The sequence below is a fragment of the Camelina sativa genome, chromosome 16 (genome assembly GCF_030686135.1).
Source record: "Camelina sativa cultivar CO46 ecotype springtype chromosome 16, ASM3068613v1".
Classification (NCBI taxonomy): domain Eukaryota; kingdom Viridiplantae; phylum Streptophyta; class Magnoliopsida; order Brassicales; family Brassicaceae; genus Camelina; species Camelina sativa.
The window spans coordinates 6,117,602-6,259,663 of NC_141895.1; the positions used below are offsets into that span (position 1 = coordinate 6,117,602).

The window sequence follows — 142,062 nt, forward strand, 5'->3', positions numbered from 1 at the left end:
TATTATTTATTAAAAAAAAACGGGTCAGGTCCTTTCAATCTCAAGTCTATTTTAATGAATTCTCGAGTTTTTATATTATGTGAGACCCCGGTTTCAAAGACTTGCGTAGAGGTTTAAAAGAATTGATTTGACCACTTATGTCACCAAAGTGCATTTATCTTTTTGGCCAAGGGTCCTGAGAGAACTTCAGAGTTAAGCATGCTTGAGCTGGAGTAATTTCAAGATCGGTGACCTTCCGGGAAGTGATTGTCAAAACTGTGCGAGTGAGGACAAAACACATTGAAACTGATGTGGTGATTTGTAGAGGTTGTAAACAAGTCTTTAAAGCCTCCCGGACATAGCAAACCAATCATCGAATATAGATTGGCTCACAAACCTAGTGAAAGAACGTGAGGACCATTAAGTGAGGGGGGCCCATAGACTGGGATTAGACATGGGACCCATTATGAGGTGGCGGTCGGGGCGTTACTAGTAGTATCAGAGCCGAACCCAGATGAGTGTGGAGTCGAGTGGGCTCACACCGTAGGGGGTGACGATCTTGGTGCGCAACGAGGACGTTGCAATCTGTTAGTGGGGGTGAATTGTGATACCCCGGTTTCATAGTCTTGCGAAGAGGTTTAAAAGAACTGATTTAACCACCTATGTCACCAAAAGTGCACATATCTTTTCGGTCAAGAGTCCTAAGAGAACTCCAGTAGTAATCGTGCTTGAGCTGGAGTAGTCTCAGGATGGGTGACCTTTTGGGGAGTGATTGTCGGAACTGTGCGAGTGAGGACAAAACACATGGAAAGATCATGTGGTGATTTGTAGGGACGATAAACAAGTTTTCAAAGTCTCTCAGACGTATCAAACTGACTTTCGGATATGGATAGACTCACGAGCCTATTGAGAGAGCGTGAGGCCCATTAAGGAAGGTGGACCCATGAACTAGGAGTGGACAACAGTAAAAAAAAAAAGGTAACTGAAGCTACATCAACTATCGAAGCTGTTGAGAGGTGGTGGTCGGTACTTTACACATCATATCCCAATAACAATTAATTAAAAAGAGAGATTGGAATCATATAGTGACCATGAAAAAAAAAGAATGTAAAATTTGTATGAGTAGCGAATGACAAGGCAAGAGCAAGAAGTTTAAAACAAATGGAGAGATGGATTACTTGAAAAGGTGAATGATCTAACCATATTGTGTGATATATGGGCTTGTATAATCATTTTTAGTCCTAATGAAGCTGAGACGACTTGTGGCCTCTTAAACGATTGTTAGTTTAGCTTACTGAAACAATCGGACCCGGTTTTGTAATCCGTTAATTAATTATTCCATACTCAATAACTAATTCTCGAATTAAACCACACATCAATTGTCATTAAACCAGCATAACCAATAGAAATAATAACGAACCAAGTGAACAACCAGCAATGTCATAAAACATGAATCAAAGAACCAGCAACTTAATCATTTGTTCTAAACTACAACGATTCCTCCTTTTCATTGCCACGGTCACACTTTGTCTTTACCTATTCTACAATAAAAAATATAAAAAAAAAAGTGTGTAACATCCACGAAGCAAATAGTGAAATTTGGGGATGTGTGTCAGATCGACACCAGCTTTTCTGGTTCGACCAGATTGTTTTATTTCGTGATTTTGGGTTGGGTTGGTTTAAATTGGTTGTCTAAACCGAGTACTTAAGGGGAGAAGCGATCCAAGTCGAGGGTTTAATGTGTTCTTGTCGCGGTTTGCAGAAGAAAAAGAGTGAAAAGAGAGATTTTGTGAGTTGAGAGGTTTTGGCTTGTTCTTGGTGATTTTGGTTAGATCTGTGGCTGAGGGAGGGGAGAGTTGTTTCTGTGAACGAAGGAGAACTTTCTTAAGGTGTTGGTTCCACCGTTTCTCAACAAAATCTTCCTACAAAAGAGGTGAGGCTTGACCATGGCTGATCTAAGCCTGAGATCTCTTTTGTTTTGGTTGTTCTTTGTTGGTTGTGGTATTTTGTTTGCGTGGGTTGGTTGGTTTCATGTTTCCATAGGTTCCTGAAGCGTATGGGAGAGTTTTGAACGGATTGGAGGCGATTTGAAACGGAGGCAATTTGAAACAGAGGTTCGACGTTCGGCTTCGTGCAAATCGTGTTTGTGAAGGCAGTGTCGATTGACACCAGTTAGGTATTGGTCGACACCATGGTCGTGTATGTGTTGGTCGACATCGACTTAGCGTCGGTCGACACTAGACCTAGTGTCGATCGACACCGACCTCGCATCGGTCGACACCATACTTAACCGAAGCTTGTTTTCCTGGTTTGATGTGTTGTTTGTGTTTGTTTGTTTACCTTAATATTGGAATCTCAGTTTCTTTTATGTATAGCCCAGTAGATGGGAGGATTGCCTCACTAAGTGTTTATGTAAATATCCATGCATCTCAATTTCTGTTTGTGGTGCAGGTAAAGACAAAGTGTGATCATGGAATCAGGGCGATGAGAAGGAGGATGTTCTAGAGGCTTGATTGATTTTGGTCTAATTATTGTTAGGTTGGTAGAGTTGAGTTGATAGAACATTATAGGAGGTTGGATTTTGTTATTTACTTGATTGGTTATTGGATTAATTTCATTGTTGGATTTATTTGGTTAATGAATTTGTTTGATTATACGTTGTTGATGTTTGTTGCTAGGATGTTAGTGGGTATGAGATCACTAAATGATTACTATTTCATTAAAAAAAAAACGGGAAGGGGTTGTTTCATTGTGTAAGTATTATCAAACTTAATGAGGTAATCCTCTAGCGAAAACACAATTACAAAAATACTATCAAACCAGTCAACTAGAAAACACATCAGCAGACTGCTGAGAATCAGCGTCAATCAACACCCGCCTGTTGTCGGTCGACACACACACTCGACAATTTTGGTGCCGATCAACACCCTCCTAGTATCGTCTAACACCTGAATCTGACATCGCTCAAAACCCTGACTGGTTCGATTGGCATTTTCTCTTGGTATCGACCGCTACACATTACGATCAATTGCCAATTACAGTCGAATTTTGTGCTATTTTTGAAAAAAAAAATTATTTTAGTGTTTTTTAAAAGTAAAGTTAAAAGTGATATTTAAAATATAAAAAACTTAATTTTGTGTTATTAATGAGAATTTTTTAATTATAAATTATATAGGTTGATCAAATTTGTGTAATAATCTAAACAATTTATTGTAAACTTCAAATTATTTATGAACTTGGTTACTCTACTAGAGAGAGGAAGAAGTGTAACGAACATAATGGAGCTAACAATCGAGTAAAAGAAACCAACAACCAGTTCAGAAAAACAAATTGTTATAAATTTTAAAAATAACAAATTGTACCTTTTAAATAGTGAAATGATTAGGTAAACAATGTCAATCTCATTAATGAAAGATGTTTTCGATGAGCTTTTATTCATATAGGATATGTATACTATTCCCCCGAGCAATTCATCTAACCTTATATTATAAAATAGAGAGTTTTCTAAAGACATTCAACTAGCGATCGACACGTATCACATGAAGTTTGACAAAATTAACAAAATTAATTAAAACCATTTAGTAATAAAGTAATAAATGTGTCATTTCCCTCCAATTTGAATACACTAATATATAATTTAACCAAATATATACATATTAAAAAAAAGGTTCAAGTGATTCAAATAAAGCATGTCACATAAAATTTGAGAACTTGTACTAAAATTATTTTATAGATATTTTATATTTTTAAATTTATAAAAGGTTTAAATGATTCAAATAAAGCATAGCAAATGAAACTTGAGAACTTATATTATAATTTTTTACAAATATTCATTTGTAATAAGCTAACAAAATGCTAACGTGACAAGAAATAAAAGATGATATAACATTTGAGAATATATTTTATCTGGTATATGAGATTGACATATGTCGCATAAGAGTTTGGCACCTTTCCAAAATTAATAAAATTAATTAAAACCATTTAGTAAACTAATATATGTATCTTTTTCCTCAAATTTAAATACACTAATATGTAATTTAATTAAACAAATACATATTAAGAGAAAATGTTCAAATGTTTCAAATAAGGCATAACACACGAAAGTTGAGAACTTGTATTAAAATTAGTTTATAGATTTTTCATATTTTTATATTTATAAGAGGTTCAAATGATTCAAATAAAGCATAGAACATAAAATTTGAGAATTTGTATTAAAATCTTTTACAAATATATATTTTTAATGAACTAACAAAATGCTAACGTGACAATAAAAAATAAATGGCATGACATCTCTGAGTCTATTTTATTTGTTATAAAAACACATATATACAAGTATTTTATTTATGCTTTTTTATATTTCGCATATGTTTTTCTTATTTTCTTGTTACTTTATTTTGTTCTTTTAAAAATATATATGTAAGTTGTTACGTAAATGAAAAATCTTATCAGTGAAATTAGTTGGAAAATACTTAATTATATGTAATATGTTTTCAGTTTTATGATGTTAGAAAATCTTTTGACAAAATTTCTCTATAGAAAAAGAGTGATATTAGATACTAAATATGTAAATCATAATGGATATATTTTAGAAATTTTTAGCAATATGAAATTTGTTGTCTTTATCCACTATTTTGGAAAAGAAAATGTTTCTCATAACAAGATGAACAAGATTTTCTTGTTAATAATAACTATATATATTCAACATTTCAGAAAACAAAAAAAAAATAATAATTTGCGGTCATATATAAACAATCACATCTACAATTTATATTTATATAGAATTTAATGTAAACTATACTCAATATGTATATCAAACAATCAAATCAAATCATATATATATATATATATATACATATGGTTCTATCGAAATCACAAATTAATAAAAAAATATAAACAACTAAAAATACATCATTCATGCATGGCGTGGACAACCATCTAGTATTAAAGGTATTTTTTTTTTAACAAAGTATTAAAGGTATTATATAACTCACCATAAAACTTGAACGACGACAGTGCAAAGAGTTTGAAAATTCTTTCCCAGGCACTTCCCCCAAGAACGGATAAAAGGAGTATGGCATATCCTTTTAACCAGATCTCAACCACTTTCTGAAACCGAAAATAGAAGTACCCATTGGTCCTTACGAAGAAAGGTGAGGTTTCCATGGTGGTCTCGAGCTTTCCGACCTCCCAGCACCACCGCAACAACCACTTTTCAACCATCACAACCCCTCCACCACTCTGAACTAGTAAACATATCGTATGCAACGACGAGACAAGAACCACTGTAAGTTTTTTCTTTGACAATATAACCTGTGTAACCCCTACAAACGAGTGTAAACCTTGTTAACCCTAAGAAAACCAAATACAAACTCTGCTCCCTGAACGGATTCTTTACCAGTAGAAGAAAATCCTCACCCCATTTAAAACTACAAGTTATGGAGAGACGCATACCATACCACCAAAAAGGAAAAGAAGTAGTGAGAGAATTATCCCCTCCCCCCCCCCCCCCCGGAAGAGAATCAGAGCACCAGAAATAGATAAAACGGAGCTAATAGAAGCTAATACACTAACGCTGATTGGAAGACTCACTAGCCCTTCGATCCAGAGACTATGGTCCCTCTTTCCATTTCTGGCTAACAGATGGAACCTTCGAGGAAAAACAACTGGGGCGGATCTAGGAAGAGGATGTTTCCAGTTCAGTTTCGAATATGAGGAAGACATGCAAAAAGTGTTAGACAACCGACCTTACTATTTTTATCAGTGGATGGTCATCCTTCAAAAATGGGAACCAGAAATCTCAGAATCTTTCCCATCTTTGATCCCGTTCTGGGTGGAACTTTAAGGACTTCCAAAACATTATTGGCAACCAGCAGTGCTTTAAGCTATCGCGGAGGAACTTGGTGAGTTCCTAGATCTGGAGATAACTACCTCCACTGCAAAAATAAAGACACTCATAAATGGCCTTCAACCTCTCGCAAGAGACACAGTGGTGGAGTTCCCAAATGGAAAAGAAGCAATTGTTACCTTTGAGTACAAAAACCTTAAAAACCACTGTCAACATTGTATGAGGCTGACTCACGAGAAGAAAAGCTGTCTAGGGTTAGCTGCTGAAAGAGAGAAACCTAGCCAACAGATGGACAAGCAAGATCTAACCCTATCAAGAGAGGTGTCAAGAAACTACTATGTGGCTAGTGATAACTTCACAGCCCCAAAATCCCAAGGATTAGTAGTTCAGTCAGGATTCGAGTCCCAGGAGGACATCACTTCTCGGAAACGTAAACTAGACACTAGAAAGGAGAATCAGTACTCCTCTCAGGAGAGAGATCCAGCAGAGCCCGTACCTATGTACCTACAAGGGACAAAAGGTATGAGATTAGACGTAGCTCTCGTCAGTTTGAAATTGATAACCTCAGAACACAAAGGCAATCCACCCGAGCTCCTACCTATCGGATGATGCAATGGAGAGAAAAACCTCAGCAACAAAGATCAACTAGGAGGGAGGCATCAGAAACTTCTAGACCTCGACGACCCCCTCTGGAAAGAAATGAAGACAATTTGGACCGACAAACTCCTCCTCCGCTGAACAACATTCCGGAAAAAAGTCAGAGCGAGCACGATAGTCTACCACGAGTAACTAAGACTCCGACTGATATCCCATCTAAGGACCAAGTACTCAGTGAGCTAAGAGAGGTCACAGTGCAATACTGTACAGTTTCAGACCCTACTGAGAGTGCTGCAAGGAGGCAGAGAGTTATTCAAGGCGAGGAGAGAAACTGAATGAATCACACTGCGGATATGATTATTGAATCTGCTAGGGCAATGACCCCAGGAAGTTTACCAGTAGAGGAGGGCCTACTATCCGAGACCCCTGTTAACCGTATGATTATTGGAGAAGGAACACCTCCAGCAGGATCAACAATTAAGGCACAATCAACACGAGGGCGTGGACGACCACCGCTAGCAAAATCATCCACAAAAACAGTGCAAAAATTACCAGAATGAAAAGCAAAAAAAGACATCTAATGCAGAGTTCTCCAAAGAAAGCCAATGCTACGAGACAAACTCAAAGATCAAAAGGTGAGTCCTCGAATCAAAACAGAAGTAAAGTTGCAGATAAAGAACAAAGTGAGGAGGATACCTCATCGGTCAGGAGCAGAAAAGCAAAGCAGGGCAAGTCCATGAACCCAAAAATCTCCTTAGTTCCTGCAAGGAAAAAGAATACGGTGGATTTTCAGAATCTACCAGCCCCTCTTCCTTAAGAGTGGTGAGCTGGAACTGTTGTGGGTTGAGGAATCCCATAACAGGCCAGAGACTAAGGGAAATCAAGAAAAAGATTTACCCTGATATACTATTCCTCATGGAAACAAAGAATACCTCTGAGTTCATTCTCCAACATCTGGACTGGATGGGATATTCTTCACACTTCTTAGTTCCTCCTTCGGCTTCAAGTGCGGGAGGACTTGCGCTATTCTGGAAAGAACCAATTGAAATGGAGATTCTTACATCTGGTGCTAACTTCATCGACACCAACATAAAAACAAAGGGTAAGAAGTTTTTCTCTACCTTCCTATATGGAGAACCTGATATGGCGAAAAGGCAAGAGTTCTGGCTGCAGATCCAGAATATTGGAGACCTCAGAGAGAGCCCATGGTTTATCACAGGAGACTTCAATGAAATCATAAATAACTCTGAAAAAGTAGGTGGCCCGCCAATAGCAGAAGGTTCATTTAATAATCTGAGAACATTGATGTCAACTTGCGACCTGTTTGATTTAAAACACACAAGTAACTTTCTGTCTTGGAGAGGGACACGTCACTCTCATCTGGTAAGGTGTCGACTGGATAGGGCCATGGCAAACAGTGAATGGAATATGGAGTTCCCCTCGGGTAGATGTGAGTATTTAAGGTTTGAAGGTTCAGACCACCGACCTTTGGTAACATTTTTTGACCCTGTTAGGAAAAAAAGAAGAGGATTATTCTGGTATGATAGAAACTTAAAAGAGAATGAAGAAGTGAGGAAGTTAGTCCTTGAGGCTTAGAGCTCCACCCCGAATGTATCTGTAGAGATGAGGCTAGATGCTTGCAGACAGACTATCATCACCTGGAGCAAAAACCACTAGGAAAACAGCCAAAAAGAAATTACCTCTCTACGCAATGCATTGGAAGAACAAATGACTAAAGATGAAGACTATCAAGTGGAACTGGAGAGAATTAATAGAGAACTACTAAAGGCTTACCAGAATGAAGAGGTGTTCTGGAAGCAAAGGAGCAGACAACTATGGCTGACCCTGGGAGATAAAAACACTGGCTATTTTCACGCGGCCACAAAGAGCAGGAGGGCCCTAAATAACATTGCTGTGATGGAGTCAGCTGCAGGGAACCCAGTTTATGAGGAAAAGGAGATAGTTAAAGCAATTATTGATTACTTTCAGCAGATATTTACCTCCCAAAATGGCAATGGAAGGAATGTGGTCCAGGAGGCTCTAACTTGCTGCATCACACAGGACATAAATGAAACACTGATCAAATTGCCATCTACAGAGGAAATCAAGGCAGCTTGCTTCTCTATACACCCTGACAAAGCTCCTGGGCCGGATGGGTTCTCAGCAAGCTTTTTCCAATCCAACTGGAGCACAGTGGGAGAGGTACTAGTTGCATGAATCCAAGCTTTCTTTATCTCCGGGAGTCTACCCCTAAAAATAAACCACATCCATGTTAGGCTAATCCCAAAGATTACTATCCCCCAAAAAGTGTCTGATTATAGACCTATTTCCCTGTGCTCAGTGTACTATAAGATTATATCCAAGATACTGACCAAAAGACTCCAACCAATCCTGGATTTGTGTATCTCTGAGAACCAATCTGCATTTGTTCCCCAAAGAGCTATATCAGATAATGTGCTTATTACTCACGAAACCTTGCACTATTTTAAGACATCAAAGGCAAAAGAACGAGTGTTTATGGCGGTTAAAACCGATATGAGTAAAGCCTACGACCGTTTGGAATGGGATTTCATTAAAGCAGTAATGGAAAAGATGGGTTTTCACCAAAAATGGATCCAATGGATGATGTAGTGTATTACAACAGTGTCATATTCATACCTGATAAATGGCCAAGCTTTGGGTAGGGTCACACCACAGAGGGGCATCAAACAAGGGGATCCACTATCCCTGTATACCTTCATTATGTGTAATGAGGTTTTGTCTGGTCTCTGCAACCGAGCACAAGAACAAGGAAGTTTACCTGGTATCAAAGTGGCAAAAAGAAGACCTCAGGTAAACCATTTACTATTTGCAGATGACACAATGTTTTTTTGTAAGTCGGATCAGAAAAGTTGCACGAAGCTGAAGAGTATCCTGCGCAAATATGAAGAAGCATCAGGACAACATATCAACTTTGACAAATCTGCTATTACTTTTTCGGCAAAAATGAAGAGGGAGACAAGAGAAAGAGTAAAGCGAGACTTAGCTATCCATAAAGAGCGTGGTCAAGGCAAATATTTGGGACTGCCGGAACTCTTTGGTAGTAAAAAAAGAGACCTCTTTACCCAAATTGTGGACCGAATAAAGCAAAGAGCCATCAATTGGTCGTCTAGATTCCTCTCCATGGTAGGGAAACTTACTCTGTTAAAATCTGTGCTAGCTGCCATGCCAACCTACACGATGACATGTTTCAAAATCCCAAACTCGTTGTGCAAAAGGATTCAGGCCGCTCTTACTATATTCTGGTGGGACTCCAATACGGGGCAAAAGAAAATGACTTGGATATCCTGGAAAAAGATGACAAAATCCTTTAAAAAGGGAGGTTTGGGATTTAGAGATATCAAGGTATTCAATGATGCTTTACTAGCTAAACTAAGTTGGAGAATTCTTACCAAGTCAGGGTGTTTACTCGCAAAAGTCCTGAAGGGAAAATACTGCTCTTCCTCCTCCTTTCTCGAAAGTGAAGTTTTAGGATCAGCCTCCCACGGGTGGAGAAGTATTTGTATAGGACGGGATCTACTAAAGAAAAGATTAGGCAAGCTGATAGGAAATGGCGAATCCACATCAGTCTGGTATGATCCCTGGATCTCGCTAAGCTCTCCCCGCAAACCCATGGGCCCTCCCTCAGAACATACAAAGAATTTGAAGGTGTCTGACCTCATGTTACCAGGATCCGGGGAATGGAATCTGGAGCTTATTAGGCTCATCCTACCGGAGTATGAAGCAAAGATTCGGAATTTGAGGCCAAGTAGACTAGGAGTTGCTGATGAATGGGCATGGCTACCACAAACTTCTGGAACCTACACAGCAAAATCTGGCTATCATGAAATAATGTCAGATCGAGAAGCAGAGTATCGGAACCTAAACTCGTACGTTGTGGAGGACTTTGACTGGCGTGCGGCCATCTGGAAGAAGGATATCTCGCCAAAAATTGAATTGTATCTGTGGAAGCTAGCCCAAAATGCACTACCGGTGGGAGAGAATCTAATACACCTCCAAGTTTGTCCGACAGCCAGCTGCCCACAATGTGGAAGTGCAGAATCTGAAATTCACCTCTTCTTTCTTTGCCCTTTTGCGGAGCAGATATGGTCACAAACCCCTCTATACCCCCCCCCCCAATCAATCCAACGAGCTTTCAGTCTATACAGGAGGGGATTACCCAAACTGTGAAAGCGACTTGTCTTCCTCCTACCGTTATTACCACCAGTCCTCTTTCCCCTTGGATCCTTTGGGCCATCTGGACAGTAAGGAATCGTCTAGTATTCAATAAAGAAAAATTGACAGGAAAGGAGGTATTAGCTATAGCGATCATGCGGGCTAAAGAATGGCAAGAAGCACAAAGTGGGAAGGACAAACCACTCACCAAGATTGGAACACCAACCCGACCGTTTCCGAGAGGTCTAAATCACATCGCTTGCTCCGACGCGGCTTGGAGAGAAGATGGATCAACGGGACTGGGTTGGGAAATTTGAAACCCTCAAGAGGAGACAATCTGCGAAGGATCATCCCCAATTTCGTATGTCGCTTCACCACTGGTAGCCGAAGCGCTGGCAACTCTAATGGCAGTTAGAGTTGCAATTGAATCGGATCTCACCTCGGTCGTTTTCGCTTCAGACTCGTTAACCCTAGTCAAAGCAATCAACAAAGAGCTCCAAGTCAAAGAACTCTATGGGATTCTCCACGATATCCTGAAGTTATCAACTGCATTTTCTTCTGTTTTTTTCTTTTTCATTCCTAGGAATTTCAATTGTCGAGCAGATGCTCTGGCTAAGGAAAGCCTTGTAACCGGTATGAACGATCTTTAATTGAAATGAAATCGGTTTAGTTCAAAAAAAAAAAAAAAAAAACTCACCATATAGTTTTGGTAATTATTTTTCTATTGAAACTTCAAATAATTTTGGCAATTGAAAAGAGTTTTATGTAGAGACTTGAATTTTTGTAGGATGTATATTCTTTAACATTTTTTTAATATGTTTAGTCGCGTTGACTTGTATCTCAACGATTAGATACAATTTAAATTCATATAATTAAATTCTTATAAATATCGAAAGTGAATGAAGGACGCACCTGCTACCAGAACAGATTAAACAAACGTAAATACTAAATTCACTCCCGGCACGTTAATGTGATGCTAAATTACGTATGTTCGATTTAGTCTATGTGACTATGTCTGTCCGTGCCCTACAGAATTGATAATACTAACTATAACTATATTTTTATTTTTTGTCAATGTACATTCATATATATCAAAAGTATATTGCGGTTTATTGTAATTTTATAGTGTTTTCAGTATTAATAAAAAGTATTTATGTGAATGATGGTGGTACTGCATGTGCTAGGAAGATATTTACTTTATAAGCTATATAAAATTATATATTTACCATCTGCCAGATTTAAATATTTTCTATCAACAATAAACTACATCAGTGACATTCCTACAGTATTCCCTGATGAGCCGAATATAATGTCTTGCTTTTTCTGTGTATACGAATGATTTTCCATTATCATGTCTAATCTATAAAACGTGACCACATGCAGCATGTTCGACCTTTATTAGAATTTTTTTGAAATTGTTATGGTTATGAAAATACAGATGGGAACCCTCGATTAGGGGTGTAGTCATTTATTGATTGTTATGTATAATCATGTACTGAATATTTTATACGAAAGAGAAAAATCAAATTGACTCAGTATGGACTACGAAAGAATTAAATGAACAAAAACAAACAAGTGATCAGTAGACTTAGTATAAGCTAGATCCCCACGTGCATGTAAATGTACAAACAATTGCATGTAATTTATAATTATAGCAAATCAATTCGTCGATGTCATAACCAGAAACCCCCACAAAATAGCCATTTATTTAGTTTATTATTTTGTTATGTGTTTTGTATACGCAAGATGAAAGTTTAGTAGATAGCTTTAAGAACAATGCGATGGTATATATGGACAACTATGGTGTTTATATGGCGACGAAACACCAACGAGCTAATAGTGTACATACTATATTTATTGGGAAACTCGTATATCTATGATCAAAGAATCCAAAATGAGAACAAAATTTAGAAAAAATAGTTGAAAATTACCAAAGAATATATAAATCTTTTGTTAATATATTACATATATAGTTCTAATATGATATAACAAAATAAATTAGAATAATTTTCCCATTCAATGGAAATATTGTCCATGTTTTTTTTTGCACTCAATAATTTATTTAGTTGCGCCCCTATACGCATGTAACGACTAGAATTATTGTTCAATAATAATAAGAATAATCTTCTCATTCATCTATAAAAATAATATAATCATTGAATACATGTAACGACTAGAATTATTGTTCAATAATAATAAGAATAATCTTCCCATTCATCTATAAAAATAATATAATCATTGAATAATTATCCTAATTTTAGGTTGAATTATCTTATATTTTAAAGCAATGTAATTGCAAATCCATAGTATATTAAATGCTAAAATTATTTGAGAAAAAAAAAGTAAAAACATGAGTATTTTTTTTTTACTTGTCATAAAACTGAAGAATTTTTACTTACAATTATACTGGACAAGTGTCATAAACGTTGACCAGGCAGATATTTTTAGAGTACTCCTTAAGAACGTGGAGAATATTATTAGTGGGTTTGGTATCAATCTTTGTCACTATTTATTTTGCATTTTTATCATTGTATAATACACTATATGAATGTGTGTATTTATTGGGACAATAACGGCGATTTCTCAAATAGTTAATGAACAAACTCGGACCAAGTCGTTTCGCTTGACTAATAATAATGTCGTCTCCTCATTTTATAAATCTTAATCACGAGTCCGATATATCACGGAAGTCAAAGTAAACCTCGCTGATCAGTAGAAGACTTCAAACCCTTTAACAAAAAAAAAAAAAAAAAAAAAAAAAAAAAAAAAAAAAACAGTAGAAGAAGACTTCTAATTACAAAAAATTGTACTTATTTTGTGAAAATTATGTGTTTTCAAGCAGCCTAGTTGACTGCATTTATAGATGTTTCGTCGTTAACCATCAAACAACCAACTTTTCAAATGCTTGATCTTAGTATTATTTATCTAAACTAATAAACGATAATGTATGTATAAAAGTCAAATAAGACTGACGAATGTTTTAGTTTAGATAAAAAAAAAGTTTCACATGTTTGTAAAATCGTCTAATAAAAGCATGTACATACCATGTCACATTTGAAAGTGTTTTACTATAATCTATCTAATACCAAATGAAACTAAACCGGACCAAACATTTTGTTGGAACAGCTTCAGGAGAATTCTTAGGGTACTTAGTAACTCGTGATGAATCGAGGCAAATTCAAACAAGAACAATGCCGTGTATGACTTTTTTCCCCCAAAAAAATTATACTACAAACAAAGATAGACATAGTGAATCAGTCACAATGATGAAAAGAACTCGCCATAAGTGTCAAAAACCAATTTAGGTAAAACAAACAAGTTTAATTTTAATTTATTTTTTTCCAAAGCTAAGGAAAATACAGGGAAAAAATGAAAGATCAAACAGATAATCAAGCCAAAAAGATACAAATAATTATATGATTAAATGTTCCAAGCAATTTTAATCTCTTCATAAGAATTTATGCAAAACCAGAAAACAAATATCAAAACTAATCAATCTTTAAATCCTAATCACTTTAAGAAATTATACGTTGTGATTTTAAGGTTTCTGTTTAATCTCTTGCTTTTGCTCTCAATTTCATGTGTTGTTGTGTCGAGTTAACCTTTTGTCATAGAGAATTTTTCTCTATCCTTAATCTCATGGGATTAAATTTTGATTAACGGTTTCTGATCATCCCGGATATTTGTTTTTGATAAGGTCAATGATTAATGATCGAAAAACGATTTTGGGAATTAGTAATAATTAGAACTCTTTTTTAACCTTGGAAACTGTTGGTATATTCTTTATCTTTTCAATTAGTTATAGAGATTCATGAACTTATATTTGACTTTCTCAAATATAATTTTAAGGGTTAAAATTTTACCCAACATAAATAATGGTAAATATCTTATCCAATGAGTTCCTTCTGCTAATATGACCATTTTTGCTTATCATATACTTCATATACTTCCTATATTCCAAATTATAAGACCTTTCAGCTTTTTATGTTTGTTCCATTTTATAAGGTTTTTTTCAAATTTCAATACATTATTTATGTTTATTTAGTATATTATGATCATAATATTAAATAATATTATGTCATGTAAAATATATTTATAGTTCTTTAAGATTTTCTGTTTTTTACTAAAAGATCTTATAAAATAGAAAATAAGGTGTACCACTATACTATTAGTAATGGTAAAACAGTTTGAGCAAACAATGACAACATTACATTAACTCACCCTCCACAACCAGTTTACAACTAGCTTCCAGACAATAGTTTTCATCTCAGAGACCTTATCTCTTCATAGGGTACTTATCGCTATTGGGACAATGACAAAATCATAGGAAACATCATCGACGAAGATCAGGAACAGATCATTCATACTTATCTGCCTCGCACTGAACCCCAACATAAAATTATATGGTATTATACAAACTCAGGTAACTATACGGTTTGTTCATGATATTGGTTATCTATGCACAATCCAAACCAACCAAATGGTCTTCCACCTATCCTCATGGATCAACTGCATTGAAGCAGAAGCAGAAGATTTGAAAACTCAATATCCAACCAAAATTGAAACACTTTTTTTGGTGTATTCTTTCAAAATCACTACGTACAATTACACGTTTAGCCACCCATGGAATGAATCTAGATCTGATATTTCCTAGATGTTTTCAGAGTAACAAAACCATTGAACACATCTTCTTTATGTGCCCATATGTTGAATCAATATGGAAACTATCAAATAGTCATGCTCCTTTCATCTATCCTCATATATGGAGTCTGAATCCTTCATGGAAGCTTTATTTGATTATAATCATGCTAAAAATTTTCAATCTAACATAATATATTTTCCTTTTTGGCTTTTATGGCACTTTGGAAAACCAGAAACAAATTCTTCTTTGATGGTATGCATGAAAATCCGAAAACTATTGTTCTACAGGAACAATCAGATGTTCGAGAATGGTCACATTATTTGGAACAAGGTAATGAAGTAAGAGATCAAGTAACTCAACAAGCAACAAAAAAATGGATAAGACCTTCACATCCCTTTACTAAGTGTAATTATGATGATGCTTTCGATCCTTATACTAACCAAGAAAAATGTTATTGGATACTTCGTGATCAAGATGGAGTTTCTCAAGGCTGGGGAACTTTAGTTCTAGGCTAAACATCATCCCCATTGGAAGCAGAAGCCAGTGCCTTACTATTGGCAATTCAACAAACCTGGATCTGAGGACTAACCACTGTTTTTTTTTATGGAGACAATGGCACACTTACAAAAATGCTTAACAAAGAGCTTTTTAAAACAAGCATTGAAGGTATCATCAAGGAAATTAAGTATTGGTCATCTATATTTCAAAAGATTCAATATGTTTATTCATCCAAGAATTGTAATAATGTTGCTCATCTATTAGCAAAGTTTGGTTGTAATTCAAATATTTTTAACTCATGGTGTTTTTCACCTCAACCATGGCTCTCAAGCCAGTTGTGTATAACGATTATGTTAACTCATCTAAGATCTAAGCAGGTTGCCTCTCTCTAAAATTTTTTATCTCCCTTCTCTCTAAAAACCAAACTTAGATCTGAGCCGGTTGCCTCTCCGGTTTGCTCTTCAGGTGCCGAAAAGGGCTCTCTTTCTTCTTCTTTTCTGGTTCATTTGTTTCTTCCATCGTCAGTTTCGCCTCTGTAAAGCCGTCTGTCGACTTTGGTTGGGTATCTCTAGATGGTGGTGTCCGGTGAGCTTCTCAGCGTGTGAAGTGGAGCCTCGTGTGGTGGTGGTCGCTGGTGAAGACTCGATGAAGAGGCTTGAGGATGGGATCAAATATGGGGATAGATCTGGCGGATCTGGGTTTCGCGACAGCGTGTGTCAATTTGTTTCTCTGGTGGATTCATTGGCTTGGTGGAGAAGTGAGGGGCTGGGAATTTATCCTTACAGATATCTGGTGGTGGTTTCATGTTCTTGCATCAGATTTGTCTTCTCTCACTCCATATGAGGCGGTGCTTTGCGGTTGGTTTGTTGTCGTTTGTCAGGTAAGGTTGGGCTGCGTTTCACTGAAGGACTAGGATTCAAGATACAATAGGAGGGAGGAAGCTTTCTTTTCTTTCACCGGAGTGGTGTGGTCTTTCCGGCATACATTTTGGTTGTGGTCCTATCCCGGCGGTCGAAAGACTTTGGATTTGGTTCCTCTTTGTTTGAAGAAGCCATAGGAGATGAAGAGAAGTCTTTCACGGCTCAACCATCATGATTAGTGGTTGTGGCAGCGACGAAAGGCGCATGCGGATAGGTGGATTTTTCGGTGAGTGTTTTGGTGGTTAACAGTAGATCCTTTTAGGATCTTAGACGGCTTGCATGGGATCTGGTTGTTGAGAGGTTGTATAGAGCCATCTCCTCTCTCTAGCCTCCATTTTTTGTTTCAACTAGATCGTATCTGAAGTTAGTTTTGCCTCGCGAAAGATTTCTGGTTGCATAGATTTGGAGTCCAAGGGCTTGGGTCTGAGTATGTCGATTTCCTAGGTCGGGGAGTCGATGTTCATTGGGTGGCGGAGAGTTGGAGGATTGACCTATTCTGAAAGCCGTTTGGTAAGTTTGAATCGTTGTTGGTGATGGTTGTGCGACAGGATTCAAAAACTCCAGTCAAAGAACCGGATCTGGCGTCGAAGTCACAAAGTTGTGGAGCTTGTTTTCGTCGGGTCCAAGTACGTCTGATCCTCTGCCTCCATTTAACCGTCCAGAACCAACTTTGTTTCTCTGTTTCTGTTTGCCGAAATTTCCGTTTTGTAATTGTTGTCAGATTGTAATTTTAGACTTAAGCCTATTGGATCAGTCTATTAATAAAAATCGTTTAAGAAAAGTTTACGCTATTCATTTATATAAATCATTTTTGCTGGAAAAAAAAAGAAACATAAGGTGTATTATTTGCTCAGCGTATTGCGCCTTTTCGTGGGAAAAGGGTAAATTTCAACCTGTACTATTTCAAAAGTGTAAATTCTTACCCAAACAACAGAACCGTGTGTTTTTTCAACCTAAAATCTCACCTAATTCAAATTTACTACATATACTTCGAATCGTTATCTTACATTGACTCAAAAAGCGTTAGTCAACCGTTAAATGTTTTGATCAATTTGACATGTAAGCGATGATGTGTCAAGGTCGTTGGGTTTGAAACCTTAAAACGACTTCGTTTGGAATGAAAGGTTAAAATGACGTGTTTTGAATTGGGGGAAAGATCTTAAATTAGGGTTCTTCAGTAAGTTCGATTTCAGTCTGCTCTTGTCTCTCTTTCTCTATATCTCAGTGTGTGCTTGGCGAAAATGGTGAATGAGGATTGAAGATAACTGCGAGGGATAAGTGTAGAAAAAACAAGGCGTGAATCGAAAGAGTTGTTATCATCGCTTACGTGTCAAATTGATCAAAACATTTAACGGTTGATTAAGGCTGTTTGAGTCAATATAGGAATATGAGTAACGATTAGAAGTCTAGGTAGTAAATTTGGATTAAGTGAGAGTTTAGATTAAAAAATACACGGTTCTATTGTCTGGATATGAATTTACACTTTTGAAATAGTACGGATTGAAATTTACCCTTTTGCCACTTTTTGGTCGTTTTATTTTTATGAGATTAGATCATAGGGATCTTTTACCGAACCTTTTTAAGATTCACGGGTATAACTAAAGGCACCGCCCTAGAGTTCGGTCATTAGCTTATGACTATTCATCTTTTTTCCATGCATTCTTTTTTTTTTCTTTTTTTCTAATCGGAATTTAATAAGCTCATTTATTCCTTGATCAAACAGGAATTTTCGTTCAAAACTAAGCAGAAGATCAAGATTCTAGTTAATCATAACTCTGACAAAACTTCACTCATGTTGCAGATTCTGCATTTATTTCAACTTCCATCAAAGTTTCCACATCCCGTTCTATATGTACATTCCGTGTAAGAAATAATATAATGCTTCGAATCTAAATCAAAAATTTAGAAAGAAAAAAAAAATGATGAACATATACAGAGATGATGTTTAGTTTGGAAGCAAACTAATTATGTTTTGATCTCTCTGTCATGTGTTTGTGTAAACCTATAAATTATGCAACGACAAAATCCAATTTTTTAAAGCAAGCCATGTGATATACTATTAAGATGTGTCCCATGCCCACATATAATTTATTTACTCTATGTCTTTCACATAATATATAAAATTCGAATGACTAATCATTGGTTATGAATTAATTGTTGTTGAGAAAATGAAGCTTTTAATATTTGGTTTATCGTATCAAATAAAACATGATTGTTTCATCAACTAACCAAACTAAATTATAACACCAAAATGTACCCTTCAATGAAAATTGTTACGAGCATCTCAACATGCAATATATAGATTACCAAACCTAGTGACAATAATTTAAAGTCTCAATTAAACATCATATCAAAGTAGATTGGAGTCCGTATTTAATTGGCGACTGCAATTAACACGGCGGAAAGATATAGACTCAAAATTACTAGTTATAGGAAGAAGTATAATGAAATTTTTAATATGCATAAATAGAAAGTCATGTTTCCGGAGGCATATATATATAAATACACATATCTATACACATGCACACACCTAACTTTGTTGGAGGAGTGAGAGATGAATTTAATAAAATTAAGTTAGATAGAGTGAGAGCTAGGGAGAAAGATAAATTAAGTGTTTAAGGCAAAAGACAGAAGAGAAGGTGGGGAAGTACAAAAAGAAGAGAGATGCACGCAGAAGGTGTGAGCCAAAGTGTTGAGTTGTGTTTTTGTAATAATAGATTGATACGTAATTACTTACTTAAACCCCGTTCGGTTGGTGGGAGTTGAGATGACTTTAGACAACTTTACACTTATCACTTTCCTGTGTGTTCTCTTCTTCAAGCTCACATGACAATGGTAGACTTATTGTAATGAAGTTTTTTTTTTTTTATGCTTTAATAACAAAACATGTGAAGTCTTCGTCCGAATCAACGTGTCCCCACTTCTCTCCTAAGTCAAAATATAATCACCGTAAACTTGTTCTAACTTTCTTACCGTCAACGAAACATTATTAAAATTCTATAATAATACTATTAAATACCCAAAAAAACCCAACGGTGAAGTAGAACCCACTGGAAAATTCAGAGCTGTCGTCTCCTCATCCATTTGCATATTCTCCTTATTTAATCCCCTTTACAGTCTCCACTCCGTTCTCATGTATCTTACTTACTTCATCATCTCTTCTTAATACCAAAACAAAGAAAAATACAAAAAGAAAGAATAAAATTATGGATCTTCTTTATCTCTTGTTCTCTCTTCTCCTCTGTTACCTCTTCTTCAGGATCTGGAAACTCATAGCCTCAAAGCAAGACAAAGATTGCTACATCTTAGACTACCAATGTCATAAACCATCCGACGATCGAATGGTGACCACTCAAGTCAGTGGAGAGATCATTTATCGAAACCAAAACCTTGGGTTAACGGAATACAAGTTCCTTCTCAAAGCCATCGTAAGCTCAGGTATTGGAGAACAAACCTACGCTCCAAGACTCGTCTTTGAAGGTCGAGAAGAGCGTCCTTCGTTACAAGATGGGATCTCCGAGATGGAAGAGTTCTACGTAGACAGCATCGGAAAAGTCCTGGAGAGAAACCAAATCTCGCCTAAAGATATCGACATCCTTGTAGTCAACGTTTCAATGCTCTCTTCAACACCTTCTTTAGCTTCAAGAATTATAAACCATTACAAGATGAGGGACGATGTCAAAGTCTTCAACTTGACGGGGATGGGGTGTAGCGCGAGTCTAATCTCCGTAGACATTGTCAAGAACATTTTCAAGACCTACTCAAACAAGTTAGCTCTTGTTGCCACCTCCGAGTCTTTGAGCCCTAATTGGTATAGCGGAAACAACCGTTCGATGATCTTAGCCAACTGCTTGTTCCGATCCGGTGGTTGTGCTATTCTCTTGACTAACAAACGTAGCTTGAGAAAGAGAGCAATGTTTAAGCTCAAGTGTATGGTACGGACTCACCATGGAGCTAGAGAGGAGTCTTACAACTGCTGTGTCCAATCCGAGGATGAACAAGGCCGTGTAGGGTTTTACTTGGGGAAGAATCTACCAAAAGCCGCAACTCGTGCTTTCGTAGACAATCTCAAGGTTATAACACCCAAGATTCTTCCCGTAACGGAGCTCTTGAGGTTCATGTTGAAGCTTCTCATCAAGAAAATCAAGATTCGTCAAAACCCTAGCAAAGGGTCCACGAATCTCCCGTCAGGGACTCCATTGAAGGCAGGGATCAACTTCAAGACCGGGATCGAACATTTTTGCATCCATACCGGTGGAAAAGCTGTGATTGATGGGATTAAAAATAGCTTGGATTTGACCGAGTATGACATTGAACCGGCGAGGATGACTCTCCATCGGTTTGGGAATACTTCAGCGAGTAGTTTGTGGTATGTGTTGGCTTACATGGAAGCCAAGAAGAGGTTGAAGAGAGGAGATAGAGTATTTATGATAAGCTTTGGAGCTGGTTTCAAGTGTAATAGCTGCGTTTGGGAAGTTGTAAGAGATCTAACGGTTGGGGAATCAAAAGGAAACGTGTGGAATCACTGCATTGATGATTATCCACCAAAATCAATCGTGAATCCTTACATGGAGAAGTTTGGTTGGATTCAAGATGAAGATCCTGACACTTTCAAGGTCCCTGACGCTTTCATGTAACACGTTTACGTATAGAAACGCAAACGCAAACGCAAGGTGACACAATATTCCTCTCTCTCTTAAAAAGTTATTTTTTCCCTTTTGTTAAAACATTTACGTTTTTCATTTTTAAATTCGGATTGGGAAAGGTGATATGAATGTAAAAGAAACTTCGATTTAGTTTTTTTTTTTTTTTCTTTATATGATTTTTTTTTAGGGTGTTATAATTTGTTAATTACATACATCAATAAAGGTTTTAGGGGGCATGCACTTTCCAATACGTAGGGAATTTACTAATTTGCCATCCTATTGGTTAGCTAGCTGCCATCTTTATTTTTTTCCTTCAATGTTAAATGTTGTATCATTTTAATATTTTTGTAATATTCATTAAATTTCCACTTTACTTTGTACTATTGTTACGCATTTACTCAAGCTTGTTACGGTACATCGTCATGCTTAGTCCTTTCGTTTTAAATATTGTATTAAACAGAAACTATAGAAATTTCAAAACTTCGAAGGACTAAAAGTTTCATTGAATTGTCAAAAGTTGGTAAATAAAGAGTCTGCAGTGGACTTTTGAATTACAATGTTCAGATTCTGAACATGTCTCTTAATCGACGTTTCGTAGTTTATTTAATATCACATTCACATTTACGTGCGACATTCACATTCTCAGAACAATTTTTTTGGTGTAAAATATTTTTGTTTCTAAGAAAAATGTTAAAAACGAAGAGAAGTAAAAGTCTGTTTGGTAGGCAAACATTCAATGGGCATTTGATTTCATTACCAGATTCTGGGCCCTATTTGTCTCCATGCAAAATGACAAAAATCGCCCTATTAATATTACTACTAATATACTTTTGACATTATATAATTAGTAGTATTAGTATTAGTATTAGTATTTAGTATTAGTATTTTAATTATGTACTCATTATTTTTGTAACAGTATACTCATGCCTTACGACAAAAAAAATAATGTGGTATAGCTTTACTAATCCCTTAATGTATTTTTCAGGATAGAATGTGTTTTAGCTATTTATATTTAGGTTGAAATGATAAAGCATATCTTATTTCTACAAAAAGAGAAAAAGTATATGATACTGTGACCATATCTATAAAGTATATACCGTTTACTGGCTATCACATATCGATCACAAAGCAAAAAGGAAAATGAAAAATATTGAAATAGGTATTTTTATACATTTGTACAATTCATATCTCTTAAGGTTTCTAACAATTCTATCATTTTAGAAATCAAATGACCACAAATGATATTTTTCTTGTTTAATACTAAATTTGGTTACTGTATGGACCGACAATCTCTATTCTCTATGATTTAAAAAAAAAATCGTTAAAATTCAGAAATTTAATATATCATAGTTTATCCACTTGAGATTGATAATAACCATAATTTGCATTTAACACACATTGGTTTGAATGGTAAACAAACACACGCTGGGTTGTGTCCAACGATATATGGAAACCCTTATTTGTCGGATGAAAACATGGGACTTAAATTAGTAAGATTGGTCGAAGACTCGTGTTATAATAGAAAACTGTTAACAATACTACTAGTATTTGATTATTTTTCACAATATTCGAGTAGATCGTAACTAAGGAAAACTAAAAAACTAAAAAAGGTAATAAATAGGGACAGGTAAGTATGGCAGTAGAAAGGGAGCTGTCCAAAATCGAAATAAAAACAACTTTGTTATTTAATTGGCCACTCAAAAAACAGATGAAACATTTATTTCTCAATCTCATTTCGACTTCACAATGTGGTGGCACTATTAGGTGCCGTTGGATCATCCTCTTAAATAAACTCCATCGTCAATAAATTGGGGATTGCATGTATCATGGAGTGACCAATCACTACATGATTCTCTATTTCTCATTTGGTTGAATAAATTTACTACCTGATTTCGAAAATTTCCAAATCTAAAACAATTATATCCCGTACATTTCTTAAATTCTTTTCGATGATGATATGCAATAACATTAAATAATGTGACTTTAACTATATATTTTGCTCCATATATAGCATTTTATCAATGATTATGAGATAGATTAGGGATTAACTAATCACAACTACGTACATAAAGATCACGTTGATAAAGCCTCCCAAAATGATACTTAATTATGACTCCAATCTATCTGGAAATTTGATGAATCATTTAACTGAGAGATTTGTATTACAACATCAACTAACTGGTCTGATGGAAATATATGCGACGTGAGACTTGTAGAACAATGAATTGAATTTGGTCGTGATATCTGTAGTGATGATTGGTAATTGGATACAATTAGAATTGTCAAACGGACCAGTCCACGTCCATTTGGGTCGGCGGCGGCAAACATGTTTTTTTTTTGGACTGCAAGTGGCCAATTTGCTAGGACAGCTAGCATGCATGCGAAAAAAAAAAAAGATTGATACTGTGCTTTATGCTTAATTCTTGGTTTAACATATAAATACGCCAAAGAATCTACATTTTGAAAGTAATTAATCAGTTTATTTTGAAGAGAATGTCGAATTTTTCAAGAAGCAAACATATCCAACGACGTACTTATTGGATGAGTAAGAAATCACATTTCCACTTAAGTAAATGATATACACCTTTGTGGAAATGAAGTCATCAGTGTCACCAACCCTATCCACACCATAAGATGCGGGGAATATCAATGAGCTTACAATTTCAAAAGAAAATTCTCGGAGAAGAGTATATATCCAACTATTGGATGGTATCGTAGGACCCTTTTAGTAGCTTGCATTGCTTGTTGGTGGCATGATACATCAATTTAAGTAGCTTGCTCAGTGTGTGTCGGCTATATATCCAAATTAAAGAAGCAAATGTAAAATACTAGATACTTCCGATTAGTGTTAATTATGCACTTTGCAATATTGTCCAGAAATGTGCCGGATGTGATGATTAACTTTGATTATCTCTCCATTGGTGTAGAGATAGCATGCTGCATAATTTTTTTTCTTGGTAAGGAGGTGTTGAATGTATTCTTGTTGCAATAGATGTAAGAGATCTTTGATACTGATCTCTTTCTACTGTCACACTTTATATATAATTTTCTAAAAATTTAATTAGTAAATACAAAAAAAAATCATTAGGTTGATGAATAAAAGAGATCTTTGATACTGATCAACTTAATAAAGTTTTTTATTCTATGAAATTTTGATTTGATCATGATAATGCTAAATACATGAATCATATGATGTAAACGGAATAGAGATCGTCGATTAGAAGCACTGACCCAACTTTTTCAAAGCAAAAAATACTCTTTGTTTTACGAGAAACCAGATTAGTACAATATACTGTAATTAATAAGATCTGGTTCGGCAACAAAACATGTGAAGCAAGAGTTTCAGGCCACCGTTTATTAATAACTTTAGGGGCGAAATTCTAATATAAGTTGTAGCTTAGCTTAATTAGTAGCTACCGTAAGATCTCAATTCTACTTATTTTTTTATATTTTTTTTTTGTAAAACTAGAAAATAATTCACTAAATAAGGGCAGTTCAAACTTCTTCAAAGTAACAAATTAAAACCAACTACTTAGTAAAAAAATTAACAGAAAAAAAAAAGCTATTACTACTTGCATATAATTTGATATAGCATGAGGACCGGCCACAAGATTTTGATGGTTTAAGTTTGAAAGAAGATGGAAGGCTAACAGAGGCAACGACAACATCTCTGTAGAATCCACTCCAAGCTGCAAGAAACCCAAGAAATGAGAATCCTAAGAACAAAAAGGAAATGAATAGATAAATAGAGATAAGGGCTTACACATGGTGGAGACAAGAACATGGTCTATCTCTAGGAAAGATGAAGATGTTATTGTTTCTATTGTCCAACGAGAAAACAGAAGAAAGATTGTTTTCAATAACAAAACTCTTGTTACTTGAACCTTCCGGAGAGAACGGTTGAGACAGAGAAGAAACAGAGGAAGAGAATTCGTATTTTTCACAATTAACTCCGTAGCTCACAGGAAGAGAAGACGAAGAAGAGGACGATGAACCAACTCTCTCCTCTTCATTCATGTTTCCATTGATCGATCTCTCTTTCTCTCTTTCTCTCTTTCTCTCTTTGCTTTGTGTTTTGAATCTATTTGTCTCCCGGGAAATTTTTGAAACTTAGGTGTTAAACCTAACGGTCATTCAACTAACTGTTACACCACCAACTAACTTACTACTACATGCTTGATTTGCTAGTGTCGGACGTGTTTTATATATTTTTGAATAGTCACATTTTTATCGACGTGGATGGCATAATTAATAAGAAGAATAGTCAAACGTATAGAGAGGTTTATGTGTTCGGTAAATATACAAATGGGTTACATAAAACTGGGCCTATTATAGGTTTTTCAATTGGGCAATAATGTGAAATTAAACCAAAAAAATATTGATAAGGCCCTTAGCATCGATCGTTAAAAAGTTTATTGTGTTAATCCACCCTATGAATATAAAATACATAATCCAGAGTTGTTTATACACGACCCCTACGTTAACTCTTGATTCTTGAATTCTAATTCTAACTGGCATATGCATCAAAGTGAAAAATTTGTCTTATGTATAATATAACTCATATATTATCCGCTAACACACAAAAAACAACATCAAAATAAACTTTTGACAATAAACCCAAAAGAAAAAACAAAAACAAAAACAAAAAAAAACAGCAAAAGAAAAGAAAGAAAAACAATTTTCTTAGCCAGAGATTTAGTCAATTTAAAAACATCATAAGAACAAAATTATTAGCCAAAATCCAGAAATTTGTCAAAACTAAAAATCATAAGAACAAAATTAGCCAGAAAATTTGACTTAATATGTATTGACTGATTTTTATCGATAATGTATCTGTTAAAAAAAAAATTCAACAAATTACCATTCAAATTTTATGTACATTTAAAATCTGATACCTAAACCAAAAACCTAAAAAAATATAAAACACATCTCCATTGTTAAGTTAAGAAAAACAAACTAACTATATAATCCAAAAACTTCCAAGCCATATTCAAACAGGTACATTGTTAAGTTAAAAATCAAGTCACGTGTCCCCCCTTCACATATACGTACCTCGACGTGAGGCCATGTTTTTTTTTCACTTAACATATACCAATTTCTCGAATTGAGTAACATCATAGTAATATAATTATAGCTACTTCATTTTAAATCTATACACTATTTTTTTTGTTAAATCAAATCATATTTTAACTCCAAAATCCTCAATGTACAAACTACAAAGTCTAGATTTGTGTTCATAGGGTTTCAAAATAGATAAATGGTCATTAAATACTTTATATAAAATAAAACAAATTTTATTATAAGAAATCAACCTTTTAAATGTCACTCTAATATAAGCTTTAAAATCATTTTGGGCAAATCACATATATTAAGAAGAATTAAGGGAGTAAAGAACAAAACAAAAATACTTCAACAATAAAAAATTCGAAAGTTTTCAAATCACACCTTTTCTTTTATTTGCGTGTTTGTCCTTTTCACAACGGTCGGATCACGGATTTTTTACAAGTATAACGGTTCAAAATTTAACGCCGTTAGGCTCCCTCAAGCGTCTAACAAGTCAAACGACAAACGCCTACCGTAACGGCTCATTTATTTTATTTTATTTTATATTTTAATCCTCCCCCAAAAAATTCATATTTTAGCTCTTTCGTTCTAATTTAACCTTTTTTTTTTTTTTTTAGTTCTCTCAGAAGCGTCTTTATATTTTTTTCATTCTTCATTCATCTCTCTTCTTCTTTCATCGGCGAAGATTAAAAAACTAAACCACCATCGCCTGAGAAAAAAAAAAAGAAATTCAAATTCGAATTTGTATTTGAAATCGCCAGATTGCTTCAAGGAAATCGGAATCTGAACTGCTCGATCGGGTACATTTCTTCGCTCCATCCTCCTGATTTAGAGACGCGTTTTTGAGTTTTGGAATCTTCCATTGACGATTCTAATCGTAGTTTTTTTTTTCGAGGTTTATGTATGATTTGTAGGGTTTGAACTTGGATTAATTTGAGATTACGGATTTGTTTTTTTGGTTCAATGTTTTAGGGCGTGAATTTGATAATTTTGTAGATTCGATTTGTGATTTTGAGTTGTATTGATTTGAGATTTTAAGCTTTGTTTTCTGTAGATCGTTTCGTTTTTGACTTACTATGGCGGTTGATAGGGTTTTTGTTTCTCCGTTGATGCAGAGATAGATTAGGTTTTGGTTTGCTTTACGAAACTATTTGAAGAAAGGAGAGACGAAGAGGAGATGGATTCTAACAATTCGAAGAGAGGAAGCTCGGCGAAATCTCCATGTCAAACTCCACGTTCGACTGAGAAGTCAAATCGAGATTTTCGAGTAGTTGACTCTAACTCAACAAACTCAAACTCGAATCCAGTTAGCAAGAATGAGAAAGAGAAGGGTGTGAATATACAAGTCATCGTTCGTTGCAGGTACATTTTGCATTAACTCCCTTTTTTGGCAGGACGGTAGTAAGAAGCTTCTTTTTTTGGTATTTACCGTATTTTAGTGTCTTAATCTTTACTCTTTGGTGGTTTGGTTCTGTGAATTTTCAGACCGTTTAATTCTGAGGAGACTAGGTTACAAACACCTGCGCTACTTACCTGCAATGACCGCAAAAAGGAAGTTGCGGTAGCACAGAATATAGCTGGGAAGCAGATTGATAAAACGTTTCTGTTTGACAAGGTTCTTAGTTCATCTCATTACGTTTTTTGTTTTGTTTTTAAGGCTTTTTAGATCAGTTTCTGAAAGATAGTGTCATGCTTACCAATTTGTGAAATTTCATAGGTTTTTGGGCCAACATCCCAACAAAAGGACCTGTATCATCAAGCAGTTTCTCCCATTGTTTTCGAGGTTCTTGATGGGTATAATTGCACCATCTTTGCATATGGGCAAACAGGAACTGGTAAGACATACACAATGGAAGGAGGAGCAAGGAAAAAGGTAACCCCTACTAGTTCAAGAACATCATTTTTGAAGTATTTTCACTGATATGGAAACGAATCCTCATTTGATGGAACCTATTTCTTTTTCTTGCCAGAACGGTGAAATTCCAAGTGATGCAGGTGTTATCCCTAGAGCAGTTAAACAGATATTTGATATACTGGAAGCACAAAGTGCTGCTGAATACAGTTTGAAAGTTTCGTTTCTTGAGCTCTACAATGAAGAACTAACAGACCTTTTAGCTCCTGAAGAAACAAAATTTACGGATGATAAATCAAAGAAACCTTTGGCCCTTATGGAAGATGGCAAAGGTGGTGTTTTTGTGAGAGGTTTGGAAGAAGAAATAGTGTCTACTGCTGATGAGATTTATAAAGTCTTGGAGAAAGGGTCAGCCAAGAGACGCACAGCAGAGACTCTTCTCAACAAACAAAGTAGTAGATCTCATTCAATATTTTCGGTTACAATCCATATTAAGGAATGTACTCCAGAGGGGGAAGAGATTGTCAAAAGTGGAAAGCTAAATCTAGTTGATCTTGCTGGTTCAGAGAATATTTCACGGTCTGGTGCTCGAGAGGTACACATAACATAAAATAGATCCAACAGTAAAGAACCATAATTTTATCATTGACAGTATAGTAGTGTGTCTTACCTTGATGATTTTACTAACATATATGAGATCACTATATCGCAGGGTAGAGCCAGGGAAGCTGGTGAGATTAACAAAAGTTTGCTCACACTTGGACGTGTCATAAATGCGTTGGTTGAACACTCTGGCCATATTCCATACAGGTAAGAGAAAGATTATGCTTTCACATACCTCTGTCTGGAAGATTTGATACATGATATACAGGTTTCTAATCAGACGATTATATACGCATTTAAATTTCAGAGAAAGCAAGTTGACACGATTATTGAGAGACTCTTTGGGAGGAAAAACAAAAACATGTGTAATTGCTACAGTGTCACCCTCTGTTCATTGCCTGGAAGAAACACTCAGCACACTTGATTATGCACACCGTGCGAAACACATCAAAAATAAACCAGAGGTCTGTCAAACATAAACATATGAAATATATATGTTGCTTTTTTATTTCTGCCACTTTACTTATATAACACTTGTTCTGCTGCAATCAGGTTAACCAGAAGATGATGAAATCAGCTATTATGAAAGATTTATATTCTGAAATTGAACGTCTGAAGCAAGGTATATATATTATGTCACATATTGAGGATCTCCTTTGCTTATCAAATACTTATTGTGAATCTCTTGGGTTAACTGTCTGTTCTTGACTGTATCAGAGGTCTATGCTACAAGGGAGAAAAATGGAATTTATATTCCTAAGGAGAGATATATTCAAGAAGAAGCCGAGAAAAAGGTGCTGTTCTTATCAAGGAATGAGTGCCACAATCATTTCACAGTTTTAGATTATAAATTCAGACTTCATTCTGTATCGGTTTCTGCAGGCTATGGCTGAAAAGATAGAGCAAATGGAAGTTGAGGGAGAAGCTAAAGACAAGGTGAGCTTGAAAGGATTATAGTGAACTTTTGTTTCTCTGTCCTTTTTGCTTGTAGGATAAATTTTCAGTTGGTTCCTTCCACGCTACCAAATATGCTGACAATTCTGATTGTTGAATATAGCAAATTGTTGAACTTCAAGAGCTGTACAACTCGGAACAGCTTGTAACTGCTGGACTGAGAGAGAAGCTTAGTAAGACTGAGGTATTACAAGTTCTTTTGTTCTGCGACTTGTTGCCGAGCACAGTTCCATTTCCACTGACATGCAAGGTTTACCTTCTTATACTCTTTTCTCTCTCTGATTTCAGAAAAAGCTCTGGGAAACGGAACAAGCATTGTTAGATCTCGAAGAGAAACATAGACAGGCAGTTGCAACAATTAAGGATAAAGAGTACTTGATATCCAATCTCCTTAAATCTGGTAAGTTGGAAACAAGCTGAGTTTATTTTTCCTGTTCGTCGATGTTCAAATAGTTGTATCTTTCAGATGATATAACACCTTTTTCACATTTCCTTAGAGAAAACACTTGTCGACCGTGCTATCGAGCTTCAAGCAGAGTTGGCAAATGCAGCATCCGATGTTTCCAACTTGTTTGCTAAAATTGGTGTGTATTGATCTCTCTCTTCTCTTCCATTGTTGCCATCACATTCTGAAAACTAACTCAGCTTTTTTTTCCAGAGAGGAAGGACAAAATTGAAGACAGCAATAGATCGCTCATCCAAGAGTTCCAGTCACAACTGCTACGGCAACTTGAGCTCTTGAACAACAGTGTTGCAGGTTCAGTGAGCCAGCAGGAAAAACAATTGCAAGACATGGAAAAAGTTATGGCATCTTTCGTATCTGCAAAGACAGAGGTAGGTTACACAATTTTCTAGCTTACCTTTTTAAACAGTGATGCCTATCTTCGGTTATGTTTACTCACACAATTAATCGTATTCTCTGCAGGCTACTAAAACACTACAGGGAAGTTTAGCACAGTTGAAGGAAAAGTACAATTCAGGCATCAAGTCTTTAGATGATATAGCAGGGAACTTAGATAAAGACAGCCAATCGACTTTGAATGACTTGAACTCGGAAGTGACAAAACATTCTTGTGCACTGGAAGATGTAAGAAGAGAATCATCCTATGGCCTATTTCTTATGAAGAACTAATATTCTTATGAGTGACTCTTGACCCTATGAACTGGTGTTTTGAATCAGATGTTTAGAGGATTTACATCAGAGGCGTATGCACTACTTGACGGGCTTCAAGGTAGCCTTCACAATCAAGAGGAGAAGCTCTCTGCATTTACACAGCAACAGCGCGATTTGCATTCCCGTTCAATGGAGTCTGCTAAATCTGTCTCCACTGTGATGTTAGACTTCTTCAAGACTCTAGACACACATTCCACTAAGCTGACGAAGCTAGCAGAAGATGCTCAAAACGTCAACGAGCAGAAATTATCTGCATTCACTAAGAAATTTGAGGTAAGTTTTTCGCTACTCCTTGTCTAATTCTATACCACAAATGATATTAAAGCTTATTTATAAGGAAATTGTTCTATATTTCAGGAATCCATTGCAAATGAAGAAAAACAGATGCTTGAAAAAGTGGCGGAGTTACTAGCGAGTTCAAACGCTAGGAAGAAGGAATTGGTTCAGATGGCTGTGCAGGATATTCGCGACGGATCATCATCCCAAACCGGTGCATTGCAGCAAGAAATGACTGCGATGAAAGATTCAGCTTCGTCAGTGAAAGTCCAATGGAACGCTCACATGAGCCAAGCGGAATCTCATCATCTCGATAACATTTCCGCAGTTGAGGTTGCAAAGGAAGATATGCAAAACATGCTTCTAAAATGGTATTTTTCACTTTCTATTCGATTCAACCCAAAACAAACTCAGCAAACTCAATTACTTTGTTATGCCAATTTTAATTTTTTGAGTACATCATTGTTTTTTCATAGCCTGGAGAATTCAAAAACCGGAACTCAACAATGGAAGACCGCTCAAGAATCTTTGGTCGATCTAGAGAAGGGGAATGTTGCATCCGCGGATTCTATCATCCGGTAATGCACCTTACTATGCTTCCTTGCAAATATTTTCTATATACATATCATCCAAATTCAAACTGATCTTCTTTATGTAAAATGATAAACCAGAGGAGCTATCGAAAACAATGAGAAACTACGAGCTCAGTTTTCTTCTGCGGTCACAACCACATTAAGAGATGTTGATTCTGCAAACAGCGATATCATCTCATCCATTGACCGTAAGTAATCTAAATTCAGGTTTCCATTCATATATAAATCAATATCAATCAGTCCATAATCAGGACTCCATATATTTGATTCTAATCATTTTAAATGGGCAGAATCTTTACAACTCGATAAAGACGCATCAGCGGATGTTAATTCCACAATCGCTCCTTGTTCTGAAAACTTGAAAGAACTAAGAAGCCACCATGATGGCAACGTAGTAGACATCAAAGAAAAGACAGGAAAACGTCTTGGTCACGAGTACAAGGTAACACGATCTGTTCATATTTATTTTAATCATGATAACATGATTGAATTGGACAAAATTGTTTATTTATCAAAATTGTAAATAAATAGGTGGATGAAGCAACAAGCTCAACGCCAAGGAAGAGAGTGTACAACATCCCAACGGTTGGATCAATAGAAGAACTGAAAACGCCGTCGTTTGAGGAATTGTTGAAAGCGTTTCACGATTCCTCCAAGTCGCCCAAACAGATGCTGCAGCAATCTAACGGAGATGCTAAACACCTTAGTAGTAACGGTCGACCACCGTTAACGGCCATCAACTGAAAAGATACGTTTTGTGTCACGGTAACAAGAGTGTATAGAACGATCAGATCTCTCCGTTTTATTCTGAACTCAGAGTCCTAGTTATTTTACAATTTTTTCATGACAAAGCTCAAATTCCCAAAATTATATCTTTATTTTTATCCCTTCGAAAGAATCATTTGAGGAGAAAAATATAATATGGAACGTATAGTTAGTAAACATGGGGTGATACATTAAAGATTTAAATGTTACTATGTTGTTATACAGTTGAAAGAGTTTTATTATAAAAAATAATAATAATAATAACTTAAGAAAAAAATTTAATATGTGTATAGAAAAAGTAATAGTTGTTTTAATGGCTAATTGAGAGTTTAATCAAACGATTAATACCAATTAACACTGCCTTTAGGATTTAGTATCGATATAATTATCTATATTTTTGGAATTGGCATCTCAAAATTTACTATCAACATTTACAACAGAAAAATGCATTATATATATATATGAGCCTTAAACTCGAATAATACTCAGCAAAGAACTCACACACACCGAGGATATATGTTGTTCTCACAAACTTTTACGGTTTTACCTATTTCCAAGCTAAATTTTTCTTGTGTTATTTTCCTTCAACTTTCACTAGGGCCACCTAACAACCCCTTCGTAATGCCAATGTGAGGTTATACACCGATCACTGATCGAAACTCAATAGAACTCGTCTGTGTTTGTTTGATACTTGATTGAATCAGAAAGTAAAAGAAAGACAAAAGAACGACTCTCTCACTTAACCGGAAACGCTACGTCTTGCCGGAGATACTCCTCCGGAATCCACTAGAACTTTGTGATCTCTTTTAGTTACAATGCTCTCAAGCTTTCTCTCTCTACTCTCTCACTTCTAAATCTCCTAAACCTCTCTGTAACAAACTCTCAGATACAGAGAAGAAGATAAAGTTAGACTAAACTGCCCCCGTTGACTCCACCGACTTCAACGTCTTCAGTCTTCCGCCCTCACGTGTGACTCACGTGTTTCCACTTGAAAGCTTACTTGAGCTAAACCCTCTCTTCTACCAAGAGACTTCAACAGACTTCGGGGTGTTAATAGTTGGTTTTAACCCAATGGATACCCGGGATCCATAAAAAATAAAAAAACCCAAAAATCTGCTTTGTTAAATTTCTGTGGATTTTAAATGGTTCGGATACCCAAATTGGAAAGTCTCATTCGGGTTTATCTTATTGGGTTATGGGTACCCACGAGACTTTAAAAATAAAAAATCACATGTGATAAACGATGTTGTTTTTATTTTTTGGCCGACACTTAGTTTTAGTTAACCCTAAAACTAAAATCCCAAAGTGGCAAAATATGATTGTATCATACGACTTTGAGATTTAATTTGACTTTAGTCATGTTTGGTGAAAGAACAATACAAACAAATACACAAACAAATATTATCTATGTTAACAAAACTCTTAAATATATTTGGTATACTTTATCTATATGATATAAGATTATAAATTTTTGAAAATTGTCATAAATATAATAAAATAAACAAAATACATAATATAAATCATATTTGGTACCAAAAAGCTAAAAACACAAAAATACATAATGCAAAATACAAATTACATCTCATAACACAAAAAACATTCGGATACCCATGGGTTTACCCACAAAACTAAAAGCCCGTTCGGGTTTACCCAGAAGACTTAAAACCCGAGCTGTGTTTTTTTACCCACCACAACATCCCTAAACACACTTGATACATTCCTGAAGAAACCATTTTTTTTTTTTTGTCAACTCATAGCCAATAATCAAAACTCCAACCTAGCTCCCCAGTCCCCTCAACTACCTCAAGGACCTCACCAAAATGATTATCCTAGGTCGTTCCCACATACTATCCCTTGTTTCAGCAGCCATTCCTTTTTACAGGTTTATTTGTTCTATGTCTTCTTTACAGTTTACAGTGAGGTGCCTCTCCCTTGTTCTGTGAGAGACCTTTGTTGGTTCACCACCAGCTCCACCATATATAGCTTTGTTCTACCAAGAAAGGGGACTAATATGTTGTTCTCCTGAAACCGAACACACAATACTTAATTATAGTTATAACATGTATACTTTGAAATATTTTACACTATGAATAGACTAATAAAATACACATTTTTAGTTCATTTACACATTTTTCCAAACCACGACTCTTGTGACTTCACACTGAATCACTGGTTACGTACTGTAGTAATTTTCCTAATGACATTATATAAGAGATGGCCTACCCCCACCACTAATTCTTAACTACTATTTTTTTTATATTGGTAAAAATAATTCTCTTTTGCAATTCCCTTAAAAATATATAGCAATCTGCCAAATCCTAAAAGAGCAGATAAATCAAGCTAACTAACCCACTTACACATCTACCCGCGCTAGCTAGGACTAATGGTTTGTTATTTATGACACATTTTACAATTTTATTCAACATAATCACAATCACACACTCAACAATCACCAATCACCATCACAACTTTATTAAACATTAGTATTCCCATCCCATATATATTGAATTATATCGATTTGTTTTCGTTAACTATGTTTTCCTCAGATTATATATAATGCATGTGTTCATCATATAATACAAAAAAGAGAAGTTATAAGTCTAATTAAAAAATAAACCCACAGTATTTTCTTAGCCCATACATATTTTCCGTTCTTTAACCGTATAGTCATACTAATACGGTTTTATTTTTTGGCAAACACTAATTTGTAACCACTTTAAGATTATACTTATTATTATCATCATGAGAAAATAAAAGAGAAAAAGGAGAGAATCATGGTACACATCAAAAGGGAAGGTGACCACATCAAAATAAAGAGTGAAGTTACGCATTAGACAAAGGAGATCTTTCTCACTGTCTAGTCCTAAAGACAATAGCCTACACATGCATGCAATTACAGAAACCAAGACACCCATTTGAACAACTCATAATAACTCCCAACCCCATCAAAGATCTTACAAAAAAAACTTTTAACAAAATTAATTAAAGAAACTACCCACTAGTTCTACTGCGGAGATAGAGACATATGAAAGGTGTAGTTATTCAAATTCAACGAATTGTATCCAACGGCTATTGCTTTACCCTCAAGTACACGTGTTTTCCTCTTACCCTTTGACACATCATACAGTGATACATGAATGAAACACCTGCAGAATCTCTTTTGTATTTGTTGTCTTTTCTTTAAAGTTTGGTACTGTCTTGCTTTGAGTTGATGGATGAGATTGGGAAAAGTTCAAGGGTTTTCAATGGTATCTTTGCACTGCTCATCATCATGTTACAACATGGAATGGGTGATGTTGATGATGATGATGAGGGATATGATGGTCGTGGGCCCATATCCATCATCATCATCCAATCTCGACCGTACGATGAGTTTGGACCCGTGATTGGTTTATGCATCAACATCTCTTCCGCTCCACTTTTTGTGCAATAATATTCATTCATCACTTTGTTTTGAGCTTCTCCTCCATTTTCCTATATTTTCCATGAAAATGCATCTAACAATGATCATCATAAAATATATAAAAAGAGACAAAAAAAAAATATTTACAAGTTCATATTCTCCTAAAAAAAAGAGTATATTCTCACTTAAGGCTTTCAAATTTTTCATGTAAAACTATTAAATAACACAAGATATGTATGGTATTGTAATCAAGCATAGAGTAGGTTCAAACCCTCGAATGGTTTTTTGGTTATACATCCATGAAATTAAAGGCCGATTTTAATCATAACATTTGCATCAAAATTTAACTAAATAAGAATAAAGCTTAACAAAAAAAAAAAGGCATACAATTAGATATACATACCGGATGAGGAAGAAACATGGGAGAAGCGTGAGAGCAGCAAGTGAAGGACATATGATCATATGGGCGATGATGATGGTAAGGAATATGATGATCAATGATATTACTATTATTATCTGGTTGAGACATGATCATCGGTGATATTGGTTTTGGTTTGATTTGTTGAAGTTGGAGTTGAAGTTGATGTTGTTGTTGATGAAGTTGCTTGGCTAGCTTCTTTCTCAGCTTCTGTCTATCTCTAGCCTTATGGTTCTGAAACCAATAAAAGACGTTTTTACCCTCGATCCGACCATAGAACGCCAAGTGAGCTGTGATCTGTTGAATCTGAACCGCATTCGGAGTCCGTATACCGCTCCGGTACATCTCTTCCAAGATCATCAGTTGCTCCGGCGTCGGACACCACCTCGTTGAAGCCACAGGACTCATATATTAATACTTTTGTTTAAACAAATATTGATATGTTATCTCCACACTCACACTTAGGGTTACATATATATAGAGAGAATGAGATGTGCGTGTGTGGATGTTTATATGGTTAGAGAAAAAATGGTAAAAGTTATATAAATATTAAAGTGCATTGGGAAAGGGACGCAAGAGAGGGAAGGGTTAGACAGAAAATAAACATAAAGAAAGAAGATTGTACTATATTGTTTTTTATGTTTTACACTGAAACCGGCCCATCCCATATGCTCCAAATTAATACGTACTCTCTGTAAATCTTGAATATAATGTATAAAGGAATATATTTTTTTGGAATAACTATAGTTTTCACCTATCAAAGTTTATTTTGTCGGGGGTTTTCACTAGTTCTGGGCAGATAACCGGAACCGAATGGACCGAACCGAACCGAACCGAATATTTCGGTTTCGGTTCGGGTTCGGATAAGGGGTAATAACCGATTGGATAGTATATTAGATATCCATGGATATCGGTTCGGTTCGGATATTACCCGATATCCATTCGGTTATCCGAAAATAACAGATCACATTAATAGCCCACTAATATTTATATATGTATAAGTCCAATACACCAAAGCCCATTAGGAATTTTGATAATATATCTCGTTAAGCCCACCATAAACATATCTATTATGTAATCTAAATAATCCTAAACGCCTAAACCTAATATCTTGCTTCCCTCTTCGCCGCGCCGACAACAACAAGAAGTGAAGAACGAAGGCAGAGAGTTGGTTTTGTTTTCACTTATCTGATCTTCTCTTTCGTCGATTCTTTGGTTGTATTCAAGGTAATTATCACTCAATGTCGTGAACTCGTGATTGTTTATAAAGTTTCTCATTTTCATAGATTCAATTCATTAAGGTTATTGTTTATATATTTATAATTTTGTAGATTTTCGTAGGCTCGATTATAAATCTATACTTATGATTAGTTATGATGCATATAGTGACTTTTTTGTTGTTGTTTGCATATCTCGATTGTGTAGATGCCTATTTCGTCCTGCCAAGAAAACTTTGTGGATGGAGAAGAAGATGAAGTTATGGGTGAGGGTGAGGAGGATTATATAAATGTTGAAGATGATGAAACCGGTTGCAAGAGGAAAGCCAAAACAAGAGCTACTGGGTCTACTTCCCAAGTAGAAATGAAAACAAGGTCTCCGGTGTGGGCTCATTTTACAAGGCTGCCAGATAATAGAAACAGATGCAAGTGCAACTATTGTTGTCAAGGGTTGAAGTGTGCGACCACTTCAGGAACTTCAAATTTGGCCAAACATCTTACAACATGCAAGTCATACATTGCTTGGAAGCAAAGATCGACTCAGCAAAATTTGAATAGCGGTAGTGGAGTTTCTACTGGGAACATGCAAGTGGGCAGAGTAACAGAAGCAGTTTTTAGAGAGGCATGTAATGAGATGTTGGTGTTAGGTGAGCTTCCTCTTGCCTTCATTGAAAGTATAGCATGGAGACACTTCTGCAGGCGGGTTCAACTTTACCAGCCACATTCCAGAAGGACAGCCACTCGAGATATTGTTCTAATGTATGTGAGCCAAAAAGATGCCTTGAAGAAAATGCTTGTAGCTCAGAAGCAAAGAGTTTCTCTCACTACTGATATTTGGGTCGCACAAAGCACAGGAGCAAGCTACATGGTAATTACTTGTCATTTTGTTGATTCTTGTTGGAGGTTGAGAAAGTTGATCATCGGGTTTAAGCATGTTTTGGACCATAAAGGAGCAACCATAGCTGATGTTCTTCTAGATTGTTTGGCAGAATGGGGGATAGAGAGGGTCTTCACAATTACAGTTGATAATGCTACAGCCAATACAAATGCTCTTAAGATATTTGTGGAGAAGTTTCAAGAAATAAGTCCTCATGCATTGATATTATCTGGTTGTATGATGCATGTCCGTTGTTGTGCCCATATATTGAACCTCATTGTCAAAGATGGTTTCAGTGAAATGAGTAAGAGTGTAGCTGCAGTTCGTAATGCTGTGGTGTATGTGAGAGCTTCAGGTAATAGGCTTGAATCATTTGAGCATAAGCTAGATTCAGGGAGAATTACTAGAGGTAGTTTGACTTTGGATGTCAGAACTAGATGGAACTCTACATTTCTCATGTTGACTAGAGCTCTTAAGTTTAGACACGGGTTTGACAAGATGGAAGCAGAAGACAAGCTTTACAGTGATCATTTTCTAGAAATGGATAATGGTCAAATGAGAGTTGGGCCTCCGTTGAAAGCTGATTGGGATAAGGTTGATGGATTGATTGATATTCTCACAGTCTTCTACCAATCTACATTAGTTGTTTCAGCATCTACGACGGTTTGCTCTCATAAAGTCTATAGTGAGATTTGTGATATTGATAATCATCTAACTACAGTGAGTAAGAGTGCTGATCTGGATTTAAGTGTTAAAGCTGAAGCAATGAGAGGGAAATTTGACAAGTACTGGGATGGTTTAGATAATATCAATAGGCTTTTGATTATTGCTAGTGTCTTTGATCCTAGGAATAAGATGAAGTTTGCTAATCTGTGTTTTGAAACCCTATATGGTAAAGGGTCGTTGCAATCTAAGTGGCTTGGTGAGTCAGTATCTGATGTTATGGTTAAGTTGTTTGAGGAGTATAATACAAATCGATCTAACCCACCAGGTTTTGCATCATCAGCCTCTCAAGGTGGGACAACTGCTGGAGGACATCGCCCTGCTTATCATGTTGCGGATGTTGAAGTCAAAGTGGGGACTGAGGGGATGGCTTCTGTTTACAACAAGTTGGTTAATGAAGAGGGATATGATGAAACAAAGACAGAGCTTGATATATACTTAAAGGAAAGCGTTGAGAATCCAAAGAGCAGTTTATTAGGAACCGAATATGATGTGTTGTCATGGTGGAGGTTCAATTCAACAAGGTTTCCAGTTTTATCTGAACTAGCTAGAGATATTCTAGCTATGCAAGTTTCTTCAGTTGCTTCGGAGTCTGCTTTTAGCACTAGTGGTCAGATTCTTGTTCCACAAAGGAGTTGCTTAACTCATTACATGATTGAGGTCTTGATGTGCACTGAACAATGGATGAAGGCTGACCATCACATAGGTGAAAAGGGAGTGGAAAACTTTGCACAAATGGTTGCTGATATTGAAGAGCAAGATCAACTTGAAAAAGGTAACACATCCAGATTTTAAGTTTACCAATTGTCTGCCTTTTGTCTTGTTGTCAATGTTTAAAAGCTTAATGATTATATGTTTTTCATTGTGTAGAGTTTCAGTTCGCAAGTGAAGAACAAGGCAATTAAACAAACACACGACAATGACTCATGTACCTTTCTTAGTATTCCTTCTTTTTAAGAACCGAGTATATTATTATGTATTCTGACTTTGTGATCTAATATATTTCAGGCAGTAGGAGAAAAAAAGAAGTTGCAGATGGAAGAACTACCAGTTTGATTCTACTACTTTTCAAATCTCAAACTCTAAACCTTATTCTCCTTTAATCTCTTTAACTCTTTCTACCTTTTGAAACTTGATATCTGATAACATGTTCTTATTGTTGGGATTGTTTTGAATGATTGTAACTTTTGAACTATTGTACTTGTAGTTTCGGATAATTTTGGGTGTTATTTAGTAGGTTTGTATATTTAAGAACCAAACCCATTAATAACCGAAATTTTCGGTTCTGGTTCGGTTCTTATATCAACTATCCAAACCAACCCGAACCGAATGAGTACCGAACCGGAACCGATCCGATTAGATTCGGTTCTCTTATGGATAGTAAATTCAATATCCAAAATACCCGATACCCGAATGGATATACCCGAACCCGAACCGAATACCCGAACGCCCAGGACTAGTTTTCACTTTTCTTATACAGTATTGTATATTAATACATGTAGGAGAGATTTATATACCATATCACATAATGTGAACTATCTTATTTCGAAATCTTTAGCAAATATTTCAAACATCACTGGTTTCAAATTGAAACGTTAGATATATAATCACTTTTGTAAAAACATGTAATTACACTTCTTCTGTAGAATAGTTTAGGACATTCTTTAATTAATGATATGCCAAACTTAAGAGGATAGAGAAAAGAGAGAAGATGTACAAAAATCAAAGAGAAACAATGAAGGTGCATGGGTTCTCGAGGTGGATCATTCAATAGGTTTTTTTTTTAATAAAAAATATGTACAATTCTCTCATACAATTAATTAAGACATTGACTCATCCGTCTGTGTAAACATAAAAACCACAGTCTTATTAGTATTTTTATATTTTGTTTTGTGCAGAAAGTTAAAACATCATACAAGACAAAGAAAAACGCCAGTACTCATTAACAAATGATAAAACTACATTTTTATGGTTTATAGATATTATCACTAAAATATGATCAATCATATCAAGACCTAGAATAGATAAATATGTATATATCTCTGTATGAATTTGCATGTATGATGCAGAGAGAGAGAGAGAGAGGATGAAAGGAGAATGAGGAGAAACTTAAATGATTATGTCATTATTACTTTATTATGATTTATTTCTCTCAACAGGATGACGTTGACACATCATATTAAAAGAAAAATAAAATGGGTAAATTTTCTCCAATCTTTACATGGACAGACAAGTTAGTAAATTGGGTAACAACAATGTGAAATGAAAACATACACGTTCTATGTATTAATTATGTCTTCGTGATTTACATACACATTATAATTTAATCATAAATACATTTAATTTAATTTTACATACCATATTATGTAAGAGTTGACATGTATTAATGTTAACAGATTTTGTAAACCAATACATAAAATTTGTGCTTCAAATATCACATCACAGCATAGAATTGTCTGTTTAGAATCTCCAGAAACTGAGCATTTTGACTTTAACGTCTGCATGCAAAAACATTGCATGCATTAGCATTCGCACCTATTATTAGTTGTCTATAGGCTCTAAAGCCCTGTCTCTGCCCCTCTGTCAACATTCTTGATTCTGGATATTCATTTTTTTTTTGGGGCCTTAGAGGATATTTATGTTCTCGTCTTGAAATTCCAAATTTTAAATTCTACGCAAATAACATTTCAATAAAAAAAAACTAATTAGTTTATACTTTGATTTGGTTGGCTTGGTGAATAAAGTTTCAGGTCGATCGGTAAATGCACACATTATAACTTGAATGTTATGTTTTTATGATTCCATTTATGTAACTAAAATCCAATTTAATTTCTTGGACGGATATATATGGTAACGAAAACACCATAGTTAGTTAGTTAAGTTTAGGTTTCCTCGTTCCGGACTTCATAACGAATTATCTAAAAGAAACATACAATACTGTTAATCAAAATCTAAAATATGTTATATTCTTAATGAATTCATATACCATGAAGGTGTATACACATACACTAAAAGACATTCAAAAACTCACAAGGTTTTGAGCTGATCTTGCATAGCCAGCCCTTGCAGATGTTTTTTGTTCGTAACACGTGATACCAATATAATCTTACTAATGATTCCTTCCCTCTGTCTTTATTAATCAATTTTCTAGGAAAAACTTTTGTTTGAAAAACATATATTGTTTTTGAGGTTTTTAATATTGCAATATCTATTAGTTGTTATTGATAAACTGTAAACTTCAAAAAAAAAAAAATCTACATATATACTATTGCTTTAGATTTTACAGATAAACTTAAATCACAAAATAATGCATTTCTGATTAAAATTGGTAATATTAATTTTAAAATGTTTACACTAATATTATGTTACATTACCATGTATACATTCCTTATTCGATATTTTTTTTTTGTTCCTTTTTTTCTTTTTGTAAAAAATACTAAGAGACAAGACTATAAATGCATGCATGCAGACAAATTGCAATTTGCCTCTGCATTTCCTTTTAACAGTACTGTCTCTTTTTCAATTCTATTTTCTCTATAGATAAAAAAAAATGTTGTATTCATTCACATAAATGCGTAGTGTTCTGTCAACATTCTTATTAAATCCTAAACTGTTGGTAAAATACCAAACAGCTCTTTTGCTGTTTCGCATTTCCTCTCTTTTGTCCCCATTTGTCTCTTTTTCAAACTAAAAATTCTATGAGAACACTTTATTGCACGATGATGCGCGTACGTATGCTTCCGTCTTTTTTTAATTTCATTCACGTACACACGTACGTTCATATACATTGAATCATATACTATAACTAATCTGTAAACTAGTTACGATTTGTAAACCTACAACAACGACGTACCAATAGATGAAGTAACTGCGCGAAGTTGGACCATATAAATTATCTCAAAAAGAATGTCAAACTCATTTTTTCAAGTTACTATACTACACGCGCGAGCATATAACCATTTCGGATCCATTTTTAAGATACAATCACCTATATTTAATTTAAAATTTGCTAAAATTTCATGTTTCTTGAATCACAAATTTTTTAAACTAATAGTTGTCATCAAGCAGTTTTATATAATTTTACTGCGTTTATCTGTTCAGATTAAAGGTTTTCTTATTTTATTTAAATTAATTAATATATAATTTCATTCATATGTCACAAATAAAATCTGATCACTTGGATAGTGCAATTTCTAAAGTCTTGATTCGACAGTTCTTTCTTGAATTTAATTTATTACGTACTTCCATAAATACATATGTGATGGTAAAATTTTATAAGAAGCTTGATGTATATATTTTTTAAATCCTAATATTTCAATTTAAGGAATTTGAAACGCTTTCTTTAAGAAAATTGATATGTGTTCATGAAAAAGAAAGTTAAATAATTTTGGTTCCAAGACATTTCATTCTTGCCGAGGTCTAAATGTTTCTTTTCAGCTAAAAATATTGATTTATGATTATAAGCGACGTGTCAGTGTGTAAGTCAACTTTGCCTTACAAAAATTGAGATTTCATTATCAAAACTAAACTATATCTTCTGGATAAACGATAGAGACCTTAACATCCCAAGTCCGTTGAAGTTAATGAATGTGATACACGTTCTAATTAGTTGCATATATATTTATACATATCTAACAGTGACCGTTCAATAGATTATTTTTGTCCATCAACATGTACATCATGTATGTGATTCTTTTTCATCTTAGAAGATGACTCACATCACAGAAGCCTGGAGGTGTCACACCAAACATTTTAAATATAGATTGGTGTAATTGTATCCAAACATTTTAATTTTATCTCTGTTTTGGATATAATATAGTTTTATGGTTTTGTATTTCAAATTTTGATGTATAACTAAAGATGTCGTGTGTCCTAATTAGTATGTAAAATTGAGAAATTACATTTTTTGAACTCAAATAAATTATATTTCTAACATGAAGATTGTAGCATTTTGAACAAGTACGTTCATAAAAATACAAATTAATAAAACTTCAATCGTAAAACAGCAGTTGAATATAAAATCATTATTTAAAAGTTGAATCTTTTGATCCCAAATATGACACGTTACAGAAATAAGATACATGAAATTTAGTTAATTAACAAAAATACAAAAAGGTTAAGCTAGAAGAAGGAACAAAAATACGAAAAAACTATTAAAAGAAAAAAGAGAGAGATGATTTGACGAGTGACTGATCAAAATATGGCAGACACTGTCCGTACCTTTCTTTTCTAAGTTCTGAAATTGCTGACTTTTTCTGTTCTTTCTTTCTTTTCTCCTCCCATACACAATTTATTAACCAATCTTCTGGAGTCAATGCAGTTACTTACTTACTTATCCCATTCAATTCAATTCTGATATCTCCTCCACTCCACACACACCTTTTCCTCACATACTTTGACATTTTGACACATTCCTTTGTTATTTCTCTCAAATAGTATTGTCGTTAAAGTACATAGTTGATTTGATTATGTAACCATATCAAGTAAGCTTAATAGTTAGTTATACTGTTTGTTTGTTACCAGCAGGTTTCATATCCACGACCACAAGTATGCATGTTGACAAACAAACAAAAAAAAGTAATGATTTTTATATGATTATTATAAATGGTCGTTGTGTTCCAATATTTTGTACCTCGTGGGATTAATGGATTATTTTAAACGTACGTACAAACATTATGTTAAAGTGTAATGTTTCAGTTAGAAATAACAAATTTTATTAGCATGAGAATTATAATTTGTTAAATTTGGGTTTATCTTGAACTTCTAACTAAAAACTAATTGGCAATTAGTGGATTGACCCTAACCTTTTATATATTATTGATAATCTTTTCAAATTTCAGATATGGGACTTAGATTGTATCCCAACATAATTCAGTTTGGAGAAATTTAAATATACAGTTAGGTGAAATAGAGCTAGCCCGATACGTCAATCGTTCAACAAAAACATTTTGTGAAACGATTTTTTATATAGTTTTAAGTTCATGCAATCGTTATAACTCATAAAACTTTTATTGTACATGAACAATCACATCACCAACCATATAGTATATGGTAATATACACAGATATACCTTATCGCATTATATGCCATATATATGATATCTCATGTTTGAAATAAAAATGAATAATATGACTACAACAGGAGCAGTCAAAACCAAAATGTAGAGAATTTATTATGCTCAATAGGGAAAAATTAAGATTTCACCTATGTTTGTCTACTTGGGTGAATTATTTAAGGTGAAATATTATTACAATTATTATTCTCATTATCGTCGGTAGTTCTGGGCAGATAACCGGAACCGAATGGACCGAACCGAACCGAACCGAATATTTCGGTTTCGGTTCGGGTTCGGATAAGGGGTAATAACCGATTGGATAGTATATTAGATATCCATGGATATCGGTTCGGTTCGGATATTACCCGATATCCATTCGGTTATCCGAAAATAACAGATCACATTAATAGCCCACTAATATTTATATATGTATAAGTCCAATACACCAAAGCCCATTAGGAATTTTGATAATATATCTCGTTAAGCCCACCATAAACATATCTATTATGTAATCTAAATAATCCTAAACGCCTAAACCTAATATCTTGCTTCCCTCTTCGCCGCGCCGACAACAACAAGAAGTGAAGAACGAAGGCAGAGAGTTGGTTTTGTTTTCACTTATCTGATCTTCTCTTTCGTCGATTCTTTGGTTGTATTCAAGGTAATTATCACTCAATGTCGTGAACTCGTGATTGTTTATAAAGTTTCTCATTTTCATAGATTCAATTCATTAAGGTTATTGTTTATATATTTATAATTTTGTAGATTTTCGTAGGCTCGATTATAAATCTATACTTATGATTAGTTATGATGCATATAGTGACTTTTTTGTTGTTGTTTGCATATCTCGATTGTGTAGATGCCTATTTCGTCCTGCCAAGAAAACTTTGTGGATGGAGAAGAAGATGAAGTTATGGGTGAGGGTGAGGAGGATTATATAAATGTTGAAGATGATGAAACCGGTTGCAAGAGGAAAGCCAAAACAAGAGCTACTGGGTCTACTTCCCAAGTAGAAATGAAAACAAGGTCTCCGGTGTGGGCTCATTTTACAAGGCTGCCAGATAATAGAAACAGATGCAAGTGCAACTATTGTTGTCAAGGGTTGAAGTGTGCGACCACTTCAGGAACTTCAAATTTGGCCAAACATCTTACAACATGCAAGTCATACATCGCTTGGAAGCAAAGATCGACTCAGCAAAATTTGAATAGCGGTAGTGGAGTTTCTACTGGGAACATGCAAGTGGGCAGAGTAACAGAAGCAGTTTTTAGAGAGGCATGTAATGAGATGTTGGTGTTAGGTGAGCTTCCTCTTGCCTTCATTGAAAGTATAGCATGGAGACACTTCTGCAGGCGGGTTCAACTTTACCAGCCACATTCCAGAAGGACAGCCACTCGAGATATTGTTCTAATGTATGTGAGCCAAAAAGATGCCTTGAAGAAAATGCTTGTAGCTCAGAAGCAAAGAGTTTCTCTCACTACTGATATTTGGGTCGCACAAAGCACAGGAGCAAGCTACATGGTAATTACTTGTCATTTTGTTGATTCTTGTTGGAGGTTGAGAAAGTTGATCATCGGGTTTAAGCATGTTTTGGACCATAAAGGAGCAACCATAGCTGATGTTCTTCTAGATTGTTTGGCAGAATGGGGGATAGAGAGGGTCTTCACAATTACAGTTGATAATGCTACAGCCAATACAAATGCTCTTAAGATATTTGTGGAGAAGTTTCAAGAAATAAGTCCTCATGCATTGATATTATCTGGTTGTATGATGCATGTCCGTTGTTGTGCCCATATATTGAACCTCATTGTCAAAGATGGTTTCAGTGAAATGAGTAAGAGTGTAGCTGCAGTTCGTAATGCTGTGGTGTATGTGAGAGCTTCAGGTAATAGGCTTGAATCATTTGAGCATAAGCTAGATTCAGGGAGAATTACTAGAGGTAGTTTGACTTTGGATGTCAGAACTAGATGGAACTCTACATTTCTCATGTTGACTAGAGCTCTTAAGTTTAGACACGGGTTTGACAAGATGGAAGCAGAAGACAAGCTTTACAGTGATCATTTTCTAGAAATGGATAATGGTCAAATGAGAGTTGGGCCTCCGTTGAAAGCTGATTGGGATAAGGTTGATGGATTGATTGATATTCTCACAGTCTTCTACCAATCTACATTAGTTGTTTCAGCATCTACGACGGTTTGCTCTCATAAAGTCTATAGTGAGATTTGTGATATTGATAATCATCTAACTACAGTGAGTAAGAGTGCTGATCTGGATTTAAGTGTTAAAGCTGAAGCAATGAGAGGGAAATTTGACAAGTACTGGGATGGTTTAGATAATATCAATAGGCTTTTGATTATTGCTAGTGTCTTTGATCCTAGGAATAAGATGAAGTTTGCTAATCTGTGTTTTGAAACCCTATATGGTAAAGGGTCGTTGCAATCTAAGTGGCTTGGTGAGTCAGTATCTGATGTTATGGTTAAGTTGTTTGAGGAGTATAATACAAATCGATCTAACCCACCAGGTTTTGCATCATCAGCCTCTCAAGGTGGGACAACTGCTGGAGGACATCGCCCTGCTTATCATGTTGCGGATGTTGAAGTCAAAGTGGGGACTGAGGGGATGGCTTCTGTTTACAACAAGTTGGTTAATGAAGAGGGATATGATGAAACAAAGACAGAGCTTGATATATACTTAAAGGAAAGCGTTGAGAATCCAAAGAGCAGTTTATTAGGAACCGAATATGATGTGTTGTCATGGTGGAGGTTCAATTCAACAAGGTTTCCAGTTTTATCTGAACTAGCTAGAGATATTCTAGCTATGCAAGTTTCTTCAGTTGCTTCGGAGTCTGCTTTTAGCACTAGTGGTCAGATTCTTGTTCCACAAAGGAGTTGCTTAACTCATTACATGATTGAGGTCTTGATGTGCACTGAACAATGGATGAAGGCTGACCATCACATAGGTGAAAAGGGAGTGGAAAACTTTGCACAAATGGTTGCTGATATTGAAGAGCAAGATCAACTTGAAAAAGGTAACACATCCAGATTTTAAGTTTACCAATTGTCTGCCTTTTGTCTTGTTGTCAATGTTTAAAAGCTTAATGATTATATGTTTTTCATTGTGTAGAGTTTCAGTTCGCAAGTGAAGAACAAGGCAATTAAACAAACACACGACAATGACTCATGTACCTTTCTTAGTATTCCTTCTTTTTAAGAACCGAGTATATTATTATGTATTCTGACTTTGTGATCTAATATATTTCAGGCAGTAGGAGAAAAAAAGAAGTTGCAGATGGAAGAACTACCAGTTTGATTCTACTACTTTTCAAATCTCAAACTCTAAACCTTATTCTCCTTTAATCTCTTTAACTCTTTCTACCTTTTGAAACTTGATATCTGATAACATGTTCTTATTGTTGGGATTGTTTTGAATGATTGTAACTTTTGAACTATTGTACTTGTAGTTTCGGATAATTTTGGGTGTTATTTAGTAGGTTTGTATATTTAAGAACCAAACCCATTAATAACCGAAATTTTCGGTTCTGGTTCGGTTCTTATATCAACTATCCAAACCAACCCGAACCGAATGAGTACCGAACCGGAACCGATCCGATTAGATTCGGTTCTCTTATGGATAGTAAATTCAATATCCAAAATACCCGATACCCGAATGGATATACCCGAACCCGAACCGAATACCCGAACGCCCAGGACTAATCGTCGGTGTGGAAAAAAAATTAGTTTCTCTCCTTAATTACTGTTGATAAACAGAAAAACATATAGACCGTAAGATACGATAACTCTATCCCAAAATTAATCACAAAGCCATAAGTGTCACACATCTTCTTCTTCTTATTTTATACGTATCATTTAATTTGTCTGACAAAAAAAATACTAAACAGTTGAGTATTTTGTGAAAGATTTTGTTTTCATTTAGGCTTTCAAACAAATACATATATATGATTTAATAAGTCGATTACAATAGTGTTATTGTTGTGTCATTATCCGAATTCAAAACTTGTATTTGCATGTTATTCACACACACACACACAAATTAGGAACAGATTTTGTAACAAAAGAAATCTCAAATTTATTGGGCTCAACAAAAGCCCATCAAAAAGCCCACTACAAGAAACATAGTTTTTATTTGGGGGTGGGTCATGTCATGAGAGAGGCAGAGCATCAAAAGAGTGAAGAACTTGTTCCAACAACATCCTCGTACTTGAATCCAAAGGGTTCTCTGGTTTGTCTGAATGAACAACGTTCAATAGATAAAGCTTCTTAGAACTCACAAACGCAGCCGAGAAAACCCTCTTGATCCCTCCTCTCGTGCTATCAATCTTGTATTCAAACTCATACACTTGTTGTTGTTGTCCTTGTCCTGATCTCTCTCCAACTGATACAACTTCAGCTTCCTTTGTACTTTCCTGATTTCAAACAAAACCACATTAAAGCTTCCACGAAACACATTTTTGTATTGGGGTTTTGAGAAGGAGACGAACCTTTCGTTTCTCAGCGTTAATGAGCTTATCAGCTACAAATTGAGGATCACCAAAGTCTTCAAGACTCTTTATACGGACAGGACTCACTACAACTCCAATATTGTTGCTTCCATTGTTTTGTTCTTCAAACAGAGCATTGGCTCCTGCTTTCTCTACCTTTTAAATCAAAACAATTCAGCATTTGGAGTGAGTGAATACACAAATTTTTGTAATTCAGTTCCGAATTGAATTGTACCTTGGTATAAGAAGAGGGTATGAGAAGAGTGAAGCCATTGTTGGAATCAGTGTATCTTTGAAGGTCTGCGGTGGATGTGGCCTTATCCAACAAGAACCCATTGAATAAAAGAGTGAGAATCGAGAGATTCAAGTGTCTTTTGCTGAGAAGAGTGATGCCAATGGTGGATGAAGGATTCTGGGTAAAGCAGAGGATCTGCTGCTTATGGATCTTCTTGTGATGAGACAAAGATGATGAGAAGAGAGACAATTTGGGAGGAGAAGCTAAGAAGCTTGATGACCACATTTTTTGCTTCTTCCTCCTCCTTATCACATGTTTGCCGTTAAAGTCCCAATCTTTAGTTTATTCAGATCTTTTTAGTTTTTACACAAATACCAATCTAATTCGATGGTACACATCGGTTTGGTTTATCCGGATTAGACACATGGGTAAGAAGAACAGAAGACAAAAAAATATCAGCCAAACAAAAAAAGGAATCATTAGCACAAAGCTTTGTTGGTTTACTCAAAAACTCACAGTGAAAATTTGATCACTTAAACCAAAATTTTCTGCAGCTTAAAACTTCAATGGAACAAAACAAAGATGTTTTCGAGACAACATCTGATCAATCAGATATAGCAACAGATAAATTCTTCCAAGGATCAGGCACGTTCTGACCACAACTCTCCAGGACATTCACCAATGGTCCAGCTTGATAAGACTTGGCCTCCTTTTTTGTTATAAAGCTTTGAAGTACACCGTGAACGCTCTCTCTAGCCATGCTTGTCAGAATCTGAGTGTAAATTTCGATTGATGGGAAAAAATCTGGAAGTAGAACGGTTTCAAAGTCCCTCATAACTGCTGTATCCAACTGTTCGATATCAATCAAGTGTGCCAAAGGTTTACGGCTGAAGCCAAAGCCAAAAGAAAAAAAAGTGAACAAATTAGTATGGCAAAAGCTATGGGACCTTCCATAATAATACAGTAAAGTTGATAAGCTCTTACCTCTCTTTGACCTCTGAGATACCCTTGAGCTTAAGTAGAGCCCTTATCTTTCCGAAATTTTCCTCCTTTGTAATAATGTGTATTATCTTCGACGAAGATGAATCCAGAAGCTCTGCAAACTGCGACAGAAACGTAAATATTTGGTTTTAGTAAACAGTTCACATATCACAGTAGAAGAGCCATCCACTTTTTATATGTAAGCCATCTATTACTGAATGCTACTTCTGTAACTGTTTGTTTTTAATTCTAAACTTTAACAACTTTTTTTACTTTCTTACAATCTCACATTCACAAAACATTCAAATCTATGGTGCTGTAGATACAAAAATAAGGTATCATGTGATGTACCTTCTCTAGCTTTTTATCTTCTGAGGAGCAGACATTTACAGTCTGGATAATATAAGAGCCTTGGCTGGCAACAGAATCACTGACGGTAACTCTGTTGATTGATCTCCCCAAAAGACCCTGGACTGCCGGAATAGTGGTAGCAGTAAAACTGTCGTTGAAAACTACTGATTGGTGTTTGCTAGAAATGGCCTGCTTAATGGATTTAACAGCATCTAGATAACCACAACTGCAAAGGGAACCTAGTTCATCGACGACCTGTGTAAGTGTGAGAAATCAATTAGCAGTGTCGAATGCTCTTAGATATAGGATGAAGAGGCTCCATACCATGATACAAAAGAAAACATTTAGAGTTTAGACCCAATAAAGGTTCTCCATAACATTAAAATACAGAGAAAACTGCCAAGAAATGAGCATTTCTTCTTATGGCAAGGTGTGGACTAAGTAGATATGTAGCTATAAGGATCAGACTTCCACTAAAACAGGAAACTCAGAATGATGTTGGGAAAGCCGCCAAGACCAGTAAGAACCTTAGATTTAGCAATCAATAGTGGGACAAACACTGAGACAATCATTCAAAATAGCATACAAATATCAATCCAAATCAGGCAGCAGACGGACTTGGTTGGTGGTATATTCTTGAAAGCTCGAAAAGGAACAAAACCTACAAACATCATTCATAATAAAACAAAAAAAAGACCTGCCAACCAGCTTCGTCCACTACAGAAGCCAACATAAAATTTAAACTGAAACAATTCAATTTGAAGCCTAGTACGTTTATTTATAGTAAAACGATTTGGAAATGTTTGGACTGCAGTATAATGAAACAGGAGATATATTTTAGCATACCAGCAATGAAACACCCGATATATCAACTCCCTTCAAGTTGACAATCTCCAAAAGTCTCTCAGGTGTAGCAACTATAAACTCAGGCTCGACGCTTTTCAATCTACAGCTCGAAAGGCAGCTTGTCAGAAAATATGTAAAACAGACTCGACTGCAAAAAGAAAAAGACAATGTAATGGACTGGTTAGACGTACCCGGAAATCTGATGATCTAGTGACGCTCCTTGGTGTAAGCTCACTGTGTGAATTCCAATACTTTTCAGTGCCTTACAAACCGATCGAACCTAAGCATGATTAAACAAAATGGCTGCATTACGTCTCTCATCACGATTAATACAAATAAAATCAGAGTGAATGAAACCAGCTGCACTAAAGAAAGAAAACAGTCACGCAGCTAGACGTTATGGTTCTAACCTGAGAAGCTTTGGACTGAGATGGCACAAGGTACAAAAGAAAAGGGCTGTTTCCAATTGACTCATCCTCCTCCTCGTCTTTCTCCCGTTTAGCAATAGCATCTGCTGCGGTTGAAACAATCCACGCAATCTGTTCAACAGTAGAAGGCATTCCACTTGTCTCTACAATATCTTTCCCAGATAAAAAACATTTCCAGAACTCAATTCCCCAAGTGCTAGTGAACAAAAACTTGTCATGCTGTTCACTGTATGTGCCATCTTTGCGAAACGAGTTCTCTATCTCATTCAGGTTTGACATCAGAAACTTTGATGGACCATCCATCTTCTCAACACCGTCAATGGACATAGGAGATGGTTTCTTGTCTTCTTTATCTCTACTCTTCACCTTATTCTTCTTCTTCTTCTTCTTCTTCTTCTTGGTGATATCAGCTTTACCCTGCCTCTCATTATATGGGTCTTGAGGTGTAGGAAGACTGAAACACATTCCCTAAGATTCAATACAAAACCAAATGAATTAATTCACCAAAGACGTCTCCAATTTCAAAATTTACAGTTTCAGCGAACCCTAAGAGTATTCACTCTTCTCTACCAAATTAAACATTTCCAATTTTCAAAACTCGTTCAAGCTCAAGCTCGTAGATGTAGTAGAAATATACAGATTCATAGAACCCTAAAAATCGAATCGAATAGTGTGTGTAAAAGAGTGAGGAGATGATACCTGACACATGCTGCGTTTACCAGACTTGCGGCGTTTCTTGGCGGCGATAATGGCAGCGATGCGAGCAGAAACAGTGGCGGAATCGTTTTTTCTACTCATCTTCTTCCTCGTCACTTTGTTCTTCTTCCTCTGCACATTATCGTCGCCTTTCGCCATTGTTTTTTTTGCTTCTTTGGAGGTTTAGAGCTTCGCGGCGGCCGTTGCTCTTAACTTTAAGCCTTCGCTTCCGGGTTAAACCTTTATATACTTGTGGCATAATTGTAATTTAGGAGAAGTTATAAGGCTACCGGTGTCATTTGGAAAATCGATAACCCGGTTAGTTGGTTTGGGAAAAGCCGGACCTTTCAATCGATTGTGATAAACCGGTTTTTTATTTGATTGCTTCACGTGAGATCATCTTCATTTCTAAATCGAACAAAACTGTTTGCTTACATAAGCATTCTTCTACAAATCAAAAAATCTCTAACAATCTTTTTTGTTATGTGTTCAAAATAAAGAAACATTGCTGATCATTAAGTCGCTTGATCTGAGCAAATCTTGTTCTCTTGTTTCTCTTCCTCCACACAAACATTAGATTCGGGTACTACTATTTTCTCTTCTTCATCGCCTCTCTTCTCTGTCACATTAGATTCGGGTAGTGTTTTCTTCTCTTCATCGTCGCCTCTCGTCTCTGTCACATTAGAATGATTTCGTCTATGATGATGGCCATGATCATATTTGGAAGAAGCTAAGTGATCCAAAGCCATTACAACATCCGCTATCACCGGTCTCATACTAGGCTGTTCTTGAACACACATTGCAGCTATTGCAAGTGCTTGGTACACTCCTCTAATTGGATATTCTCCTTCCATCAACGGATCAACCATTTTCTTGAAATTATTCCTATTTTTAAACAACGGACGTGCCTGTAAGGTTACCAAAAGTGTGAACTGTGCTCAGCTAGATAAAGGAGGAAAAGCAAAAGTTATAATTAAAGTTTGAGACTTTATAATCTTTACCCATTCGACTAGACTTTGTTTGTTACGTGGTCTCGTGTTATCGATCGCTTTCCTTCCAGTGATAAGCTCCAAAAGAACAACTCCAAAACTGTATACATCTGATTTGAATGTGAGTTGTCCTGTTAATGCGTAATCAGGAGCACAGTATCCGTATGTTCCCATAACCCTTGTGGAAACATGAGTTTCACTCCCTCTTGGTCCTACTTTAGCTAACCCAAAATCTGAGAGCTTTGCGTGATACTCTTCATCGAGCAAGATATTCGAACACTTGAGATCACGGTAGATCACAGGAGGCTTTATTGTATCGTGGAGATACTCTAGACCTCTCGCTGCACCAGCCGCAATTTTCATCCGAGTGTTCCACGCTAGCGGTTTTCTACTATGAGGAAGATCTAAAGAAAACAGAACATACGACAACAAGTTATAACATTATAAACAAAGCATGTTTATAAACAAGTCATGTTGCTTTAAAGAAAGATACAAAACATACCATGGAGGTGGTTGTCCAAAGACCCTAGTGGCATGTACTCATACACCAATAGTCTCTGAACACCCTCAGCGCAAAAACCGATAAGCTTCACAAGATTCGGATGGTCAGCAAGACTTAACGTCAAGACTTCAACCACAAACTCCCTAATTCCTTGAGAACCAGTCCGGTCAAGTTGCTTAATAGCAACAACCTATCGAAACACCATTACAAAAACTCTTTAAAATCCTCCTCTAACAAGCTAACCACATTCCACAATGTTTGATTAGAGATCAAGACACATAAACAAACAAACCTGGTTAATCTTCTCAATGAAACCTCTGTAAACTTTACCAAAGCCTCCTTCACCTAGAAAACAATCGGACTTAAAATTTCCGGTAGCAACAGCGAGTTGTCCAAACGTAAAAGTCTGAGCTTTCTTCCCTGAAACTTCATCTTCAACCAAAGTATCCTTTGCATCCAAAGCTAATTGATCCTCCTCCTTAGTATCTACTTCCTTGTTTACATCTCCACATAGACTAACTTTTAAACAATCTACAACAAACACATGACAACAAACACACATTAAAGATGAATCCATGAATGAAAACAATAACAACACAACAAAACCTAATTATATCTAACAAATGAAACAGCTTTTATGCAATGTAGCAAAAACAAAACGAAACCCAGATCGAAGACTACTAAAACAGATAACACCCACATCGAAAGATTCCGAATTTGAGAGAAATAAAAATCGGATTTTTTTTTTGTTTTTTTGGGAAAAACCTGAGCTGGGTTGCGTTTGATTGTCTCGATTGATGTTCTTATGAACGATGTTTGGATCGTTAGTGAGTTTTTTTGGGGAGGTGACATCATTCTTCTTCGTGGTTTTGGTCTCTGATCGTTTGTTAGATTTCACGGTGCGTCCGAAACAACCCATCTGAAATCTAGAAGCTTCTCTCTCTCTCGTTGGAGAAAGGAAAAAAACCCTAGAGATTCAGAATTAACACAGAGAATAAAGGGAAAATGTGGAAAAGGGAAAAAAAAATCTGATTTTCGGGGAAAGAAGAAGAGGAAGAGTTACGAAAGAGAGAGAGAGAGAGAGAGAGAGAGAGAGAAGAGGAGAGGGCAAAGTGAGAGAGATGCTTAATTTGAACTTTTTTAAAGGAAAGAAGAAACGTAGTTATTGTCTACGGGAAGGTGCACCATAAGGGTTATTAATAGTAACCAATGAGGTGCGTGCGGTTAAATTGTGTCTTTTGTAAAGTAGTAAAAGTAAAACTGTGGGAGCTTGGTCAAAACCTTTTTTGCTTGCTACAGTCTCTGTCTTTTTTAACCTTTCAACTTTTTTCTTTTTTTCTTTTTCACCTACAGATGAATTAAACCGCTAATTTGTCTTTTTTTTTTTGAATAAAAGTAGGCTTCCAGTCATTCAAATAGAAACAATACAAAGGAACGAAATTGAAATTTCAGAGTTCAACAGGTTAGGTTAAAGAAGTTACAGAGGTATAATTTCCCCAAAGTCATAAAAAAAAAGATATAAAACATCAAGCAATAATCCAAGAGAGCTGTGAGGCAGCCACTAAGAAGCAAGCTGAGACATGTGAGATCATTGTTGCAAGACTGATCAACATCGAAGAATCCGAGTGCTGACAAAGTAGTCACGGTCATACGACTTTGTGACGTTGAGAGGTGAATCACGGCCAAAGAGCTCTCCAGGGAGAGGGGTAGGAGCATAAGCATTGCCTTGGCAGGTATTCGGTGGGCTGTGGCCCGGATGGTGGTGACGTTTCTGGAGATGTTATGCTTCGGTGTAGAACTCTGATAGCTAAAGTGGTAACACCCACTCCATGGAGATGGGGTCATAATGCCACTAGACTTCAGGTTTTTAGTAGGATACTTCAATAAGTTGATACATTGCAGTTTAAGAGTATCTAGAAGCATACAGGATGATAAAGAAGAAGGCCTGAAGATACACCGGTAATCACAACGCCATATGGTCTGGATCATAATGTCGAGTTCATTCCAGTTGCTAACTTCATATGGAAGATCTCTAGGTGATTCTAATAACAGGTTGTCGAAAGGAGTCTTTAACCAAACTAGTAACAATGGTAGTTTACTATCCAAATGCAGTCTTCGAACAAATGGTTCCATAAATCTACACAAAGGTTGCCTAGAGTGGGAGAGATTTAAGTTCCGATCAAACCTGAGTATACGCGGATGAAGAATTTGAGAAACACCTTTTGTTAATGGACTCCAAACCCTTAATGGGCTGAGGATTGAAAAGCCCACCAAAAGAAACCCTAGTTTCTCACTCGGAGGCAGAGGGTGATTCACGCGGCGGTCGGGTTGAATGGAAGTCCGATTAAGGGGGTCGAGCATCTCCGCTGAGGGAACATATGTTGGGTATGGATTTATTGCGGGATTTGAAGCTTCAGAAGAGAACGCTAGAAGCTTAAGGTCTCTGGTACTAGAAGTTGAAACCAAAATGAGAAGAGTGTCGTGTGCCGTCAACGACTTTACCAGGCAAGTCGCCTCTGATGGTCGAAGAGAATTTTCTCCTGCCATTAGCCATACCAGGCTAATTTGTCTTAAAATTCAAAATACTCAAAAAGAGCTACATGCTAGAAATCTCATTCGAAAATTCAATTGTATGATAATATTGGTGGTTTTAGCTTAAAAAACAAAGATATGAGTCGTTAAAAGACTAAGGTTAATCGAATTTACATCCGTGATTTTTTAAGGTAATTGTAAAATACTGATCAATGCAATTAACAGTTTATCCACTAATACCTCTTTTATGAATCTGCACCTTTGGATGAAGAAGTTACGTCGAATTAGATTTGTCTTTACAAAAAGATGTTATAATATAGTCGCTCATAATTTGGCTAAGCTTGGTTGTGGAATTTTAGATTTTTATTCTGTTGTTTCATATCTGTTTTATAGCTTGTTCAACAATTATATGTGGATAATTTAATTTAAGATTATTATAATATTTTTTCGACCTAAAAAAATCGTTAAAGGACTACATTGTTTTCATATTCCATTTGATGTCTTGTAAGCGCACAATAAACTAAATGAACCCCAAAAAAACTTACAAGAAGTTTTGTTGGCCAAGAAAACAGAAAAATGGTTATGTTTTTATTAGTTGTTTTCGTGGACTTTCATTTCAGCTGCTTGTATTTTTAGGTCTTAATAAAATTCAGATAAAGAAAGAAAGAAGTCAACCTATTGTTTATTTTTTTGACAACTTATATATCTATTTTAATTTTAAATGAATTTGAGTGTCCAATATCGAAAGCTTATAGCCAAGACAACATATTGAAATTTACCATAAATAACCATCGAAATGCAAATGTCAATATACAATAAATTCTATAGAATTTTGTATGGTTAATTAGTTTAGTCTTTAATCAAGAATGCATCCAAAGGTTTATAAATAGGTTTGTTTGTATGCATGTGAATACTTTGGTCATGCACCAAAAAAAAAAAAGTCACAAACAAGTTCAAGTAGAAGGTAAATGGTAGATTATATAAAACAAAAACGAATTATCTTATTGAAAATAAAATGTCAAACTCTAATGAAAACAAATCTCTAATATGTAAAAAATAATTTTTTGTATATATTCGAAATATTGTCTATTTTTCAAATGCATCATTTTAGAATCATTTGAGACATATTTTTTTTGGGGCGTATGTTGGGTGAATAATGCATTTACTATATAAAATTTATTAATATTAGATGGGGTTATTTGTTCTATGACTTTAACGGATTTGAAAATCCAAACAAAAATCATGTATTATTCAATTATTGATTTTAAAATATTTATCAAAATTATGTGTTATTGGTTATATAGTTTACAAATACTTGTTAAAATACCATGTTATTCATTTAATAATTTTTTTTGGATTTCAAAATCCACAATATGTTTTAAATGGATTTGAATGGATTTGAAAGTGTAAAATAGAAACATTCAAATCCAAAGATAAAACATGTTATTTCAAAATTCATGTGTTTTGACTTTTATAATTTTGAATTTCATATGGATTTAGAAATCACCTCTCCAGTAACAGCCCTTTAATTCAAGTGTGATGAAAATGGTGCCTTATATTGTTTTGAGAAACAAGAAAAGAGATTCATAATAAATATTATTCACTTTTATACATGTAATGCACTTTTTGTATTATTTAAAATTGTCACATCATCTTCTTAAAACAAAATTTTCAGCTCTTTCATCCGAGGTTATTTTTATCCTTTTAATATGCCATTAAATAAAAAAATAGCATTTGTTATAAAGACATTTTAGAAATGTTATTTAAAAAACAGAAAATAGATTTGGGGAATTATTCATGAAACAACCTAAACATAATAATGATTTTAATAATACATTTTGATTCACTTTAAAATATAATCAGCTAAATATTTAACAACATATATATGTCATCAAGTATTTAATTTGAATAAATTGAGAAGAGACCTTATAACTGATTTAGAATTTGTTAGAAATACCCCTTTTGACATACCGTTTTTCAAAAATACATTTTTGAACATTTTTTTTTGCCTTCTTCTACACAATTACAATATGTTAAAATAATCTTTAAAACAAATTTTAGGTTTGGGTTCTCTATTTTGCATTTAGGATATAGTTTTGAAAGGATATGATTTAGTATTTGGAGTTTAGAGCTTAGAACTTAGTCATTCTATACATAGAAAAAGGTTATTTTTGAAAATAGACAACATGATATATGGTATTTTTGAAAAATGACATAAGAAAATGAATATTTTTGAAAATGTCCCAAACTAATTTTAAATAAATTTATAGAAGTTTGAATATTAATATAATTAAAAATATGTCTTAACATTTATGGTTGGTAAGACGCAAATAGAATAAAATACCACTTTTTTAGGGTTAAAAGAAAATAAATAAAGGGCTTTTAGATAAATTTGCTACTTTTAATGTTATTAATAAATTACATTTTTGAGGATACTTTTTATTCTCTCTCTACTCTCTCTCTCTTTTGAAATTCAAATCAATCTCAAAATGAAGGCAAACAAGATCTCGATATCGAGGAGGACCTGGGAAGCATCATGGCACGCTGCCGGCCAGGAAGAAACGAAGCAAATGAAGAACGATGTCGGTACGGAGACAACTCAGCCACCGTTGGAAAATGCGTTGACGGAGCTAACATCATTGACTAGTACGACGAAGATGGTAGAGAGATCCATGGGCAGGGACACAGTGACAGAGGAAATCGTCGGGAATACAAAGATGTCGCTCGACAAAATAACCTGCTTTTGCGGAAACGTACCAATTACTTAAAAGAATAAAATACCTCTTGCTTAAATGAATATTCTAACAACTTCGATTGACACGAATCCAAAGCAAAGACAACGGTGATATCATAAAAAAAAATTGAAACGTTTGAATAATTATATTCGATTTGAACAATGTGATAACCACATCCATAATGATATATTCTCGGGTTAAAGAGTAACATTTTAAGCTTGGTACAAGGTACTGAGTATAGTTGTGATGTTAGAATCAGACTCATTATCTAACGTAATATGATCCTCCCTGAAAGCTCTTGGCAAATGTGACAAAACTACCTAATAAACTTTACAAGATCAAGCTCAAAATTGAAAAATCAATTTTGAAGAAGAAGAGGCTCCTTCTGCTCTCTGTCCTGTTTCCCAAGACATCTAAAATCTAATACCCCTCCGTTTTCTTCCGCCTCTTTCCTCGCCGTCGGTCGGTCCCTCGCCGACTTGGGTCTCTGTTCCAATGGGGAAGAAGAAGAAACCTCGTCCTCTGGTTCCTCCTCCACCTCAGTTCCCTCGCCAGTCTTACAGTGAAACCTCTTCGAAAGCTGCTTCGAAAGCTGTTCCGCCTGAGAAGAAGGCTCCTTCTGTTCCCACCTAGTAAGTTGCTCTGCCTGAGAAGGAGATTCCTTCTGTTTGTGCGGAGCTTCTCCTCCATGTTGCGGATACAGATCTCTCTCAATCCGCCCCAGATCTAGATCTGACCCGTCCGCTCCCTGTGAATGTTTCACCCCGAGGCGCTTCTCATATGGCTCCGCCGTCAGATCCATCAGCCTCTGTTCCTGCCGCCACGGGATCCACCAACTCCTCTCCATGTGCAGAGGTTTCCACTTCCTCGTTCTCTCCTCTACCTGCGGATGTGCCTTCTAAATCGGATAAGGTGTTTGTCGCACCCCCTCATTCCTACGCAAGTGTGGCTAAGCCAGGAGCCGGTCTGGGGAAAATTGGTAGCCCGACGAAGCATGTCTCTGGTGTTCCTTTCATTCTCATCCCTGATGAAAGTGTTGCAGCAGCTAAAGAGGAGTTCAAGGACTATGTCTATGCCCAGTTCCATGGTCCTCCTCCGGAGATGGGTAGAATTATCGGTGTGGTGAATGCTCTATGGGCTCGCTCAGGCCCTCGCATCTTTGTTCACCGTATTGGACCTGGCACCTTTCTTCTTCGTGTCACCAATGCCAAGTCTCGTTCGATTCTGTTGAGTCGCAACCTTTGGAACATCGCCGGCCATCCAATGTTCGTTGCCTCTTGGTCTCCTGACTTTACCCCGGAGAAGCCTCCGCTTACCAAGGCTCAGGTAGTTGTGGAGTTTAGGGGAATCCCCTACTACTTATTCACTGATGAGAGTCTAGCCAGAATTGCTTCTGGTGTTGGCGATCCCAAAGCTCTTCACCCAGAGACTGCATGGAAGGAAACCTTTGAGGTTGCAAAGGTTGTAGTTGAGGTGGATTTGCTTGCGGAGTTGCCTTCCAAGCTTGTCTTGGGTTTCAGTGATGGGAGAGAGATCCGGATTGATGTCGCTTACCCGTGGCTCCCCGCAAAGTGTAGCTCGTGTGAAGAATTTGATCATTCAGCTTCCCGTGGCTCCCCACAGTTACTTTTGTGTATGGTTTTAATCTTCGGGAGGAAAGGATTGCGCTCTGGGAGGAGTTAGCCTACCTTCATGCTTCTACTCCTCTGGCGAGTAACCCTTGGGTAGTTATAGGGGATTTCAACCAGATTCTCCGCTCTGAGCATCACTCTGGCTTTCCCCACGAGCCGGTAGATGTCACGGGAGTTTGTCATTTTGAGCTCGCCCTCCAAGAAGCTAACCTCTTCGAAGCTCCGTCTAAGGGGCTTCCATTCACGTGGTGGAATCATAGAGAAGAAGATCCAATCTCTAAGCGCATTGATCATGCTCTGATCAATGAGCATTGGGGTAGGTCGTTCTCGAACGCTTATTCTGAATTCTTGGAGCCAGGTCAGTCTGATCATGCCCCTTGTTTATTCTCGGTTCCGACTCTACACAGAGTGGTAAACAAGTCTTTTAAGTTCTACAATCACATTGTGGACCATCCCGAGTATCTTGATATAATTGAGTCCGGGTGGTCAGCCAGTTCCATAATCGGGTCTGCTCAGTTTAAGTTAGTGCGTGCTTTGAAGCTTTTAAAGCCTAGCCTGCGCTTGCTTAACAAAACGCATTTTAGTGGGATCTCTCAAAGGGTGAAAGAGAAGGCAGAGGAAGTTGCAGCGATTTAGAGGCAGATTCTTGTGGCTCCTTCGGTTGATTTAGCAAGAGAGGAGAATTTAGTATCAGAGGCATGGCACATGCTCTTATCTGCAGAGGAAAAGTTCTACATGCAAAAATCTCGAATTCAGTGGTTGGCGCTCGGTGATAAGAATACCTCCTTCTTTCATAAGATGGTGATGCAGAGGAACTCCCAGAATCATATTCACTTCTTTCTGTATGCTGATGGAAGTAAAATTACATCCCCTGAGGAACTTAACAGGCACGTTGTAGACTACTTCAAGTCAGTGTTTGGTTCTACTGAGATGCCAGTATCACCTGCATCAATTGAGTTTCTGCAGGATTTGATTCCTTTTCGATGCTCTCAGCCTCAGACTGATGATCTGCTAAGGGAGGTGTCAAGTGAGGAGGTTAGGGACATCCTATTTTCTATGCCTCAGAATAAAAGCCCCGGGCCGGATGGTTTTCCGGTAGAATTTTACAAGCCTGCTTGGTCCACGGTTGGGGATGATCGAATCAGTGAAGTTCAGGAGTTTTTCCGCAATGGCCGTCTTCTCAAGGACATGAATACCACTGTCATATCTCTGATCCCTAAGACACTGGAAGCCTCTGCCCTCTCGGAGTTCAGGCCTATCAGCTGTTGTAATCTTGCTTATAAGATTATTTCTAAAATCTTGGCTAATAGACTCAAACCATTGCTCATGGAGTTTATCTCGTCCAATCAGGCTGCTTTTCTTAGTGGGAAGAGCTTGGGAGAGAATGTCCTATTAGCCTCTAAGCTTATCCGAAACTATGAGAAGGCTACTTGCCCAAATAGTTCTTTAGTCAAGGTGGATATAAGAAAGGCATTTGACACAGTTTGCTGGGACTTTGTTCTAAAGATCTTTGAAACTTTGCACTTTCCACCTCTTTTCAGAACTTGGATAAAGGAATGCATATCTACACCAAGGTTTTCGATTTCTATTAATGGTGAGCTCACGGGTTTCTTTGAAGGGAGGCAGGGTTTAAGGCAGGGAGATTGCATTTCTCCGTATCTTTTCATAATGGTCATGGAGGTGCTTTCTCGTATGCTAGATCAGGGTTTAGTGGAGGGCGTGTTTTCTGCACATCCGTTGTGTCTCTCCCCTCAACTAACTCACCTGGCATTTGCTGATGATCTCCTTGTTTTCTCTGATGGAGCTGACCAATCTCTGCTTGGGATTACTGGCATTCTTCAGGAGTTCCGTCAACTGTCAGGTTTGGATATGAACCCAGCGAAGTCAGAGCTCTTCTTAGGTGGTTTTGATTAGTTAGAAGCATCAGCGTTATCCAGTCTAATCGGTGTTAGACTTGGTCAGTTCCCAACACGTTACCTGGGTCTTCCTCTAAGCCCTACAAAGCTTACAATGGTGTCCTTACATCCTTTCTTGGAGAAGATAACAACCCATCTTCACTCGTGGACTGCGAAGTACCTCTCTTATGCTGGTAAGATACGGCTGATTGTTTCAGTTATCTATGGGAAGGTCACCTTTTGGAGTCAAGTGTTTGTCCTTCCCAAAGGTTTCTATAAGAAGGTTGATTCCCTGTGCTCTGCTTTTCTTTGGAAGAATGCCATGGATTTGGCCATAGGGGGGCGCGTTTCCTAGAAAGATATCTGCAAAACAAAGCAGGAAGGGGGTCTGGGTATTCGGTCGCTTGAGGACTTTGCCTGTTGTGTTCAGGTTGAAGCAAGTGTGGTATCTTTTCTCACGGTCAGGGTCTCTATGGGTTCGGTGGTTGGATCATAACATCTTTGGGCGGAGGAGCTATTGGCTTATGGATATCTCTCCTCGTCTCTCTTGGAATGTTAGGAAGCTGATTGAAATTAAACCCACTCTAAAGGAACTTCTTAGGTGTCAAGTCAGGAACGGGCTCAATGCTATGTTCTGGTATGACTCATGGACCAATCTAGGGCCCCTCATTGGTCTTTTTGGCCCTATGGGTCCTCGTGAGCTGCGTATCCGCCGGGAAGCTTCAGTCTATGAAGCTACGCGTGACGGGCCATGGTTCTTTCCAAGTGCTAGATCTTCCCAAGCTGAGCAACTCCAGATTTGCTTGTCTACTATCGTCCCTCCTTCCCCCGAAAGAGGTCAGGACTTCTTTCAATGGAGGCAACCATCAGGTACCTTCCCGAACACTTTCTCCACTCGTGGTACATGGCAACAAATACGAGAGAGAGCGCCGACCATGCCTTGGTACAAAGCTGTCTGGTTCAAGGAATCCGTTCCCCGGTTCTCCTTCATTCAGTGGCTCGCGATGCAAGGTAGGCTCACGACTAGAGATAGACTCAGGACATGGGGAATGAATGTCCCTTCATCCTGTGTCCTCTGTGAGTCGGGTCTGGACTCTCATGCTCACTTGTTCTTTGACTGTGAGTACTCAAAGGCTATATGGGTTGATCTCGCAGGGAGTATTTCGCCGAATCCTCCTTCTTCGCTTTTGGCGGCAACCGGTTGGGTGCTCACTGTTCAGTCGTCCCCACCTCTCTATGCCAGCAAAATTCTCAAGCTCCTCTTGCAAGTTGCAATTTACATGATCTGGAAGGAGCGGAATCACCGAATCTTCTCAGCTTCACAAACATCCGTCTCCGCTACCAGGATTCTCATTGACCGCACCATGCGCAATCGTCTCATTTACTTCTCGCCGGAGGATCCCTCTATTGACTCTCTACTTGGTTTTTATTTTGGTTGTATCTCTCGCCAGGTTTTAAATCTGGCTTAAGCTCAATATATTTTTTTCTTAAACTGTTCCATTGTTCTCTCTTTCTAGAGCTTGGCGTGTTTTTGGGTTTCCATTGTACAATGTAGACCTTTTTTTATTGGTATAAATTTAACATTAACCAAAAAAAAATCAATCAAGAATAATTGTAACGCCCGTGAACCAAAATTTGGGATTTAAGGTATGAGTGTCGATCGACAACAGTCGTAAGTGTTGCTCGATACCATAAGTGGTCGGGTCGTCCGGTTTGTTCTCTAATTGTTTTGCGGTTTAGCGTGGTTTGGAGGAACCCTAAGCCTTTCATATAAAAGGAGAACATTCTCTTCGTGTTAGGGGTTCCTCTCCCAACCGTTTCCTGCCCTTGAAGGAGAAGAGAGAGTTGTGGTTATCTCTCTTGGAAAGAGGGACAATGGAGATTGTTGGGGGTTGCACAGAAGAAGAAAAGAGGCTGAGATGTGTTGTTGAGACGTGGAGGAGAGAAGGGAAGCACCATTAGTTGTGTAGTGTTGTTCCTTGCCAAGATTCGTTCCTAATCTAAGGTAAGTAGATGTTATTGTAATCATCTAGAGGATTGAGATGGTTAATATGGATTTGTGATATGTGAGATGGACTGGAAGAATCAATGTGTTGTTTTCTATTCCTATTGTGTCTGTGAATACGTGTCTCTGTATATTTACGTAAACGTATTTGTCAAATGTCAATAGTTTTCTTTCTAATTGTAATTTTTTTACTAAACGGTCCATTTGCAACTTTTTTTGACATCTTTGATTAAATTCCCCAAAATAATGAAGAGAAAAATGTAATGAAGAGAGAGAGAGAAAATCTTTAACAAAAAAAAAAGTAATGAAGAGAAAAGCATACAAATCACATAATTATACACACAACTAATAAACACACACACACACTTAATTATACATTCCAATTGAGATACAACACAAACACTTTAAAACCATACAAATCACATAATTAAACCCAAACCCAAACTAAAATAGCCCCCAGAAGACATCATTACTCCACTTTAAAAACACGTAGAAACAACAGATTAGGGAGATATTTTTGTTTACAACAACAAATCAAAAGCAAATTAATCAAACCATTACGTATTCCCCAGTTTAACCCACCAAGAAAACGAAGTTAAACCAGGTCGTACCACACAAAATAAAACAAACCACCATAAAACCGAACCGGACCTGGAGGAAAAAAAGTAGCGTTCTGTTTTCAAAAACGAACAGAACCACTCAGCTTCCTCTTAGGGTGCCATGGTGGTGGCACTTTCTTAATTATGTCTTTAATCTTTATATATGTTTGTTGCTTTTAAGTGGATTCGTTGTTCTGGTCAGAGGTGTATCCACTTCCCGGAGGAGTAGTGGTGGATGAAGAAGAGCCACCACCACCACCTCGAGAGCTCCTCCCAAACGTTCCACCGGCTTTGACCGCAGCGGAAGCGATGGAACTTGCCAAGAAACCAAAGATCTCTCGCTTCACCTTTCCGCGGCGAGGCGGTAGCTCAACGGATCTCGCTGTGGAGTATTTGGTCGCTGGAGATTCCATGGGTGAATCTAACGGACAAGATTCTCTGCAAGTCAAACACATAAGTGTGTGTAAGAAACAAATCTAAAACATGAGTGTGTAATAATAAGAATCAAATCTACATGTAAAAATGAGAATTTAAAGAAAAAATGAAACTGAAATTTAATTAATAAAGCAGTGAGGGTTCTTTAATGACAGAAAGAAAGGTACAGATGGAGAAGGGCTTAGTCTTGCTTCTTGTTAAAGCAAAACACAATTAACGAAAAAAAAAATGGATTGCTGAAAGTTTTTTAGCTGAGAAGAGGAAGAAGAAAAAAGTAGAAAGATAAGAAGAGAGATGGAGATTAACTTATAGGCAAAGAGAAGAGTGAGGATATATCCAAAATCCAAATTAATTAAGATTAGGAGGAATTGGTCTTCTAATTAAAGAGAAATCTTATTCAATGAATGTGGTAAGGTTCGGTGTTTTTTCATTATGTATGGTGAGTCAATGGTTTTTTGAGGGTCTTTATATTATATAGTTCATGCATAAATGTTGTATAAAATTTTGTTTTTGTGCAAAAAAATATTGTATAAATAACTTGTACTTTTTGTCATGAATCAAGAATGCATTAAAAAAATTTATGAATACGTGTGTGCGAGAGTATTTTGGTTCATGCTAGAAGTCACATAGTATTTTGGTAAGTGACAATTAATAAAATTAAATTAAACAAAAAAGGAATCATCTATCATTATACCTTATTCTAAAAACGATTCCCAAACTCTAATAGAAACAAAAGAGAGTCTTCATCTGAAAAAAAACAATGTTAATTGATTTTTTTTTTTTTTTTAATGAATCAACGATACAGTTGGTGCAAACATAGTATATGGAAAATTCCAATAATAAACTCAAGAGCCTTGACAAATTAGTATAAGGGAGGATAAAGTTTCAAATGTTTTAAGATTAAGAACTTCAGTGTTATGAAACTGCATCACCAAAACTGCCAAGGGGAGTGTTTTTACAATATGAAGTGTTTTAGACTTTAGTTTAGCTTTTGTACTTTTCACACTTTAGGCTCTTTTTTTTTTCACAGTTTAGTTTAGATGGTTTCTAGATAAGATGAAGAGAGGAAAGGATTGAGCAAGTTCGGTCGTTGACTTTGGTTGAAGAAAACATTTATTTTGTTTTGTCTTCCTATTGGGGGAAAAATGATTTCAACACGTTTAGGTATAAAATTGTATTTATCTGGTATCATGTGACTATGCATGGGCTATTTGGGACATATTTTGATTTATTTGTTAATAACTTACCAAATTACATTACATAGATTTTAAAGTAAGATTAAGAACCAGATTTTCAATTCAACTTCCACAACCAATAACATTTTCTTTAGATTTTTAACATCCCAAAATTTGTTTTTTGCCTAAATATTCGAAATTTCAACAACGTTGTCGAATGAATTTTCTAGGAAATTCATTGCAGTTGTCGAGTATTACTCTCATTAAAACGAATCCATGAGATATGAGTGGACCAAAAACATTGTCAAAAACTTCATCCACCGTCCTTACTGAATTGTTATGACCCCATAAAACGTTATCTCAAACATTATTAGACGACCGTCCTTCCATTCGCCACTTGCTCAGATTTTATGTTACCTTAACTGTATACATTTTTATGTCCCTAAAATTACGATTAGTGAAATGGGGGATTATCTTTTTGTCTTATTAGACCTCAATGTATCTTACAACATGTATTCATGTTGTTATACACTTACACTTAACTTCATGGAGTATATATAGATCATAAACTAAATCTATGTAAAGAGACTTGAGAATAAACTTATTAGTCTCATATGGCTATAAGGATCTTAAACAAAGTTAAGCAAACTACTAGCCAGACGCTCTTAGTTACTAATATTTTCCATTATTAATTCCTGACAGTAAGCTCACCAAGCAAGCGCTATAGCTCACTCAACACCTAGTTCAATGGTCATGATACCTTAGCTTAGATTGATTGTGTTATCTCTTTCATTGTCTTGTGATTTAGTTCTAAGGTTTACGCGTTTTATTTTTTTATGTTTGGACTAAAAGACTCTATAAAGAGTATCTTATTTATTTTATACTCGACATCACACATCCATATACAAATGTTTAGCAAAGACCAATCTTTCACGTTATTTGTGGTTCTTCCACTTTTCCACTTTCTTTCTTTTATGTTAAGGAAAATCTTAAAAGTTAAAAAGCCCATAAAACAAATATAAAGTACTCAAAAAGCAAATTTAAACTAGATTATTAATTACACTGATTAGCTGGATCCAGTGTTAGGAAAAGGACTTGCTAGGTCCTGGGAACATTACTATAAGTTACAGAAATATTAATATAAAAAGTCTGCAACGACTTAAGTATTTGATGTTTGGTTTGTATCGTTGTTTTATGTTATTTGCTTTTCTTTGTCAACAATGATACCGACCGGGTGTTCATTAAATTTGGTGTAGGTTCGGTTTCATGAATTTGGTTCAGTTTGGTAACTAAAAATCATTTGGTTCAGTAATTTTGCCCAGCCCTAGGACTACGAAACTTAAATAAATTTTATTTCACATATAAACCTTATAAACTCAATAAAATACTTTAGGTGTAATTGGTGAGCATTAGAAAAACTGAGAAAAAAAAGTAATAATTAGAAGAAAAGGTCAATTTACTGTATAACCAAAATCAATAAACTAATTAAGAAATAAGATTATATTCAAATAAATTATAAGAATAGAAGGAGGAGTTGAAAAATTGCAATTTTGGTGTTTTGATGGTAGTGGAGGATAGTGGTGGTCGGAGGCCGACGACCGGAGAAGTGGTGACCGCTGGAGGTAGTCAGAACCATGCAGACATTATAGAAAAAGAAATCTTCGCCTGTGGCATCCAATTTTGGGAAAAAATTAAGGGCATATATTTATAATATTTATTACTCTTATAAAGTTTAGTTCTAATAAAAATTATATACTTTTACAAATTATATACGAAATGGGGCTTTATATGTTACAACATTGACAACTCAAATATATAGAGAATTTAGAATCCAAATATGGGCTCATCTACAATCTGGTTTTAAACATGAGTTTCTACCATGTTAAATAATTAATTAAAAAGAATCAGACAAACTAGTTAAATAGTAAAAATTACAAAACATTATTATTAATAGAAAGTTTGGTTAAGAACTATTTGTTTTAATTTGTTTCTTTGTTTCTTTATTTATTTTTATTATAATGATAATGGCGTTTATTTTGTAGACATTTTTGTTTTGGTTAAATCTAACCATTTTATTTTTCATCGCTTTTGGTATTTGTTAACCTTCGCACGACTCTAGAGGTAGTGGTGGTAGCCATAATCGGTGGCTGAAAGAGTTGATCGGAATTCGACAATCGGCGGTGAGTGATGGCTGGTGGTGGTAGGGGTTGTGGTGATAAGTCCATTAATACACAAAATATGAAAATACAGACTACAAAACATTTTAATGGTTAGAATGGTTATGAAATGAATTAAAGATTTTTTTGGTTATAGGTTCAAATTCTCCTAGAATAAATTGGGAAGAATAAAAAAATAAAAGAATTTTTATTTATTTGACAAGAATTACAACCCCTGGGCGTTCGGTGATTACCGGACAAACCGAACCGGACAACCCGAAAATTTTGGTTATCGGGACAAACCGAAGAGTAGTTGAATAACCGTTCGGCATAACTAATTGGGATAATCAGATTTCGGTTTAATTCGGATTGGTAATCGTTTAATTCAAGAGAGAAGAACATCAGTTCATCCTTGTTCTCTGATCTAATCTCGTTTTTTCTCCATCAGCAACTCATCTTCTTCTACTTCTAGATAGTTCTAACCTCTACAAATACTTCTTCTCAAATTTTGCGAACTACAACCTAGATTCTTCGAATTTGAAACGGTCAGTTCTTTAGTTCTTCTTTGTTTTCAATTTATTGTGTTCTTTAGTTGTTTTTTATTGTCAATTTGACGATTTCGATTTGTTAGTATTGAAACCTTAAAAATTTTGAATAAAAAAATTTAGGGTTTGGGTTCCAATTTTTTCCGAAATTTAGGGTTTATCTTCTTTTGTTGTCTTCGTAGTCAATTTCTATATTTCCTATTCTTTAGCAACCGATTAGGAATTCAAATTGAAACCGAAACCCTAAATTTTTGAATTCAAAAAATTTAGGGTTTCTGTTTCAATTTCATTTGGAAATTTAGTGCTTAACTTATGTCGTTGTTCTTCGTAGTCAATTAGTCTATCTCCGTTTTGTTACCATCTGATTAGGTGATTTAGGGTTTATGGTATATTTACTGTTGTCAATTAGTCTATCTCCTCTTGTATTGTTGATTGTTATTATGAGCTAATTAGAGCTGTAAAATCATTTGTAGATGACTGACGAAAACGACAAGGAGCCTACAGTTCAAGCCGGACAACAAGATGCAACTACGGATGTTGCAGAGAATGTTGCATCTGGAAAGAAGCGTCCAAGACCTGCATCTGGTACTGATAAGCCACCAAAACCAAGAAAGAAGTATGCTAAAAGAGCTCCGGTTTGGGAACATTTTCTGCAAAGGGAAGGAGAGAATGCTAAGAGCTATTGTAAGTATTGTGCAGCAGAGATAGCTTGTGATACTAAGGCAGTAGGGACTAGCCCGATGATAGGTCACATTAATAGATGCAAGCAGTACAAGGATTGGGTAGAAAAGGAAAAGCAGAAGGTTATCACTGGTGATAACAATGGGAATCTGAAGGATCATTAAATATGACCCGATGATGTTTAGAATATAAGTTAATGAGATGGTAGTAGTGAATGAGTTGCCACTCTCATTTGTCGAGTCAGAGGGATGGAAGCGGTTCTGCTTCAATGTGTTGCCACTGTACAACACATTCTCTAGAAGGACTAATATTAAAGACATTGTGGTGATGTATCTGCAAGAGAAGGCAGCTCTGAAGAACATGTTTAGTGTAGAGAAACAAAGGGTTTCTCTCACTACGGATATATGGACGTGTACTACCACATCATACAGCTACATGGTGATCACCGCTCACTGGATTAATTGTGAATGAGAATTGCAAAAGAGAATTCTGAGCTTTCAGGTCATCACTGATCACAAAGGAGACACCATTGATGGGCAGTTTATGGATTGCTTAGATGATTGGGGAATTCAGAAGGTCTTCACTGTGACAGTCGATAATGCGAAGAACAATGACAAGGCTTTGGATGCTTTTAAAGTTCAGTTAAGTCTGAGGAGAGGAAGCATTAGTTAAGGATGGTGATTACCTACATATGCGTTGTTGTGCACATATCCTCAATCTAATTGCCGGAGATGGTTTGAAGAAGGTAAATCATCATGTTGTTGTTGTTAGGAATGTTGTGAAGTATGTTCGGTCATCATTCACTAGGTTGAAGTCTTTCGCATTGCGGTGTGACACAGAGAAATTGTGTAGATGGAGTTTACCTCTCGACGTTTGCACACGCTGGAACTCAACGTATCTGATGTTGAGTTCTGCTTTGAAGTTGAGGAAGGCTTTTGAGAAGATGGAAGCTGAGGACAAGTTGTACTGTGATTATTTTGAGGAAGAGGATGAGAAAACAAAGGCTAAACGAGTTAGATCGCCGACTAATTCTACTTGGGAGGAAATTGCAAGGTTGGTCAAGTTTCTGAAAATCTTTTATAAGTGCACTTTGATATTCTCTGCTTCTAATTCGGTTAGTTCCACTGTCTGTTACAATGAGATTGTCGACATTCAGAGGAACCTGATGAGTAAGTGTACCAGTCTCGATGAGGAGATCAGAAAGCAAGCTCATGTTATGAGGGATAAGTTTGAGAAGTATTGGGATGGATTGGGAAACATGAATCCGCTAGTGATTGTGGCCAGTGTCTTTGACCCTCTAAACAAGATGAAGTTTGCTTCTCTCTGCTTTGACCAGTTGTATGGTAATGAGACAATAGAGTCTAGGCACCTAAATTCTAAAGTTTCAGATGTTATGAAGAAACTGTATGAGCATTACAGTTACAAGCTGAGCATACCAGAAGCCATCGAAGACACCCCAGATTCTCAGCCAGAGTCTACCGTCTTTGAGTTATCAAATGATGAAGATTGTGAGGGGATACTTGCAATATTTGACAAGGTGGTTGGATTGAAGACTTATGCAGATAACTACAATGAGTTACAACAATATCTAGCAGAGAAACCTGAGCCGAGAGTAGAGAATAAGTTGGGGATGCCTTATGATGTTCTCAATTGGTGGAGACGTAATAGCCCAAAGTATCCAGTCTTGTCAGAAATGGCTAGAGATATTCTAGCAATTCAAGCCTCATCGGTTGCTTCAGAATCAGCTTTTTGTACAAGTGGGAGGGTCTTTGATCCTTACTAAAGTTCTTTTACTCCTTACATGGTTGAAGTCTTGTTGTGCACCCAACAATGGTTAAAGAGTTCGTATAAAGGAGAAGCAGTTGTAGCAAACTTTGCCCAGATGTTGGAGGAAGTTGAATTCTTTGAGTCTCTTGGTAAGTTTAAGTTCTCTCGGTTTAGTTATCCTTTCAAATCTTTTGTTATCTATAAGTTTATTAATTTCTTGCATCTGTTTTTCTTGTGTAGATTCTCGGAATCCTACGGAAGCTATTCCATGATTCTTCATAGTATGACAGGTATGATAGTGGTTATGTCTAAATGTTCATATAAGCTTTGTTTTTGTTGTTGATTAACATTGTTTTTGTTATGATTTTCACATGTAGGAAGCTGTGTATTTTGTCCTTTTTGATGCGGAATGCAGCGTTAATAATGGATGGTATAGTACTGACTTAAAGCTGCTCTTTTGACTACTTTTTGATGTGAAGTAGCATGCTTTTGTTGATGGATTGGTTTTTTTTGATGTAATGCTAGCTTAAACAAGATAAAATGCTAGCTTAGCAACTTTTTTAATTGTCTGTAATGGTTTGTAATAGTTTGTACTAGTAGCTTAAAGTCTATAAATTCATTAACACAACTTTAAGCTACTAGTACATGAACTTAGCAGGTTGTGTTTTGATTTACTTCAAAAAATTTCTAATTCGAGTTAAATAAGCCGAATCAAATATTGTTTTCGGTTGCAAAATTTATTCAGGTAACCGACCCGATTAGCCCAAGTACCGTCTGAACCAAACCGTATTACAATTTAAGTTTAATTCGGTGAAATTTTAAAAAACCAAATAAAATAAAAAACGAACTCCGAGGGTGAAGAATTATAGTGACAGAGACATGATCCCAAAATTGTTTGTTCTTCATCTTTTCGCCAAAAAAATATATAATTATTTTTGATAGCCCAAAAACGGATCACGGATCATACAAAACGGGTCAGGCCTAGTACTTATCCCAGGCCCAAATTAGTAAGCCCAATAATAACTTCCAATTTGGCGGGGAATGAGAGAGAGAGGCTTCTTCCCTAATCTAATCTCCGTCGCCGGAGACGTTCAACAAAAATGGCGAACAAGCTCATCGGAGAAATGGGTCTTCACACCAAAATCTCAAACATCTTCGCCGCAAGAAACATCATCACCGCCAAGGTATTTTTTCCGAATCTGTCAGACAGATTACTAATTTCTTCTTAGGTTTTCAGATTTTTGTGTACAAACAAATGAGATTCTTTAAGGTTTATAATAATGAATCCATGAAATTATTTTGTGGTGGAGGTTTCAGGATGCGTTATCAATGCCAGAATTTGAGTTAATGGAGCTGCTTGATGTTGGAATGAAAGAGACAAAATCAGCAGTGGCACTCATCAGTGAAGCTACTTCTCCACCATGTCAATCAGTAAAGCTCTTTTTTTTTGTTTATTATTGTATATGATATGCTTTTGTCATTCTTTATAATCTAAAGTTCTTGTTTCACTTTGTTGTGTGTCGAAAGGCTCGATCCTTGCTGGAGAGAAAAGTTGAGAACGAGCACTTATCTGGTCATCTTCCTACCCATTTGAAAGGTTTGGATGAAACTTTATGCGGTGGGATACCTTTTGGTGTTCTTACTGAGTTAGTTGGTCCTCCTGGTATTGGTAAATCACAGGTTAGTTTCTGTTCTGAGATTGATGCTAGTGTTGAATTAGCATAGCATTGTTGTGTAGTTAAAGCTGAAAGCAGTTACATTGTGTTCTGTTTGATCATTGATGTATCTGTGAGATGCTCCTGTGTCGAGTTATCTTTTTCTCTACATTTTTTTGTTTTTGTGTGTTTGTGTATGGTAAAAGTTCTCTTTATTGTATTATGCAGTTTTGCATGAAACTTGCCTTATCAGCTTCGTTTCCAGCAGCTTATGGAGGATTAGATGGTCGTGTGGTTTACATAGATGTGGAGTCCAAGTTTAGTTCAAGAAGGTAAACTGACTTTTTTATTTTTTGCCACATTGCTTATTTTTTGTGTGCAAAAGATCCTCAGAGAATGTATGTATCCCTCAGGGTGATAGAAATGGGACTGGAAAGCTTTCCGGAAGTGTTTCACCTTAAAGGAATGGCACAAGAGGTTGCGGAACACCTTATCTGGTTTTGTTCTGTGTTTTATGTCTTTGGTAATAGTCTTGTCATATTCCATATTTGCTTGCAATAACCATTCTCAGTGCAGATGGCAGGAAGGATCCTTGTTTTGCGGCCAACATCTTTAGCTAACTTTACTGAAAGGTCCGTAAGATTTTCCTCATCATTTTGTTAGTCTAGGCTTATAGGAAATAGAAAGTGCATGACTGAAACGTTGTTAGTTTTACTAGGTAATAAGGGCTTGTCCTCAACTACAGTTGCTGGCTGAGGGGTTGAAACGTTTATTCAATAGGAGTTGAGAAATTCTGACTGTACAGCTAGGAGCTATTATCATGTGGCAGTATATCAAACTCTTTCTTTCTAATCGACAGTATACAAGAACTCAAGGATTCAATTCTTCAAAACCAAGTAAAGCTTCTAGTGATTGATAGTATGACAGCTCTTCTTTCAGGGTTAGTCTAATTTCTTTCTCCTGCTGATCAGTTTCAAGTCATTCTTGTTCCCTGGGTGACCTTAGTAACTGCAAGGTATTGACTTAAAGCTTTTGTTCTTTTGATCAACTGATTGATTTTCAGTGAAAACAAACAAGGAGCTCAGAGACAGCATCAGTTGGGTTGGCATATTTCTTTCTTAAAGTATGAACTGTAGTCTCGTGCTAGCTCAAAGCTTGAAAAATATTTTCACATCAGCACTTCTTCTGTAGATAAATTGACATTAAGTCTCACATTTCCAGATCGCTTGCTGAATTTTCTCGGATTCCTATAGTGGTGACTAATCAAGTTAGATCCCAAAACCGTGATGAAACTAGTCAGTATTCTTTTCAAGGTAAAGTAAACCGCAACTGAAGTATCTTTTTGATGTTTTGTTATCCGTGTTAATTCCCATCCGCCACAATCATATATTTTCTTTGCAACAGCTAAACTAAAAGATGGATTACAAGAACACACAAAGACATATGATTCTCACCTTGTTGCTGCATTGGGGATAAATTGGGCTCATGCTGTAACCATCCGGCTGGTTCTTGAATCCAAATCAGGCAAGGCTTCACACACTGTATGGAATGAAAAGTAAAGAACTTGTAAGGCCACAGTAACTACCAAGAATGTATGTTCATGTGATTGATTTCACGCATTGTGCAGGTCAGAGAATCATTAAGATTGCAAAATCTCCTATGTCACCTCCTTTAGCCTTCCCCTTCCATATAACATCAGCTGGGATTTCATTACTGAGCGACAAAGGTACTGAACTGAAAGGTCCAGGAATCAACACCATTCATGCTCGAGGTATAATAGTATTATGTCTTCATGTCTAATTCAGGATCACATTTCAGCATGAATCATCCAACTTGAGCCTATAAAGAGAATCTACTTAAACAAGTCATATGCCCTCTGATGCATTTGATTACATTTCGAGGCAGAGCCTATATTACAATATAAAGACTTAAACACTAAATATGATGAGAATGCAGGGCACAGCGACATGATTAATTTTCATGGGGAGTGCTCTTAGCGAAGCAAAAGCGTGTTAATACGAAAAATCAACGAGAAGCACCAACATGGACTCCCAACTGCTGCAAATAATCACAATAGTCATTAGTCCTCAATCCAACTTTATTAGGAAAGACTAATATATATATAGATATATATATATATATATAGGCTTCCATGGTACTGATGCATTCCAGAGGATGAATAGTGATTGAATCTTGTTAGATCTCTACACTATATAACTTTTGGTAAGATAGGCAGGCTTTGTGTATTTGTTTTTTGTTGGACCTATGTACCTAACGCACTGTTGCAATATGTAATGCGAATGAGATGGTATGTTCATATGAAGAAAAATGTTTATGTTTCTTTCTTGGCCTATCTTGTCAAAGTCAAAATTAGGTTTCTTTATTAGTGACAAGAAAAGACCTCTGATAAAGAGGACGTCAAGGTTTATCTTTTGATTAAATTAGTCCAATGGTCGAATCAAATTTTATTGGGAATCATCTTCTGAAAGAATGAATCATCAGATGTGTCATCTAGTCAGTACAAGTCTGGGAATCGGTGAAAGTAACCTAAATTTAAAATTTAATCTGCTCCATAACATCTCTAATTATTTAATTTAACAAGTAACTTATTTCGTTTTTATTTTATAAGTATCTTCATCTTTTGTTTTTTTTTTAAACGACTTGGGTTCCGACGACAAGCGAAAGGTTGTGTTTAGGCTGAGGTTTTGACAGTAGTGTGGTGTATACATTGTCACAGTATAGGATCGGGCAAGATTTAGAAAATATGGTGTCAAGATTTAACTTTTGTGATTACAATTTGTTAGGTTTGACGAATCTTTAAGACGGTGATTATGATATAAGTTGTTGGAGGTTAGGAATTTTAGTTTTCACTTTTCACGCTTTGGGGTTTAAATATGGAAATTTGTTAAATCGTAATAGTTTCAAAAAATTTCTAACGGAAAACGTAATGAAAATAGTAAAATAGTATCTAACGACATTTGTTTGGCATAATAGTTGTACCTAAATAAGTTTACCATAAAAAGAAAATGTGCTAACATAGTTTGGTCGATGTGAAACTAAGCTAACTCATTTAGTTGAATAAGTTCCTATCAACTGAAAGTTGAGAAAACTATTAATGATTTTGAATAGAAAATAAGAAGAAAAAAAAGTGGTCGTTTGAATTTGAACAAATTGGGCTATAGACCTTTTCACAAATGAATTAACTCTCTCTTTTCATTAATAGTAATGCCAGTCTCAAATGTCATATTCGGATTGGATCTTCATCAATAGGCCGAAGAGCTTTCAATGCTAATAAGTCCTCTGTGCACGTCAACTCGCAAAGTATATCAACATTATTAAGGTAGCTTGATGATAGGATATTAGGATTACAACGGATCTTTTTCTTTTAGTTTTGTCCAAACTAGGGATCACTAATATATGTATTTGTTTTAACCAAATTGGTGTGTCATCACTAATCAATAAACAATGTCAAATATATATATATATATATATATTTTTTTTTAATATATTGGAAACACCTCATGTCAACATCATATTTCTAGACAACTGTCGGGTTCTTCTCTTCTTAACAAACAAAAACAAATCCACAAGTGATAAAGAAAAAATCTGGTTCTAAAGAGTATGATATTTTACTTAAATCTGATAGTCATAAATTAATTCAAGGATGGCATCATATTCCATGCCCCATGATTTATTATATTAATCTTTCTTTTTTTATCGTTATTTTAGTTTAAGAAGTCACTAGAAAAATTCATGGGTACCCAATATACTAATTTTGATATGTTTTTTAATTGATGGCATCCACTGCATTTGGATTTGATGAAATTTTGTAATCTTATTTAATTTAGTATCTTACATATAATATTTGAAAGATCTACACAGATTTATATAATAGACGCTCGACGCTCGCGTAATTGCTTTTGGAGGCAATGAGTTGAGTTGATTATATATGTTTTGTGATGGTAACATATTTGGTGTGAACCAATAACTTATATGCCCTTTTCTAGACTCTCCCTTATCACTACGCCAAATTTGTTCTTTTTTTTTTATAAGTTTTCTTGTATATGTTTCCTGCAATTGGCACCGTTGAGTGCAGACGCTAATTCATCGGGCTTTCATATTGTTTAAAACAATGATAGTTTTCCATTATTGTTTTTGCTTCTAGATTTTGTACATTTCAGAACAAGGGTGAATTTTTAATCTAATATATGGTTTGTACGTATAGATATTGTGTAGTGTTCTAAGTTAAAAATTCAGGAGAACATTTTTTTGACCAAATCGGTCAAATCAAAAAGAAAAAAAAATTGTTTATTTTGCGTCTAAATTTGTAATTGTAAATTGCAAATACTACCGAAAAGTCAAATAATATTTGTTTATTTTGCATTTTTGTCCATTATATATTTACAGATGATCTTTATTTTAAATAAAACATTTTATTTCATTTAAACATATACTAAATTTAAACGAAAAAAATTCACGTTTTGAACAATCAAACCCTAAGATGTTCTATTGTGGCGTCTAACAAAAAAACGTCAATATCAAGAGACATTTTTATTTTATTTTCTGAATAATAAACTAATTAATTAGGATACAAAGAGATAATTATGTTTTACCTAGCTAGCTCGTTTCAGCAAATTGCATGTGAGTGCCTTCGTACACACTTTGGGTATTGTTTTGAAGATAAGCAAACTAAATATTATGATTACTTGAGTGATTTCAGAGCGATTAACTAAAGAAATGATTCAAAACGAATTTTTAGTGGGTGTGATTGGTGACGAAAACAAAGCGGTACAAGTGGTACAGTTTTGAATTTTTACCAATCACAAAAACTTAATTAATTATTTTATTAACAATTTTACTCTCAATTTTTTTGTACAGCTTTCATGTACAACTCTTTTTTACAGTTTTGCATTATTCCGTAAAAACTTACCACTTCAGCTTACAGCTTTTCCGTACAGTTTTAAATAAGTTACCAATAAGATCCAGTATTTTATATTTTTAAACTCATTTTTTGTCGTTACTCAGAGTAAATTAAGAAATAATACAAACGAATTATGTTTAGTTTGTTGTCATGTTCCTTATGATTATTATACAAGTCACAAGTCATGATGGTCGCTTGGCATGTTACGTAAAAACTTATGTAAAAAGAGGATGAATAGAGAGTTAATAATTTGATTTACATCTATCTGAAACCCTACTTTGTTTATGGTACTAACGTACGTATTCAATCTAACTCATGTAATGTATATTTAATTATACTCATAACAACTGTAAACTTTATAAATTATTCATATATCTTGGAAACAAAAGGCTGTCTATTTTTTTTTTTCTTGATGCAAAACAAAAATTAAAAAAAAAACTAAAAAAGGCTGTAACATGTAAGTAAACAAAGAAAGATAAGAGGAAAAAGAAGAATGAACGGTGAGGAAAGGACCACGTAAACCCATAGAGATTTGAAAACCTCGTACACTATTCTTGCCGACAAGAGATTCTCACCATTAATGGAAACACTGCTTTTGTACTTGGCTAAATTATTTTAAACAAAAATTACTTATTTTGTCCAATCTTTTGTATTCATTCATTCATGTTGGATGTTGTGCACTACAAGCCCTCCACATAATACCCTCCTCCTCCTAACTTATTTATATTCTACTCTCAAATGATATCATATCCATATGCTCTTACCTTTTTTTATTTATATTAATTTGCTTAATGGTCCCCTTGTTTCTTCGTTAGTTAAAAGATGATTTTGTACTTTGTTTTTATATATAAAATAGATTGATCTCTAGATGTTAACAATGTATTATAGTGTATATAATTTGTAAGGTCTCCACTATCTTTTTTTTTTCTTTTTCATTTTTTGTTTTGTTTGCACTTAGCTTGTCGTTACCTAAATCAATAATGATCCGTTATTAGAAAAGTTTTTTAAAAAATTGTCTACGTCAATTATATATCCTCTTTGGTAGTGAGATCTTATGAAAAAATTGTTTCATTTTCATAGGAAAAAAAAATAATACTAGGCTTCAAAGTGGTATTGATTCATTTCGACAACCATTCCAATTTTTAATACTCTCTCTCATTTTAATATATTTTACATAATTTTAAAAAATTATATTAAATTTATAATGCATTCTTTATGCAGTAATTAAATTAATGAGTAAAAAGAAAATTTACTATTTATAACTTTACCTAAAAATACAAACGATTTTTTTTTAGAGAAAAAATATATAGTGAAGTCGATTGTAAAAAAAAAGTTTCATTTTTACGAAAATATTATAAACTAATTTGTTTTTTATAAACTGCATGTTGATAGAAAACGTACAATTATAATTCATTTTCAATCAGTTCTTAGAAATTTTATATTTTTCGGCAACCTAAATTAAATTGCTAATTTTAACCATTTATTGTATCAGTCTGATTGGCAATTGAAGAAATAAATAAATCAACCTCCTACGCTTCAAATTTTGCTACCAGTCACATCAAATTTTCTTTTGTTCGGTGTGATTTTGATGTATGATTTTTGTTTTCGAAATGTGTCATATTAAAAAGGTCTTCGGAGAGAAAGAAAACAAAATTGGAAAGCAGATCAAAATATCGTCCGTTATATCATATACGTTGGCATATCCACTACGTGGCATAATATTATTGGGTGAATAAGATTTTTTACATTATCAGCAAAAAAAAAGATTTTAAACAATTTATTTTCTATTTATGAGAAAGAACACACACGTTGTTGGTTTACCTACCGGCTCTAGCAGGTAACGAGGAGAACCATTCATTATTGAGATTTGAGAGTAACCAAAATTGGAATAAATTACTTTTTCCATGTTTTATAAGTTTTTATATATTTATGTATCTTTTAAGGTTGAAGACTTTGGTTACCACTTACCATGATGGGAAAGGGCACAAAAGTATTTTCTTGTGACGACTAAGATGGCAAGACACATAGAGAAAGCATTTCTAAAATTCTTCATTCTAATCATTTTTATATTTTTTTTCACTTTTTTTATATATTTATATATTCCAACACTAACCTATGATTAACTTCCTCTCTTTTTTCTTTTCATGTCGACCAATTTTCATTATTGGAGGAATAGTGAAAATTTCTATTACTCTTTTCTAAGTTTTAAAGTTTTGGCAAACAGTATTTTTTTTTGGACGGTGTAACTAAACCATTTTCAAACATAGATCATAGTTTTAAATTAGAGTTAAACTAATAATTTTGAAATCCATCAAAAATTATTAAAAGTATTTGGTGATAATAAAATTTCTTTCATATTTTTCTTTTAATTTCGAAATCGTATGATTTTTAATACTCTTAATTAGATTTTAATATACGTATGTATAAACTCTTATAATATTCATCATGTCATGATTTTAACAGCTATATTTTTTTGTCGGTTAAAGATAACTAGAAAGATTACAATTTTTGAATTTAAATATAAAAGATATATTTTTGTAAAAAACAATTTAAATGCAAAAGATATAATCCCTCCGTTTTATATTACTTTTTATTCTAAATAATTTCACACATATTAAAAAAACATTTATTTTTTTTGTTTTACCCCTCATTAATACACTATCTTATTTGATATAAATAATTAATAAGCTAAAAGTTAGGGATAGAACTAAAAATTTGATCCATAAAGTTACATCATAAATACAAACAACAAGTAATAAAAAAATAAAAAATTAACTCTAGAATGACAAGTAAAAATAAACAGAGAGAATATTTTTATAAAAAAACAAAATTTCAAAAACATCTAATTTTTAAGAAAGTATTACATTTTTATGAGAGTAAAGCAATATATTTAGAAATTAAACAGCTTAAAACAAAAACTTAAGTTTTCTTAAACAAAAATGAGGTCAATAAAACTATATATGAAAGTACGACGTAGTACTCAAAGATAAATATTTTGGTCGTACCGTTTTTGAGGATACTAGCATCCTAAACAATGGGTACCTAAAATAGTAGTACTAAATTGTAATATATAACAATGGTTTGTTTTTAAGAATTAAAAAAAGGTGTATATATATATACACATTGAAGAAACAAACAATGTTGGGATGTGAATGGGATACATAATGATAGGAAATGTCAAAATCATGGGAGCCAACTAATTTGGGAGGATCTTTAGGGAAATTGTGTGGAAGAAGTGCGTGTCTACATTTTGGCTTTTCCCATGTAACGAAAAAAATCTACATCTTTGATTTCATTGGGAAAATGTATTTATGAGTTACACTAGTCACATATTTCAACCACCTACCTCATTTTTCTCATTATATTGGGTGTAATCAGTAGTTTTATATCACATGAATACATAATATACCATTTTTTTCTTTTTTTTGTCAAACATAATTGGAAAAAATGCAAATCTCAAAAATTAGAAACTTATGCATGTTTATTAGTATAGATACTACTAAAATATTTTTAGTTTTATGTATTGTTTTCTTTACTTGTTATTTTCTATGGTTTTTATTTATTTGTGTTGTTTCTCTCCCCTAAAATTTTTAAACCATTATATTATCAATCAAACTTGATCTTATTTTATTTTGGTAGATACTGCATATATAAAACGGGTGTATATACTATGAAATTTACAATATATGCTCTTTGTTTTGTCAAAAAATATCTATATTTCTTCATTTCTTATATTTTAACGTTATTTATTATTTACTGCAAAACTCATAATTGTTTTCCACTTATATAAAATAGAATAAAAATTCAATAAGTTGCTAATTTTGAAACATTATTCAATCAAAAATTTCCTAGGAAACCCATAACTTAAAAGGATATATTTCATTGGTAATTTTTAATAGATTGATGACAGTTTTTTTTCCTTGTTCTAAATTGTTGACAAAAAATATAAAAATAGGACATGTAACTTAGTGGTTTGTTAAGTGTGGTTGATGTGTCATTATCCAAATTTGAACTCGCATATTACATTCGTTGAATTCGAGCTGCGCAGCAGTCACTTTGTATTTCAAGTTTTGGCACCATTAAGAGAGTAGCTCATTCATTGGATTAGCCAACTAAAGATCAGGATCACTAATGTAGAAAAGTACAATAAAAATTAGGTGTTGTTACAGTGATTATTTGTTTCCCTAAAAACAATAATCATCTAAGGACATCTCCAACCCTATTGTATTTTATAGTCAAAACTCTATTATACAGCAACATTTGCTCCAACCATACTCTATATTTTATTTTAAAATAGAAAAAATAATAGAATTACTCTATATATAGAGCAATTCTATTCTCATCTCTATTTTTTACACTGATTAATCTATATAAAGAGCAATTCTATTCTCATCTCTATTTTTTACACTAACTCTATTTTAGAGTTGAAAATAGAGTAATACATTGAAGGAAAACAATGCTCTATTTTAAAGAAAAAAATAAAAATATATATTGGAGGTGGTCTAATGACCAAGTTGCAACCCATTAACATTTGTTTTCAGCAACTCCATCCAAAAAGATTATATTACCAAAAGGATCCAATCGAAATAAACTAACAACTTGCAAAATAAATCAATATTATTCCTCTTCAAAACTATTTATGTTAAGCGATAAAACATTTAACTACGCCACTTGCATACATATTTCCCTGTCGGCAACACGGCAAGGTGTCCCTGCTGTCTACATTGCTTTGCTTTTATAACCGATCTCTCAGATATTTTAATGATACAAACAAGTAAACAAACTAGCTTGAGCATACAACTATCCTTGGCATGCACATTAATTTTAGTTAGAAAAATCACAAAACGATACAATTTTATAGTTTGTAACTTTGTAACAGTTGATAATTTACTTTATTAAATTAATCTTATTTAAGTTCTTTATGGCTTTTGAGTGGTTTCTTCAACTATGCTTGTTAACATATGACTATTAAACTCTCATTTGCAATCAAGGCAGATAGCAAGTAATAAACATAAGTGATTATGTTCAATCAGTTTTTAATACTTTTTCTAACATCAAATTTTAATGGTAACACAATTCATTATAGATTCTAGAACTAATTAGAAATCATACATTTAGGAAACCTAGTGGTGAAGAAACTATAAAGCACTTTTTGTCCGAGTAGTGTGGCCACTCTATCTAGTGCCATGAAACCGGAACGGCATGTGATTATCCATCGGATAATACAGGCCATTGTGTTCAAATATCCATACATTATGTCTAAATAACCAAAAATAAAACTATAAGAAATAGTTTAAGCGATTCACTTAGATTAAAATACACGTGATACGGTGATAGAGCAACGTACACCATTCTTTTTTTAATCAAACAACTCACAAAACGGAAAAGGTTGCTCCAACGTCGGAGATGTTACAAAAGTGACCGCAAAAAATGGAAAAATACTAATCCGTTAATTTGCTTTGAACTATAGAGAAATATTTAATCTAAACAATTAATTATTCTTTTTGCATTCGTTCAAGTTTGAGATCCGTATTATTATTTTTTTTATAAAAATATGTAGTTTATATAATAAATTCTTACAGAAAAGAGCACTTATCCTTAAGTTAATATACACAGCAACCAGTGTTTGTCGAAATGAAATTAAAAGCCATAGGAAAAAAATGAGAGAGAGAGAGAGAGAGAGAGAGAGAGAGAGAGAGAGAGAGAGAGAGAGAGAGAGAGAGAGAGAGAGAGAGAGAGAAAGAAACAAAACACAAGTTGGTAAAAACGAGAGTCTCACGTGTTACTCATGCTTGTATGAAAATTAGGGATAATCTGGATAATGTGAAGAAGCTTAATGCTTTTTTATAAGATTAGCGTTAAGACAATATATACTCTTTTATCTTTTGAGTCAATCCCAGCCGTTGGATCATCTAACCCACCTTGTTGACCAATGCGATCGAGCCGTTAGTACAATGCCGTCCAAGAGAGAGAGCGAGAGAGAGCTTTACAATCGTATGTTTTAAGATGGTATTCTTTTAAACCTATACCCTCAATATCTACATCTCATTTCTCAATCTTGATATGTGGTTAATGGGGGTAATACTCTTAATTTGGTTTAGTGGTACCAAGGATTTAATACTTTTACACTAAATTTTTGAGGTTTAGTTTGTAGAAAATACTACTAGTTACCAATATTAATCGACAATCATTAGGGAAAATTTTGACGACATCATCATTATCATCAAACACCATTCCTCAGCTTCACGAAGCTATGGATGATCAATGATCATGGAAGCCGCCAAAGTCTACTCATCACCCACAATTCAATTGTACAACAATATCAGTCCACTCATCATATAGATTATAGACCCGATCGATGACGATCAACACCATCCTCTAATTGCATATTTGGACCATATCCACCAAAGCCAAAATGGTACGCACACTCTTATATCTCCCAAGCACCTTTACCATGCTTTCAAACACCATGTCACCCTCAAAACCCAAATGAAGCAACTTAATTAACACCACAAAATGAGCAACAAAATCACATTAATACAAAATAACTACTACAGTATATATATATATATAACAAGCATGTGAAAGAAAAAGAAATAGTTATTACAGTGATCATTACTCTTGTTTATTTCGAAACTTAAAAAAAAAGTTGATGTTTTATATTGGATGTATTGAATGTCACCTATGAATTATTGGCAAACCAAAGCATTGACCAAAAGCAGTCCTAAACCGGATTTTCAAACCCAAACCAAAAAACTAAAAAAGAGAGAAAAACCGGAAACCTGTTCAGCCTGTAAACCACTGCCAAAAAAGGACCAACAACATTATGTTAATTTTTCTTATTATAAAGTTTTAATATTATTATTATAATACAAATTATAGTTACAGAAAGAGAAAATAAAAAAAATGTTTAGTATATTATAAATAAAAAGATTGGTCCTCTAAAAATGGGTCTGAAATGTTCCCTCACACGTCTCCTTCTATCTATCTTCTTCTCCAATTAAACTAAAACTAAAACTGTCTCTCGCCGGCGGTAACTTTTTCCGGCGACGAAACTTTTCTCCTCCGCCGTGTTTCCTAAACTTTTACCCTCAGTTTCAATGACGCTTTACCGCTAAAAAAAAAAAAAAAAATCTCCCTTCTTCTTCTTCTTCCTCCGATCATCTCGAGCTCTTCGTTTTTATGTGATTGATTGAGTGATTCGATCGACGACACTGATTCATCTCCTTCGTCGCTTTGTGATTTGTGATAACTTCTTCTTCATCCCCGATGTTGGATCTTAACCTCGACGCCGATTCACCTGATTCGACTCAGTACGGTGACTCGTACTTAGATCGGCAAACATCAGACGGCTCCGGCGGGAATCGTTTAGAAGAATCCGGTACATCGACGTCCTCCGTTATCAATGCCGACGGTGACGAAGACTCTTGCTCTAATACTCGTGCCTTCACTCTCAGTTTCGATATTTTAAAAGTCGGAACCGGCGGAGACGAAACCCCCGTCGCCGGAGTTACTACTAAGGAGTTTTTCCGGTGACCGGAGACTGTGGACATCTGCGAGATTTCCAAGGATCGAGCTCTAGAAGCTGGATTGATCTTTCTTTCGACGGAGAAACGAAATTAGCTGCTCCGTCTCCGGTTCCGGTTCCGGTACCGACTCCGGCGCCGGTTCCGGCTCAGGTGAAGAAGAGTAGGAGAGGACCAAGGTCGAGAAGTTCACAGTATAGAGGAGTCACTTTCTATAGAAGAACTGGTCGCTGGGAATCACATATTTGGGATTGTGGCAAACAAGTCTATTTAGGTAACTTTTCAAAAAAATTGGTTTCTTGATTAGAATCAAGATTTGATTTGTTGTGTTTATAACTTTGTTTTCTTGGATTCAACGTAGGTGGTTTCGATACTGCTCATGCTGCAGCTAGGTATATTTTTTTGGATTGTGTTTGTTCATCTCATCAGCTTTGTTTCGGGTTTTTATTTTGATAAATGTTGTTGTAATACGCAGAGCTTATGATCGAGCTGCGATCAAATTTAGAGGTGTTGATGCTGATATCAACTTTACTCTTGGTGATTATGAGGAAGATATGAAACAGGTTTGTAGATACTATAAGTTTTTAATATATTATTGCAAAGGTTTTGTTTTGGTTTGGTTTGGTTTAACTTTTTTTTATGTAGGTACAAAACTTGAGTAAGGAAGAGTTTGTGCATATACTACGTCGTCAGAGCACGGGGTTCTCGCGGGGGAGTTCAAAGTATCGAGGGGTTACATTACATAAATGTGGGAGATGGGAAGCTAGGATGGGTCAGTTTCTTGGTAAAAAGTGAGCAGTTTTTTTTTTTTTTTTTTTTTTTTTTTGTCTTTTTGATATGTTTTCAATAATTTAGAAAAAGGGGATGGATATAAGTGTTTTTGTCTTTGAAAATGAGACTAGAGGAATGAGTAATGAACCTCAAAAAAAGAGTTAAGCTGAATGCTTAGCAATGGTGATTTTAAGATGCTTGAATTGCAGGTATATATACCTTGGGCTGTTCGACAGCGAAGTAGAAGCTGCAAGGTCCTTAAATGATCTTAAATCTTACCTTGTTTGCCAGAAAACCTCTTAGAAAGAGACCTTTCCTTTTGCTCTCAAAATCCAACATGGGTAAACTCTATTACTGAACACAATGTTTTGGAAACAGGGCTTATGACAAGGCTGCAATCAACACCAATGGTAGGGAAGCAGTCACAAACTTTGATATGAGTTCATACCAAAATGAGATTAACTCTCAGGCCAATAACGAAGGTAATCAATTTCGTATGAAAAAACTTTCATTTTCAATCTATAAAAACGGTTCTGATTCTGATTGTTTTAATCTATATGAAGGTGGCCATGAGAAACTCGATCTCAACTTGGGAATGTCTCTTTCTCCTGGAAATGCACCAAAGCAAAACGGGAGGCTCTTTCATTTCCCTTCTAATACTTATGAAACGCAGCGTGGAGTTAGCTTGAGGGTAAAAACTTCAAAATATCAATCTCTACTAATCAATCAGTGTGTTTCAAAACGTTACTAATTGTGTCTTTAAAACAACCTGTAGATGGATAACGAGTTTATGGGAAAGCCTGTGAATACACCTATTCCGTATGGATCCTCGGACCATCGGGTTTACTGGAACGGAGCATGCCCGAGTTATAATAATCCCGTTGAGGTAAAAAGATATAGAATCTCTTAAATAAACACAACACAATTGCAACAAACAGAGACAATGTGAGATAATGTTTGTTTGTTATTTCCAGGGAAGAGCAACAGAAAAGAGATGTGAAGCTGAAGGGATGATGAGTAACTGGGGATGGCAGAGACCGGGGCAAACAAGCACGGTGCAACAGCAGCCTCCTGGACCACAACCACCACCACCATTGTTCTCAGTTGCAGCAGCATCATCAGGATTCTCACATTTCCGGCCTCAACCTCCCAATGACAATGCAACTCGTGGTTACTTTTATCCACAACCTTAACTTACAAAGGAGGGGACATATGAGAGAGTTTTTAGCCTCTACTATAGTTTAGTCCCCTTAATTTGTCATTTGGGTAGATTTTGACATACAATGATCTGATTTTTTTTTTTCCAAATTTAGTGAAAAAAATTTGGTTTTTTTTTTTTGATGGGGGAGAGAAATGTGTGTGTTTTGTGGTAATATGAAAAGTCATTATCATATAATGTGGTTTGTTTATGTGAAGATATGTGTTTCTTAGTAAGAGGGACTCTTGAAACTTGGAAGGTACAATTTGTGAATATAGATATAGTACTGTACTAAAAAAATATGATGATGAGGATTTTGTCATTTAATGTGGGGTTTGATATAGACATATATAATTTAATAACACTGTTGAAAAGAACAGTAAAGAGAGATAGTGATAGGATAATATAAGGATGTGACAATTTTGGCTGCCTCTTCGGAACCCCGAAACGATTTGGCGAAAGCACTACATTCCTATTTGTGTGTGTATTCCGGATATAGAGCCAAATATAATATAAGTAACTTATTCTTATAGTCACGTGTGGAATACAGTAGTTAACTGTTTGGAGGAGTCATGTGAGAGAGTTTTTATCCACCCAAATGACAAATGACATTGTATTTGACAAATGTGTCAAAATCTACCCAAATGACAAATTAAGGGGACTAAACTATAGTAGAGGCTAAAAACTCTCTCATATGTCCCCTCCTTTGTAAGTTAAGGTTGTGGATACAGTAGTTAACTATTTTTTTTATCCGCTACAACACTATTACTAATTTTTGTTACGAAACAGATCTAATGTAACATCGAGAATAGAAGAGGAAAACAAGATGAAATGTTCTAAATAATTTTTTCTTTTGAAGGATATATTTGTATTAGTCAACAAAAATTTAAAGATATTTTGTTGTGATAGTTGTTATACCAATTGTCAAGCTGAAAGCAAAACAAGAGAGAGATTCCCAATCTCTCCTGTTCTGTCAAATCAAATCTCTAAGTCTATCTACCGTTCGGGGTAATGTAAAATGATATTCATTCAGTAGGATGTGATGTCTTTGGTTATAAAAAAAGAGAAGAAAAAAAGATGTGATGTCTTAAGAAACTAAATTATTATTCCAAAAATGGTCCTTTCCTATGAGAGGCTATGACTCGTATCCTATGCCTTTATCAGTAAATCTAAAAACTCACATGTTTCTTTAAACAATATTATTATTATCCTTCTTTTAGAATAAAACAGGAATACCACTATCTTCACTTGACCATTGATCGAACAAAGAATTGTTCTTATGAAGTTATGATGTGCATGTGGAGTCACATACTGACATTCACATTAAAAGGATTAGTCTGTCGCTAATTTCTTAAGAAGATCACTACTCTATTGTGTTTGTTCGGCTATATTTGGGCTAGCTCAATTATGAATGAACCAGCAAAGTTTAATGGTTTAATGGTTTAATTTAATTATAATTGACGTTTTGTTGTATGTTTCGTCGTTTTATGTTTCTAATACAGTTTTTTACAAGTTTTTCAATTTTATTCTTTTAACTTATTAATTAATGATATCAAATAATAAAATACACTAATTATGATAAATAGAAAAATTAAATACAGAGTATTTTTTTAATATGTATGAAAAATTTTTAAACGACAACTAATTTGAAACGGAAAAAAATATGGTTAAATCGTGTAATACCAAAATTTTTATTTTATATTTCACGGTCTTTCAAATCTAACTTAAAAATGTTTGGATTTTATTTTATTAATATCTCGATAATTTGAAGTGGAATGGGATGTTTTTTAACCTAGTACTCTAACTAGGATTATAAAAACAAATCCAATAGATGGTAGCACTATCCATAAAAAGTTAAAGCACATAAACCTTAAATGACTAAATGAGGGTAATACAAAAGTACTATAGTAAGAAGAATCCATCCAAACCATAGAAGGGCGTGAATTGTGTGGACACGACAAAATCTGATAGCACAGATTGTAACAACGTTTTCTACGCTCAAGCAAATTGGGGCCAAGTAAAAAGAAACAGATAAGGACTAGTTTCTATCAAATTAAATACGCTGAGTAAATGACCAGTTTCTGAGCAGACCGGGTACTAAATATACATCGATGGGAGATTTATTATTGAGCATGTACTAGTATGAAATTGCGTAGGGTATATAAGGTAGTCAGCAGGAGGAACAAAGGCAACAAATGCATAAAAGGAAAATAAATACGAATGATGACCTACATTGTCGGAAGAATCCTAAATATAAACAATTGTATTTTTCTAGTGGCACAAAATGAGACAACGTGAGACGATTGTGAAAAACATAATGGGTCCAATCCTTAAAAACAAATTATTATTTATTGTGTAATCGAATCAAAGAGGAGGAGGTGTCTCTTGCAAATTTATAAAATATCTTGCATTAAACTAATATAGGATTTTGTTAGTGTAATAGAATACTAAGAAAAAAACAACCCATCTCACTTTGTTTACTAATTCATATGTTTTGCCAGAACACAAAAGCACATTTAGTGTTATTTAATTAGTGATTATCTTAACTGTTTTGGCATGATCCATGTTAATTAGTCAACTAATTAGTTTGGTTTTGATATGCAAATTTTGAGAGAAAGACAAATCTTATGAAACCTTCTAAAAATCCATATTTGACATTTTTAAAACCAAAAGGAAATGTTATAAAATTCATAAACCAATAAAAACCTTCCTAGAGCTTTTTTTACAACCACCTTTCTAAGTAACCAGAAGAGGATTCAAGGGACCAGACTGATGATGGTTATCAGTCACAGACCAAAGGCAGACCAAGAAGCTCACTGATTCTGACAAATGGTGTTCAAATCCTGAACGTCCCATTGTAACCGGGGATCCAATTTGCTGACCCAAAAAGTTTCTCGTTTTGGAGTCTGTTTCGAGTTTGGATCTCATTACTCATCATCAACCCATCCCAGTGACCATTTAGATTAGGCAAGGCCAGGTTTCTAGACAGTATGTTATTGCCTTGAGATTGATCTATAAGCCTTGATGCCATTCCCAGTGAATCAGTGAATCGACAGTTTTGATGTGTAGATATCGCATCATACATGTTTGGACTCTGCATTACTGCTTGTTGGTGTTGTTGGAGCTTTGCCGCGTTTCCAAACATGTTTGGTGACTGCTGATATGGATTACCTAGTGATGCTGAATCAGCAAACCGATGATTTCCTACAAATAAAGAGAACAAAAGTTTCTATTTATCAAGCAGCAACATATGTGATACATCATAAGAACCCAATCAACTTTATAGAACTATAAACTACCTGAAATACCATTGAAAATCTGATGTTCTATCCCATTTGAGGAGAAGCCTGGAGGAGGAGGTCGACTTGGAACTGAAAATCCAGGTGGTGCCGAAATCGGACTTCTTGGAACAGCTACAAGACAAAACAAAGGATTGATTAAGATTACACAATGCATCAATCCCAATAATTTATAGGCACTCTGGCGGACATGCTTGTAAGACGTGCCTAAGAAAATATCCGAGAAGCATAATATTTCCGTAACCAAGAAACACATAAATCCAAACAGTGAGACGTGCCAAATACAAGAGCCATATATTCAGTTTCAACACCTAACATACTGATACGCTTGAACTAGCACATGATATCACAAAAATATTTCTTGATCAGGACTAGAAAGTGTTTGAAAATCCAAATTTACGACCATCAACTCGAAATTTCCAGTTTGTTGCAGCATAAGTACGCACATGAGATAAGAATATATAAACTACATAGAAGGCTAGAAGCTAATGGTTAGAAGGATGAGAAATCAACACTCACAAGTAGGGTTATAGGATGAGGGCAGAGTGGACCTTTGTGTGACATAATCTATTCCCTTGAGATAACCGGATGAAAGACCATTATACGTCCCCAACATACCCATATTGGCACTCTGTCGTTCTGAAGAATTCTTGTATAAGTCACTGCCAGGTGGGATCTGGTTGAAGGAGTTATAAGAAGCAAAAGCTTGATCCTTTGAATTCTCTTGCCTTGCAAAAGAAAACCGGGATTGGCAATCCTCAACTTTACTGGAACTGGCTAGCTTAAGAGATCTGGCCTCTTCGTTACTTTCCCCATATACCTTTGCAAAGTTATGAGGTGAAGTTAAGTATTCATCAAGATCTAAAGACATTATATCTGCAATTATTCTTTCATCCATTTCATCCCTAGAATTTTCTTGTGACTCAACTAAACACTTTCCAAATGGCTGTGTGTCCTTTGCTTTGTCAGGAAACATAATAGAATGGTCAAGACTGCCGTTCAAATGATTGGGCTTACTAAGTGGCATCTCGGTATATCCATGTAAGATGGGTGCTACATTACTTCCTCTGCTTTCAGAATAGGAGGATCCACACACAGTCTTGGTTTCATCATGCTCAACCTTATACTGGGATGAACAAGGCTGCATACAATTTAACGTGCGTAGTAAACCATTGGGCTGAACTTCTGGATCCTTGAGTCTTTGTCTATTGAACAATGATATATCATCCTCAGCTTCAGGATACCGATCTGTTACCAACTGAGACGTCAAAGCAGTACCTGCATTAACTTCTGCTCTCAAGACAACAACGTCATTTGTGTCAGTTCTACCAGACTTCCGTAATGGCTGAACTTCTCTAGGCTCATTGACACAACGCTGTACATGGTCTTGGGACACTTCTGTATGAGACGACTTTACAGAAGCATGATTGAGATGAGAATTGTCAGATCTTGTTGTTATAACACTATTTGCAGCCACTGACACAGCATCGCTGCATACACTCTGTAATCTTCTGTTAGTCATTTTGTGTCCATTAGACACCATGGATTTACAAGGCTGAGAAGTATGTTCTGGAAAGTCTGTGCAATCCGACTGCTCACTAATAGCTCTACTATTATCCACACTGGCAGAGACTAATTCCCTACTATTAGTGATCTGGGTCCTATTAGACAAGGACAGCTCAGGAAAATCAGTTTGACCATCTAATAGGTTTTGAGGTTTCAAAGCATTTCTATGCGCAGTATGATTATCCTCTAATGCTGGCTTCTTTAATTCATCACTGTGAGATGAAGACATCTGTGAGGGATTTGTTGCAACTGCAGATGGAACTGTAGCAGATTTCTCTCTTAAGGGTTCCCTAGAAGATGGTGTACTCGGTACTGAAGACTGGCTTGAGGAATGCATTCCCCTGAAAAACCGTTAGAAGTTTCTCAGACAAAGCAGGTACACCAATTGAAAAAAAAAACTATCATAAGAATTCAGTGTACCACAAGGCTCCGGCAGGAAGGGTAACAGACTGACTGTTGCTGTCATTTGGAGGAGAACTTTTAGCGACAGTATGTGCATTCTGCATAGGAGAAAAGGGCGAAAAAGAAAGAAACCAAAAGCAGAATATATCATACATAAACACATCTAGTTCTCATATAGTATAACAGCATATGAAAATACTGACAGCAGAAACAATTTCAAGAGGCTTCAGGAAGAGCGAGCAACTTACATTCAAAACAACTTTTGGAATTTTTCTTGTGCTAGACTCATTATCAACATACTCATCAACTGGTGGAGGTAACATGCTCCCTGAGCGCCGCATATAATTATCCCTCCAACCAGTAATTTCTTGAACCATTCTCCTATTGATACAGCAAGAGAATCAGATAACCACCAACGAAGCACAACATATAGAGCAGAAGAAAGAACTGATGCAATATCAAATCTCTTCCAAGCCTCATAATAGATGAAAGCTAAAAGAAAACCAGCTAGTGAACAAGTTCACATCTACATCTACAAATATGTATTAAGGTCAATTAAATTATACTTCACCAACAGAGCCCACTACCAGCATTACCGAAAGAAATAAACACAATCTATTTCATTTAACTGAGAAGGCAAAGGATAATCAAGATAATTGACGTTAATTTACCTCATGTGCACTGATATGGTCTCATCTTTTGTGAAACTATCCTCTTGGGCACCAAACTCATGCAAATAAAGGCATTCGGCATTGGTGCAAGGCTGCAGAAACAAAAAGGCATCCATGAAACACAATTGGATTTGTATTTAAGTATTTAAAGGGAACTAGTGAGCGAATGCAAGAAAATATCAGATTACCATGTTTCTCAACCACGCATGACAATACTTCATGGTCCCAAAACATGCCCTAATGCCATCCAAAAAATATTAGAAGTTGAACCACAGAATCCACAACCTACATAACTAATTTTGAAAAAACGGAAACATCACATACTTCAAATTTCTACCATCCAAAATAAATCCATGTACTGATCGGATACATCGAATTGCTTCGTCCTCTTTGGAGTAAGTAATATATCTGGGAAATTTTAGTTTTGGGGAGAAAAAGAAATGATGATGTTAGTTCAATGAAGTTTGTTAAAGCAAACATGTCTAACAGACCACAAAAAGAAGGGAGGTTCTGCTTAGCTATATTGAATCAAAAATATTTAGTTCATCCTAGATACCACTATCAGAATATGAAAGGAAATTCGGATACATACACACTGCAAGTATTGTTTGGAAATTGTTGGACAGCCCCAGCTGCAGTCCGAGACATTGCTACTTTAACGACTTTTCCATATTGACCAAAGTATTCTCTTCGCTGAAAAAGCTGCGTACATAAAAACCAGATTAATGAGATGAAAACGGTAAATTTTTTTCAAAGTAAATGTGAGTGCCAAGGAGATAAGTTAGGCTGTTTAAAATTACATCTTCATCTGCCAGATCAAAAGGCAAGCTCATAACGTAAACCAAATTTCTCTGGATGACTCTCACACCAGTTAGATCTTTCTTTCCCTCTGAAGGTTTAGACTTCACCTTCTGTGACTTTTTCCGGTCATTGTTAAGTTCAGCAAACAACCTGGTGAATTATCAGAAAAGAAAAAAGGAGGAAAAGTTTTTTACAGGTTTAACAGAAGCAAAAATAAAAAGGCTTGCTTTCAGCTTCAGCACTACCTTTCACAGTTGAATGTCATCCCAACAATCTTTTCCTTATCATAAGGGGTACGACATGCAGGACAGCGACCCTCTGTCTTATCTTTCTCAGCCATCTCTATAATATGATGCCAACACCAAACACATATCTGCACAAAGCACAGGTATTTACATTAAAAAAAAGGTGACAGATTATATATCACCACAGTGGCACAATGAATAAATCAAACATAAACGAACAGGTAAACAAGATAAGAATGGGTAATGTCAGTCTTAAACATCGATAATAACAAAGGATGCATTCTTAGATACCAATGTAGGCCAACCAAGATGAAACAGTTAAAAAGAAAAAGATCTAAAAGACAACAAATCATGGTCCTTTCCAACAGAACACAGTTCCACAGAGGCATGTGTAAATAATATATACGCCAGACAGAGTTAAACAGAAGCTCAAATTCTTTTCATAACTCTATGGTGCTTAAACTCAAAAACAATATGCAAAAAAGAACCAAACTGCTCATAGCAAATTGCACTGAAAGTAACACCCTCAAAGAAACATAAATGATTTCAGACTAACAAACCAAGAACACAAAACACATTCTTCTTAAACAGTGACAAAGAAACAAAGTCTGGTGGTAAGACACATATGAAGGGGTAGGTTGTTATCTAACCTGATTGCCACATTTACAAGGTTTAAGATGTTGATCAGTCAAGTCCATCTCCTCAGCACAGAGAGGACAAGTCTTTTCTCCTTTCTCATTCATCATTTACCTAATTAAAGATTTAATAAACAATTATTAGAATCAGAACATAAAAAACCCACAATTTTTCCAATTAATTAAAAAAAAAAAAAGAGATAAAACTAAAGCAACTATAGACTCTTAAGTCCATAAGTCTGAAAACAAAATCCCTAAACCAAAAACACAAAAAAGGAACAATTTTTTTTTTTTTTTTTTTTTTGTGGTTCCAACTCTCAGAGAAACCTTGAAAAGATTATTAACAGCAATGTAAAACCTTAACCACTCCAAATTCCGACGAGAGACTCTCTTAGAGAAGAAGACAAAAAAAAACTGAGAATTTGGTGGAGGAAATTGTGAGTCCGTACCTTTGGTATCAACGAAACAAAAACCCTAATCCGTACGTTAGGGTTTGAGGAAACGCGAATTGGAGAATTCGGTGGTGAGATACGAGAGAGAGAGTAAGCGACGGTGTTGTTTGCGGAAGAAGGAGAAGAAGAGATTGAGAGAGAGAGGAGAATCGAAGATTTTGAGGAAGAGACGGGAAAAAAAAAAAAAACTGGTTTTAAAAAAACTCTTTCTTCTCTGTGTGTGTGTGTGTGTGGCTAAACCTTTGTTCGCCATGTAAGACTTTGTAGAATAAAGAAGAGAATCAAGAGATTGATGAGAGATATCGGTAGACAAAGAGAATGAGGAAGAAGAAAAGATTAGGTTATTGTTCCATAAGAATACATATTACAATGTAGGCTAAAGTCTATATATATCAAGGGAAAATTAGGGCTACACCCTCTACCAACCGATCGTATAAGTGATAGGGACAAGGAGAGAGATAGAACTAATCCCAACGGTGATAGTGACCCGTCCTAGTCTCCTTAAACACAACATAACCCGTGACTCCACTTGTTCCTCCTCTCTAACGGCTACAAGCGACATTCTAGATCCTTCTCATGGGCCTAAGGAGAGCAGGCCTCCTCATTGTCTTTACACACTTACATGACTCGGCCTTATTGCTTGGTTGTACGGACGGCCCCATAATTGTACGGACGGCCATGGCTGCCTTAGGCTTATTCTCTTGATCAATACTCCCCCTCAAGCTTAGCCGAGTGAAATGGCTAAGCTTGGAACCCGTGAAGCAGCACCTCATTAAAAACCTTGACTTAGAAAACCTCATGGGACAAAACCAAGTCAAGGGAAAAAGAGTGTGCTGTCCACGGATTAGGGACGCTTGATCATGGCCGTGTAATGTCTACAAGTCCAAGTTTGCTGTAGATGTGATCACAAACCTTGGAGCTTGCAGACTTGGTGAAGATGTCAGCTAGCTGATCTTGACTCCTTGTGTGGCATGGTAACACCACTCCTTCTTCAATCTTCTCTCTCACCTTGTGGCAATCGCTTTCTATGTGCTTGGTCCTCTCATGAAAGACTGAGTTTGTGGCAATGTGGATAGCCGCTTCATTGTCGCAGTGCATGGTCATGGGCTGCTTTGTCTCGATGCCCAAGTCCTTGAGTAGGCCCTTCAGCCATGTCATCTCGTTAGTGAGCTTCCTCATAGCTCTATACTCGGCCTCGGCGCTAGAGCATGAAACCACCTTTTGTTTCTTAGACCTCCATGTAACCAAGTTGCCTCCAACAAACGTGCAGTACCCAGTGGTGGATCTCCTATCCAGCGTGTCGCCATTGTAATCCGCATCACAATAGCCAACGATTTCGGTGTTGTCATTCTTGCCCATCCAAATACCTTGACCCGGACTGCCCTTGAGATAGCTTAGGATCCTTTCGACTTGACTCCATTGGTACTTGCTTGGTGCCTTCATATGTTGGCTAACCTGATTCACAGCATAGGATATGTCAGGTCGTGTGATAGTAAGGTATATCAGCTTACCTACAAGCCGGCGGTAGCGTGTGACGTCTAAGAATGGCTCGTCCATTGGTTCCTTAGGTCGGCCTTCTTTTGCCCGTAAGCTCTCCCCCTTTCGCTTGAGCTGGTAATCTTCATCAAGGGGCGTAGCAACCGGAGACACACCAAGCTTGCCAGTTTCCTCTAACAAGTCAAGAGTAAACTTGCGTTGTGAGAGGAAGAGTCCTTCCGGTGAGCGACAAATCTCAATACCAAGAAAGTATTTGAGTTCCCCAAGGTCCTTGATGTCAAATACTGACTTGAGAGAGTCCTTGGTGTCCTGAATGGCCGCCTTATCATCACCAGTCACGATGATGTCGTCGACGTATATGAGCACCACCACCCAACCAATAGAGGTGCGACGCGTGAAGAGAGTATGATCAGCCTCCGATCGCGTAAAACCATCAGTCTTGAGAGTGGAGCTTAGTTTGTGGTACCACGCTCGTGGGGACTGCTTAAGGCCATAGATGGCCTTACGTAGCCTCAAGACTTTTCCGGGTGTAACCATGTCTTCAAGGCCGGGAGGAGGCGTCATGTACACTTCTTCATCAAGTTCACCTTGAAGGAAGGCGTTCTTCACATCCATCTGCCATAAGTCCCATGAGAGGTTGACAGCAAGAGACAGCACAACCCGAACCGTATGGAGCTTGGCCACGGGTGCAAAGGTGTCCGTGTAGTCCGCGCCATAGGTTTGGGTGAAGCCACGGGCCACTAACCTGGCTTTATGCCGTTCAATGTCACCATTGCTCAAATACTTTATGGTAAACACCCATTTGGAGCTCACTGCCCGCTTGCCTTGAGGAAGATCCGATTCGTCCCACGTATGATTCCGGATCATGGTGCCAGTTTCATTCTTGACCGCATCTAACCAAACTTGATGTTCCTTAGCTTCATCATATGTCTGCGGGATCCAATTGGCGTCCACTTGGCCGAAGAAAGCTTGGTGATCAGCAGGTAACAGCTCAAGGGAACAAACGGACTGAATGGGATGAGCGACAGCTTGGCTGTTGTAATAGACACGCTTGTTCTTCCAAGTGGAGGGATCTGATCGAGGTCTGGTGCTCCGACGCAGGACTGGTGCCGGAAGTGGATCCACGCTAGGCAACACGGTGGACGTACCGTCCGTAGGAGCCGTCTCCGTGTTTTCCTCGGTAGAGGCCGCCGCCGGAGCATGCGTGTCCGTTGTAGGGCCAGAGACGGGAACACCGGTTATGGGTAGGCCAGACCCGAGAGATTCACCATCTTGGGCTGAACCATTGTCATTTGCATCTCCTTGGTCAGACCCACCATCGGTAGAATTTTGACTTAGTGTTGGCCGCACGGCACCCGTTGGTGGAGATGGGTTGCCAAGGTGATCAAGAAGGAACCGTAGACTCGAAGCTCGGTCATTAGGTGAGTGAGAGAGATCTTTAAGGCTGTTCCAATCCCTCTTGTCATGGTAGCCCACATGTTCTAGAAACCGGACGTCTCGAGAGACATATAGTCGACTTGTGGCCGGATCATAACATTTGTACCCCTTTTGTGTGGTGGAGTAGCCAATGAACATACACTTTGTACTTTTGGCATCCAGCTTACTCCTTTGTTCTCCTGGTACTAACACAAAACAAACACAGCCGAAAACTCGTAAGTGATCAAGAGATGGTTTAAATTTGTTTAGTACTTCAAATGGAGATAAGTCATGAAGAACTCTAGTTGGTGTTCGGTTGATTAGGTAGCATGCAGTCATCACGGCATCACCCCAATATCGTTTAGGAACACTCGAATGGAACATGATTGCCCGCGCCACTTCCATGAGGTGCCGGTTCTTCCTCTCGGCCACACCATTTTGTTGTGGCGTGTAGGGACAACTAGTTTGATGGAGAATGCCATGCTTGGAGAGATGTTCTTTGAACTTGCAACTTGTGTATTCCCCCCCATTATCAGACCTAAGTACCTTAAGTTTAGCATTGAAGTGATTAGTCACATAATTTTGAAAATTGATAAAGGCATCAAATACTCTATCTTTAGATGGCAACAAGGTAATCCAAGTATATTTTGATTTTTCATCAATAAAAGTCACAAAATACTTGTTATTATCTCTAGATAGGCATGGTGATGTCCAAACATCTGAGTGAACCAAATCAAAACAATTCTCATAAATAGTAGTTGACTTAGGAAAGATAGACTTGCAATGTTTTCCAAGAATACAAGGTTCACAAGTAGAATTATCAAAAGAAATATTAGGAAACATCAACCCTAAAGCACGTGAATGTGGGTGGCCTAGCCTAGCATGCCACACCATATTCGAATCAACAACAAAACAAGACTTAGTAGAGGATAAATTTGGATCGGTTTTCTCTAGGACATAGAGATCTCCACTCCCTTGCCCTTCTCCAAGAACCTTTCCAGTCTCAATATCCTGAAAATAAACATTGTTAGGACCAAAGATTGCATAACAATTCAAATCATTTGTGGCCCTCTTAACCGATAGTAAATTGGAGGTAAAGGTAGGCATAAAGAAAGCTTTTGAGGTTTTATCAAATAGTTTCAAGTCCCCTATTCCCTTTACTGGTATTTGTTCTCCATTTGCAATAACAACATTTCCTAAGGCCGGTTTTATGTTGTCAATTAAACTAGGGTTACTAATCATATGATGTGAGGCTCCCGAGTCAATAACAAGCGATTTGCTAGGCCTAGAAGTAAAGAAAGAGATACCAGACTCCTTGAGTGAAGCAATGGAGCGGATGAGAGCCTCAAGGTCTGACTTCCTCACCACATCTCCGTAGGCTGCGGTCATGGCCACCTCATCTCCCTGCTTTGATGATCCGGCTCCTTTATCGCTAACCGCTTCCTTTGAGAGGTTGGCTTTGAACTTGGCCGGCTTGAGATGAGGATGGAGAACCCAGCACTTGTCTTTCAGATGACCCCGCTTCTTGCAGTGGTCGCACACCAACAACTTCCTCTCCTCTTGCTTGTACATTCCTTTGTTGGCCGAAGCAAGCTCCCCCTTACCGCTAAACAAATCAAGGGATCCTTGCTCTTTCTGAATTTGGGAGCAAATATCCTCAAAGGAGGGGAGCTTCTCTGCCCTTAGGATGTGCTTCAAGAGGTCGTTGAAGGACGGGTTCAAGGTAAGTAGGAGTCCGAAGACTTTGTCTTGCTCCTTTCTTTCGTTTAGCACACTTGCCTCAAGTGTACTTGGCCGCAACATGTCAAGCTCGGACCATAGTGCACGGAACTTACCAAGATGCTTAGTGAACTCCACATCATCTTGGTTAAGATCATTTATGGCCTTCTTGACCTCAAAGACTCTAGTCATGTTAGAGACATTACCATACACGCCTTTAAGTGTTTCCCACAGTTCCTTGGCCGTCTCGCAATATGAGTAGGCCTCAAGGATAGGCGTGTCCAGAGAGTTTTGGAGAACAGATAGGACAACTTGGTCTTCTTGGAACCATTTGGCCTTCCTCTCGCTCTCTTCCTCCGCTTCCGCCTCGGAAGCGTCCTCTCCTTTGGGGTTTTTCTTTGGGACATAGTCGGACTCGACATGACTCCAAAGGCCACGACCTCCAAGGGCGGTTCTTGTGGTTCTTGTCCACAGCAAGTAGTTTGTCCCCTTTAGGACAACCGGTGAAACAATGGGCTTGGCGTTTTCCATGGTCGGATTTCTATGGACCGATGGGTAAAGCTTTTACCCGGAGAATAAAGGAGATGCGAGTAAGAAGAAACGAAGATAAGGAGACTAGAGTGTAGAAATGAGTAGGAGAATGAGATTAGACTGTAGAGAATCGAAGAACTTGCTCTGATACCATGTAAGACTTTGTAGAATAAAGAAGAGAATCAAGAGATTGATGAGAGATATCGGTAGACAAAGAGAATGAGGAAGAAGAAAAGATTAGGTTATTGTTCCATAAGAATACATATTACAATGTAGGCTAAAGTCTATATATATCAAGGGAAAATTAGGGCTACACCCTCTACCAACCGATCGTATAAGTGATAGGGACAAGGAGAGAGATAGAACTAATCCCAACGGTGATAGTGACCCGTCCTAGTCTCCTTAAACACAACATAACCCGTGACTCCACTTGTTCCTCCTCTCTAACGGCTACAAGCGACATTCTAGATCCTTCTCATGGGCCTAAGGAGAGCAGGCCTCCTCATTGTCTTTACACACTTACATGACTCGGCCTTATTGCTTGGTTGTACGGACGGCCCCATAATTGTACGGACGGCCATGGCTGCCTTAGGCTTATTCTCTTGATCAATACGCCAATGGCTGGTGTTTTTTTTTTCTTTTTTCAAAGGTTGTCAAATTTCAATTTTGTCAATTAAATGATACTCTTCTCTCTATATAATATCATTATTTTTATTATTATACCTAATTTATCTTATTCAAGTTCAATGTTTTTTTTTTTCATTGACGGCATGTTATTTTTTCATGTTCAAAGTGCATTAACATGTCACATTTCTTGGTTTTCTACTTTTTTTTTTTCAGATGTATTTGGTTTATTAATTTTCACTGGTTAAAATATCAATTTTAGTCGTGGTTAAAAGTTAAAACAGTTAGTCCGGTTTAGTAATTGTTTTTGGTTTATAGTTTTTAAAACACAAACACTAAGGCCGGTTTAGTCCGGATTATTAGTTGTTTTTGGTTTTTTTCTTTTTCTTTTTGTAGTTTACACACAAACACAAACACAAGTCCGGATTTAACTGAAACACTTTTTGTGTAGAGAGTTGTGTCTCCACGACTTGGACCTGTTTTGTGACATGGGTGAGTGTGGTAGTTGTTACGGCGATAAATTCATATCGTAAAACCAATCATTTTCTAAACAATAATAATCACTTAAATTTTAGATTTTGACTTGATCCTATCTAAAACTCATTAAGATATTTTTACTTATCCATTTTTTTTTTAAAATCACCTTAAAGGTTTGATGTTACAACTTACAACTATCCTTCTGTCGCTTATCATCCTTTTTTTTTTTGAAGCCCGGAAGTTACATTGCGCCAAAGGCTTGTTGCCAAAACTAACTATGTTATTTTAGAACATTGTTTCATTCATCAATAAGCAGCATTCCATTATCTGATGTTCTGATTTGCTAATTGTTCGTTCATACAAACGAAACTTTGACACGAATTTCCAATTTAGTAACCTGAACTATTCGTAGCAAAGTCCCAGTATCCATCCTCAGTCAATTAAAATAATCAATTGTTCCATTAAGAGAAGCACATTCATGGCAGGCCGAGAGATAATGCACATTACTCATCATTACAAAAACAATCCCCACGTCAAAAGATGACTATACATATGTTTTTTATCAAAGGGTAAAAATGATTGCCTACATATGGTTCCATAAATTTCATTTATACCTCAAACCTCCAAAAATTCCATGACAGGGATGTATGTATATATATTCAAATCGAAATAAGAAAAGAAAAATACTCGAAAAGTGATCTAACTTGTCCACTTCTGATAGGGCTGGGCAAAATAACCGATAACCAAATAACCGACCGAAACCGAACCGAAAAAAACCAAACCGAACCGAACCGAAATTTTTCAAATACCCGAATGGTTAGTAAAAATCTATATCCAAACTAACCGAAACCGAACCGAACCGAACCAACAATTAAATGGTTAACCGAAATATCCGAAAACCTAGAAGATATCAAATATTATATACTTAATATTATGCAAAACTATAAAATAAACTTAAAATATAAATTATTTCTAGATTTAAAACAATTAAATATTTTAAATAATCAATATATGTAAATGTTATTATTTTGAATTTACAAAGTTAAATACTATTTTGTAAAATTGAATCCATATTTTTCCCTTTTTTGTATTTTTGTTATTGTATATTTGGTTAATTTTGGTTATATTCGGTTAGTTTTGGTTATATTTGGTTTATTTGGTTAATGTTAATATAATTTATGTTAGTTATGGTTATTTATTTAAATAACCAAACCGAAACCGAACCGAAAGAAACCGAACCGAACCGAACCGAAATTTCAAAAATATCCAAATGGTTACTATATTACTATATCCAAAATAACCGAAACCGAATACAACCGAACCGAAACCGAATGGTTAACCGAATGCCCAGGCCTAACTTCTGACATTAACTACTACGGCATAACAAATACCAATTTGAAGGATTCGGTTAAAGAGTTTCAAAAAAAAAAGAAAAAGATGAAGCAGAGGAGTTACCGTATAATGAGTTTTGGGGTTTTGGAAAAAGCCAATTTTCTTCTATATATATATATTTTGGGGAAGATTTTTGGGAAAGTGGGATGTGCAAAATGGCTGAGGGACTTTACGGTTTTATTCATCGTCATCTGAGATTAAAGCGAAAGAGAAAGGCTTGAACTTGTAACCATCTCCATGGAAGAACTTCCCCATGAATTCAACCCAGTGAAGACGCAGAGCATGGAGAAATGCACTTAGTGTTTCCATCATCAGAAGTATAAACGCTGTTGCAAACGCAAATACCGCTACTCCTATTAAGCGGATCAATATGTTTTCATACCTGTTTGCAAGAGCAAAAAAATGTATTAATGACAGTGACATATTACGTTTAAACATGTAACTTAACACTAGTGCTCACCCCCAGGCAAGAAGAAGAACTTTCTCATAGAAGACTGTCGACAATTCCGAATGAGCCAAACTGTAAGGCCAAATTAAAAAATTTGTATCAAGACCATATTAGAAACAGGTAGGAAGGATTAACTCAACCTTTTGAAAAAAAGCGGAAACGTTGGTAATTTACCTAAGAGCCCAAAGACGAAGGTAAGATGCTGTGTTAGAAACTGAACCTAGAACAAATTCTATGGAGTGAATCAATTGATGTACAAAAATCTCGCTGAAGTTAAACTCTTCTTCGTGATGGCCTCCTCTAGCGGAGTCTGGTTCTACATCAAGATCCACCTCAGAAGAACCAAGAACCCCGTAAGTTCGACCTTGAAACCTCTGGAATCAAGAATTTCATCCTTTTGATAAGCCCAGAGCCCAAATTGATTAGTAAATAAAACAGATGCAGTGATAGCATTACCTCCATGTGAATTTTCCTGAGGGCAAAGGGTTTTGGAAAAAGCATCCATGGGACCGCGATGAATGCCGAAAGCAATAACAGAATCTGCGGAATATGTATATCTTGTGTGAGTGTCAAGATGAGCAAGGATGGAACAAAGAACCAATGTAGCACTGGATATTAGAAAATTTATGGAGGAAAAACTATGCCTGAAGTGGACGCTGGCCCCAAAACAACTCATTTTCTCCAAGTTCTTCAGTGGGACTCAGAAACATGTAGATCATTACATGATACAAGTCTGCTTGAGATCCCGTGCACCACTTGATGATGATGAGCAGTGAAAGGTAGCCGAATAGGCTGTTAAGAAATATCATCTGAGGTATAAACTGATACCTGATGACATATCACAAAGAAATAGCCGTCCCGGTGGTTTTAGTACAGGAAAGAATAAAGAAGGTTCGAAAGATAAAGTAAAAAGGAAGACAAACCTTATGTCCAATGAAGAGCCAAAGAAGCGGGCATTGAAGAAACTTAATATCAGTCCCAGATTCATCTGTGCAATTCCCAGCAGAATAGACATCTTCATCTTAAGAGAGTTTAGGTAAGGCAGTTCGGAGCGACTTCCATACCAACTAGGATCTACGCCAAAAGGGTATGGATCACGGTACTTGACCAAACCAACCGTGTAAGCATCGCTGGATAAAAACCAATAAGCATATCAGCAACGAATAGAATAATAATAATATAGAAAACGACATGACTCCTTACTAAAGACATCAGAGATTCAAACATAATACATACCTACAAGTAGTATCTCTGCATTTGTAAGCTGAGCCACCAAAGATGTGGAAAGGCACAGAGAAGAACTCATTGTAGATAAGCCCACAATATATTGAAAATAGTGACATGAGTAAGATTACATAGCGGCCTCCAAAAAGCATCTCCATAAAGCTTCCAAGTTTCTGGTAAAGATAGACACACAACATCATACCACGTAGATTGGAATTTTACACAAGGCCAATGATATTCACACTACATTAGTTCTTTTTATCCTAGTGTAAAACGGTAAACTTAGTGCAATTTGCCGTATATTCTATAGCAACTCTGAATGATTGAAATTCACCATCTCTCATTTGGAAAACAAAAATCCTCCAAGAGCACAGAAAATTGCATCGCAAGCTGAGAACACAAAAATGCAGAAGCTGCAGTTCACTTATACAACAAAAATTAGGTGACATCCGTACCTGCGTACTCAACTTTCTTTCACGAGCAAGAAGATACAACGCTCCTAGAAGCAAGCATAGACCATGACCCCAATCCCCAAACATAACAGCAAACAAAAAGGGATATGTGACAACTGAATAAACTGCAGGGTTTGCCTCTTGATATCTCGCAACACTGTCAAGTAAGCATTAAGTCAAATATAAATCGAATGGTGATCAGCATAAACAAAAAGGCATATGCAATCAAACAAATAAGTTGGTTAAGAAAATAAAGAATGAAGAAAGTTCAGCTTTGTTAGAAAGTAGCCAGATATTCTAAAATCATGTATGTATCATGAGGGAAGCACAGGACCAAACACTTGATTCTAAATGATGACGTTTTTTTAATTCTCATGGAACATTATAATGGTACCAGGTAACGGTCAAAAGTGGAACTAACCCGTAAGCATCAATAATCTCCTGGAATGCATTTGTAAGTTTGTTCGTTCTGAAATAGGTAGGAGGTGATTCTACTGCTTGCATTACATGAAATATAACGCCCACCTGTGAATTGCTGTCAAAAGTGGCTCGCTGCAGGACCTCATGAATCTGCACATAAGTTGTTGATGAATTACACTTGCAAGGAAATGATAGTCAAGTATGTAAAAGGGATAAAAAACGTTGTAGTATACCTGGGTCTTAGCAAATGTGGGGCACCAACCTTCACCAACAAGGCATTTCTTGGTTACATCAAAATTTAGCATATTCAGCGTATCATAAACAGCTTTTTCTCTCCGAACCTAGCAGTAAAACGGCAGCTAAAATCAGGATGTGCCATACTGTATGGACCATACAATCATCCATATACTTAATCAAAATTATAATTCAGACGAGAAAAAACAAACTAATTGTAGATGTTAATGTTTACCGTCGTCATCCAATTAGTCAAGCTATAACCAACAGAATTAAGGGCACTATTCCGATGGCGAGTTCCAGCATCTAGTGTAGCTTCCAAATCCGAGAGTCGGGATAAAACCTATGCACCAGATACATTGATATCTTAGGAACAACATAGTGTGATGCTCGAACTAATAGTCACAGGCACTACTGATCAGGATAAGACATTGGTACTCTAGAGATAACATAGGGTGACAGAGAAACTAACAGTCGCATATGATTGGATACAAAAATCAGCAACAAAACATATGAACAAGATGAAATCAACTCACAAGAATCGTTCTACAAAAAGTGCATAGAACTATCTTGAAGTAACTCTCTCTGAATAAGGAACAAGTTTTGGATATCCAACTTACTTCTCTCGTAAGCTGCCTCTGCTTTGTCGTATCCTCAGGGACAGGATAGCAATTTGCACCAAATGCTTCACATATTTTCAATATTTTCGTCCTTGCTTGTTCCCCAGAAAAGAATACCACAAATACAATTTTCTCCACCTACGAGCACAAAACAAAACCAATTAGTAAATACGCATGTCACTGAAACAGTATATGATTATCATGGAGATAAGAAATTATGCTGTTTAAAAATTTAGAGATCAATATTACCATTTCTGATGTTGAAGGATCCATGATCTCCTCATCAGAGGGTGTTTGGTTGAAAAGCATATTGCCTCTTGTTGCACGAAATAACATTCTTTCGAATCTAAGAAGTTTGTCTTTGTTAATGATTCCACTAATAAATCTCAATCCTGATTGACTAGAGGGTCCAGGATTCATTTCCTGTAAATAAGATAACTGTTATCTTAGTAAAAATAATGAGATTCCAGGTAACAACAGAAAAATGAAAACTTTAACATGTAATCACCTGCTCAAGCAAAGAGGCAGTCTCAATAAAACCGTTATTTGAGTAGGTGCTTTCATGTAGTTCTGTTTCCTCTCCAATTGCATGTGCATTACTTGAGACCAGGAAACCACTTGCCTGAAAAGGAGTACGCAAAAAGCAATGTATCAAGCATAAACAGAGGACGATGAGCGTACGTCTTAGCAAGTAAAAGTTAAAAGAAAACCAAACAACAGCTACTGTGCTAACCTTGTCAACTAATAAAAAAATTTTCAGGTAGTTTGGAGGAGAAAACCAGAAAAACGAAACATTTCCCAATTACTGCGTATAAAATTCTGAGACTGAAAGGCAAATTCCCTACCTTTTGAAGAACTATCTTGAATTCTAGGAGTTCGTTATATGTCTGCCGAAGCTTTTCACTGTTCGAATTCATTTCCAGTACCTCATGCTCGTGATCAGCAAGTTGTCTCTGCAGGAGAAAGCAATTGAAGATACAAAGAAAAGTATAAGTGTCATAAAAAAGCAAGTCTCATCCCACGGTAAAAGAGGCATTACGATAGATAAAAAAGACAAATCAACCAAAACAGAATTGAAAAATTGAATTCTGACCTCTAAATCACCAAGTTCAATATCCGGTTCTATTTCATGGCGTGGTGAACATCTTAGCCCAGCTTTATCAATTTGATCTTTAAAAAACCGCAGCTTCCTAGACATCTCACCACACCGTTTTACCTGTTAAAAGTCCCCAAGAATTTGCATAAGCAAAGAAGTTCTGTGCCTGAGGATTTTTCAATACATATCACTTGATATCGATAATAAATGTGGTTTATAGGATTCTGTATCGTCATGATAAATTTGTATCACGAAAAATATATTTCAGGCCAGTAATCAAGTAATGCATAGCCCATATATATTTACTCCAAATATCTAAAGCTACATCAAGCCCCTAGAACTTTCAAACCAAACTGTACAAACTATATGGAAGGGAAAATATTCTGACGATGGAGCATTAAGTCCGGTTTCTCACTGTGGGTAATTATGGCCTGGTAATCAAGATCTACCTGTGTGGGAGTTGATGTAATACAAACAACAAGATAAATCTACGAATTATACTTCAAAAGTACAGGAACAAATCTCTTAGGAACTTTTGAAACAAAATTACTGGTGACACTCAGATGGAGATAAATTCTTCACGACGAAATCCTCAAACAAGAATCACCATGTCTCCACAAAGTTTTTACTGATCCATATATATATATATATATATATATATACACACACTGAAAAACATCTATATCTAGCCAAAATTTCCCACCAGTCCCACAATATGAATAAAGAAGAAAATAATATGTGTTGAATCCCATAAAACAGTGCTCGAATGTAGTAGAGTTACATAGAACGTTGAGTTGATACCTGATTAGCAAATGTCCGCTGAAAGGGACTTTTATCAGCATTTAGCTGTTGAGAAAACAAAGATACAGAGTGTCAGATTCTTCGAATTTACAAGCTAATCTAAAACTTGGGGGAGCAAATAGCAATTTCCAACACCAATGGGAGATCCGTTAATCCTAAATCCAAACATTCAATCCAACCAATTTCAAAAGATCATCACTAGCATGTCCAGTCGCGGTGGAAGTAACGCATCAGCATCAATAGAGACGGATCAACATTGTGAGATCAAACACCTCACTCCTCACTAAATTCTAATCAACCTAAACCGAGAATTTACGAGCATAAAAAGCAACAGATTCGATCGATTCGTAAAGAGAAGAAGACGGATCTGAGTTTTAAAAAACACACTCACGTCGCGAAACTGCAAGAGTCCGAGTTCGCCGAGATAAGTGATGGAGCGGTGAGCGGACTCAACAGGGATGATAAGCTGAACAAGCGTCATCTTCTCCGAACGCATCAGATCCATCTGCGGCAACTTATCTAAGAACTCCTCCATGTTTCCTTCTTCTTCTTCTTCTTCTCCTTCCTTGTTGTGCTCTCTCGCTTTTCACTCTCTCGATAAATAGAAATTAGAATGGAGAAATTTGAAATCGATCTCCGATCAGATCTGAAGTTTCTCCGTCGAAGATCTTAGAAGCGGAGTTCAGTTTTTGTTCCCGTCGACAACTGCCATGAGAAAACGAGGATTTGGCTTTCTCCACAATAACAAATAAAACCATAAAATAAAAATACACTTTTCTTCGGGTTAAAGACTAGTGGAAATTTTTATTTTTCGATCGGTTAATACAATTAAACACAAAATAAATGTAGCAAAAATAATCATAAACATTTACTAACACTAGATAAAAAAAAAATCTGCACTAATATTTTTCTAATTTTTATTAATTTATTCTTAGTGTAATACATTTTGTTTTTAACGGCAAATTAATATATATGGTATCAAAACAAGTTTATACAATACAGAAGCAAATCAAATACAACCGTTAGCGCAATTGAACACAATTTCGATGAAATAGTGGAAATAAGCCTTACCGGCAAACAGATAACATTCCTTACATTCCCCTCTCATACACTTAAAAATGGATGAAACTCCAAAATGCCTTTGGAATAACCTTGATTAATAAACAGAACTTCAATGTTGTTAGACTTGATTCTGAAACTTGTCTTCTCCTTGATATCATAATCTGATTCGCCTTATTTATCCATAATCTAATTCAAGTTTCATCTTTGGCTATCACCCATATGTAACTCCAATACCCTCGCCACATATACTTTTAAGATGCCTTTACATAAGCATTGTTACAACGAATAATAACATCCTTCAAACCCATCATCGGCAAGAAGAGAGTACCAATCTCACTTGAAACTGTAAACCGCTTCCAAACAGAGAGATAAGAACCCATAACCGTCAAGTAGAGAATTGAGCGGCTCTTGTTAAAGTGATCCGGCCATGACTTCACTCCATCATCTCCAATCACAAAATTTGATATTCCCGGATCCCAGATCTGGTTTTTGAGAAATCTGATGCAAAATAGAGACATTGAAAATCTGGAAGCCGCTTAGGATAATTCTTAGCGGGATGACGCCGTCACTGCTCCGATGATATCGCCCGGATTGTGGTCGGGAGATATTTCACGCCATAAAAGAGAAGGATAATTAACCATTGAAAACTCCATATCGATCTATGAAACTTGAGAATCATGTCGATAGATTATTGTTAAACTACGTAGAAACAAAGAAACAGAACGAAAAATAAAGCCGACCGACGTTGGAGAAGCCAACGCTGGCTGAAGCGAAGCAAATAATGAAAAACGGTTGAAGAAAAGAGTCGCCTTGTGATCGCCCTTGGCGAGAGAGAAACGTTTAGTAGTGTAATACATTTTTCTTTAAAATTATTTTTACTTTAACAAATGATTAATTAATTTATTTAAGTTTAATAGAAATTTTCAAACTATTACGGCAAACTTCATTTTAAAAACATTATTAGATCAATATGTGCGTATATAATAAAGTTTGAAGTGTAACTAAAATCATGTTATTTTAATTTCATCTTCTTGAAAACTAGATATCAAACATTGCATCACAATCTTAAATATCTCGACCTTGGTAAATTAATGACAAAATTTAGAAGGTTGGTCGTGAAGGTTGTATCATCATGTGATTCATCCTGAAACTGCTTCTTTTGATAGATGCAAATCTGCTCATGTTCTTTATCTTTTCCAAACCGGAATTATGTTTACAACATCACATATGGAGACAAATGACAGAAAATGATGATGAGTTTTGTAAAATGACCAAAACGCTTCATTTTTTATCAGACAATATCTTCTACTTTAGGGGTGGATTGATCTTGGAAAAGGATGAAACTGTTGGTAACACATAAATTGCTTGAACTCAACACGATTACATTCTTTACCGCTTGAGTTTCATAAATCACCTTCAGCTGATTACGAATATCCACAAATCAAACTTATTACACGGATCGACAAGCCAATTATTTTCTAATTCCAACGACAATTGTTTTCGGTGGGAAGTTTATGGTAAGGATGTTCCAATCCGACTTCAGTTTAGAAATTTCATTCGTCTCACTCTAAATCTCCCCCAACCACAAGAAAAATTAATTGAAAATTATATCCTATGTCAAATCTAAGAATTGAAGATGTATCACATGAACAAATTTTTCTTCTCTATCTTTTGTCGAGAAAACAAAAAAACAAACTATAAAATATAAGATATAAAATTAATTAAGTTGTCAGAGCCGATGTGATAAATTTTTATAATTTGATTAGCTAGAATTTTTAGGTATATACCACTTTTTGTTGCAAAGAAAATAAAGTGACATAAACGATTTTAGTGAGGTATTACTAAAACAATTCAATTCAAAAAGCTGATGTCCTGGAGAGGAACCTTAATGTTATTATTGTATTGAATTTATGTAAATTCAAAAAAGGTTCATCTATAAAACTGACTCAGTATATATAATATATAACCTCAATGAGTGAATACTAGATAAATTAATATTTTCATAAATAATTATGAATTTCTTTAACTTTTTTTGAATTAATTAATATAGTAATAAATTATTAAAATATTATAATGGAGATATTATTAAAACCATTACACGGTTGGATAAAGAGTAGAAATTTTCCTGATATAATCAGTCACGAAATGAAGAACAAAGTCTAAAACTGCCTAAATCATACTTTGTTATTATTGAATCTATACAAATAGCAAAATTAACATCATTTGTATAGTAAGAGACTGAGAATCAATTGGTTATTGTATTTGTTTGAAACAAATTAGTCTGAATTTAAACATAAGATCTGGTATACATATATTATACTCATTCCCTTCTTTTATTGTTTGGGGAAGGGAAAAAAGCTTAAAAATACTCCATTTATTTATTATTTAGAAGTTTAATATCTTATGTTAATTTATTGGACCAAAAATACTTTATTTAATTATTGTTGAATAAAAAATACTTGATCTTTGTATTATTGGTAGATTCATACCTCTGACTTAACATCCGTTAATGTGTGTGACAGAATCATTTGACGGTGTTTAAAGTTTTAATTAAAGTTTTAGTAGATATATATTATATAGACAGTTATGGTATGAGTTATGTTAGCGTGGTCTGGTGGTAATGGTTGGGAATATCCTCACACCATGTGCAGATTCGATACACATCAAAAGCAGACTTTTTTTTTTCGGTTTAACCTCTCTCTCGTGTCTCGCCGGTGATGAGCAACAACATTTTTGTTGCAGTACTTCGGCGCGGCGAGGACTGAGTTGCAGCGAGGACTGAGTTGCGGCCGAGATCTGTGTCGGCGAGTTTAGCGATGTCGTCGACGAGGATCAGATCAAAGTACAGGTATACGATGCGGCAGATCGGAGGAGGGAGGAGATCGGTATTCGATGCGGCGGACGCATGGAAGGAGGAGATCGGTGAGATAGCTTCTAGCGTAGTTTAAAAGATAGTCCAGTGCGGAGCGGATTGAGGTGGACAAAAAGATTCGATGAACGAAGATGTTGTTGCTCATACATTTTCTTTTGATTCATCATCACCGGCGAGACACGAAGGTTAAACCCAAAAAAAAAAATTCTGTTTTTAATGTGGATCGAACCCGCATACCGTATGAGGTTAAACCCAATCATTACCATTAGACCAGGCTAACATAACTAGTACTATAACTAAATGTACAATATATATCACGTAAGACTTTAATTAAAACTTTTTACACCGTCAAATGATTCCGTCACACCCGCTAACGGATGTTAAGTCAGAGATATGAATCTACCAATAATACAAAGATCAAGTATTTTTTATCCAACAATAATTAAATGAAGTATTTTTGTTCCAATAAATTAACATGAGATATTAAACTTCCAAATAAAAAATAAATGGGGTATTTTTAAGCTTTTTTCCGTTTAAGACAGTAGAATTTATTTGGAAGTCCTTAGGGGAAAAGAAATCACAGCGAAGCTTGGAATTACCAGTGTTCAAGAAAGCGCTAGGCGGTATCTGGGCGGTGACCCAACGCCTAGCGCCTAGAACGCTTAGTCGGGGCTTAAACGGTTTTTAGGCGGTTTAGGCGTTTACAACATAAAACATTATATATATATATAATTATATTAAAATATATGTTATAAAAAGAAAAAATTTATAAATTATAAACAACGGTAAGAAAAATACATTTATTTAAGTTATATTAACAACATATAAATGTTTATAATTACGTATATAGATATAAAACATAATAATTTAATTATATGTAATTTAAAAATCAAAAATAAATATTAAAATAAAATGTATATAATTTTAAGCGGGTTAGGCGGTCATCTAGGCGTCTGTTGAGCGTCTAGCGCCTAGATGGCGCCTAGGCGGCCGCATAGCGTCTAGACGGCGCCTAGGCGGCCGCCTAGACCGCTTTTTTGAATACTGGGAATTACTTTGGACAGTTAGAATCATCAGCCCTTATGGAGCAGTAACAATTTATTTTTGACTTTGGGTTTGGTCGACGTAGACATGCACCTTGTAAAAATCTTTCATGGATGCAAGACTCTATGCACGATGCGTTACCATTTTTTTTCAAACATATCCCAGGTTGCGCTAACCTGCTTGGTACCCTCTTACAGCACCTCCTTGCATGTCCTTTTAGCATTCCTGATGACCGAAAAAAAAGAAACAAAAAAAATATGATTTCCGTTTGGATTGTTTTAAAAAAGTTTTTTTTTTTTTTTTTGAAAATTTGTGAATTTTCATTGAAGAAAAGGTATTGTAGTAACTACAATAAATTGATACAAAAGATAGGCCTTGCCAAAAAAATAAACTCAAGGGCTATCATAGAAATAGATGAGAATAGACTTCTCTTACAAAAACTTTAACCAGTCGCCGAGGAGGTGTTTGAAGAGCTTCATGTGACTCCTTGCTAGGATAGCATCTCTGATTCCTCTATCTACTGTCCTGAACAGATCAAGTAGAGGAGTGGTGATGTTGTTATGCAAACGTTGATTCCTTTCCCTCCATATGGTGTATATGACTGTCTGTGCTACTAGTCTCTTGAGTGTGATGGCAGAGGTAGCATCAGAGGAGGTTAGCCAAGCGGAGAAAGCCTCCCAGGTATGAAACACGAACGGGTGATAACCCAGTCTTTTTGTTACTTGCAACCATATCTCCTCGGTGAATAGACAGTGTAAGAATAGGTGATCACGAGTTTCAGGGGCAAGTCCACAGATGCAGCATGAAGTCTCTATTTGCATTCCCCAACTTGCTAGTCTTGTACGAGTAGGAAGACGATCAAGGTGAGTGAGCCAGAAAAGAAACATATGCCTGGGTGTTGCTCCTTTAAACCATACTTGTGTTGTCCATGGTATTGGTTCTCGACGCTGCCTTAAGGCCTCCCATGTGTGTTTTGCACTAAAGTAATCTTTTTCCTCCCCGTCAATGTTCCACAGATAGCGATCAGGTTCAGTGCTAGTATCAGGGGAGTGAATTGTTGTCAGGTGGATTTGCAATTGCTCCACTCGCGTAGAACGAGACCGCCTAAGCTGCCAGCCGGACTGGGAGCAAGCTTGAGCCACCGTAGCATTCAGCGGAACACCCATTTGCATAGGGCCCGTCGGACCTATAAAGTGGATGAGCTGACCAAATGGAGTCCACCGATCATACCAAAAACTGGCTTGTTTCCCATCGCCTACATCACAACACAGGAAACGAAGAGCATACTGCGTAAGATGGAGAAGTGCTTTCCATGTCCACGAGGTTGCCTTCTTCTCATCAATCAGCCAGAGGTTTCCATCCTTGATTTTATTGTTTTTTATCCATTGGGCCCAAAGTGATTCACCCACAAACAACCTCCATATTAACTTTAGGCATAAAGTTATATTCCAGGTGGAAAAACACCTAAATCCAAGACCCCCTTCACTCTTTGGCAGGCATAGTGTACTCCAAGCAACCTTTGCAGTTGGTTTTTTGTTTATGTTCCCTGGCAGGCATAGTGTACTCCAAGCATACTTGTGTTGTCCATGTTTATGTCCCCTGTCCAAGACCCACTTGATTTTATTGTTTTTAAAAAGTTACATTTCGCACTTGCGCTTCTTGCATAACAAGTTTTTCTTTGATCTCATATTTGAAATATAAAAGATTAAATGCATTTTTTTATAGAATATATTTGCAATCTGTTTAAGAAAATGTTCAATAAAAATGTAGATTTAACTCTCTTTTTTTTTCCGTTTAAAATTAATTTGAAAAAATGTTTTAAGATGTTCATCAATATTGTTAAAACAAATACACGATAAAAACACACAGCTAAACACAAACATAACAACAATTGAGGCTTTTGTTAGATTGATGTGATAATGTAATTTACCTCCCTCAATCAACATGAAAATTATTATAAGACCAATGATTCCAACACCATTTGCAATCCTGGCCATTTTTTTTTTCGCTTCGTTTATTTAGATATTATGTTTATAATCATCTGACTGTTTTATATAAAATATATATATATATATATATATATATCTTGGTTTATAAGGAAAAAAAAATACTAGGTGGTCCATACATAATGCCTATGGAACACTTAAAATGGGGCGAGAAAGAATAGGGGAGATAAGAAGATCGACCATAAACTAGAACTCATTATATTGATCTCTTTATTAATTGTTTTAATAAGGAAGAAAAATAAAAACTTAGAGAAGGATAAACTTAATTACGGACTACGGTAGACTTGAACAGTTGAGAAACTTTGAAAACAAAACGATAATCTAAACAAAAATCCTAACACACACACTGAAACAAACAAAAAACAAGAGAAAAGAAAAGAAAAAAACACCGACTATAGTTTAGGTAATTAGAGGATATGAAAAATGAAGTCAAGTTGATATTAGGAGTTAATCCCACATGTTCGTAGTTTTATGTAACAACTAATTCCCTAATGAATTTATGATATGTTTTCTCTGCGAGAAATTAATCTTACATGTTCCTAGTTTTGGTTTCATTTATGTCCCGTTGAAAATTTAGAAATTAGATCCAACTTGTAAGTCAAGAAATGTGAAGAAAAATAAAACCAAAAATCTTGTCCAAACAATGTATAAATTCTAAGAAGAAGATTGCAGTTGCAATTGTTTGAACAAGAAAGAACCAAACTACGAATACAAAAAAAAAAAGAAGAAAACAAACAATATGGGGACAAATTATTATTCATTCTATTTTCAGAAAGGTTTCTCTCTCAATAATTCTAGAATTTCATCCTCAATGCCCCTAAAAGTATCTATACAAATATTGAAAATAATTTTGGATAATAAGGGATGTGAAGTTTATACGTAGTCCACACACACAACCATTGCGTTCATTAAAGAAAAAAATATTAGGCATATAAGTTATAGTTAATTATTAGTGAGGATATATTAGCAAATTAGCTCTTTAGGAACGTAGTTTTGAGAAAACTAATAAAAATGATGTACGTATTTGTTCAAAAATGAATACTGTAGGATCGTTTTACAAAATTCTTCGTTAACATAGTTCATAACATAACAGTATGTGGCCAGGGCCGGCCGAGTGAAATTTGTGGCCCAATACAAAACAATTACTTTTTAATGGATTTTATAGATAAAAAAATAAAATTGAAACTAAATCTTAAAATTTCGGAAAATGAGGCCTATTTTTGCAATAAAAAAGTAGATAAATTTAAAACTTGAGGCCAAATCTATAACTTTCATAAAAAATAAGGCCTATTTTTACAGTAAAAATATTTTTTGAGGCCTATTTTTATTACTAAAAATCTCAAAAAATATGGAGGCCCAACACCCATGTGTCATAAGAATGGGTGAAGGGCCGGGCCTGTATGTGGCAAACAAAAGTATGAACCCAGTAACGTGTTACTTTGATAAAGATAAGGTTCCAAAGATATTAGATTTCGGGATGGGAAAAATTATAAGACAGAATCTAACACAAAGATCGTCGGAACGTAGTAAGCAACCAAACTATCATCAACGTCATCGTTACGTTAGAAATACACACAACTTGATAACAACCCGCATTATATGCGGGATAAATCTATTTAAATAAAATTATTATAAGTAAAATTATTATCCTAAAACTAATCATATATGTATCAAACATAATATATAACTAAAGTTTTTTATTTCTTTATTCAAACCTACGTTTTTTCATGTAACAGATTTGATTCACCTATGAAATCTTGGAATATGTAAGAGGTTTTATGGTAGAGAAAATATTGATAAAATGTTACTATTTATTGCAACATGTCTTTTGTGTGGTTTAAAAATCAAATTCGTATCTTTTGATGTTTTATTTTGTAATCATAACAATTTTGCATGTTTTTTATTTAACCATAACATCATATACTAAGTTACTCGGTAATTTAATTATTTAATTTTATTATATTTTAGTAACAATCAGATTCTAAGCTAAATTTTCTGAAGATAATCTAATTTATTGATTTAATATTTTGATTAGGCTATTTAAATCTTTTGAGTTAGCTGGTTTGTTCATATTTTCTATAAATGACGGATTATTATCAAAAAAACTATTATGAAAAAATTAATGAAATTCCTAAATCAACGTATTCGTGTAAGAATACATTTCACCCGTGAAATATGTGAACGTGGTAAAGAAAATATTTATAAAATGTTACAATTTATGGCAATATATATTTTTGTGTGTTTTAAAAATCAAATTTATATTTATGGTTTATCGACTAACTATAATTTTTTTGCATAATCTAATAATCACTCATTTTATTTATATTATATTTTTTTGGGTAGCAAGTTTATTTATAATGAGAAGGATTATTGTCTCATTCCTTTTTAATAGCACATAGATGAATATACAATTATAACGTATATTCTTATTCGGTTATCAATATTTCCATTTTTAATGAATAATCACACTAAATATTGAGATTAATTAGTTTGCATACTTAGATATATATATAAATAATCACACATCATGATATCCCTTAATTTGTTATCATTTTATATTTATTTATGTATATATATATATAAATCTATATTTATTTGGGATTGAAGTTTCTTTTAATGAGTTGGAGATAATTCAGAGGTAATATACTTCTTTTTATAATAAATTATAATAACTATTGAAATATTGTTATTTAAATTATTATGATAATAATACTAACATAAAAACCAACATTTCGTTTTTATATGATTATGTTAATAAGTTATATGTTTAATAAGTTATATGTTCTTTATTTTTATTAACTTTATATTAATTTATATGTTTTATAGCCTTTTTAGAATATTTTACTTATATTGATTTTAAGAAATTAATATAATTTTGACTTCTATATTTGTATGTAAATTTTCGTGAAATTTTACCTTAAAATAGTATGTAATTATTTAATTAGTTTTAATATGTGATATTTAAATTTGTGTGAGAAATTATGACATATCTAATGATTATTCAGTTAATTTTTTTAAAAGTATAATGGCATGTTAATGTAATTAAGTAGAAAATTTAAGGGTATTTTACTAAAATGTGCACAGAACTCTCTGGCGACGACACATCAACCTTTTCAAGAGTGTGCTTCTCTATTAATATATAGGGGATTTTAGAATATTTTACTTATATTGATTTTAAGAAATTAATATAACTTTGATTTGTATATTTGTATGTAAAATTTAGTGAAATTTTACTTTAAAATAGTATTTAATTAGTTTTAATATGTGATATTTAAATTTGTGTGATAAATGATGAGATATTTAATGATTATTCAGTTAATTGATTTTTTTTAAAAAGTATAATGACATGTTAATGTAATTAAGTAAAAAATTTAAAGGTATTTTGCTAAAAGGTGCACAGAACTATTTGGCAACTACACATCAGCTTTTTCAAGAGTGTGCTTCTGGCTTTACACACCGGTTACATGTCTCTCGAGTACGCGGAGAACGGAACAAATTCAACAAAGTCATATGTCTTCAGTTTCGAAGTCTTGGTTTTTGCAATAATCTGTGGAAAAAACAAAACAGATAATTTTATAAATTCTTAGAGAACAAAGAAAGTCTTATTAACTATCCAAGTGAAAGTATTCAAAATTTTATAAAAATAGAAATACATAGAAAACCACATACTTTGTCGAGGTTATGACCAACTGCAAATACGTTAAGCCAATGAGAATTGATCCCACAAACTGCAAATACGTTAAGCCAATGTTAACAAAATTTTAAAATCGTTTTTAGAATTTGTAATTTTCATGTTCATAGTTTTAAATTAGAATACCAAAATCTTTTTGAAAAGTTTTTACATCCTAACTAGATTTTAACCCACGGTACACCGCAGAATAATTTTTTATAATAAATAGAAAATACATCATTTATTTTTTGAGTTTGTTTTGTTTTTTTTGATTAAAATTAGATTTTGTCATTTTAATTAGAGTGTACCTTTTGTGTTGGTTTTGAGTATGTTTCATAATTATTTAGATTGTATAATTTTAGTTGGATAATAATATGTGAAATAAATAAATCGATAACTATACCAAAAGAACACATAGATAAATATTATACAATGTATCATTTTCAAAACACTAGAGATATGAGAATGACCCGTGGACAATTATTTTATATAACTAAATGGAAGAATATTTGATTGTGCATGTACATATAGATAATTATGTTTATCATGATTGATTTTGTAAGATTTAAAAGATTTTGCAAAATATCAGTTCATAAAATAACTGAACTGTATTAAAAATATTAGTGAAAAATATACAAACAATCTGAATTGTATGTAAAGTTTATTACCATAATAAAAGCCAAAAATGAGTATCATAGGAAGATATGGCATTAAAACGAAAATATAGAAAACAATTTAGATTTTTACAGAGTTTTCTTAAAATAATTAGATTATCTAAAATAATTATTTTCATAATCATGTTACCATTTTGCTTTAATTTCGGGATTTTAGCTATCACATTAACTTTCTTTTGTTATAAATCGTCTAATTTGGAAACTAAGAAAAAATTATAACCATAAAAGATTTTAAGTTTTTAAGTGTAATTACCGATTTATTTATTTAATTAGAGATGTTTCTAATTGTCAAAAAATTAAAATGTATTTAAAATATAGATAAAGAATTAGAGTCATTATCAAAAAAATATAAAATAAATTGAATATAATTTGCATGAATTAAGAAAAATCAAAAAGTATAAAAAACGAAAACTAAACTTTAAACAAACCAAACTAGCGATTGTGCAAGATCCGGAAGAGTGACCGGTTTCTCAACGCTTCTTGATGAGTTCCAGGTGCTTAGTGCCTCCTTGCCTCCTTTTACTCTTTCCAAGATCTCAAGGACGTCCAATGTGCGGGCTGATTGTTTAGCTCGTTCTTCGAGAACGCTAGGGTCTTAAACGGTTTTTGTAAACTCTTATCCTCCAGTTTGGGCAACCAATCTAGGAGTTTTATTTTAATTAATGTTAGGTTGAAAAAAAAAAAAAAAAACAAACCAAACTATTTGTGAAACTAAAAGCATTAAACATAAAATAAACAATTACTTTTTTTTGATATAGTAAAATAAACAATAATGACTTAGCTGTATAAGAAAACCTTATATTTGAGAACTGAAATGAAAACCATTACAAAAAAGAAGAGAGAATAACTACATTCTAAAGTTCCAAGTATATGATTTTACAAAATATTGATAGTGCTCTTCAACCAAAATAGAAAGTATAGTAACCACTACATTGTTTCTCCATCACTATCTTTTTTCTTATGAAGATTTCCAAGATTTGGAGACAGATTCACCCGTAAACATATGTTGATGCAGATCTAAAAATCATGAACAAAAGAGTGTTTAAGGGTTATGTAGTTCTTATTGCTGAAATAGTGGTTAAGGTGTATAGTATTTATAGGGTGAACATTAGGTTAAGGAAACAAACATTTCCAGACAATAAAAAATCTGATTTAGTAACTAATTGGGGAGTAAATCACCGTAATCTGTTTTTTTAAGGAATATGGTAGGGATATGATATATTTTGGTATTTAAATTTGTTTATTTAATTTAATTGTTAACATATATTATAGGGGGAAAATAATCCGAAATCAATCCAATATCTCAGCTGATCTTTTAGCAATTAATCAATTATTTATTAGGCAGATTTTTTTGGAAATTTAGTGAAAGGGAAAGTTTGTTTCCAAAAATCGAAATCTAAATATTATTTAAATTAATTACTAAGTTATATTTAATAATTAATACTAATGGCATGCTTGTAAATATATTTGAAGTTCAAGATTTATTTCATAAATGTCTCCAAAAATGTATATATAGAAGTGAAAATAAAGTAGTGAAAATAAAGTAAGGATGAGTTCACATCGGATATAAAATTCATCAAATTATAAACGAAAATGTTTATTAATATATGGAAACAACTGTAAATAGAATTTTTGTTATCATAATACATAAATAAAATAATCATAAATCTTAAGTTTTAAGTTTTTTAGAAAATAATTTATGAAAAAAAGGAAAAGAAAATCAATATATGGATATAAGATGAATGTAAATTTTAGGTATTGGTATACAAAAAAATAATCATTTATTATTTTCACTAAATTTGTTAACATTTATCTTTGCAAAATTTAGCACAAGAAATTAGAAGAAGCTCAATCAAATACAGTTGAGAAATCTGCAAATATGGATCACTTAGAAAAACCTGTCACAGACATTAATAATGGGCGATGAAAAATATCCTCCTAATATGAATAGATTGTCAAAGTGTTCAAAACAGATCGCTCAAAGTTGGTATCGGTGGTTCTTTTTTTTTTGGTGAAACAGAAGGAAACTCCCATTATTTATTTAAAAGACAAAATTAAATACAAATACGCTTCATAGTACCAACACCACAAGCATCCTCCAATGTAAAAGACTCAACACAACCTGGACATGACTCGAAAAAATGAAAACCGAGTGGCAAAGTAAAAGTATGGTTCGCTAACCCGTCCGCCAGACGATTAGCTTCCCGATACACATGAACAAACCGGACTATCCAGTCCCTTAGTATTGGTGATTTTGTTTCCTGAATAGTGGCATGCTTTCTAGACGAGTTTGGTTTGCTACATGTTTCCTTTCATCATTTTTGCTTTTAAATATTTCTAGTTCATGTAATTTGAAAGCAGATTTTTATCTAGCTAGATCCTCAAGATTTTGAATTAATCTTTAAGTTAATGTGTGGTTGAACAAAAAAAACAATTAGCACAAGAAATATATCAGAATAAAAGAAATATAATTTTGTTTGCTTTAATAAAATATATAAAATTAAAGATTAAAACTCCTATTATCTGAAATTTGTTAAATATATATTATTACTAATATCAATATATCAAATATCATATTTTTATAATTATCATTAGTTGTATAGAATTCTTACTTTTTCTTTAATATTGAAACAATTTATTAAAAAAAAAACGGAAAGGATAGTAAAATATAAGTAAAAGAACATTTGTGTTAATAATTATTAAAAAAAACATTATAGAACTTTTGCATACTATGTCAATGTATAACTTACTTAACAGAATACTAAACTCAATTACTAAACATATATCCGCACGTAGAGTGGGTTAATAATCTAGTATATAATAAAAATACCAAAGATGAAAAACATAAGACCTACGGTATTTCTACTACTAACTTTCGCAAAATATTGGTAGGAAATTTTCCTACAGATTTCCTTTATAAATACTACGACATAATTCGTAGTGTAACTATACTTTTATGTAAAATTCGTTTGTTTTTACTTTTAAGATTAAGTATTTTTATTTTTATTTTTAGTTTAATTGTTAAAATTATGCTTAGTTTTGAACTTTGTATTTCATGGTACAATCAATTTGGAGGCGGATCTACAGTGTAAGTAGGTGGGGCACGTGCCCCACACTGATTATTATATTTTATTTAGTAACTATGTATTCGTTGGGTCTGTTGTAATGCTTATTAGTTATTTAAAAGGGCAGATGTAGTGTTCGATGCTTCCTGTTTGTCATTTTTTAATATTTTTGTAGCATATTTTTATCATATGTATTAGTTGTTAAATATATTAAAATATGTGCCCCAGATTCAAAACCCTCCTAGATCCACCACTGAACTCACTAGTGTAACTAGTACAACAATGTTTATATTTGAACTTTATAACTAATGAAATTGAATATCCTAAAAATAATCTAAACATTTATATATTCAATTGAACTTTATAACTAATGAAATTGAATATCCTAAAAATAATCTAGCCAAACTTTAAATTTGAACTTTATAACTAATGAAATTGAATATCCTATAAATAATCTAATATCTGGTTTGGAGGATTTTTTTTTTTTAATAGGAGGATTTATTATTCAAGTTTGGACAAAACTGAGGTAAAAATGCACAACAATTCGGTCTTTTTTTTATGTTGTTGTTCTTGTTAAAGTACAACAATTCGGTCTTGTGAAATTAAGAATCTATAAGGTAAAATAAAAAGTGAGTGATGTGCAGGTTTAGTGGCATCACTACAATTTAAGTGTGTGAGTAATGCGGTATCTTTTTACGTACGAACACAAAAAATTAATTCAACAGTTTCCTACCACCCATATTATCCCGAAAAAAATTGAATATGGGTAAAAACTTCTTAAAGCAATTATACTAGCTAGATATATATGGCTAGGACTGTAATTAATTAATATCCTTGATGCAGTGAGGGTGACGTAGTTTTTATACCATAGTAAGTGGGCTCAACAATATTATGGATTCTTAGGCAAAAAAAATTATACCCTATATATTTTGACATTTATAGATATTTTTGTTATAAAAACATTTTTTTATGTAATATCAGCAATATCATTAGTTACTACAATAAAAAGCAATGCCCATTTTAGAGAGACTTACAAGAGACATTTACTTTAGCAAATGAAAGAAACCAAATTTTACATTTGACATATATATATCATATATGCTTGTGGATGAAAGAAACTACTATTCTTAAATGTCACATTTGACATATATATGCTTGAGCAAATCAGTTTTGTTGATGCATGGAGAATTATATATATTTGAACATAAAATAACAAAGAAAATACAGGCGCTCTATGGAAACGTGCCTGAGAGAGATACGAAGGCAGCAGAATCGTGGTTGTGATTATTATTTTCTATCGTCATGAGAGTGATATATATATAAGTCAGAGAGAAACAGAGATCAAAGAGCATTCTTTATGTGTGTGTTAGTTGTACATTATTTAATGAAAGAAGCCAATTTTAAAAATTTGACACATATATGCTTGTGGATGATAGATACTACTATTCTTAAATGTCACATTTCTTTTAGAAGGTTCCATAAGTTTTGAGATCATGTCATGATTTTTGTTAATTATAATTATAGTGGGTTTAAATTAATCTAAACGATTTGTGAAGTTGACAGTAGAGTATTTCTTTTGTGGGAGTAAAGTTAAGCACAAGAAGATTTCGACATTTGCTTAAAAAAACGAAAACGAGAAGACTAGAAAATATACATAGCAAAAGTTGTTAATCTATCTATTAATACTTTGTTAACCATTTTTATGTTCCTCACGAAAAATTTCAAAACTTTACTCTCTACTTGGTATCCTATTAATGCGTTATGCAAATGCAATAAAGGTGCTAATTAGCAAGACTAATAATTAGCAGTGTCGCCCAAAAGTCAAAATATGTCACAAAGTGTTTGGTCCTCTTCGTATTTGCGAATAACCCAAACAAGATCGATATTTGTTGGGTAGTTAAGACTACCTCCTTTTGTAGTTTTCTCATTATATAAAACTTGGAGATCAACTCCTTACAATGCTGAAACAGAAAGTGGAGCATAACTCCTTATACAACTGGAAATAAGGGAAAAGTGGCATCGTGGTCAAACCACGTTATTTGAAACGAAAAGAGAAATAGAGACTGTCTCACATGTATCGCGGATTGGGTCACCCATATCGTGGATTGGGTTTGCGTACTCGTTTGGGCCGAGTTGGTGACTCCGGCCTTATGGCGTTATTGGGCCGTATGCCCACATCATTACTCCCCCGGTCCAAAAGAACCTTGTCCTCAAGGTTCAAAGTCGGGAAACTCCTCTGAAGCTGGTCACGATCCTCCCATGTGGCGTCCTCAATCGGTAAGTCTCGCCATTGAACATGGACTTTCTGGCGAGCAGAACCCCCATTGGCGACGGCGCGACTGTCAATGATGCATGTCGGAGTCAAGCGTAATTGGCCATTCGCACCAAGTGGGGGAAGCGATCCGGCAGTCGGGGTATCGGTGCCAACTCGTTTCTTCAGCAATGAGACATGAAAAACAGGGTGAACACGCGTACCCTCGGGAAGGCGGAGTTTGTAGGAGACGGGTCCCACACGAGCAAGGATTTCAAATGGCCCAAAGTATTGAGTAGAAAGCTTCTGGCAAGTGCGGCGGAAGATGGTATGTTGTCAATATGGTTGGAGGCGGAGGAACACCCAATCACCCACCTCGAAGCTAACATCACGGCGGTGTGCATCGACAGTCTGCTTCATCCGGTTGTTGGCTTTGATGAGATGGTGCTTAAGATCATGCAAGACAGCGTCCCGTTCGACCAACTGCTCCTGTAACTCGGGGACCGCGGTAGAGCCCAAGTCATAACCTGCAAGAGTGGGGGGATCACGACCGTAAAAGGCCTTGAAAAGGGTCATGCTGGTAGACGCATGGTAGGTGGAGTTGTACCAAAACTCAGCCCAAGGCAGTAAATAGCTCCACTGCTTAGGCCTCTCGGAAACAAAACACCGTAAAAATTGCTCGATGATCCTGTTAACCACCTCGGTCTGACCATCCGTTTGGGGATGGTACGCGGACGACATGCATAACTTGGTACCCGAGAGACGCCACAGCTCCTGCCAAAAGTTACTGGTAAAGATGGGATCACGATCACTTACAATAGATTTGGGATCCCATGGAGGCGGATGATGAACTCCACAAACTTGGCCGCTACCGACTTAGATGTGTAAGGGTGAGAAAGCGGAACCAAATGTGCAGATTTGGACAAGCGATCGACGACCACCATAATGGAGGTGTGATGGTTAGACGCGGGTAAGCCATCAACAAAATCCATGGAAATGTCTTCCCAAACTTGATCAGGGATTGGTAAGGGCTGGAGAAGACCTGCAGGGGACATGGTGTCATATTAGCACGTTGGCACACGTCACAAGCGGCTACATATTTTGTCACCGTCTTGTGCATTGATGGCCAATAGAACTGTTGTGCCAATCTCTTGAAAGTGCAAAGGACCCCATAGTGGCCACCAATACGCGAATCGTGGTATTCCTGTAACAAATCGTTAACAATGGATGAGGACGGAGGAATGACCACACGGTTGCGAAAACAAAGTAACCCGTTCCGGAAGGAATAAGGCTGTCCAGGGTTTGCTATCGCCACCTGTCCCAATCGGAGAAGGTACGGATCTGTCTTGCTCAGGTGGCGAAGCTCGTCCCATAAGGTGGCGTTTTGTGCCGACAAGGCCTACAAACAGGGGCTGTCCGAGCGGCGAGACAATGCATCGGCGACAGCGTTAGCTGTACCTAGCATATACACTATCTCGTAATCATAGCCCACCAGCTTACCCATCCACTTTTGTTGCTCTGGTGTGAGGATCCTCTGCTCCAAAAGAAAGCGGAGACTGCGTTGATCGGTTTGAATGATAAACTTCCGACCCAGGAGGTAAGGGCGCCATGTACGAATTGCGATCACGATGGCCATCATTTCTCGAGCATACGTAGACCAACTTCATTTTGTGACTCCCAAGGACTGACTCATGAACGCAAGCGGCTTACCATTATGTGTTAGGACTGCTCCGATCCCATCCCCCGAAGCATCTGTCTGGATAATGAATGTTGTGTCAAAGTCCGGCATTGCCAGGGTTGGGGTTGTCGTCATTGCCTTTTTCAGCTGCTGAAAAGCCTCCTCCGCCTATGCTTCCCAGTTAAAGTTGCCTTTCTTCAAATAGGTCGTCAATGGTTTGGCTATAATGCCATAATTCGCACAAATTTACGATAGTACCGAGTAAGGCCGAGGAACCCGTGCAACTCAGTGATGGTAGTTGGAGTCGGCCAGTCAAGCATAGCCTGGATCTTGGCCTGATCAACTTTGACTCCATCACCTGATATGATATGTCCGAGGTACTCTAATTCGTCTTTACCAAATTCACATTTCTTCAGTTTCACGAACAAACGTTGCTCCTGGAGAATTTGCAGAACAATGCGAACATGAACCTAGTGATAACCCGTGGTGAGGTCGAGCTTGGTGAAGACGGTGGCACCGTGCATTTCGTCGAGCATATCATCGACTGTAGGAATCGGAAATCGATCCTTCACGGTCGCCGTGTTCAGGGCGCGGTAGTCTGTGCAAAACCGCCACGAACCATCCTTCTTCTTGACCAACAGAACGGGCGAGGAAAAAGGACTGGAACTAGGTCGAATCAGCCCAGAATCGAGCATCTCCTGAACCTGTTTCTCGATTTCCTCCTTTTGGAAATAAGCGTATCGGTATGGCCTAACGTTAATCGGATCAACGCCTTCTTTGAGATTGATATGATGCTCTATTTCACGCTTCGGGGGAAGTGTCGTTGGTTGCTGAAATACGTCGTCAAAGTCGTGGAGGAGATTGGCGATATCCTCTGGAACCGATGAAACGACAGCGTTTGTGTTCTGGACGCTCAACGCAAAACAGGCTTGACCCCTTCGAGCCTCCTTGGTAATTTCATCTTATTGGGCACGTTCGATCCGTTTACTTGGTATCCCGTGGATCAGCATTTGCTGGCCAGCCTAATTGAATTCCATCGTGTGGGCTTTCAAGTCGCACAAAGTCGGGCCCAATAACTCCAACCATTGGACTCCAAGAACCACATCCAACCCTTGAAGTGGCAACACAAAGAAATCAAGGTTGAACGAAGCGCCGCCCAGGTCTATGGTGACGTGACGATACGTGCCCCGACACTTGAGCGGGTGGCCATCTACAACTCGCACATTAAATGGTTGAATAGGCATGAGCTTGAGTTGAGGCGGTTGGCTGCTCCCTCACTGATGAAATTATGTGTAGCACCGCTATCAATCAAAGCAACCAACAGTTGTCGGTTTACCACCGCATGCACCCTAATTGTTCGCGGCGTATCCCAACCCATGAGGGCTTGTAGTGTTTTCTCGGCTTCTCCCGGCTCCACTTGACCCTCATCCTCCTCTTCGTCCGCATCCTCCCCCACCATTAGCAGCAGCTGCGATTTGTGATATATGTGACCCGGCGTGTAACGCTCATCACAGCTAAAGAAAAGACCCAAACTCCGTTTACGCTTAAGTTTGTCCCAACTCAGCTTCTTCGGTGCGGGATTTGCAGCTTCCCGTGGTCGTTGCTCAGTCTCTGTTGTCGCCGTTGGTGTGAACGACCGCCCGAAGATTGGTGGCTTGCGGTACTCCTTCGTTTGGCGTTGTAGCTGGCCGTCCATCAACCTCGCATAGTTGATTACTTCTCGAAGGGAGTTTGGTTGGAACATACGAATCTTATTCGCAATGGAAGAATGTAATCCTCTCATGAAGGCTCCAACCAACGCCTCCTGTGACCAGCCGTACACCTTGTTGCGCAGTCTCTCAAACTCTTCCTGGTACTTGTTTAGTGTCCCCGTTTGACGAATCTGCATTAGTGCCTCGTGAAAGTTTTCTCCATCATTTGGTCCAAACCTCGCCCATAGTTCGGCTTCAAATACCTCCCACGTGATTAACACACGATCATTGCATAGCTCCTTCACTGTGGCCTACCACCAACCGTTAGCAACACCATCGAGATTGAAAGTTGTGAAACGCACAATCTGATCAGGCCGCATCTCGTGATATTCAAAGTATTGTTTCACTTTGGTCAGCCACTCTGTCAGATCACCTCCATGAAATCTCGGGAAATCAATTCTCGCAGGTCGAGCTTGATTGTTATCGGCCTGGTGGTGATTTGTGGCGAACGGGTTATCAAACTCGTTCATATTCTCCACCCCTTGATGATGACTTCGTTCGGTCGGCCGACCCCCCTTCGATGTCGATCCACCCTCAGGATCGCGGTTGCTCACGGCTACCATCAGGCGTGAAAAAGACTCCTCCATCCTCCTATGTTTATCCTCCAGATCGCCTTTCAAGTCCGCCATGGTTGTGCCCATCTTCTGCAGTTCGTCCTGCAGTGGTCCGTGACTGGATTCTAACTCCTCTAACCGCTCTTTGTTGGTCCCCATCGGCTCAACGGATGCCTCCAGAGACACGATGTGTTTACCTTTACGTTTAGAACGTCGAAGAGAAATGATTGTAAAAAGAAAAACCTGGCTCTGATACCAAATGTTTGGTCCCTCTTTAAAGCAAGAGTATTTGCGGGTAATGCAAAGAAGATCGATATTTGTTGGGTAGTTAAGACTACCTCTTTTTGTGGTTTTCTCATTATATAAATACTTGGAGATCAACTCCTTACAATGCTGAAACAGAAAGTGGAGCATAACTCCTTACACAACTGGAAATGAGGGAAAAGTGACATCGTGGTCAAACCACGTTATTTGAAACGAAAAGAGAAATAGAGACTAAGTCTCACACATATCGCGGATTGGATCACCCATATCGCCGATTAGGTCACTCATATCACGGATTGGGTTTGCGTACTCGCTTGGGCCGAGTTGGTGACTCCGACCTATGGCGTTATTGGGCCGTATGCCCGCATCAGAAAGTCATTTATATATCTCATCATATTCTTATTTACTCATATAAAGTCATGAGGATATGCAATTTTTTGGTTTGTAGCTTCCGTTTTGTGAAGAGAGAGAGAAATTTATTGTAAGGCCGATGGAGTAGCCATAGAGGCATTATAAGTTCTCTACCTCCTTTTGTACCAAACTCTAAGTAAATGAAAGTCTTTTTTTTTTTTTTTTTTGGTGAATAATGAAAGTCTTTTGTTTGACAAAAGAAAAATATCAGTCGTCCGCTATAAAAATTCAAAAACATATGTTATTATAGTAATATCCACGCAATCAAAACAGGGTATGTGTGTGTTAGTTGTACATTATTTATTACATTTAAATTATTTTTGGCCTCGAAAGTTGTTTTACATACCGTATACATAATTATGATGAAGTATGACCATTATTGTTATTAATTTACTAAGAAAGAAAAAAATTCACGAAACTATAGTTACACACCAGCGACGTATTATTTCTTCTCCTCTTGCCAATATATATATATTCATTCCCTCTCTCTGTCTCAGCTTGGTAATAGGTGTCTTAAACTCTCTAAAGTTTCTAAAAAAATTCCTAAAAATCTCCTCTCGTGATGGCTCTTCCTGATCCCCAAGTCCTTCCAATTCCAAATGAAGATGACCGTGTTTTATATTATGAAGTGACCGTTCCCGTGGACGAGAATGAGATCCTGACGGTGGCAGCCACTGATTCGCTCTCGTTTGCTAGAGATTGGGTGAGAAAGACTAACTTTCTTCATGCCAAACACATCGACAAGCTTCAGGTTTGTTGAGAGTTTAGGGTTTCTGTTCTTTTTTCATTTCTTGAAAGAGGAATTTTGCTCTGTATTGTTTTGTGGATTTCTCGATTTCTGTAAACCTCTTGATGAACACGTTCTTTGTTGTGAGGAAAATAAAACGAAAATAATTCATTTTAACACAGATCATGTTATACAAAAACAAAAAACATGAAAAGAAATTCTTATTTTTTTGCTCTGTATTTTTGTGGGTTTCTTGATCTATACTACAACTCTTCATTTCAAGATCTATTCATATATGTAGGTGATTTAATTCTAGTGTGTGATCTCTTTCTCTTCTATTTGTTATGGCTTTTGTTCTTGAACTTGTTCGTCTAGTGTTACAAGTGTGTAAACATGAATTATGTTGACCTCTCGCTTATGGAGTAGGATCTTGATTGTGTTTCGTTTACACTTTGACTGAAGAATATTGTTTACACGTTTGTTGTTTGAAATGTGTAATGTCCAAGTTTAATTCTTGAGTCCATGTATAGCTTCAGCCTCTCAATTATTAAAACGGAAAGAAAAATGAAACTATAATATAATTGATGCTAAGAGTGTCTTTGGTTCCTCTTTTGAGTTGCTTCAAGTTATAATTTCAGGACTACGTGAAGTTGTGATTTTAGAATTACATCACATAGTCATGAAACTCGTAATGTTTCCTCTTTAATTGATAATGACATAATTTATTCGTGTGTTTTTTCTTTTATGTTGCAACTTCTTTAGGTAGGCGTTGCTCTCCGCACCTACAAGCCCGAAAATGGTGTTGTCTTGGCTCTCACCGTCGGATACCGGTGCTTGATTATCCGTTTACCCTCCACCGGGATGTAAGGGTGTCTTGTGAATTTCCTCTCCGCCGACACCAACCGCTTTGTTGGTTTCCCACAAGAACCATTGATCCAGTTGGCGAATTACGTGACAGCCGCGCAGCTCGGGAATAACGTTCAATTCTTTCCGGTGGAGGAGTGGAACGATTGGCCCCTCACCCAAGACCAAGTGAACAAAGCTGCCATCGAGTCCCGTTTCTGTTTCATCGTCGCTCTCCGTGACCACCTTCTCTGATTGTGTCTCGTTTAGTATTTAATTATGTAATTCCCGGTGGAGGGACAAAACTCTCTGTTCTTTGTCTCGGTACGACGTTATTGACAATGCATGCATGCTTGTCTATTTTATTCATAAACGTGAATGAAGAAAGTTTTATTTATTACGTTATTGTATTAGCCTGTGTTTATCCTTCTTTTTACCATTTTATATTGAATCTCCATTTTTTTCCCCAACCTAATGTAGAAACTCCAATTCGATAAAAACTTATACAATAAAATATAAAAAATCCAGTTTCCCTTTTCATCTATATGAAAAAGCTGCCATGAGCTCCAGCCAAATGGCACAATTTAAATTATAAATTGACATTTAATCATTTACATACCACAATTTAATAACCAACATCATGTTCAGTGGATACACTAATTTTATCTTCTCCCACAAGTAGAACAAATAAATATAATAAAATACGTTATTATATCAATAGACCAGTAATCTGATGAACAATATAATTAGCAACAGAAGAGACAATGTTTGCGCTGCAAGAAAAGCTAGAAATGATAATATAAACCGATATTTTGGTTTCCTCCAAGGCATTATTCACTCGAACCACACCCACATCTTCTCGCCGTACGGCTCAGAGGAAGGTCGAACCATGACCTTCAGTCTCCAAGCTCATTAGTCCGATTCTAATTCATTGTATATGGTGAACATCTAAGACCAGCTTAATCATTTTGATCTAAGAAAAACGCATCTTTCTTGACATCTCACCACAAACAGTTTTACGTGTTAAAAGTTCCCAACAATTTTGCATAAGCAAAGAAGCTTTTTGTCTAAGAAATCTTCACTACATTGTGATTGGAAATCAAGAATAAATGTCGTTTATAAGGACAAAAGAAGATATCTACAATTATACCTCAAAAAGTAAAAGAAAATTCTTGAAACAAATTTAAAGATGTTGTTTTCTGGTCAATAGACGAAAAGAAGCCTAACTCTTGGACATGGAGATCTCTCCTCCATCTTGGCCCACTAGCAAATCGGTTTATTCGTTGTATTGTGGGTACTGGCTTCAAAGCTAGCTTCTAGTATGACTCGTGGACTTCCTTTGGTCCCCTAATTCATCTTTTTGGAGCTACGGGACCAACTCAAACAGGTATTCCTCTTACTAGCTTTGTTGCTCAAGCTTGCTCTTCGACAGGTTGGCATATGCGCCCTGCTAGATATCCCCAAGCGGAACTCCTTCATATTCATCTGACCACAATACCACATCCATCATCAAGCACTGAAGCAGATTCCTATGTATAGAGGATAGAGGATACAAACCAAGATCATTTCAGCACCAAGAAAACCTGGGAAGAAATTAGGCATAGACAAGAACCACTCTCCTGGACTGCGCATGTATGGGACAAAGGAGCTATTCCAAGGCATGCATTCATGATGTGGCTCACCCATCTTAACAGGATTCCCACAAGAACTCGACTAGCAAACTGAGGAATGCAAATTGATACATCCTGCTGCATTTGTGGTATCCACCCTGAAACTAGAGATCATCTTTTTTTGCACTGCGACTTCATTGAAGATATTTGGATAGAAGCGGCTCAGAGGTTAGGATACAGCCCGTTTGATGAATTCCATACATGTGATGCCTTCTTAGCTTGGCTAGACATCAAAGACTCTACATCAACCCAAACAATGCGGAGACTAGTATCACATGTAGTCATCTATACAATCTAGTATGAGAGGAATAACCGATACCATAACAGCGTCGACATGCCTGCTCACGTACTGTTCAAAGTGCTGGACAGACAGGTACGAGATGCCATTATAGCGAAGATGCACGGGAAAAAGTTTACAAACTTAATGTAAAGTTGGCTTAAATTTATTTAGAGCCTTGCTGAGGATCAGATCACTCCTTGTTTTATTTTTTTGGGCAAGGATCCCCTATATATTAATAGAGAAGCACACTCTTGAGAAATCTGATGTGTCGCCGCCAGAGAGCTCTGTGCACATTTTAGCAAAATACCCTAAAATTTTCTATTTAATTACATTAAAATGTCATTATATTTTTTTAAAAAATAATTAACTGAATAATAATTAGATATTTCATCATTTCTCACACAAATTTAAATATCAAATATTAAAACTAATCAAATAATTACATACTATTTCAAGGCAAAATTTCACTAACATTTACTCACAAATATATAAGTCAAAGTTATATTGATTTTACTTAAAATCAATATAAGTAAAATATTCTTAAAAGGCTATAAAAACATATCAATTAATATAAATTTAATAAAAATAAAGAACATATAACTTATTAACATAATCATATAAAAACAAAATTCTATTTTTATGTTAGTATTATTAGCATAATAATTTAAATAACAAGCTTCCAATAATTATTATAATTGATTATAGAAAGAAGTATATTACCCCTGAATTAACTCCAACTCATTCCCAATAAATATAGATTTACATATATTCATAAATAAATATAAAAATGACAACAAATTAGGGGATATCATGATGTGTGATTATTTATGAAGACCTTTCCCTCAAAGATCGACTCGTATGAAGACCTTTCCTTGGGATTTAGTTCATGAGTTCTTCATCTAAGTTATTGGAAATTGAGTAAGCTTTGCAATGGAGGTGATTTCAGGCCAATCAGATGTGCGTGTAAAGAGTTATACATGTTTGAGTGAACATACAGCCAGAGTGAAGACAGGAGCCACATGCGGCCAAGACCATCGGCCAAACCATGGTCGTGGGAGACCATCGGCCAAACCATGGTCGTGGGAGACCATCGTGCACCACCATCGGCCAAAAGCGAACCGATTAAACTCACTTGGACCACGAACAGGAGACACCAGCGGCCAAGAGCCACAGCCAAGTGATGGCTGATTGAAGCCATCGGTCAAGGCCATCGGCCAATTGAACTCTACACGCCACGGATAGGAGCTACCAGCGGCCACCACCATGGGCCAAGTCATGGCCGATGGAGCCAAGCGGCCTCACCAATCGGCCAAGACCATCCCGCAGCCGTCTTAGTCCACACTTGTTTTAGCTTTGACCCGGGTTTGACCCGGTCTGTTTTGGGTTGACCCGGGTTCCCTTCTATTTTCCTATAAATACATTAACCCTATTAAGGGGAGACTTATCTTTTGCTTATCTTTGGTTTATATCTTGTTTAACAGCTTTTTAGGGTTCTTAAGCTTTCTTACTATTGGTTTGTTGAATGATTGAGTACTTCTAAGTTTTTAATATCATGTTTTTCTTTATTTCTTCTAATCTATAATCTCTTATTATGATTTCACAAAGATTAAACCATTTCCTTTGTGTGATCATGATGATGAGTGAGTAGATCTTTTAGAACTTTGGGGTTGGTAGATTAGGGAGATAGATGATTGATCTTTGATATCTAAGGCTTTATTTATGTGATTACTTTCTTGTTTGGTGATTATAATGCTAGATCAGCCTTGATCATGTTGATTCTAGACTTTAGGAATTTCATGCCCAGAAGGTGTTTGATGAAATTCTTGAACCAAACTATTCAAGAGCTTTGCATTCCTAGCCAATGGAAATTGATGATTTGGGTGTTTAGTGGTATAAAGACTTGATTTTAATACATGCTTATCTTGTGATTGCCTTTGAAAATTGTTTATGATTACTTGATTTGCATAGAATATTTATCATGGAAGTGAATTGATTTACATAAGTGTTCTTAGCCTAAGGATTGTTCTTTATTGTTTGCTTAGATATCTAGGATTGATTAGCTATCTCCCAAGTCACTTACCTTGCCCAAGGTTCACTTGTTTAAATTTGATTTAAAGTCTGTTCTTAGTTGTGTCCTTATTTGATTTGAGTTTGCATTGCTATGAGTTTGTTTTGATTTTCTTTCTTTAATCCTTTAGTTAGTTAAAACTGTTACAATAAACCAATTTCTGTTTAAGTTTAGATTAAACATCTTTGTGTATTCTTAGTGAGTTGATCATTGCAAACTGAGGTTCGATAATTTGATTGATTGAAATATACTACATCAATTGATCTGCAACTTCCTTGCATTCAGCACCAGAACTGAACTCTGCCAAATAATGGTAATAATATCCTTTCCTACATAGAAACGTCTTAAAAGTAAAGCCAAAACAGTGAAACAAATATGAAAAAAAATTCATGAATCTCAGAACCATGGATCAACTTCATTTCAGGAAGAAACATAAGAAAGAGTGGAGGCAATGTAGGAGCTTAAACATATAGGTTCAGTTAAGTGGACATGATAAACCTCAAAAGATCTCAATCTTAATCACATTTTGCCCCTTCAAGCACAACAATTAATATCACATGAACGGTTTAACTCAAATAACCTATACATTTTACTTCAGGTCATACCACATTTGGGATAAGAAAAAAAGGGAACAGGATGACTCACATGTTGTAGAAAAAGACAGTAGACTCCACAGCAGTAGAAGATGGAATGAGGTGCTTATCGATGACGGACAAGATATCATTACAAACTTTAGCACGCTCATCTTTAACTCTCTTGCGATAATTTTAAACCTCTTGATCCTAACCATCTCATTTGTAAATCCAAACTGACATATAATTTTATTCTAATTATAAAATCTAAATTTTAACCATCTTATTTTTAAACTCAAACTGACATATAATTTCATTCTAATAGTAAATTTTAAACCCTAACCATCTCATTTGTAAACTCAAAGGGACATATAATATTTTTGTAATTGTAAAATCTAAATCTTAACCATCTCATTTGTAAACTCAAACCGACACATAATTTTGTTACAATTGTAAAATCTAAACCCTAATCACCTTATTTGTAAATCCAAACTGACACATAGTTTCATTATAATTGTAAAATATAAGCAAGCCAATATTTAACTTTTCTTAATTAAAAGTACACAAATTTATATTCTTAATTTGTTTTGCTTTTTAATTTAAATTTGATTTTTTTTTTTATAAATAATGTATAGAAGATTCTGATTGGATGAAAAGGAGAGGTGAACAAAATTTTACGAAAGAGAACAAAATTAAATATCGTGGAAAGAGAACAAAAACATAAACCAAAAACCTCCATCTTCTATCAATCAATCACATACTAACTTTCGTTTTTTACTTCAACACCAGAAACACTGTTCGTCCGAGATCTAACAACAATGTGATGATGTATTTACACTGCTAAATATTTAGGGCTTTTTTTTTCCTTATAAGTATATTTTTTGTTAGAGCAATATATTTCTACTATATATAGTCATTATCCTGTTTTTTTGAGTGGATTGTGATTACAGTAGAACCTATATAAATTAATACTCGGTAAATTAATAACTTCTATAAACTATAAATTTCTCCGGTCCCAAATTGGGACTAATGTAATTTTGGACATTATTCGATAATATAATAAAATAATATTTATATGGTCCCTTCAATAATATAAATTAATAATTATATAGAATTATCCAAATATATGTATATATCGACACATTATCTTTTATTAGAGTTCAATTTTGATATAAAAATCTTTGAGTGTTATCGTCAAACATGATAATTGTTATTTTCATTGTAATTGATTTTATAAAAATATTAGTTATAACCATTAAATCTTATTTTAATATATTTTTTACCGAATTAGGAAAGTCTCTCTATAAATGAATAATTATTAATTTATCGAGAAATTAAAAGCTCTATAAATTAATAGATTTTCTTGGTCCCAATATTATTAATTAATAGAGGTTTTACTGTATGTAACTAATTAATTTCGACTATATATAGACATATTCTTGTGTGTGGATCATCAATGTGATTAGCGTTTGATTTGAATATAGGGGATTAATTAAGTGATGAAATATATAAAAAGAAGACCAAAACTTTAAGCAAATTTGTAAATACAACTCCTTACAAATAACACAAGTCTATTTGAAAAAACAATTCCTCAAGCAGATTTAACTTTGAGCATACAAGAAACAGTTATGTTATTAATCATAAAATCTGTTGCAGAAAACAACAAGACGGGTTTGAAACAATATTACTTGACAAAATATATATCAGTAATCTCATATTTCAACAAGGGTAAAATCTTCATAATACTATTTTTAAACAACACCAGTATAAGGCATGCACAAATAAACTGATTTGATAAAAATTGGTATTATGCAATCTTAATAATTATTAATAAACTCCATAAAAATCTGTAAATTCCAAAAAATATGAATTCCAAAAAAGAAATGTTTTACACCGCGAGTTAAAATATAATAATAATGTTTACGGATTATAAATATTTAAATTTTATAAGATTTATAAATATTTAAATTTTATATGAACTAAAAATATATTATATAACTTACAAATCCCGCGGCGTACCTCAAAAAAAAAATGTCATTTATAGAGTTAATCTCAGAATTATAAATGTTTTTGACTGACGAAAAAACTAATATATTTTTTGACTAAAAAGATTTGTCATTTATAGAGTTATGATATCAAATACAAATATATCCTATTACACAATTTAAATATTGAGTAAATCAAATTTAGTCATATATGAGTAATATCAACAATGTTACTAACGTTGTGATAGTAAAATTAAATTTGTGTAAATACAGATTTTAGCAATTTAACATATGCACGATACTAAAAAAGCAACAATATTATTTTATGGAAAATTTTATTTATCCACGGTCCAAACCTAGACTAAAGATAATCATAAGTATGTGATGGGAATTATGGGTAATATTAGTACACTTTTTGCAGGTTGGTTTAAAACACAAGTAAAATATCTTAAAACTTAAATCTTATATAAAAAGAGTTATATACCAACACTAACCCGCTCTATCACACTCATATACAAAAACTATTTTTTTTTAATAGCGAATAGATTCTAGGCAAAACTAACTAATTTCAAATTAGTGAATAAAGTTTAAATAATATTGTATGAACTACAAAGTGAATTATATATATTAACATATGTTTACTTTCACAACAACTCATTTTGATTGATTAAATTCCACTTTGTCAACTTTTAAAAATATAGATTTGATACAACATAATATTTGTTAGTAAGTTATATAAAATATATATAAAAAAAGCATAAACCCGCAATAAGATGTCTTATTATTTGTTCTCGTTCTCTGTCCTTCTTTACTTGCGCACCAATATATATATCCCCTCCTCACTCTGTCTCCGCTTTGATAAAAAGTTTATTAAGAAAAACTCTAAATTCAAAAATTTCTTGTAAAAATCTCCTCTAGTTATTGCTAATGAGGTTGCAAATGAAGTCTTTAACGACCGCATTTCTCATCATCAAGTGTGATTAACAACCAAGGGGATGAGAGTGAGAAGGTGGCGGTGGCGGTGGCAGTCACTGATTCGGTCTCCTTGTTCGTGAGTGGGTGAGGAAAACGAAGTTTCTGTATGCCAAACCCGTCCCCAACCTTCAGGTTTGTGCGGAATTTTACTCTACATTTTGTTTTCTATTTTTTTCCACTTTTTTTTGTTGATTTCTTTCTCGATTTCTATCTAGTACCCATTTGGTGCACTTTTTCTTTGTTGATTTCATGAACATTTAGATGATGAACACGGTCTCTGTTGTGAGGGAGATACGGAAATAAAACCTGATGAAAGATTTTGTTTTGCTCGGTACGTAAGTTTTGTGGGTTTGTTCTCGATTTCTACTAGAACTCTTGATTTTCATGACCTCTTTTTAATATCCGGTTATGATTAGCTAGCGAGCGTGTGATATCTTTCTCATCTTTTTGATATGGACTTTTATATTCTTCTTGAGCTGTTCGTCTACAACTACAAGTGTGTGTGTTAACATGATCTGCGTTTATCTCTCTCGCTTAGGGAGTAGTATATATAGATTCTGTTTCGTTATGATTTTACTAAAAAAAATATTGTGTGGAATGAAGAGGAAACTAGCTAGAACATGAGTACATGACTGCAGTGGCGGATCTAGAAAAAAAATTTAGCCGGGGCAAATTTTAACTAAAACGGAAAAAAATTGTATAAGAATTCAAGTTTTTTGGTGAAAAATATAACTCAAATTTTATTTAAGAAAGACAACCCATTTAAAAAATTTGGTTAATTTTTTAAGTAACACAATGCTATTAAAAGTATATGGGGTTGTAATATTGGTAAAATAAATAGACAAATTGGACTTTTAACTTGGGTTTGTATAGATTGGAAAACGCATTTGATGTCAAAAAGGTGTGAATATAGAAAAAACTAAGTAACAGGGGCAAAAAAACATTTATTACCAGGGGCATAATTCAAAACTGTTATAAAATAGCATTAGTCTAAAAAAATTTGACAGTGGCAACTGCCCCTCCCTACTCTAACGTGGATTCGCCCTTGCATGACTGATGCTAGAGTGTCTTTGGTTCCTCTTTTGATATGCTTCTAGTTATGTCCTGAGATCCTTAATTAGGTGGTTATTGTTTGTGTGTTTGTAGCATATTTATTACTCTGTATAAAACTAATATTAGGAGAACTTAAGGAATATTTCATTATAATTAATTAGACAACTAATACGGTCAAAGTAAAAGAAACACTTCTATGGACGCCAAAGTAGTCGAGCAGCCACGGCAGAAGGATAGGATGGAGAAGAAAAGGAAGAATCTTATTCCTCCGTCGTCGTTTTCATCACTTCCAAGTGAAATCCTTTTGAACTGTTTAGCTCGCATCTCTATGAGACAGTGTTTTTTTCAAACCTACCCGGATGGTGAACAGAAACATCTTCCGGATCACCGGATCAATGGAAAGAACTTGTCAGTCCACGGTTCAACTCATTAATAATTATTATATGCTACAAGAAAATTAAAAGTGAAAGGTTGTTATTTGCTTAGTAAAATAAAATTACATTAGCAACCTCCAAAAAA

General features: G+C 35.5%; 14 protein-coding genes and 1 pseudogene across 21 annotated transcripts; 6 read left to right on the forward strand and 9 right to left on the reverse strand.

Annotated features, from left to right (window-relative positions):
• The first annotated feature begins 7,336 nt into the window (after positions 1-7,336).
• Positions 7,337-8,017, forward strand: LOC147925179 (uncharacterized). Its single transcript, XM_087492514.1, has one exon. It carries the CDS (start codon positions 7,337-7,339, stop codon positions 8,015-8,017), a length of 681 nt encoding a protein of 226 aa, XP_087348640.1.
• Positions 8,018-19,449: 11,432 nt separating this feature from the next.
• On the forward strand, positions 19,450-21,736 carry LOC104750029 (3-ketoacyl-CoA synthase 12). Its single transcript, XM_010471757.3, has one exon. It carries the CDS (start codon positions 19,882-19,884, stop codon positions 21,310-21,312), a length of 1,431 nt encoding a protein of 476 aa, XP_010470059.1. The 5' UTR covers positions 19,450-19,881; the 3' UTR covers positions 21,313-21,736.
• Positions 21,737-24,557: 2,821 nt separating this feature from the next.
• LOC104750030 (protein PROLINE CONTENT ALTERNATIVE 22-like) lies at positions 24,558-25,404 on the reverse strand. The gene is made up of 2 exons (XM_010471758.3): positions 25,085-25,404; positions 24,558-25,010 (listed from the first exon to the last, which is right to left on the reverse strand). The coding sequence occupies exons 1-2, from the start codon at positions 25,336-25,338 to the stop codon at positions 24,968-24,970; spliced, it is 297 nt and encodes a 98-aa protein (XP_010470060.1). The 5' UTR covers positions 25,339-25,404; the 3' UTR covers positions 24,558-24,967.
• Positions 25,405-26,788: 1,384 nt separating this feature from the next.
• Positions 26,789-32,704, forward strand: LOC104750031 (kinesin-like protein KIN-5A). Its single transcript, XM_010471759.3, has 21 exons — positions 26,789-27,185; positions 27,501-27,747; positions 27,871-28,000; positions 28,103-28,258; positions 28,356-28,832; positions 28,950-29,047; positions 29,148-29,304; positions 29,393-29,462; positions 29,558-29,634; positions 29,723-29,776; positions 29,898-29,978; positions 30,083-30,194; positions 30,292-30,378; positions 30,453-30,628; positions 30,720-30,881; positions 30,975-31,241; positions 31,326-31,615; positions 31,721-31,822; positions 31,916-32,025; positions 32,128-32,279; positions 32,369-32,704. The coding sequence occupies exons 2-21, from the start codon at positions 27,563-27,565 to the stop codon at positions 32,579-32,581; spliced, it is 3,156 nt and encodes a 1,051-aa protein (XP_010470061.2). The 5' UTR covers positions 26,789-27,185; positions 27,501-27,562; the 3' UTR covers positions 32,582-32,704.
• Positions 32,705-35,320: 2,616 nt separating this feature from the next.
• Positions 35,321-36,915, reverse strand: LOC104753448 (WUSCHEL-related homeobox 3-like). Its single transcript, XM_010475702.3, has 2 exons — positions 36,409-36,915; positions 35,321-36,076 (listed from the first exon to the last, which is right to left on the reverse strand). Exons 1-2 carry the CDS (start codon positions 36,829-36,831, stop codon positions 35,783-35,785), a joined length of 717 nt encoding a protein of 238 aa, XP_010474004.2. The 5' UTR covers positions 36,832-36,915; the 3' UTR covers positions 35,321-35,782.
• A 12,439-nt stretch (positions 36,916-49,354) lies between these two features.
• LOC104750035 (psbP domain-containing protein 2, chloroplastic) lies at positions 49,355-50,353 on the reverse strand. Its single transcript, XM_010471762.3, has 3 exons — positions 50,027-50,353; positions 49,792-49,947; positions 49,355-49,716 (listed from the first exon to the last, which is right to left on the reverse strand). The coding sequence occupies exons 1-3, from the start codon at positions 50,309-50,311 to the stop codon at positions 49,453-49,455; spliced, it is 705 nt and encodes a 234-aa protein (XP_010470064.1). The 5' UTR covers positions 50,312-50,353; the 3' UTR covers positions 49,355-49,452.
• A 126-nt stretch (positions 50,354-50,479) lies between these two features.
• LOC104750034 (uncharacterized) lies at positions 50,480-53,559 on the reverse strand. Its single transcript, XM_010471761.3, has 7 exons — positions 53,332-53,559; positions 52,615-53,100; positions 52,396-52,484; positions 52,205-52,304; positions 51,359-51,613; positions 51,011-51,129; positions 50,480-50,913 (listed from the first exon to the last, which is right to left on the reverse strand). Exons 1-7 carry the CDS (start codon positions 53,485-53,487, stop codon positions 50,631-50,633), a joined length of 1,488 nt encoding a protein of 495 aa, XP_010470063.1. The 5' UTR covers positions 53,488-53,559; the 3' UTR covers positions 50,480-50,630.
• Positions 53,560-53,655: 96 nt separating this feature from the next.
• Positions 53,656-55,955, reverse strand: LOC104750036 (putative serine/threonine-protein kinase PBL6). The gene is made up of 5 exons (XM_010471763.2): positions 55,585-55,955; positions 55,112-55,350; positions 54,820-55,009; positions 54,330-54,721; positions 53,656-54,236 (listed from the first exon to the last, which is right to left on the reverse strand). The coding sequence occupies exons 1-5, from the start codon at positions 55,736-55,738 to the stop codon at positions 53,844-53,846; spliced, it is 1,368 nt and encodes a 455-aa protein (XP_010470065.2). The 5' UTR covers positions 55,739-55,955; the 3' UTR covers positions 53,656-53,843.
• A 6,560-nt stretch (positions 55,956-62,515) lies between these two features.
• LOC147925180 (uncharacterized) lies at positions 62,516-65,081 on the forward strand. The gene is made up of 3 exons (XM_087492515.1): positions 62,516-63,578; positions 63,680-63,806; positions 64,043-65,081. Exons 1-3 carry the CDS (start codon positions 62,516-62,518, stop codon positions 65,079-65,081), a joined length of 2,229 nt encoding a protein of 742 aa, XP_087348641.1.
• Positions 65,082-65,902: 821 nt separating this feature from the next.
• Positions 65,903-67,069, reverse strand: LOC104750037 (uncharacterized). 2 transcript variants are annotated; one of them, XM_019237959.2, is made up of 2 exons: positions 66,958-67,069; positions 65,903-66,654 (listed from the first exon to the last, which is right to left on the reverse strand). In XM_019237959.2, exon 2 carries the CDS (start codon positions 66,627-66,629, stop codon positions 66,393-66,395), a length of 237 nt encoding a protein of 78 aa, XP_019093504.1. In that variant the 5' UTR covers positions 66,630-66,654; positions 66,958-67,069; the 3' UTR covers positions 65,903-66,392. The 2 variants fall into 2 exon arrangements, with proteins under 2 accessions (XP_019093504.1, XP_019093503.1); XM_019237958.2 differs by lacking the exon at positions 66,958-67,069 and adding an exon at positions 66,819-66,946.
• A 6,957-nt stretch (positions 67,070-74,026) lies between these two features.
• LOC104750038 (DNA repair protein RAD51 homolog 2) lies at positions 74,027-76,971 on the forward strand. 4 transcript variants are annotated; one of them, XR_015583699.1, is made up of 12 exons: positions 74,027-74,159; positions 74,293-74,406; positions 74,503-74,655; positions 74,859-74,962; positions 75,044-75,107; positions 75,207-75,262; positions 75,349-75,570; positions 75,694-75,753; positions 75,852-75,943; positions 76,035-76,154; positions 76,258-76,401; positions 76,587-76,971. XR_015583699.1 is itself a non-coding variant. In XM_010471764.3 (12 exons), exons 1-12 carry the CDS (start codon positions 74,076-74,078, stop codon positions 76,625-76,627), a joined length of 1,113 nt encoding a protein of 370 aa, XP_010470066.2. In that variant the 5' UTR covers positions 74,027-74,075; the 3' UTR covers positions 76,628-76,971. The 4 variants fall into 4 exon arrangements, 3 of the variants coding, with proteins under 3 accessions (XP_010470066.2, XP_010470067.2, XP_087346444.1); XM_010471764.3 differs by having other exon boundaries at positions 75,490-75,570; XM_010471765.3 differs by having other exon boundaries at positions 74,028-74,159; positions 74,286-74,406; positions 75,490-75,570.
• Positions 76,972-86,682: 9,711 nt separating this feature from the next.
• LOC104750039 (ethylene-responsive transcription factor RAP2-7-like) lies at positions 86,683-89,282 on the forward strand (annotated as a pseudogene). The gene is made up of 9 exons (XR_015584367.1): positions 86,683-87,351; positions 87,439-87,469; positions 87,553-87,640; positions 87,723-87,868; positions 88,058-88,102; positions 88,227-88,330; positions 88,412-88,539; positions 88,624-88,734; positions 88,823-89,282. The product of XR_015584367.1 is annotated as an ethylene-responsive transcription factor RAP2-7-like (transcript).
• Positions 89,283-91,651: 2,369 nt separating this feature from the next.
• On the reverse strand, positions 91,652-97,520 carry LOC104700672 (uncharacterized). 2 transcript variants are annotated; one of them, XM_087491599.1, is made up of 13 exons: positions 97,115-97,520; positions 96,681-96,780; positions 96,031-96,158; positions 95,785-95,935; positions 95,577-95,686; positions 95,309-95,392; positions 95,173-95,221; positions 94,985-95,076; positions 94,562-94,694; positions 94,332-94,411; positions 92,865-94,252; positions 92,346-92,459; positions 91,652-92,250 (listed from the first exon to the last, which is right to left on the reverse strand). In XM_087491599.1, exons 2-13 carry the CDS (start codon positions 96,774-96,776, stop codon positions 91,883-91,885), a joined length of 2,793 nt encoding a protein of 930 aa, XP_087347725.1. In that variant the 5' UTR covers positions 96,777-96,780; positions 97,115-97,520; the 3' UTR covers positions 91,652-91,882. The 2 variants fall into 2 exon arrangements, with proteins under 2 accessions (XP_087347725.1, XP_087347726.1); XM_087491600.1 differs by having other exon boundaries at positions 97,151-97,369.
• Positions 97,521-103,971: 6,451 nt separating this feature from the next.
• LOC104750041 (V-type proton ATPase subunit a1) lies at positions 103,972-110,901 on the reverse strand. 2 transcript variants are annotated; one of them, XR_015584044.1, is made up of 19 exons: positions 110,460-110,879; positions 110,069-110,113; positions 109,265-109,387; positions 109,017-109,124; positions 108,680-108,793; positions 108,421-108,594; positions 108,172-108,309; positions 107,787-107,894; positions 107,551-107,658; positions 107,319-107,467; positions 106,901-107,054; positions 106,458-106,618; positions 106,145-106,351; positions 105,866-106,049; positions 105,678-105,761; positions 105,396-105,595; positions 105,234-105,293; positions 104,740-105,155; positions 103,972-104,095 (listed from the first exon to the last, which is right to left on the reverse strand). XR_015584044.1 is itself a non-coding variant. In XM_087490691.1 (18 exons), exons 1-18 carry the CDS (start codon positions 110,601-110,603, stop codon positions 104,951-104,953), a joined length of 2,466 nt encoding a protein of 821 aa, XP_087346817.1. In that variant the 5' UTR covers positions 110,604-110,901; the 3' UTR covers positions 104,636-104,950. The 2 variants fall into 2 exon arrangements, 1 of the variants encoding a protein (XP_087346817.1); XM_087490691.1 differs by lacking the exon at positions 103,972-104,095 and having other exon boundaries at positions 104,636-105,155; positions 110,460-110,901.
• A 17,710-nt stretch (positions 110,902-128,611) lies between these two features.
• Positions 128,612-130,854, reverse strand: LOC147925181 (uncharacterized). The gene is made up of 5 exons (XM_087492516.1): positions 130,444-130,854; positions 129,690-130,392; positions 129,491-129,600; positions 128,900-129,295; positions 128,612-128,827 (listed from the first exon to the last, which is right to left on the reverse strand). Exons 1-5 carry the CDS (start codon positions 130,852-130,854, stop codon positions 128,612-128,614), a joined length of 1,836 nt encoding a protein of 611 aa, XP_087348642.1.
• Between the last annotated feature and the right edge of the window lie 11,208 nt (positions 130,855-142,062).

Bases quoted from the DNA above. Each gene is read 5' to 3' on its own strand.
- LOC104750030 (XM_010471758.3), bottom strand. From the start codon at position 25,338: ATGAATGAAGAGGAGAGAGTTGGTTCATCGTCCTCTTCTTCGTCTTCT. The intron at 25,011-25,084 runs GTAAGCCCTTAT...GGTTTCTTGCAG, and splicing joins TGTTCTTGTCTCCACCATGT to CTTGGAGTGGATTCTACAGA.
- LOC104750029 (XM_010471757.3), top strand. From the start codon at position 19,882: ATGGATCTTCTTTATCTCTTGTTCTCTCTTCTCCTCTGTTACCTCTTC.
- LOC147925180 (XM_087492515.1), top strand. From the start codon at position 62,516: ATGGTGATGCAGAGGAACTCCCAGAATCATATTCACTTCTTTCTGTAT. The intron at 63,579-63,679 runs GTTTGGATATGA...AGACTTGGTCAG, and splicing joins GGAGTTCCGTCAACTGTCAG to TTCCCAACACGTTACCTGGG. The intron at 63,807-64,042 runs GTAAGATACGGC...TGTTGTGTTCAG, and splicing joins GAAGTACCTCTCTTATGCTG to GTTGAAGCAAGTGTGGTATC.
- LOC104750036 (XM_010471763.2), bottom strand. From the start codon at position 55,738: ATGGGTTGTTTCGGACGCACCGTGAAATCTAACAAACGATCAGAGACC. The intron at 55,351-55,584 runs GTTTTTCCCAAA...TGTTTGTTGTAG, and splicing joins TCAAACGCAACCCAGCTCAG to ATTGTTTAAAAGTTAGTCTA. The intron at 54,237-54,329 runs GTAAAGATTATA...GTAACCTTACAG, and splicing joins AACAAAGTCTAGTCGAATGG to GCACGTCCGTTGTTTAAAAA.
- LOC104750035 (XM_010471762.3), bottom strand. From the start codon at position 50,311: ATGTGGTCATCAAGCTTCTTAGCTTCTCCTCCCAAATTGTCTCTCTTC. The intron at 49,948-50,026 runs GTACAATTCAAT...TTGATTTAAAAG, and splicing joins TACCCTCTTCTTATACCAAG to GTAGAGAAAGCAGGAGCCAA. The intron at 49,717-49,791 runs GTTCGTCTCCTT...GTTTGAAATCAG, and splicing joins TTAACGCTGAGAAACGAAAG to GAAAGTACAAAGGAAGCTGA.
- LOC104750037 (XM_019237959.2), bottom strand. From the start codon at position 66,629: ATGGAATCTCCAGCGACCAAATACTCCACAGCGAGATCCGTTGAGCTA.
- LOC147925181 (XM_087492516.1), bottom strand. From the start codon at position 130,854: ATGGGGACCAACAAAGAGCGGTTAGAGGAGTTAGAATCCAGTCACGGA. The intron at 130,393-130,443 runs GTGCGTTTCACA...GGTTGGTGGTAG, and splicing joins AGATGCGGCCTGATCAGATT to GCCACAGTGAAGGAGCTATG. The intron at 129,601-129,689 runs GTGCTACACATA...TGCGAGTTGTAG, and splicing joins GGTTGCTTTGATTGATAGCG to ATGGCCACCCGCTCAAGTGT.
- LOC104700672 (XM_087491599.1), bottom strand. From the start codon at position 96,776: ATGATGAATGAGAAAGGAGAAAAGACTTGTCCTCTCTGTGCTGAGGAG. The intron at 94,412-94,561 runs GTAAGTTGCTCG...TCTCCTATGCAG, and splicing joins TTCCAAAAGTTGTTTTGAAT to AATGCACATACTGTCGCTAA. The intron at 92,460-92,864 runs GTGAGTGTTGAT...TTTGTCTTGTAG, and splicing joins CTCATCCTATAACCCTACTT to CTGTTCCAAGAAGTCCGATT.
- LOC104750038 (XM_010471764.3), top strand. From the start codon at position 74,076: ATGGCGAACAAGCTCATCGGAGAAATGGGTCTTCACACCAAAATCTCA. The intron at 74,160-74,292 runs GTATTTTTTCCG...TGGAGGTTTCAG, and splicing joins GAAACATCATCACCGCCAAG to GATGCGTTATCAATGCCAGA. The intron at 75,944-76,034 runs GTAAAGTAAACC...TCTTTGCAACAG, and splicing joins TAGTCAGTATTCTTTTCAAG to CTAAACTAAAAGATGGATTA.
- LOC104750041 (XM_087490691.1), bottom strand. From the start codon at position 110,603: ATGGAGGAGTTCTTAGATAAGTTGCCGCAGATGGATCTGATGCGTTCG. The intron at 108,794-109,016 runs GTAGGGAATTTG...ACTCCTTTTCAG, and splicing joins TCAAGATAGTTCTTCAAAAG to GCAAGTGGTTTCCTGGTCTC. The intron at 105,156-105,233 runs GTGAGCACTAGT...TCTTGCAAACAG, and splicing joins GTTCTTCTTCTTGCCTGGGG to GTATGAAAACATATTGATCC.
- LOC147925179 (XM_087492514.1), top strand. From the start codon at position 7,337: ATGGAAACAAAGAATACCTCTGAGTTCATTCTCCAACATCTGGACTGG.
- LOC104750031 (XM_010471759.3), top strand. From the start codon at position 27,563: ATGGATTCTAACAATTCGAAGAGAGGAAGCTCGGCGAAATCTCCATGT. The intron at 28,259-28,355 runs GTAACCCCTACT...TTTTCTTGCCAG, and splicing joins AAGGAGGAGCAAGGAAAAAG to AACGGTGAAATTCCAAGTGA. The intron at 29,305-29,392 runs GTCTGTCAAACA...TGCTGCAATCAG, and splicing joins ACATCAAAAATAAACCAGAG to GTTAACCAGAAGATGATGAA.
- LOC104753448 (XM_010475702.3), bottom strand. From the start codon at position 36,831: ATGAGTCCTGTGGCTTCAACGAGGTGGTGTCCGACGCCGGAGCAACTG. The intron at 36,077-36,408 runs GTATGTATATCT...TGGAAAATATAG, and splicing joins CCATGTTTCTTCCTCATCCG to GAAAATGGAGGAGAAGCTCA.
- LOC104750034 (XM_010471761.3), bottom strand. From the start codon at position 53,487: ATGGCGAAAGGCGACGATAATGTGCAGAGGAAGAAGAACAAAGTGACG. The intron at 52,305-52,395 runs GTACGTCTAACC...TTCGAGCTGTAG, and splicing joins CTAGATCATCAGATTTCCGG to ATTGAAAAGCGTCGAGCCTG. The intron at 51,130-51,358 runs GTACATCACATG...TTTCTGTCGCAG, and splicing joins AAGATAAAAAGCTAGAGAAG to TTTGCAGAGCTTCTGGATTC.